Raw genomic sequence first — 129,828 nt, forward strand, 5'->3', positions numbered from 1 at the left:
TACAATCCCAGATTTCAATATATACTACAAAGCTGTAGTAATCTAAACAGTAGGGTACTGACATAGAAATAGACACATAGATCAATGGAACAGAAAAGAGTCCAAAAATATACCCATGAGTATACGTCAATTAGTCTTTGACAAAGGAGGCAAGAATATGCAATGGGAAAAAGATAGTCTCTTCAACAAATGGTATTGGGAAAACTGGACAGCCACATGCACAAGAATGAAATTGGACAGGGGCGCCTGGGTGGCTCAGTCGTTAAGCGTCTGCCTTTGGCTCAGGTCATGATCCCAGGGTCCTGGGATCGAGCCCCACATTGGACTTCCTGCTCTGCTTCTCCCTCAGCCTGCTGCTCCCCCTGCTTGTGTTCCCTCTCTCTCTGTGTCTCTCTCTCTGTCAAATAAATAAATAAAATCTTTAAAAAAAAAAAAAAAGAATGAAACTGGACAACTTTCTTACAGCATACACAAAAGCAAACTCAAAATGGATTAAAGACCTATATATAAGACCTGAAACCATAAAAATCCTGGAAGAGAGCACAGGCAGTAATTTCTCTGACATCAGCCATAGCAACATTTCTTAAGATATGTCTCCTGAAGCAAGGGAAACAAAAGCAAAAATAAACTATTGGGATTACATCAAAATAGAAACCTTCTGCACAGCAAAGGAAACAATCAACAAAACTAAAAGACAACCCACTGAATGGAAGAAGATACTTGAAAATGACATATCTTAGTCATTTAGGGGTTAGTATCCAAAACTTATAAAGAACTTTTGAATTACACACAAAAACCAAAAGCCCGATTAAAAAATGGGCAGAAGACATGAACAGGCATTTCTCCAAAGAAGACATCCAGATGGCGAACAGACACATGAAAAGATGCTCAACATCACACATCATCAGGGAAATTCAAATCAAAGCCACAGTGAGAGATCACCTCACACCTGTCAGAATGGCTAAAATAAAAAAACCCAAGAAACAACAAGTGTTATTGTTGTAACAAAACCACACTATTTTGATTAGTGTGGAGCAAGGATGTGGAGAAAAAGGAACTTTTGTGCACTGTTGGTGGGAATGCAAACCGGTGCAGCCACTGTGGAAGACAGTATGGAGGTTCCTCAAAAAATTAAAATTAGAACTACCTATGATTTAGTAATTCCATTACTAGGTATTTACCCAAAGAATACAAGAACACTAATTCAAAAAGATGCATGTACCCCTATGTTTATTGCAGCATTATTTATAATATCCAAATTATGGAAGCAGCCCAAGTATCTACAGATGAATAGATAAAGAAGAGGTGATATATATATACAATGGAATATTATTCAACTATAAAAAGAATGAAATCTTGCCATTTGCAACAACATGGTTGTTGAGTATAATGCTAAGTGAAATAAGTCAGCCAGAGAAAGACAAATACCACGATTTCACTCATTTGTGGAATTTAAGAAACAAAATGAATGAACAAAGAAAAAAAGAGACAAACCAAACAACACACTCTTAACTATAGAGAACAAACTGATGGTTATCAGAGGGGAGGTGGGTTGGGGGATGGGTGAGATAGGTGAAGGGGATTAAGAGTACACTTATCGTGGTGATCACTGAGTAATGTACAGAATTGCTGAATCACTATATTGTACACCTGAAGCTAATATAACACTATATGGTAATTACACTGGAATTAAAATTAAAAAAAGAAATTACATTAAACATACAGATCAATTTGGAGAGAAGTGACATCTTTAACAATGTTGAGCCTTCTAATCCATGAACAGGATATGTCTTTCCATTTACTTAGGTTTTCCTTAATTTCTTACATTAGCATTTTTCAATTTTCAGCATACATATACTATACATTGTTTTGCTAAGTGCATGTGTAAGTATTTCATTTTCTTTAAGTGATTATAAATGATATTGTTTTAATTTTGGTATCCATAGAAATGTGATTGTTTTGTATTTATCTTGTGTCCTGTCTTCCTGAACTCACTTGTAAATTTTAAGAGGTATTTTTTATTTTTTTGTAGATTCCTTGGGATTTGCTGTGTAGATAATCATATCATCTGCAAATAAAGACAGCTTTATTTCTTCCCTTCCAACCCGTATGCTTTTCTTTTTTCTTACCTTAGTGCTGTGGTTATAATTTCCAATGTTATGTTAACAAAGAGTGATGAGAACAGATATCCTTCCTGTTTCCACTCTTAGAAAGAATTTAGTCTTTCGCTAATAAGTATGATGTGGGCTCTAGGTTTTTCACAGATGCTCCATATTAAGCTGAGGACATTCCATTCTGTTCCTAGTTTGATGTGAGTTTTTATTATGAATGGTTGTTGGATTTTGTCAAATGCTTTTTCTGTATCAGTTGAGTTGATCGTATGGTTTTTCTTTTGGAGACTGCTAATTTGAAGAATTACATTGATTAGTATTATTATAGTATTATAGTTTTCTTATATTAAACTATCCTGCAGAGCTGTGCTAGACTCCATTTGGTCATAGTCAAATTTTTTTTTTTTAATATGTTGTTGGTTTTGATTTGTCAAATTTTGGTTAAGAATTTTTGCAATCTCTGTGACGACAGAAGATCATCTTGCACCAGGTAGCTGAGGTCAGGGAGGCATTTAGACTCAATGTTAGCAAGACTGCCCCTCCAGTCAGAACTGTGTAAAGATAAAATGGCCTTCTTTGAAGGATAATCATGTCCTGTCATGGGGGCTATTCAAACTCTGGCTTAATGACCACTTGACGGGAATCTTGTGGAGGAAATTCAGACGCCAACTGGTGGGAGTGTGACTGGACAGCCTTACAATTTCATTCCAACCAGAAAGCATGTGATTTCATGAACTCCATTGCCCTGATTCCCAGTGCTCCAGCATTTCCTGTCTGCCACTGGGGAGGTGGGCTGGGCTTGCCCCACCCGCTGCGGTCTATCGCCCTTCCCAGGAGGTACAGCAGAGGGGTGGGGCAGGCAAGATGCCCCAGGGCCTGCATAGAGTCTTTGACCCTTGAGATAAGCCGCTGCCCTGTGTGTCTTGTGCCAGATAACGCTGCTCCTCTCCAAACCCCAACCCCAGTGGGCTCTTTATTTCTGTGACCCTGGGGTCACTGTGGCTTGAGTCTTGCAGGGCTGGAACAGAACAAGCTGGAGCAGGACAGACTGTTTTGTAAGTGTTTCTCTGTCCAAGTTTGTACTACCTTTAAAAGACCTTTCAGATGTTTTTTCCCCCCTCTTCTTTTCATTAACTTGAAAACAGCAAATCATATTTTGCCAAGAGAGAAAAAAATCCCTCATGCAGAGGATTTCTTCTCAACTCATCCCTTACTAAACACTGTTTCTGAGTGGACTTCCAAGCTGGCCCAGCACTGGGTCTACCAATATCACTCATAGCGCTTGAGAAAGTAGATTCGGAACTTGCAGCCTTGATTTGAAAACTACTCTGTCTCTGCTTCTGTTGTATTCCATGCTTGGTTTTTTTGTGTGTGTGTCTGGGGGGAGGTTTTTTTTGTTTTGTTTTGTTTTTTGTTTGTTTTAGAGAGGGAGACAGTGGGGTAGGGGCAGAGGGAGAGAGAGAATCTTAAGCAGGCTCCATGCTCGACATGGAGCTTGACACGGGGCTCGATCTCACAACCCTGAGATCATGATCTGAGCCGAAATCAAGAGCTGGACGCTTAACTGACTGAGCCACCCAGGCGTCCCTGTTGTATTTCAGACCAGGAAGTGAGAGATGTTTGGGGGGGGGGGTGTAGTCAAGGGCACATCAATTGTTTTGGCAGGTGGTGAAATAGAACGTCAATTATCATGACAAAAAGGGGCTTGTGGACTGGCAGACTCCTGTCTCATCATGGTGAATAAACTCAAATCTAAACTCTTTAATGTGATATGAAATATACTCATGGAGATCCAACTTTCTCTCTGCTTCCTCTCCTGCTCACACTCCTATCCTTTCCTCAACAATCTGCCAAGTCACTTGAAATTCTTGCCTTTAGCACTACCGCTTACATGTCTCCAGGGATTCTGGTTAGAAGGAGTAGGTACCATGGGATGGATTTCTCATTAACCTGTTAGTACTCATCTTAGCAGGAATTGCTTTATCACATGGTCTAGCACAGAACCTGGGTTCTAGAGTGGAGATAGAATGGGACCTAACACAGGCAAATTTTGGTGGTGAGGGGAGGTGAAGCAAAGGGCCTGATGTGGGCAGAATCTAGAGAAGGAAGCAGGGCAGTGAGGGGCCTACTGGGCAGCTGTAAGGATCAAATGCAAGTGCGAATATGGCAGCGAATGTGTGCATTTTATGCCTTATCCCATGCAAGGGCATTTCCAAGATGAGTACTTGGTTTACCCTCCCAGAGCCCCAAGAGCAACACAGCAAAGTCTTCTCCAGGGGCTGCTTACCAAAGATAAAGCAGAAGAACTACAGAGGTAAAACCCGCTGGTCCCTAGGGATGGCTGGGCTCATTTCCAGGATCCCTGCAGAGGCTTTGGAATGGCAGGAAGGGTATGGTGCTTGGAGGCAGATGACTTGCCTCCAGGCTCAGCTCTGCCATGTTGAGAGATCTTGGTTTCTCCATCCATCAAATAACATCAAGCATCTGCATCTTCCTGCTGGGTGGCCTTACACACTCCTGTTACAGCAACTACTGCTAATATACCAATGTCTCCCAAATCCCAGTCGCCAAGCCAGTCCCCTCCTGAGTTCCTCCTGAGCCCTGAATCCAATCTTCCCCAAACATCTCCATTGAGGATTCACAGGCCCCCAGAGCTTAGCGCGCCCCCATTGACCCACTCACCAGGTTTCTTTCCAAACCTGCTCCTCTTCCTGGTTGCATTGAGGTAAATGACACTGTCATCCACCCATGGGCTCAAAAAGAAAGCTAGATGTTTGCCCTAGCCTCTCCTTTACCTCCCACATTCAGTCACAAGCTCTCTACAGGCCTCTTAAATGTCTCTTGAACCCAATCCTGCTCTCCATCATCACTGCCACTGCTCTGGACTGAAATCACACCGTCTCTCTCTCTCTCTGGGACCAATGCAGTGACCTCCTGTCTCACTCTTCAATCTGGTGGCCCTCCTGCATGATTGCTTTTTCTAAACTGCAAAGCTCTTGTGCCTCTCTTACTTAACACCCTTAGTGATTACCTATTTATTTTCAGTGGGGTAAGAATCTAAACTCCTAACACGTCCTAGTTCCCCTATTGACTCATTTCCTGCCCATCTTCCCTCCCCCACTTTTTGCTCTACCTCTTACCATGCTCAACTACTCAGAGTGCCACACATGGGCAAGACTCTTTGTTTTATAACTTGAATGGTCTGCTCCCTTGCCTGGAATTCCTTTGACTCCCATTTTGGCCTGCCTAGCCCCTATTGAGATCCAGATTCTTCCTCAAGAAACCACCCTGGTCCACCTGAGCCAGCCAGAACAGGCTGCCTCAAGGCTCCTTCCTCCTCTCACGGAAGCTATCATACTGAGTGGTGACAGTGACATCATCTCTTCCCTCAGGGGTCTCTAAGCTCCTCAAGTGTGGGCAGTATGCCTCAGTCCCTCTGTCTCCCATTATCTGGCACAGTGCTAAGCCCTCCCTTAGTGCTTGTTGAATGAGTGAATGAATGAATGAATGAATGAATAAATGAGTCTTGTCACCATGCACAGTACTTGTGAGGAATTAAATGATGACATGTGAAAATATTTTGCAAACTGTAAATGCGTTAGGGATATTTTTGAGAATCAAGGGATTTAGGGAGGAAATAAACATGCGAGGCAGGGCCCCCTGGACAGTGAAACAAGAATGAGGTGGAGCCATGATGGCCTAGGAGTCAGGAGAATACCAAGATGGCTCTGAACACAGCTCAGACAACCCGGGATGGCCCATGAGAGGAGTTGAGCCTCCTGAGAAACCAGTCTGGCCACAGGTGCTTGGGGCAGACATCACTGTATGACCCTGGCTCCTCACCCAGCACATCGATCCTTCAGTCAGGTGCTCCGGCAGTGAGCAAACACATTTCTAGCTTGGAACCAGAGCTTCCTTATGTTCCTGTGACCCTTCGTTAGGGGGAACATGCAGACTTCTGGAAGAATAAACTCATAGTCTTTATTAAAGATGTAGATTAGATTTTGATGGCATTTTGGCTAAGGCCCTGGAATGCCCATGTTCTCCTTGCCAACAAGACTTCTTCCCAGAGAGAAAGAGAGAGAATGATAGCAAATGGGAACACAGTACTGCTATTTCTGTGCATTGTGCACAATGCCCAGTTATGTCTCTGCCTGCCCCCACTCCCCGGCCCCAGCGCAGAGCATGGTGCTGGGGAAGCTGAACCAGAGCATGCTTTTAGGGCTTGCAGCTGAGGTGGGGCCTCCATTCCCCCCTAAGAGTGAATACAGATCTCAGGTTTTCTACACTCCCTGGGCTAGAGAGACAGAAGGACAGAGACATACAGAAGGGGCCAGGCCTTGATGGGGGTGGGTGGGTGGGGATGGGGTAGTGACTGGTCACGGACATGTGGATGTTTCCATCTCACAGAAATGTTATAAAAAATGTGTCCTGATGACCATAGTGGTGCAATCATATTGGCAGTGATATTACCTTGAGGAAGAATAAAACGGATGTGGACAAGAAGAGGGTTTCTTCTCCTTACAGTCTCTATGGAGTAAATGGGGCCCCCCACATATCCAGGAAGGCAGTTAGATAGAGCAAACATTAGTTAACCATAAGTGTTTATTCAATACTGTTATGGGCCAAATTGTGTCCTTTCCCAAATCCCTAGGTTGAAGCTCTAACCCCCAATGTGACTATATTTGGAGACAGGACCTTTAAGAAAGTAATTAAGGTCAAATAGAGGTCAGGAAAGTGAGGCCCTAATCAGATAGGACTAGTGTCCTTATAAGAAGAAGAAGACAGAAGAGGAAGAAGAAGTTCTACAAGCCAGGAAGAGAGTCCTTACCAAAACCCACCTCTGCCAGGACCTTAATCTTGGGTATCAAGCCTCCCATGAGACTTCGAGAGCTGTGAGAAAATGCACGTTTGCTGTTCCAGCCCCCCAGCCTGTGGATTCTGTTATGGCGGCCCCAGCAGACTGATACAAATACCTACTGTGTGCAAAGTTCTTTGCCTCTGTGGGTCGCAAATGAAGATCCCTGGAAAGTTTCTGTGGGATTTTTCCTGTTTGAGTCCCATTCTTTGAGTCTCCTTAAGTATCGTTTCTTCTTGTGACAGTATGGTTTAAGATAAAATTGTGGCCTTCCCAGAAGTTTTGAGAGAAACCACCACTCATCCTTCATTAAAGGCCGTTCCCTCTGGCTCCTCTTTCTCCTAAATTCAGAAGTTTGTGCACTCATGAGATAAGTGGGAGAAGGGTCATTCTCAGTGCCTTGAGGTATGGGCTTTCTGCCACAGATAGACTCACAGTCCTGTGGCCCCCTGCCAAGCTGGGAGGGAGAACGTGGGTTCTGAAGTCTCCAGATCTTCCCAATGTGCTGCATGAGTGTATTAAAATTCCCAGTCTTACTTAAAATAAAACTCCTAAGAGACACATACATCACTTCAAGTTTCCTCAGAATTATCATGACCTTTTTTTTTCAAGGGTTAATTTTCAGAAGGGGTTTGATGCTTTTCTCCAAATAAAGAGCTTTGTTCAGAGAGTTATTGAAGTCAAGTACCATTATGCTTCTGAGCTGCAGGGGATAGAGTTCAGCTTATATAAACCAAGGTGGGGGGCCCCGGTCCACTGACAAAGTGGGCATTGGTACCTGTCACTGTGATCCCCCAGCTGCAGGAATGGTGCCACTCACAGAGCCTTTCATCTCATACTGATGTCCTGCTGGCGGGTAGAGTATGGAGCGGGGGTGCCAGACTGGCATGTTCCAGAGGACTTTTATGGGCAAGCAGAGGTAGCTCCAACCACCAGTCCAACATGGGACGACACCGAGAGCAGAGAGTCAGAATTCAGGGAGGTAGCAAGATGGAAACCTGCCCTCAGGAGAGAATATCATGATGTGGGGCATCCTTTCCTCTTTGCCCTTCATTTCTCGACAAAGTCAGGAAAAAGGAACAGGAGGAAAAGTTGAGAAAGGAGAATGTTGAGGTAGGTTTTAGTTCAGAGTGAAGTGGGCCCACCTGGGTCCTTCCCTCCCACTCAGAGGCCTACTGAAACAGCAGCAAAGATGTATACGAGGGAATCAATTCAATGGTGCACAGTGCAGCCGCACATGTCAGCAGAGTTTTTGACAATTTTCTAGAAGATGGAGGAAAGCAAATGGGATTGAATTGCCAAGTAAACCACAGAGAGGGAAGCTGTATCTGAGGTACGAAAGGATGCTGCAGTGAGAGAGTCAGACTCTTGGAAGGAGAGCTGTCTTCCTGGGGGATCTGGAAGGGGTGCCAAGCTCTGAGTTGACAGAACGGTTAAGTAGGACTGGAATGTGGGTTGGCCATCAGGATGACCATTTGAAGGGAGATGTGTGGAGCCGCTAAACCGGTTGCCCACCTTCACTCCCACCACTTCCCTGCCATGGGTGCAGACCAGCTGGCCATGTACTGGTCACCTTCAGAGATGAGTGAGCTCTTTAGGGGAACTCAACAGTTGGTCTGGGAAGGGCTAGGGCTCCTTGAGTGAGGGTGGTCCTTCCAGAGTGAGGCTGTCCTTGTGTTGGCCCTGAAGAGGGGGCATGCAGGGGTTGAGGAACATCCTGTCAGCCTGATTTCTACCCCTCTCTCTAAAGTGAGCAGTGCAAGTCCATATGCTCTATCTTTTAACATATTTGTAAATGTGAATGGATATACCAAAGACAGCCAGAGTTCATGAAAATTAAACATTTCAATAGAAGGGCTGAAAGATAAAGTTGAGGAAATATTCCAGAATATAGACCAGAATGACAGTGATGTAAAATATGAGGGGTACGTTAAAAGACATGTACAAGTCAAGATGTCTAACATCCATCTGGCAGGAATTCCAGAAAGAACATAAAGGGGAAAATTTATTAAAGAAAAGATAAGAGTTTTCAAATTGGAAGGAGCTGTGGGGGCTTCAGCAAAAAGAACTTTTAAAAGGACCCATATATGTTGTGATAAAATTTAGAACAAGAAATGCAAAGAGAAGATTCTCAATGCTTCCAGGGAGTACAGATAGAGTACCATAAAAGCGTAAGAATTAACATGGCTGTGGCCTTCTTGTCAGTAATCTTGGATGCTAGAAGAGTAACTTAGGGGAACAATGCCTTTGAGTCCTGAAGGAATGTGATTTTTTAAATCTAGAATTATTAATTCAACCAAACTATTTACCAAGTATCAGGGCACACGAAGAGTTTTTCAGTACAATACTACTTAGTCCTTCAGTTAATAATATTTATACAATTATAATATTACAAAGACTGACAATTAATTTTCAATTCTCAGAATGTCTATAGACAAAACAAAGATTTAAACATTTATCCACTGTCTTTGTTTGTTTGGGTTGCTATAACAAAATACCACATAGCCTGGGTAGCTTATAAACAATGGACATTTATATTTCACTGTTCTGAGAGCTGAAAGTCCAAGATCAGGGTGCCAGTGCAGTCAGGTGCTTAAGAAGGCCCTTTTCTGGGGGTGCAGACTGCCAACTTCCTCACATGGCAGAAGGAGAAAGTAAGCTCTCTGGGGCCTCCTTTGTAAGGGCAGTAATTATATTCATGAGGGATCCACCCTTATGACCTAAGCAACTCCTAAAGGTCCCACCGTCCAATACCATCACATTGGAGATTAGGATTTCAACTTACGAATTGGCAGCAGGAGACTCAAACATTCAGACCATAGCACTGAAAGATTACTTGTATGGGGGCACCTGGGTGGCACAGTCGGTCAAACATCCGACTCTTGGTTTCAGCTCAGGTCGTGATCCCAGAGTCGTGAGATTGAGCCCTATGTTGGGCTCTGTGCTCAGTGTGGAGTCTGCTTGAGTTTCTCTCTCCCTCTCCCATTGCCCCTACCTGCCCTCTGAAATAAATAAATTTTAAAAGAGAAAGAAAGAAAGAGAGAGAGAGAGAGAGAGAAGAAAGAAAGAAAAGATTACTTGTGTATGTCCTCCAATAACATGAAAGAGGAATCCAAGAAAGAGAAAGTCATGGGATCCAAGAAATATTAGAAATAACTTAAGGGTGTAATTAAAATTAAAAAAATCAACATGGCAGCAACTGGTACATACCCGAAGACAATGAGATAAAACTAGGTATGTTTAAGAAATTGGATATTCTTAATGATATGGTAATGAGGATATATATTTCTATTGTTAATTAGTTTAAAAAAGAAAAGTAAGTAGAAACCCCACAAAAAAACAAAAATCAGAGGTAAAATTCTAATCCAAATAAGAAACAAATTAAGGTATAGTTGTGAGAAACTGATTGGGGTAAGAAAAGAGGACTTACTTGATTTTGACTTTCGAACATTCTCTTTTGAGTAGCTTAGGATTATTTTCTTCCTGCATTCTTCAGTAAATAATTTTTATATATTTACAGTGATAAAAACTCTTCATTGATTTTCAAATTTTAGAATAAATTTTTTGAAAAAGTATGAAAGGCTAACTTTGGTTTCAGAACAGAGTATAACTATTGCAAACCCAATAAATACATAAAAGGAACAGGGCAGTTATGACAGAGGACAGGAGGTGAAGGAAGTAGGGAGAAAGGGTTGGAGGGGAGAGGGGAGAGGGACAATTTCCTCAATTACACAATGAGGATAAGTTAGCACAAATCCTCATGTGCCACATCAATAAATACTGTAGAAAGTTGATAAATCAAGAAATTGAGGTACAAGCTTTTATTTAGTATTTTGTGGCAACCATCAGAAGAACTAGAATCAGGTTGGCTGAAGTTGGTTACCATAGAAAGTGGAACAGGGTAAGGAGGGGGAAAAGGAGAGTTTTCATAATGTTATACAGTATATGAATGTAATTTTCATCACAAGTAAGTATTACTTTAAAAATGTAAGTGGAAGGACACTTGGGTGGCACAGTCGGTTGAGCGATCGACTCTTGGTTTTGGCTCAGGTCTGATCTTGAGACCCGTGTCGGGCTCTGCACTTAGCTCGGGTTCTGCTTGTATTTCTCTGTCTCTCTCCCTCCCCACCACCTCCCATGCTCTCTCTCTCTAAAATAAATAAAATGAATCTTTAAAAAAAAAATTTATATATATATATATAGAGAGAGAGAGAGAGAGAGAGAATAATACTATTTCAAAGTGTTGGCACTGGTGAAGTAAACAGACTCTCTTATGCTCTGTTTGCAAGAATGAAAATTGAATTGGTCCAAACTTTTCAAAGAGCAATTTTGTAATATTAAAAAGAACCAGGTTCTCCCTCTAATAATCATAGTGTATAAATTTCCAATCCACAAAAGTGATGTAGAGCAGCACCTGGCAAACCAACCAAGAGGGAGGTGGCAGAGTACACAAAGGTCCTTCATTGTACATGAGCGTGAACATTCACACACATAAGCTCACACTGCACCATGTGTCTTACATATTGACTCACCGAGAAGGAACATCAGCCGCCCAGGTTCTTCAGATTCTCCTGTCTCCAGATTTAATTCTTTCTGGTGATCCTTGCATGGAAGGCTGTCTCTGTTGGTTTCTCCATCTCTATATGACTCATTTTGGTTTACTTTTGTGGAAGCAACTAACTGGAGAGTTGGGACTTTTCCCTCCTGACAGAGTCTGGGGTTAACCACAGTGTTCCAAAGCTCATGGGCACTGGCCAGCCACTTGGAGGAGTGCCGTTGAGTCTGTTTGTCCTCTCCCTGTGGTTACTCAGAAGAGGTCCTGTCTGTGTTCCAAATGTGGTCAGCCTATTAAAGCGGCATCCCCCATGGCCTGACATGGTCACTCTCCCTGTGTCATCATGATGCTATGGGAAAGAGAACACCATTGCCTTTGGACAGCCTTGGCAATGGCTGTCCAACTTGACTTGAGTAGAGAAGCCAGGTTCTTCCCATGATTTGATGATGAGACTCCTGGAAAATGCTTATGGTCAAACTATAATTTTGTAGAGCAAACAGTTAATATAAATATTCACAACAGCCCTTAATCTCTATTTTTGATGAGAAAATTGATGCTCAGCCATGGTAAGTCAATTTGTCCATGATCATTCTGCTAGAAAGTAGTTAAGTGTAGATTAAAATCCAGGTCTTCTGATTCCTAATCTTGTGTGTTGTTTTTTTTCCACACCATTCTATGTTTTTTTTTTAGAACTCCTTAGTGTGATAGTTGTTGGCATTAGACAAGAAGATCTTTACTCTGCTTTGGAGTTCTGTAGAAATCCCCCATTCTTTATGATAATATTGAGCATCTCACTTCATCCGGCTTTGGACTGGATCTCAAATTTGCTACTTATCAACTGTATGCCATTGGTCAAGTTCACACAACATCTCTGAGTTTCAGTTTCCTCGTTTGTAAGACAGAGATACTAATATTTATCTCCAATGAAACCTCACCAGGATTGTTTCAAGGTTTAAATAAAATAATATATAGCAGACACTAAGTCAGAGCTTAAAGTGGTGGTGGTGATGGTGGCTGTCAATGTGAAGAGAATGATTTTAAAACATCTTGGACACATTAAACAGCCTTTCCAAATTTCCTCTTCAGATGAGTTCCTAATTAGCTACTCTCTGTCTTCTAAGATGTCAACTCATCTTCACAATATTAACTTGAAAAGTGGCTAGTCATACTACTTTGTTAAGATAGCAGTTTTGAGTTAGCATCTCTCTTGCCAAAACAAGTAGAAGTGTTATGTATCAGACAGTGATAGTGAAGTGATCAGAAGATCAGATATCAGAAGTGTTATGTATCAGAAAGTTGGATGAACATCCAACATGTGCATAATGCAATCAGATGACAACAAGTCCCATTCTAAATGTGGTTGCTCAAGGAGATACGGAAGCTGTGTGCACGGTAGGGGGCATTTTCCATTGATGGGACAGTGTCCTCTGTAGCAGGGAGAGAGGCGTTTGAGTGCCAGAATCACAGGTGTTCAGAGAAGTGGGTAGCATCTGTGCTACCGGTAAATTCATGCTTTCCAAGTTCATAGGCAAACAAGTGGAGACTATTCATAACAGATTCTGTATGTTGGAGAAAACAAATGTCAGACAAGACCATGAACGTCTGGGCTCTTCAAAGGAGGGCAGGCAGGAGACAGGGCAGAAAGTAGGCATCTCATCTGCAGTGAGATACTGTGGCATTGGCTCCAGTTATCAAAGGGCTGGAAAAGTTAAGTCGTTGCCTGTGAAGTGGGCTAAGTCCACAAAGACACCAAATGCAGAGGAAAAGAGAAGAAGCAAGGTACAGATAGGAAGATAGGTATAGTTCACCTTAGACTTGTTCTTTGTGGTACGATGAAGTGATAATACCCAAATGTATATATGGGATAGACCTGAGTGCAGTGAGGCTCACAGAGGGGCCTCAATTATATGTCTACTTGGGGGAGCTCTGAGAAGTCAGGCCTTCAGAGGCCCAAGGGGTAAGAAGCCTGCTTGCTTCTTAGAAGAAATGAGGCTAGAATTGTAGGCTTGATCTTCAAAGTCTTGGAGTAAAGGATAGAAATTAAGGGTGTACCAACCCTGAGTGTGGAAGGATGAAGCGGAAAGAGTTCCTCTGGCAAGCTGGGAAATTCTCTCTGACTAATCAGATGTGTTGAAGGACTTGCATATCTTCAAACCCAAGTCAGCAAAAAATGCTTTGAGTAGGACTCAGAGCTTAAGTAACCTGAGCTCATACATTTAAAATATTGAGAAAGTTAATAATAGATGATGAAAGAGAAAAAAAAAAGCATTCGCCAAAACTTCAGAGCAGTGGTGCTCACAGAGAAGGGAGGGAAGCAGTTTTGCCCCCAACACCTTCCAGAGGACATTTGACAATGTCTAGAGACATTCTGGGTTCTTAAACTGGGAGGAAGTGATATCGGCATCTAGTGGGTAGAGATGGGGAGCGATGTTGCTAAATATCCTACAATACACAGGACAGCCCTCCAGCCCCAACAAAGAATGATCTGGCTCAAAATGTCAATAGTGCAGAGGTTTAGAAACCCCGGTTTAGAGCTATCATCCTTTGTTCCACATATATCAACCATTAAACAATGTAACTAGGGGCGCCTGGGTGGCTCAGTCGTTAAGCATCTGCCTTCGGCTCAGGTCATGATCCCAGGGTCCTGGGATCGAGCCCCGCATCGGGCTCCCTGCTCGGCGGGAAGCCTGCTTCTCCCTCTCCCACTCCCCCTGCTTGTGTTCCCTCTCTCGCTGTGTCTCTGTCAAATAAATAAATAAAATCTTAAAAAAAAAAAACAAAACAATGTAACTAGTTGAGAGGAAAACACCACAACGGAGAACAGAGGCTTTTGCTCGAAACCAAATAAGTCATGAGATTAATATGATCGTTGCAAATGAGAAATCTTAGCTTTTCCCCACAAATCCTTTACCCTAAACTTTTCAAATATGATGTAAGGTTAATTTAATAGAACCACATTTTTTTTTTTAAAAACTATACAAATTTTTATAACGGCATTGTGACAGCTTTTAGACATGTATTGTTACTAATAGTTTGTAAATCACATGAATTGCCTTATTTAATGTTTATAATTTGGTATAATTATCCCAATTTCATAGACTCTGAGAGGTTAAATTTTATATTTTTTGGACATCCGCTCTGTGCCAGGCACTGTGCTAAGCATTGCGATTGTCACCCAGACAGATAAAATCTTAAAGAAGCTGAAAATCGCCTAGGGAACACAGAGGTGTGATACATACAATAATAGAAGTATAAACACAGCCATGGGAGAACGGGGGAGGAAACCGAAGTCATTTGCCTGAGGTTTACAAAACTAGTCATCGGCCGATCTGGAACTTGTCTTAAAGTCTTCCGAGTCTCACGTTAAGTTAGTTCTGTCTTGGCATAACAATGTAACTCCCTTATCTTTCCCAGAGATGTAAAAACAAAACCGAAGAAAATCATTCAAAAACACATCCATAAATTACGGAGTGGGCAAGCATAGAAGCAGCGTTGAGAGGGTGGGAGGATATTAAAAGGGAAGATAAGACCTAGCACAACAGAAACACTAAGAGGTTGCGGTCTTCAAACCCACCACTGGGCTGTTCTTGAGGTTTGCAGCTATTTTAAGACCGACGCCAACCCTCCCCAGCCCCCAACCAGAATGGTGTGACTTTGAGCTGGAGGAGCAGGAAACAGAAATCTCTTGTGGTTAGGCTATGTCCCTTCAGATGTCGCCATGCTTCCCTTCCTCTGGAGGAAGGCCCGTGTGAGGAATTCTCCATTTAAGGAGAGTGTCTTGGTGAGCGGGAGGAGAGGCCTAACAACCACAGGTAAATATGGCAGAAGACACAACAAGTGGCCGCCTCTTCATGGAGTCAAATTCCTCTGGTCAGTTCTTTCTCGGCTCTCTTCCTCCCCCAAGCCTGGATGGAAATAGGAAGCCACAATTCACTCCCAGCTACTCATCCTGACAAACAAGAAGCTGATTCCAATGAAGTATCATTTTGCAGCTGTTTGCTTCTGCTTCCACTTCCCCGGAGATGCGCTTTTTGCTGTCGCCACTTGCTCCAGTGTCTGGGGGACCAGGGCAAATTCAGACGGTGCTGGCTGCCTGCGCTGGAGGGTGCCCCGCAGGCCTGGATACGGATGCCCAGGGACTGAGTCACTCCCTTTGTCCTTCCAGGCAGAGAGGGGTGGCGATGGGACCCCTGCCAGTGACAGAGAGTACTCATTCTTTCACTCAGACCAGGGCTTTCTCCCTGGGGGACAGACCAAGAGGTAAACACAAAACCTGATTTGCCTGTGCTGTGTGGAACCACAAAATCTTGTTGCCACGGACCACTCCCTCCCTCCCTCCCTCCCCAACCAATTCCATGTTCCGGAGGCTGGGCTGCCGCTGGGTTTATGCTGCATGTCGCTCCACAATGGACACAGCTGACTGGACCAGAGCAACCCCTGACCCGCCTGGACCAATCACATCCAGGTAGAGCCATGATATAGTCGTAGGATTCCCTGTCTCTACCAAATAAAGCTGACCAACTAGAACTCATCCCAGCCCTGTTCCTGAGCTAGACTCTAGCGCAGAGTTGTTGCTTTTCACCAGCTTGCAGGGGGAGTTACCAAGCTGGGTTAGTAACTGTTGATGGGGCCCTTTACATGTCACAAAGATGAATTAGAAATGTATTTCTAATGGTTGGTGACTAATAATGAAATCATGAGGCTATGCCTAGTCTAAAAAATGTCTAGGTGATGGGTCCGAGCTCACGTCTGGGTATTTGCTAACCCCCGACCCCCAATGCTGTACTCTAAAGAGAGCTCTTTAATTGCCGTACCCCTGACCAGCCCCCCCCCCCCACTTCCAAAGAGATAAGATTCCTTACTGCTGGGAGAGGAGCCAAGTCAAGCTATGTAATAAAACCATAAGGGAGGAGGAGAAATGGGGGTGGAGGAGAAAAAGCAGTCATGGGGACAGGGAGTAAAGGAGTTCTCTTCAAGATATGAGCAGAGCCCCATCAGAGCAGCTATGAGCCAATGAGACAGAAAAGAAAGTTTGTTTTTTTTTAAGATTTTATTTATTTATTTGACAGAGAGAGACACACAGAGAGGGGGAACACAAGCAGGGGGAGTGGGAGAGGGAGAAGCAGGCTTCCCGCAGAGCAGGGAGCCCGATGCGGGGCTCGATCCCAGGACCCTGGGATCATGACTGGAGCCGAAGGCAGACGCCCAACAACTGAGCCACCCAGGCGCCCAGAAAAGAAAGTTCTGTCTATGTTTCAGAGTCCCTATCTATGTCTGTCTTCTGTAATGAATTGCATGAGGGAAGAGCAAAGAAGGAAATTCCTTTTAAATTACATGCTGGTTATTGTCCTGTGCTTAAACGTGGCACAGTCCCAAGGCCAACACCCAAGAGTCTAAGCATTGTGAAAGTGGCACCTACAAATAGGGGAGAAGGCCCTGCAGAAAGACGAAGCCATGCCTCTCAGTCAGGGCTCTGCTTGCACCCCAGGGGCCTCCGTCACAGAGAATGCAGCCAGCACAAACAGAGAAGGCAGGGGTCCCAGCACCGGTCAGTCTGACTACCGGGAAGGAGACAGCCTGGATGGTGATGCACTAGACCTTGGGCGTGGGGCGGAGGGCCACTCAAACAAGGCACTGTCCTCACCATTCACTGGGGCTTTTAGGACAGGGGTGTCCGGGAGCCCATGACGGCAGGTTGGAGGGAGGAAGGGGAATCTGTTTGGGAGCAGGTTACGGCCTGACGTGGGTACCCTAGGGCAGCCTGAAACTAGCCAGGCTCCCACCCGAACCAGGGATGCCCCAGGAGCTGCCGAACCACTGGGTCACAGAGACCACTGGTGGTGGCTGTGGGGCAGCCCAAGTTTCTAAGATCTCAAAGATAGTTTACTCAAAGAGAAGTCTCTGGGACATGCTCAGAATTCACCCCCCCCTGTGCCCCCCCCGCACCAATGGCTGCAGATTTTAAGATTTGAAGGGGGAAAGATCCATGGGGCAAGGTCAACATGAGAGAGACAGCTGCACTTGGGGGTAAGTCACTATGGGGAGAGGGCCTCTTGATCATGGCAGCTCCTGTTATCCAGGCTTATTACTGAAAAGTTGAACTTGGGTGAGGGAATAGCAAAGGCAAAGCAAAGTGGCTCGAGGAATGGAGGCAATATCTTGGATGGGAAGCAGTGGGGTGCATTGCACTATAAAAGCCAGAGGCCTGGGGTTGAGGCCTTGCTGACTGCTGACATTATAAATACCATTGGGCTCTCCATTTTCTCATGTGAAAAACAAGATCTGTACCCTCTCCTACATGAAAGTGGTTAGCAAGTAGGGCGCATTCATTCACTGAGTTATTCTATAAAATATTGGGGGCCTGCTTTGTGCCAGGCACCAGGCTAGACTCTGGGCACATGGGTGAGCACTTAGCTGTGGTCCCTGCCCTTACTGGCCTTACATTCTACCTGACCAATCAAAATGTTGGTTGAATCTGGATCCCTTGCTCTCTGCCTCCACCCCCACACACACCCCTTTCCTGTGGAATGGGCTTCAGCTAGTACTTTTAGAAATTGTTAGCAGGGAAGGGAAGACTCAGAACAGCACATTTTAGAACAGATAGGAAAGTAAAACTGATCTCCTGGTCCCAACCATCCTTGCCAGCATAAGAGATTTATGGGGAAGATAAAGAGGTTCTAGAATAAAGCCAGGAAATGATTACAGCCTGCCTTCCAGGCTTTCCTAAGAAAATCATAAATCTTTCCCAGGCTTACACCAACAGCAAAAAGGGTCAAACCAGCATTTTAACAGTTCTTCTGAAACTGGTGGAATATTTGCCGGCTATTTTTAGAGACCGATTAGAAGGCTAGTGAAGAGGACCATAGGTGAAAAATTAAAAGAACTATGATGATGATAAAGGTAAAAATATGATAGAAGTGGCCTAATGAAGATTACATATACACCAGGTCTTCTCCTGCTCTGTGGAGAGCTATTTAAGATACAATGTATGTGGGAATCTTTTAAGTTGGATGTAGGAAGGCACCTCCTGACTCTAAGAATGGTTGGATGCCAACAAAGTGGAGGGTTATGGAATGAAATCAGCTTTCTTATGTTTGAGCAAACAGACTCGTAGATGAAGTAATCAAACTTAGCCCATCTGAATGTTTGTTTTCTGTTGTTATCCGTCAAGGCTCAAGCCAAGGAAACGTTGCCCAGTGTGGATGACTACCATCTCTGGTGTGTTAGCAAGCCTGGACACCCGTAGGCTGTGGTGGTTCGGGGCCCCTCGAAGACTCTGTGGGCCTCCAGCCCATCTTCCACCTTCTCCATCAGTTTCATTGTCCAAGAGGCTGCCCGGCAGGAACTCTGCAAGAGCTCCCTGCCCTTGGGCTTGCAGCTGGGCTCAGCTAAGAGGAAGCATCGGCGGGAAGCCCTCCAGAAGGGCTGGGGCAAAGTGAGGCGGGTTATCCATTCAGCCTCCTCCCCGATGGTTTGACGGCTGCTAGATCCCTTTAGGGAAGGCTGCGTGCAGCTCCTACTGTGTGACCTCCCCTGCAGCTACAGTTCTCACTGGGTTCAGGGAGATACCTCCCCACCCCTCACACCTTCAGTCTTCAGTCCTAGAGGTGGTAACAGGCGTAACCCTGCTCAGACCTCTGTAAACAGTCCTTCCATAAATTCTCCTTGGTCAGCTCTTTTGTGTGTGCCATCTGTCTCCAGCTGGAAATCTGGCTCATACACACTATGAATCGGGCTTGAGGAACTTCTGAAATTCCAGTGTTTACTCTAACAAAAATGTTTTGAGCAACTACTTTATACAAATGATAAGTAAATACTGAGGGGCTTAATAATAACAGCCAAACCTTTATGAGTTTTTGGTGTGTGCTAGTTCCTGGACTAAACAGTTGATGTGATTTAATCAACTCAATAATCTTGTGATGAATATGGTTTTAAACGTGTTTCCAGGCAGCTCAACCAATGTTCACTGGGGTTCCATACGTTGCCTGAGCCCATCCATGCCACTAGGAAGTAGAGAAGGCAGGATTCAAACCCAGATAGGTTTCATTTCTAAGTTTCTATTTTATTTATTATTATTTTTTAAGTTCTTTTTTTTTTTTTTTTAAGATTTTATTTATTTATCTGACAGAGAGAGGGAACACAAGCAGAGGCAGAGGGAGAGGGAGAAGCAGGCTTCCCGCCAAGCAGGGAGCCCGACGCTGGGCCCCATCCCAGGACCCTGGGACCATGACCTGAGCCAAAGGCAGCTTAACCGACTGAGCCACCCAGGCGCCCCTAAGCTTGTATTTTAAACTTTTTCTCTTTATGGCTTCTTCTATACACTAACTAGTATGATAGGATGGTCAGGGAATCAAACACCAAAGGAGGAGGGAGGAAGTCTACCATGTGCCAAGAATCACGTACAGGAAACGGGTCTCTATTTTCTGAACTGGAAGTTTAGTAGGGGTGCAAAAGGACACAGAGCACAAACGAGGAAAAGTTTCCAGCTGAGCAAGGGGGTGAGAGAGGAACTCTCTGAAAGGGGAGCATTCTGTGCAGTGCTGCCATCTAACAAATGGTCCTCCAGCCCTCCCCAAAGCCCTGATTAGTAGTGTTTGCCGATTTCTGTGGTGTGAATACTCCCACCATGGAGGGTGTCAGGCCAGCAGTGTGATGTCCTGGAAGGGGGAGTGGGGAAGAGATGTGCGCCGCTGGTCCGTGAGAACCAGCACAAGCATCACTGGACTTATGGCAAGAATGGGGAGTCAGGCACAGCATGGTGTGTTTGGGGCACCACGAGGACATGAGCTCTGCCGGACCACAAGGGACAAGGAGCCGGGGCCAGTGGAGTGGCTAAGCACTGGATTTTGAAAACTTAGTGAAAAGAGAATATAAACTATCTCATTAATATCTGTGTTGATTACATGTTAAAATCATATTTTAAATGCATTAGGTTAACCACATATTTATCATGAATGTCATCTGTTTCTTTTTACTTTTAAAAATGTGGCTACTGGAAAATCCCAAGCTATACAACTGGCTTGCATTATATTTCTTTTAGACAGGTTTGGGCCAGAGAATTTGGACTTTAATCAATGGGCAACACAGAGTCTTAGGAGGGTTTTAAATGGATGTGGTCTGCTTCCCATAAAGATCCATCTGGTGCCATGTGGAGTTTGCGGAGGCCACACAGGAGGGGGGAAACTTGGGAGCGGCCAGGCCAGAGGGAGGCCGGATGGCATGAAGGCTGAGGAGGTGGGAATGAAGAAGGAGAGAGCAGCCTGGACGGGACAGGGCGGCCGATTGGTTGTGGGAGGTGAACAGAGGGAGGAATCAAGGGTGATCAGGTTTCTGGCTTGGGCAACAGTCTAGATGGGAGTAGGATAAACAGAGAGAAAAGAACAGGAGGGATGAAAATTTCCTGTGGGAGGAGAACGTGTTCAGTTTCAGGCATGATGTGTCTGAGGTGCCAAGAGACCTGCAACTGGGTACAGGGGTCTGGAATCCTGTTGGCACCATCTTAAAACCATATCCCAAGTCAGCCATCTCCCACCACCTCTAATGCTACCACCCCAATCCAAGCGACTGTAATATCTTATCTGGATTTTTGCCACAGTCACCTAGCTGGTCTCCTTGCTGATGCATTTGCCTTGTTTTTTCTCAAGTCTCCATCAACAGCTGCAGTAGTGTTGTTAAAAGCCACATCAGAATGTGGTATGCCTCCACTCACGATCTCCAGGGAGCTCCATGGCACCCAGTGGTCATACCACTCTGTACAATGACCTAAGGCCCAACATGAGCTGGCCCTGCTACTCTCTGAGTACTCTTTCCCTCAGTGATTCTGCTGTAACCACACCGACCTCCTCGATGTTTCTAGAACTCACCAGGAACCCTCCTGCCTCAGGGCCTTTGCACCTGTCACTCTTTTCTTGCATTTCTGAGGCGCGGTTTCCTTCACCTTCTTTGGGTCTTTATTCAACTATCCCTTTCTCCATAAAGACTTCCTGCTCACCCCATCTAAAATGACATCCCCACTCTTCCCTTCCTTATTTTTTCATTAGCTCTTACCTCTATTAATCTCATACAATAAATGTTTCTTATTTATCATTCTTTAAGGTCTGTCTCCCTCATTAGAATGTAAGCTCCGTAAGGCAGAAATTTTGTCTGTTTTATTTTCTGCTGTGTCCCCCATACCAGGAATAGTTCCTGGCACATGGTAGATACTGGATTAATATTTGTTGCATGAACCAATAAACTGCAGTAAACCAAGGGGGTGAATACATAAGTTCTAGAAACAGACCCGTCTTGGAATCCCAGCTCTGAACTTGTCATTGTGACCTTGGACTGGTTCTTTAACATCTCTGAGCCTTATTTTTCTCATCTGTGGAATGAGGGATTAATAGAACCTCCCACAAAAGATTGTTGTGAGGATGCAGCCAGTCAAGAAATATTTCTGGAACCCCTCCCATGCGCCAGGAGCTGTGTTTAATGGGAATTCAATGAGCTAATGACCCTATGTCTGCCATATTGTAAACGCTCTGTGGATGTTAGCATTTACTGAGTATTAGCAGGGCAGGGAGTGTTAGACAGTCAGCAGACAGGGCTGTGGGATGCTGATCTGGGAGTGAGTGTCCTCGGAGAGGCTGAGCTGGCCCGGCAGTGGGGGGTGGTGAGATGGTGGGGGCGGGGGGAGGGAGGAGACAGGACTCTGCTGACTGCTGAGTTCACAGGAATGGAACCATGAGGGGGAGCTGGGAAGCAAGCTGGACTTTAAAGGCTGTTCAGGGGGTAGAAGGGGAATTCTGGTGTCATCAACAGTATACCAGTGCCAGAACCCCAAAGCACTGTAGAGACAGACTCTCCCCAAAGCCACGAGTCATTCCTCCCAGGATGTATGACACTGTTGCCATGAGAAGAACACAGTAACGTGGCAGGGTCCCACCTACTTCAGACTGGGTTAGGGCTGGACTCGAGTCCCATGCCTTACTACCTGAAAATCCCATGAAAGAGCTAGAGCCTCATCATGGGCAGAAATGGACAATGGCTCTTCGTCACCAGCCAGAGAGCTCTGCGGAGGCAGAGATCTGAGGTTGCTGTCCCTGTCGGGGCCTCAGATGGTGCAGAGATGAGGGTCAAGGCATTGCGAGGTCACAGGTCAGACAAAATGAGAGCATGGAGGCCTGGAGGACCTGCCCTTTCCTTCCAGACCTGGCATGGCTTTGGCCCTTGCTGCCCTGGGCTGTGCCTTACCCTGGCCTTCCTGGTAGACTTTTCTGGAAGACTTCCCAGGGGCCTCTCAGCTCCCCGATGGAAATTTGGAAGAAGTACCTGCCCTATTTTCGGGTCTAGGCCCTAGGGATGAGGGAGCCCAGGATAGCAGTTATTTAGACAAGAGCCCCTCAGGCACTCTGGCTCCTTCAGTGCCCAGGAGGTATCTCCCCTCAGGAGGCTTAGTGGTGCCGCGTCTCCACAACACACAGCAGGGCCCCCACCGCATTACGGCACAGAAGAGGCTGAGAAGTCAAACCCCATAGAGCAGGTGCAATCGCAAGGCTTAGCCACCCCCTCCCACCCCTCAGTAATATATGTTGCATGAGAGACACCTGCAGTTCAACACATTGTCAAAAAGTGAACCCCTCTGTCACCACCAACTAGGTGTTGAGGGGACCACTGCCGGTACGCCAGGATCTCCCCCTCAACCCCTTTCTGATTTCTATTCCTTGCCTCCCCCTAAAGGTAATTACTCTGCTGCCTTCTGGAACAATCATTTAGATGTTTTGTTGGTTTTGTTTTGTTTTGTTTTAACAAGGCATCATGGTGCAGTGGGAAGAACAGGGCTTCTGGAGCCAGGAGGGATTCCTTCACATCTTGGTTCCTCTCCTTACTAGCTGGGTATCGTTGGGCGGACTATCTCACCTCTCTGCATTTGCTCTCTGTATTTGTGACGTGAGGACAAGGACTGAATGTAAGCTCATAAAGTGGTGTGAAAGGTTCAGTATGCATTCGTACATGTGAAGCCTCGGATAGTCTGGCCGCTGTTCACAGCATGCCACCTAAAAACACATCCCCGAGCAAATGTGGTCCAGGGGCTAGTTTTCCAACTCTGGATTCATGGAATCACACCATAAACCACCCAACAAATGAACAAACAAACAGGTGTGCGGAGCCTGTATGATAAAAACAACAATGGTGATGGCAGAAAAAAAGGATGGGCCAGTTGCTGAGGTTCTGGAAACAGGAGAAGCCTGACATGACGGGCAGGGGGATGAGGACGAGTGCACCAGAGGTAGTGCAGACAGATAATGAAGAGCTCGACAGAGAAGTGTAACTGAAAGGACACAGCCTGGGGCTGAGGCATGGGAAGGGCTCTGGGGCTGCGAGGCATCTTGCCTCCCACTAACCTGCACCAAGGGAGGTCACAGGAGGACAGCGTTTGGAAATAGGGAAAAGCGTTGCTCTTGTGGACCTCACTGCGCTTCCTTCACAAGGTGGTGGAGTCCACTTCCCCATTCTGCCTCTGGTTGCTTAACCGCACATTTCCAGTCCCGGCCGCCAGGCTCAGTGCAGGTCACTGCACACACAAGGCGCCTTTGGTTTCAGGGCAGCCTGGACAGGGTTCCAAGCCACGGGGGCCCTTCTCCCAGAAAGGAACAGCCTTGTGCTCAGGGAGCCAAAAGCCCCCACTCCCAACTGCATGCATCCTGTGTAGAGTGAAACTGGAGATGTCAAGCTATTTCATAAAAGTGCCAAATACTTTGTGGAGTTTATGTGGTTTTCTTTTGAAGTTACACGTTCCCCTTTTGCTAAATGTTTACTGACCACTCATTCCACTCCAGGCCTTGGGCCAGAGCTTTGCATGCATCTGCCTACTTGATCTTCTGGTCAACCCGGTGCCGCAGCCTCCTAGCCTTCTCTTTCTTACAAAAAAGGAAACAGAGGCATGGTAGCTTGCTCAAGCTCACATGGCTGATAAGTGAAGGAGGCCTGGCAAAGGCCGTGCTCTTGTCCAGTCACTGTTCTGTGTCTCTTCATTTCCCTGTGCAATGGTCCTAGTTCTGCTATCAGTGGGCTGTGTGACTGGACATGCTGTGGGTGAGACAGCGGGAGGAGGCCTGTTTGTAAGGAGGAGGCGTGTGGGTCCCAGGCTGCTGCATTCCTGAATTCACTTCACTTCATGGGGGACCTCCTGAGATGCAACCCAGCCCTGGGCACTTGGGGGCTCCAGGAGACGTAACATCATGGCCTCGGGCCTCCTCAGGGAGTTTCTAATATAACTGGGGCCACAACTGATGGTAAAGACAGTGAATAGTTAATTTCCCCAAGTGTGATTCGGACCAGAGTAGAAGGGCTCTGGGAAGGCAGCTGAATGAGTGGAAAAATGGATCATCTTGAAGGAAGAGCAAATCCTCCTTAACACTTGCTGAAAATAACTTCTCTGTTAGGCAAGTCATCATCATCTGGCTCCCAGTCAGCCCAACCTGCCCAACCCCCAGCTAGGAACCTTGAGCAGCTGGTGGACATGCCTCATTTCAAAGAAAGCACGAACACCTAGAGGGTGTGTTTTCTTTTCCTCCACATAATATACTTTCATGTGACTGTGCACAGGATGAAGAGGGTAGATGGTGAGGAAACAGAGCCAGGGGAACTAAAGGGCTAGCAGGGATTGTGCAAAAGTCACGGAGTGAACCCAGGGGTGGGGACACCACACATGCAGAGGCTGGTTGCTCTGACCCTAAAGATCTAGGGCAAGCAGAACCCCAACTTGACTGGGTTGGGGCCATGACATGGGAAACGGAAGTACTGGATTCCCGACGCTACCAAGTTTAGACTGTCATTGCAAACTAGAATGACCGTACTGTGAAGTGTCGAGCTTGGTTCACTCAGTGAGCCAAAGAGTGAATCTTAGATTGGTTTTGACTCACTCCTGTGACACCTCAGAGCCTGTGGAGAGCAGCGAGCAGCATCCGTCCCAGGATTCTTAGTCTTCCACCCTCTCTCTTCCTCTCCTGAGTTTCCTTAGGGTTCTGTGCCAGCTCTGTTACTCATTCCAACATTACAAGGGGCGATGCCACCCATTTCCAAGATTTTAGTGTTCAGGATAGGCTGATGCTCTCAACTCTGGAAGTCTGGCTGGGAGCTGGGTCTTGGGAACACGGCTCCATCCCATTTATCTGAGGACTCAAACAGTTGGCAATTTTGATTTGGTCCCAGAGCAAGAGAGGGCTCTGCAGTAGGTCCAGCCTGTGGCACATGCAGTCTTGCCCCTGGGGCTCTGTAAACTGGAAAAATCCCCTGGGGCAGGAGGTACCTGTGATAAATCAGAGCACCATGTGTATTTGGCAAGTTGTATCTGGAGAGTTGCACTGTGGATCTCTAAGTTCTGGAGCAGGTGCATGTGATCTGCAGCAAAAAAAGTATGCAGTTCTTGAAAGGCAAGTCTTGGCAGGCTACTGAACGTGGGGAGAGAGTGAACATCTTGCCAGAAGTCATCAAATAGTTTTACATCTAGAGCTATCTATCACGGACTGAGTGCTGTCATTCCCACTAAGTCATGAGGTTGGAGAGGCCAGGCTGTATCTATCTTACACTGATCATGGCATATCCAGGTCTGGTCCTGAGCAGCTCCGGAGGGTATGAGTAAGCTAACTGACCAAGTTGACCAGACTCACATATCACCTTTTCCCATTGCATTGGTGCCTCTTGGCAGAGGAGAAACAGAAAATCTGGGCCTAGCTCTTGAGGGCTTGACTAGATATGCTGGTGTGAGCTGAGAATAGACTGTGTGGTGTCACAGCTCCACTCAGGGGACTCTGCAAAGAGTAAGAAAGCACAAGAAATCCTCCCAATGGACAGAGATTCAGGTAGTGTACCTTGTCATCCCGTTTGTGAGGAGAGAGAAACGGCTTTTGGTAAGAATATACTGGGGAGTCCTGAGCTGCGGTAAGCGGTTTGGCTGCCTGGTCAGGGGTCTGGAAGAAGCAAGATCGGAAGATCGGGTTGAGGTGATACAGGAGAAGGGTATACAGGAGGCCTGAAGTGTAGACATTGTTATACATGAGTGTCCAGCAGAGAATCCCCTACAGAATCAGAGAGACTCAACAACCAGGTAAACAGGATGACTTGATGGGTAGATACCAAGCGGCCTGCTCTCAGTCACCCCAGGGCTGACATCATGGATCTATGACTAGAGTTGCCATGGTGGCAGAAATGGGGGCCATGCATACACCCAACAAGCAGGGTAATTGCCTCTGATCATCATGAGGAGGTAGGATTGCTGCTGCATCATGGGGACGGGGAGGAACAGGTTTGGAACTCCGGGCATCCATTGGGACATGTCTTGGTGTCCAGTTCTATTTGCAGATGGGCAACTATAGCAACCACACCTGATAAGAACTTGGTAACCAGGGGTCCAGACCCTTCGGGGATAAAACTCTATGTTACGTCAGCAAGCAGGCCACCCAGACCAGCAGAAGTGCTGGTGGAGAGTGAGGGGAATCTAGAAAGAGTGGGGGAGGAGGGAGATGGTGAGCATCAGTCCAGCTGAGGGCCCAGCTGCAATGGTGGGGGGATTTGCCTGCTGCTGTGTTTCTTCTAACAGTCCCATGCCTGCAACTCCCTTTGGAAGACTGCCTGCCGATGACTAGACTGCTTTGCCCACGAGCGCAGAGCTCAGAAGGGCCTGGGTGTTTCCACTTCCCCAGGGCACCCCTTAGCCAGGGACTGACAGACTTTGTGAGTGCAAAGCCTGGCACTCAATGGAGACAAACTCACAAGTCGCTCCCTTGTGACACTTCACCTGAAATCTCACAGCCTTGGCTCCCTCCAGCTCCCAGGCTTGCTTCTCCCACTCTTGGACCAGTTTCTTCCAGGGGCTGACCCTTCTAATCACTGGCACTGGCACCTTCCTCGCGGGGTCTGCTTCCAGGTAATCTCCCATCCCTTAGATAATGGGTAACAACAGGTCATGTTCATCAAACATTAACCACGTGCAAGACACAGTAGTAAAGGCTTTTACGTGCCCTGAGCCATCTAATCCTCCAATCAGGTGAAGTGAGCACAGTTGTAAACTCTCAGCAGCACAGCCTAGCACTTGGGGGCACAGGCCCTGGAGGTGGTCAACTCCGGGGTCGAATTTTGGTTCTGCCAATGGCCAGCTGTGTGACCACGGGCAAGTTACTTTCCTCATCTGTAAAATGGGGACGAGAGCAGAGTCTGCCTCATAGGTTGGTTATGAAAAGTCGATGAGTTACTGTGAGTAAAGCGTTGGAAAGTGCTGTGTGGGTATTTGTTAATGAACAACTACTTCACACAAGGGGCAGTCCAGACTTACAAAGACTAATTAACTTGCGCAAGTTCACCCAGTGAAAGTGGCACAGTCAGGATTCACACCCAGGGCAGTAGGATTTCAAAACCTTCTGTTTTGGTTTTTTTTTTTTAAGATTTGAATTAATTATTTGAGAGAGAGAGACAGAGAGTGATAGCGCAGGTGGGGAGGAGAGGGAGAAGCAGACTCCCTGCTGAGCAGGGAGCCCGATGCGGGGCTCGATCCCAGGACCCGGGATCATGACCTGAGCCGAAGGCAGACGCTTTCACCGACTGAGCCACCCAGGCGCCCCAAAACCTCTGTCTTAACTATGACTCCACGCTGCCTCCAGTCAAGCCGACAGCCACTTCCCCTGCCTTCAGATACTTCAGAAGGCCCACTTTTCCCCAAGGCTCCCTGCCCAGTCCTGGTTTGTCTTTGTTGGAAGGCAACAGGTGGAACCTGGGGCTCCCAGCGGCCGCCCCTCAGTTGAGGCCGGCTCTCCCTCATTCTGGATATTGCCTTGTCTTGGGGGGGACTGCCATGTGTTCGTTCTCAAAGGGATCTCTCCACAGAACTACATGTTCTTCATTTCATCTCCCCACCCACCCCTGCCAAAAAAAAAAAAAAAAGACTTTGCTTTGTTCCTGAAGCAATGGCTTCTGGGTACTTTTTTAAATTAAAAAATCCTTTTGTCTGTTTCCCCAGTTGCAAAGGTAGATGAGATAATAATCTAAAGCATATGGAAACATGTAAGAGGGGAGGGAAAACTCTCACTTGCCACCCATGTGGCTTTCTGAGGCCGCTTCACCCACCCAGCCTTGACTCACTAGGGACGTCACTGGCCTCCTAGTGGACCCAGGGATGACACACCTGGCAGGCCCGGCAAATGTCCTTATAAGGCAGCTGCTGTGCTGGGCGCTGGCTGCTCCCTGGCCCGCCTTGCAGCCGGCCATGATGCAACAGCCCTGTGCTGGGACGGGCGGGGGACGGCTCGCTCCTAATTCTCAGTAGCCCCGCTCAGGCTGCCCTTACTTCCTTCTCTGTTGGTTTGAATGTGAGAGATCGAACAGCAGGAGAACCTTAAGGCTGAGGCCATTTATTTTCATGCCATACATTTAGCAACAAAACATTTAGCTGCTGTGGGCCAGGCACTTGATTCCCTTGGGGTCACTACTTACAGAAAGGGAAGAGGTCCAGTTGCAGTGCTGTGCTTCAGGCGGTCCAGGATCTGACATTATAGCTTCTTTTTTATTTTTGTGAGGCACTCAAGGTCCGTCCAGGTCCCGGGACTTGGGGACGGAGGGTAAAATGGAGAAGGGACATTGAACATATAAAGTCATATGCACGAAGCCCAGTGCTTTACATACATTTCCTCATCTAATCCTTGAGGTGACCTAGGAAGTAGGCATTTGGGATTGTAGCGGAAAGTCTCCCTGAAATGTCTACTCCAGTTTTTCTTGCTTTTCTCTGGATCTCAGTCAGCCAGGAGGAGACTCAGTGAATTATTTACATTATAACCTCAAAGGGTGTTTTCTATTTCAACCTTCGTCCTTACAGCTCAGATCAGTCACCATGGTTTCCTTCCAGCTCAGATACCCAAATAAACTACCACGGCCAATGGCAGATGCTTGATCCTCCTGCCGGTCACAGCCGCCAGAATCCTGGAGCCCAAATCCTTGCTGACCTCTGACTCCACCCCCCCCACCCCATCATGAGAGGAAATGCCCCCACTCCCCAACCCCTGCTCCTTCTACAGCTCAATCCCTGGGCTTGAAGTTCACACCCCATGCCACCCCCTCAGTCCTTCTGCTCAGGATCCAGCTTCTTGGCTGGGTAAAAGACCCTAGATCAAGTCGATGCCAGGGGGTTTCCTGAAGCTTCACCTCGTTTGGAGAAGAGATGCTGCAGGCATAATTGTCTTTATGACCCAGACTAGCCTAATTCCTCCCGTGGCATGTACTCTCCTATCTCCTCTTTCATAGCTCAGAGGACAGGTTTCTCTCTTGGACGGCCAGGAGAAAATTCCACTGGGAGAACTGGAAGCATATCCAGATGGCTTCTCCGGGTTTGAAATGTCAGCCACCCACCCCTCTGCAAGTTCCCCCACCCTCGTGTCCCTCGGTCTTCTTCTTGCTCCCCCACTGCAGCCACATTGGTCTTCTTGCTGCTCCTGAAACACACAAGGCTAGCTTGCCAGATAAAATACAGGATTCCCGGTTAAGTTTAAATTTCGGATGAACAATGAATGATTTTTTAAGGATAAATATGCCTCAAAGTATTTGTTGTTTATCTGAAATTTAAATTTAATAGGTGCCCAAGTTTTCTTTTGTTTCTTTATATTATTATTTTTGCCACATGTGGTGAGAATGCCAATCTCATTCCTATCACTGGGGATATGCTTCCCAGGTCAGCGGCAGGACTCCCTCCCTCCTCCCCGGACTCTGGTCTCTGCCCAAATGCCTTTTCTTCAGGGAGGGCTTCCTTGACCCCACATCTCAAAGAGCACCCGCCTCTGCTCCCTCCATCCCACCTCTCCTTGCCCCATTTCCCTCATAGCCTTATCCCTCCTGACTTTACCTTGTCAATTTGTTTGTGTTTGTCTCTCTGCTAGCGTGATCCCGTCCTGAAGCCAGGGGTTCTTGTCCATTTTGTTCACTGCCCTTTCTGCAGTGTCTACTACAGAGCTCGGCACAAAATATTTGTCCGAAACCATTTGTAGAGCGAATGGACTGTTCCCATAATCAAAAGAGAAGAATTTTGAGTTTCCAGGTCAGCCCAAGAAAGAGAAGGTAAGAGAAGAAGGCCCTGCGATAAGGGGTGGGGGAGAGAATGGGAGCAGAGAGAGGGGACAGAGCGCCAGAGGGTGAATTAAGAGAAGAGGCAGGTGGGTTCAGACACGTGTAGGAGTCCACGCAGGCTGCCGGATTGCATTCGCCCGGGGCCGGCCTAGGGAAGCAGTGCAATGTAGGGTTTCAGAACTTGGGCTGTACCACGCAGACTTGGAATTTGAGCCTGGGCTCCACCACCACCTCCCTGCGGTAAGACTAGAAGCACTGAATGAAACTCCAGGCCTCAGTTGCCCTATCTGTGGGACGGGAATAACAATATCTCCGACGTCCTAGCGTAGCCCGGAGGCCTAAATGAGATCATGTGCAAAGCACTTGACACAACGTCTGACACCTGCAAGCTCGCAGGAGCGACAGCTGTGAATGCTCCTTCCCACCCACGGCCTCGCTCCTCCCATCACGCAATTCACCCGGCTGTGGCCCCTTTGATTTTTACGGACTCTGTTGATGACCATTTTCCAAAAAGAAATGTCTTTTTGTTTTTGTTCTTTTTTGGTAATCATGCGGGACAGTGACGGTGTCCATGGCAGTGACTGGAGAAGAGCAAAGCCAAGTGTGCTGTGGGCACTGAGGGTGAGGTCACGCCAGGCTCATGGTGCGAGGACGCAATCCAGCCGCTCCCTGGGGGCTTGGAGGTTTCTAGGAATGAGTTGAGGTGGCAAATGTTAGACCTGGGGTGTCAAGGGCCCATGTCACTGAGCACACGGGACAGGGTGCGGCTGTGACTGCAGAAGCCAGCCTGGCCTTGACCTGTGTGGTCTCTGTGACCCTGTGCATCCCTTAGCCATCAGCCTCATTCTTCCTGTGGAAAATGGGATGATATTTCCTGGTCTGTCTTCCTTACAGGTTTGGATGACCAGAAAATGAAAGACGAATGACAAAGAGCTTTGGCAAGGCTAAGTGACTAGATAAAGCCCAGGACTGTCATGATGTCATCAGCATTGTGTGCCGAGGGGAGGGGGTCCCGACTGGCTGGCTGTGGATCACTGGCTCCGGGAAGGGGGTGCCACATGGACACCCCGTACCTCGTAGACACACGCCCTCTTCCTGGCGCCAGGACAAACCCCACTCAGAGATGTACCCCCATGAGGATAAAATGACACAAGGTCCACCACCGCATCCCCAGGTCAGGCCAGATGTGCAAAGGCAGGAAACTAGCCCCGGCTCTGAGTAAACATCTGTGCTCTTGGCCATATTAGTAATTGGCTACGCTTTTCTAGGATTGGACACATCCGTGAAAATTCCCATGGTCCCAGCCACCAACGAGACAGATGGCAGGCTCCAGCCCCTCTCCTATCACAGGCTCAGCGTTTCTGGAGACTTCTTAGGTAGCAGCACTGTCCGGGGCCAAGTGATGCATCCTGTGGCAGACAGGCAGGGCCAGAATATACTGGCGCCCAGGGCCTCAGACTGGGAGCCTGGCCAACTTGTGCATTTGTGAGGCAAATATTAGCCAAATGGCTACTACACTATGTATTAGAGGCTAGGAGGACGTCGGGGCAAGAGCAGGGCCTGCGCTCTGCCTGGGCCGCCTGGGGGTCCTCCAGCACAGATCGCTTGTATTCCTGTTGAGCACTTGACCGAGACCGGGTGGGAGAGGAACCAGAAGTAGTTTACAGGAGCCAAACCCTGGAAGGCTTTGTTCACAGTGCCAACGAATGCCAATGACCTTCTGACTGGACTCCGTGGAAGCCTGGCACTCACAGGGCTGAGCCCCAGCACTGCAAGTGTCTGGTTCAAATTTCACTTGAATGGTTCTAGAAGAATGTCGGTGCCTTGCCCACACCTTCTGCTCCTTAACATTGCAGCGCACACCGGCGCACTCTGCACAGCCAGCCCTGGCGTTTCCTTGAGCTCTTTTCTCTGACGGCCTGATTCCGCTGCGCCTGGCCACGTTGCTGGTTGCCCACAGCCCGCGGCCCTCAAACAGTGCCGCTGGTTATAAAACCCAGCTTCATTTCCCCTCGGGAGAAATAACACTGAGCCATGTGTCCTGTGCCAGCTGCCAGAGTTTCCCAGTGCAACTAAGCTCCGGTTGTCCACGGAGCAATTTATCGGATCTTCTCCTCATTGGCTGCCCTCCCTTCCCAGTGTCCCCTCCCCAGCCCCTCCAGGGGGTTCGCAGGAGCTCCTCCCAGAGAAACCGCTGTACTTAAATCCTTGCCTCAAGGTCTGTTTCTGGGGTAGCCCAGAAATTCTCATGCGCACCACACACACACATAAACACACACACAATATCTCTGGTAGGATTCAAAAAACTAACAGTGAAGAAAAACACTGGTTGGGGATCAGGTAGAGGGAGCTCGTCATTCAATATTCTTTGTTACCTTTTGGCTTGTGGACTCTATCTTGTGGATTCTATCTATTTAAAAATATTTTTTTAGAGCTACACAAAATATGTACCTTAAATCATTAAAAAGCAACTGTAATTTGACATCCATATAATCGGGGTACCTGGGTGCTTCAGTCGGTTGAGCATCTGATTCTGGATTTTGGCTCAGGCCATGGTCTCAGGGTTCTGGGATCAAGCTCCACTTCAGGCTCCGTGCTCAGTGCAGAGTCTGCTTGCAATTCTCTCTCCCTACCCCTCTGCCTCCACCCCCCACTCGCGTGCTCTCTCTCTTTCTCTAAAATAAATGAAATCTTTAAAAAAATATATATAATCACATGTGCTCTGTATCAAATGTTTACACATTGGAGACCACCAATGCGTTAATTCATGCTGCCAGGCAAATGCTCTTGGATACACTCAGAAGAATTTAGCTTTTCTGCTAATCTGAGTCATGATTTTGAATATTCAGAAAGGTGTCAGTGAATAGAAAGACTGTGTGGGTGTGGGTGATTTCTGACAATTAAGGTCTGTTCATGCCCTCTCACACCAATGAGTACGAATGCACTGCTGTGGTAAACTGAGTAACCACATGCAGGCTGGCAAAGCGTAGGTGATCACCTTCACTCCCCTCTGCATACTTCCTTAACTGTGCAGTTGAACGTTCCTCTCCTGGTGCTCACCTCCTATCAGCTCTGGTGGTACCTTCTGCATGAGCCCGCCCTGAGCTCCCTACTTAGGGTGAAACTCACTGCTCCCCCGCACCCTGCGCTCACTCCTACCTCCCCCCATCCTGCTTATGTCCACATCATTTATCATCTGCTAACATCCCTCATAATCTAGTTATTGATTGTTTCTTGTCTGTCCCCTCCCCACCACCATGAGAATGCAAGTTCCATGAAGAAAGGGAAATTCAAATTCAAATTCTGAATGCTCTCTTGACCTGGGGGCAGCTTTTTCCTTCCTCTTCCCTGCCTCATGCTGCTTGTTCTCCCAGATTCGGGTGAGTGGAAGAATCACCTTACCTTTCAGGGTAGTAGAAGGCTCACCGAGATGACATAAATAGCCGTTAGCCGGGTGTGTGACAGAGACTACATTCTCAGGAGTGTAGTCTGCCCATCTCGCCATCTGTCTGATGGCTTTGGGGAGCCTTCTGCTCCACCCCTGGGCTAGACCAGGCTTCTGCTCTGCTCACTGCCCTAGCACCCTGGGCTCACCTCTGGGAACATCCTCTTGCCTGTCTGTCTCCAACTGTGCTGGGAGCTTCTGCTAGGCAGGAAGCAGGATTTGCTCATCCCTGAACCCCCATTGCCGACAGAGTGCCAGGCGCACAGTATGGCTCATAAGTGCTTTGGAATAGAATTGAACTGAGGGTACTACACAGTGGCCCATTTTGCATTATTTGTGGGAATTCTGAAGAAGGAGAAATGGCGGCATAGAACATAGCCCATGAAGGTTTGTTAGGTGGGCCTTGTATGAGACATGCACACACAGGTGGTTGTCTCATTCTTACAGGGAACTTGGGCCTGTTCTTTCCTTGTATACAAGATGGTTTCTGCTCTTTTCTTTTTATTTGTCTAATCAACAGTCACTCAGTCCATAAATATTTTCTGAGTCCCTACTATTCTAGGCGATGGGGAGACAGCCATGCGTATGTCAGAAGGAGACCGTGTCTCAGAGAGCGTGCATTCCCTTGGAAGGTGTAGAATGGCATAGAATGGGCCCTATAAGTGGTATTGTTTTTAATTTTGATTTCCACATGGTCATTGATATTATAGACAACTATAATTGATTTTTGAGTGTTGATCTTGTATCCTACAACCTAGCTAAACTAAGAGGGGTTTTGTTTGTTTGTTTTTAGAGTCCTCGGAATTTTCTACATTAGTCATTGTTATCTGACAATGGAGATAGTTTTATTTGTTCCTTTCTGATCTGAATGCTATCACGGGGGAATTACCAACTGAGAGAATCATTCAGACAAAAATGTATTTCACCCAAAAAATTCTGTTTTCTCACTCCTAGATTATTTCCCCACATCCACTGGGTGTTCAGGGAACAGAGGCTCACTCTAACATTAGATCAAGCAAGTACTATTAATAAAAACATCTGGAAGTAATAAGATAAAGCATTATGAAGCCAAAGATGAGGGATTTGCGGACTTTTCACATCACGCCTCCTCCATGAGCAAGGGTCACTGAAGAGTGATTCTGCGTACTGTTTGTTCCCCTAGGTGAAGGCCACCCAGGCCTCGGGGCAGGCTTTCTCAAAGCCTCCCCAGGGGAGATAAGCAACCCCTCTTCCAGGACAGGCCGACGTCTCAGCCTCCTGAAGGTGGGCTGGGAGCAGGGACAGACCCCTGGTCTGAGGAGAGGGTGGGAGGAGGCCTTCCGAAATTTGAGGAGGTTCTCCTCTCACCTGGGGGTCCAGATAGCTTTCCAGGGGCATGCGTGGGTCACCACTGTTTCCTCCGTCTCTGAGCGGAGACACAGCTCCCACAGGATCCTGCCCGGTGTGGGTTTAGGTGTGGCTGGAGAGAAGGAAAACAAGATCGTGCTCTGGTTCTCAGTGGTAACAAATCTGGGCCGTGCAAGGAGAACTGTGTCCTTGATGTCACCAGGAAACCGAAGCCAGGGCTGGATGTCCGGACCCCAGAATCGTCCATGGAGATGGACGCGCCATGCTGTGGGAGCAAAGGGACTTTGTACAATGAAATCTCTGTTGGAGTTTGGTAATCACAGTGCTATTTACTTCTCTGATAAAGTGCTGGGCAATTCGTGGCTGGAATATACTAAACTACTCTGTGTGATGCTTAATCAACCCATTTGTTAAAAGTGGATGTGTTTGAGGAGGCTAGAACAAAATGAGCTCAGCTCTTCCCAGCACATGCTTGGCTATGGAGAGATTTATTTAATCTGGAATAGTAAGATATTTTCATCCACTTTCTGGAAAGCAAGAGATGAAAATACATTTTTTTTTTAAAGCTAAGGCTATCCTAAAGTGGTAAATTGGAAGAAAATTTAAAGGCAAAATTTAGCTAATAGAGAGTACTAAATTCTTATTGTTTCTGTGGTCTAGACCACACCAACCACAACAGCTCTTATAGCGGTATTATAACAACACTTTTAACAGCTGCAAAAGTGATCCCACTCAGGGGAGTAGCCAAGGGAGTTTTATCTCTGAGATCCAGATCCTGGCTGTATGAGAATGTTCAAACCAAATGAACTAGGTGCTTTATCTCCATCGAGTGCAAGACTCACCTCCTTATACTCCATGTGGATTCCAATTCCTTCTAGTCCTCCACTCATCTGGTGTCCATAGCACACTAACCCCCTCTCACTACTCTCCCCAGTACTGACCGTTGGATGTCAAGTGGAAACTCCCATCACTAGACCTACCTCTCTGGGTTAGCAGACACTAGGACAAGATATGGGAACTCCAGATATCTAGGATAAGAGCTTAGGCAGTCTTCTCTCCATCGTAGGCTCTTCCTTAGTCCAGCCTGACCTGCCCAGGATTCCTGGGCTCTCTTCTCCTTGCCCTACAAGTCCCTGACCCATCCAGAAGTATACCTACCCTGGACTCTCAACTTTGCAACTTCTTTCATCTCTTGTCTTCTGGTTTCTCAGTTTCACTGAGCCCTACTAGGAACCAACAGGGCATGGTTGCCTATGATGCCATCAGTGGTGCTTCTGAGGTGAGCAGCCATTGCAGCTGCCCTTGGAATCTTAGCTTGAGAGGGCACAGATGACCCAGATCTGCCAACATCTCCCTTTGGATCTCAGGACAAAGAGCAGTGGCTCGTGGGAGGTTTGATTAGTATTGATCCCTTAGCATCACTTTGTGTGGGCCTTGCCTTCTACCCTCTCTAGCTAGGACAGCCTCTGTGGAAGGATGGAGTTTTCACCTTGAATTGCCCAAGGGCATTTCCAGGTAAGCTGGTTATAGGAGTAGGCATCTGATGTGCAAGAAATCTCATGTTCAGTGGGGGATCTGAAGTTGCATTGCTTTCTTTTATTGGGGCTTATGAACCTCCTTCACTCATAAAAGTTGGCCATGGTTATTCCTTTTGATTTCAAAAATCCTGAAGAAGGACTTAACTTGAATGTCTCTAGAAAGATTACCTCAGACAAAACTAATGAAAATGTGCCCATATGCTGTCTTGGCTTCTGAAAGAGAGGATTCTCTCCTCGATGTCTACTCCAAACCCTTACTGCTTTGCTTGAAGCCTTCATTCAATAGGATTTTAAATCCAGTGGCTAATGACCACATGAATTCATTGATTTGGTTCAATGATTCTAGAATGACTTTTCTCTTAACCTTTGTATTTTATATCTCATTGGAGAAAGAGATGTTTTGTTCACATGCTCATTTATTCCTTTATTTGCACAACAAACATTTGTTGGTTTTCTCCTATGCAACTAACATAGTGCCAGGTACCATGAATAACAGATCACCCCCCCCGGCCCCCCGCCATCAAGAGGTTCACCTTCTATTGTTAGAGCCAGATAAAGGCACAGACACGATACATGACAGGTTACAGGTGCTGGAAGGAAGTAAGCAGTGGGTGCTATGGGAGAAGGCCCCAATTCAAAAGCATTACATTCTGGGTTAAGTGGTACTAAAATTGAGTTTTGACAAGTGAGCAGGAGTTGGCCCTGAAGATGAGGGTGGAGGAGGGCTTTAAGGCAAAGGAAAAGTTTGTGCAAAGACAGAAAGACACATGAGAGCATGGTAGGCTAAGGAGCTTTATGGCTTTAGCCCAGCTGGAGTACAGGATAGATTATGGGGAGTGGTAGAAAATCAAATGGGGGGAAAAAAAAAAGAAATTGAGGAAGTGTATTAGAAACCTGTCTCCAGAGAAAAAGACCAATAGGATAGAAACATATATCTGTATGTATATAGATGTATGTGTATATATGTAAATATCTCTCTGTGTGTATATATATATGTATATATCTATATCTATTTATCTATATGTAAAGAGATTTAGGATATGAAATTGGCTCATATGATTATGAGGCTGGCAAGTCCCAAGACCTGTTGAGTGAACTGGCATGACTCAGGAGAGCTAATGGTTTACTTTCAGTCCATGTTCAAAGGCCTGAGAACCAGGAGAACTAGTGATGTAGTCTATGTCCAAAGGCTGGCAGGCTCAAGACCCAGAAAGAGCTGATGTTTCAGTTCACGATTGAAGGCAGGAAAAAACCTGATGTCCTATTCTAAAAGCAGTCAGGCAGGAAAGAATTCCCTCTTACCTGGGGGAGGATCAGAACCCTTTTTGTTCTGTTCTGTTCAGGACTTCAACTGATTGAATGAGGCCCACCCTACCCACCCTAGGGAGGGTAATCTGTTTTACCAATTTAAATGTTAACCTTATTGAAAAACACCCTCACAGAAACACCCAGAATAATGTTTAACCAAGTATCTGGGCATTATATGGCCCAGTCAGGTTGACACATAAAATTAATCATCACAGAAACATAGGCATGAACCAGTGAGAGACCATTTCAAAAGACTGTGAAGTAGTACAGTCAACTTTGGATTACCTTCTCAAAGAGAACCAGGTTTTCTTATTGGCCAGTTCAAGGGGTGGTAGATTGAGAAGATGTTCCTTACCCCTTTTTAAAATCTAAAGATTTTCTTAAAATTACAATAATGGATATCATTTACTGTGCACCTACTATGTGCTGGCTGCTCAGCAAGCATCTCAATTCTCCTGCTAATCCTACTCCCCACTAAGTTTACTGTCAAGGGAGGGGATATTAGTGCCATCTACTTATGGGAAAACCAAGGCTCGAAGAACTGTATACTCAATGCTTACAGTACCTGAACACAGTAGGTATTCAATAAAGATTTGTTGTGTAACGTTAGCCTTCTTGTTAAAGACCATACCACTGACCCTAGAGCCAAAGGACTTGAGGAAAAACTAGTGAGCACAGGGAAGGAAGAAAATATATGTGACTTGGAGTTGGGGCAGGCGGACTTCTGACAATTTATCTGACTCTTCCATGAGGTAGACCAACATGACCAACCTTGAAAAAATTCCAATAATTCCAACAGAGTTTGTCAGCCTCTAGTACAGCTCCTTGAAAATGACCTTGAGCAATTAAACCACACATTCTAGCAGATAATAGCTCTAGTTCTAGTTGACTCAGAAATTCAACAGCCCCATTCCTGGCATGCTTTTGAGCATAATTTTCTCCCTGTTATTAACTCAGAATGCTTTTGTCATAGCTGGTAAGATAGGGACAATGTATGTTTTCAGAGCTGTGTGGTTGTCCTTTGATTAACAGTGTTCATTCAGTTGGTAGGGGATGGAGGGGGAGGAGGAGGGTTGGTTATTGATTTCACAGATGTTACGTTGTTCAGCCTCAGTGAGATGTTTTTCAGGGGGCTAAGATTCTCCCTAGTAACTTATTAGCTATATTTGGAAGCATATTAAGTCTTGGAGGTCACATGATGCTGTTGATGTTCCTTAGCAGTGATTCACGGCATAGAAAGGAACCTTAAACACTTTCCCGAGGGTCTTCCCAACTTTCAACCCAAGGGCGACTTTGCACCAAGAGCATTGGACTTGAGCATTCCTGACTGCCTCTCTTCCCTTCCACTTTGTTCTACTCCCTTCCAAGGCTATGAGGAGTCTGTTTTTCATCATCAAAGAAAATAGATGGATTAATTTTAAAAGGAAATTTAGCTGTTTCATCTGAGCTTGCCAGAAACTTGATAAGGAGATATCAAAAAGGACAATTCAATTATTTTAGGCAATTGGTGAATATCAGAAAGGAGGAAAGGTGGGAGTAGTTTGAGAAAGAATATTCATCCAGGCAGAGGCCCGGGGAAATTCCCTATTGTCTAAAACCGACATGAGTCATGTTATACAAGAAAGGTCAATGGTTGCTCCAGGCAGGGACGGGTTGAGGGGTAGCCTTGTCCTTCAATCTAAAACTGGAAAGTGAAGCCAGAGCCTTTGTTTGAGGTCATATCTCTCTAGGATATCATGTCTGCCTCTTCTGACCACTGCTATCACTACCACATTCAACCGAATTACCATCACCTTTCCCCTGGGTTACTGCAAAAGCCTACTTCCTGATCTCCCTCCTTTCCACAAGTCTTGCTCTCCCCCTTCATGCACTCTCTTCCAGTCACACTGGTGCCATTGCTTTTTCTCTAACTCATTAGGCTCTCTGTGCCCCAGGGCATTTGTACTTGCTGTTTTCTCTGCCTGGAATGCTCTTTCCCCCAAATAATTGCATGGCATACCCCCTCATCTTTAGGATTCTGTTCAAATGCTTCTTTCTTAGGATGCCTTCCCTGGCTATGCTCTTTACAATTGCAACTCCTGCCTACCCTCCCTCCCTTAGTCCTCCCTTTCTTGATGTATTTTTCTCACTAGCATTTGTCATGACCTAACATACCATATATTTTATTTACTATGTTTTACCAATCCATAAGGCCAGGATTTTTTGGTCTGTTTTTTTCCACAGTTGTAGCCCCAGTGCTTAAAAGCATACTTAGCACACCCTAATGCATATTACGTATTTGTTGAGTGAAGACATGAATGAATGAAGCATTAAATGAACGACTAAAATATGCCAAGCCTTGAGCTGCATGTGCAGGATGAAGAAGGCACACTGCCTGTCCTGAAGAAATTCATAATCCATTTTGAAAGCCAGTGCTAAGAGAACTGGTAGTCAGTTGTTTTTGCTGGGAGACACAAAGACTCACTCGAAAATGCCCTCAGAAATTGAAGTTGATTTTAAGGATACCTGTGGGTTAAACTTGGCCTAAGAACGAGCAAGCCACCAGGAGCTGAAGGCAGCACAGGGAACCTCCCCCTTTCCTTTTCTCCCACAGTCTCCCTCTATGGTAGTGTTTCTGGCCCATCTCCAAGGTTTGTTCTGCTCACCTGCCATGTTGCCCACCCCATTCCCAACTCTCTTGTCTAGATCCCAAAAGAGCTGCTCTGCCTGATGTTCATTATCCCCCCTGTAGGGCAGAGCCCCTCACATCTCATGGGTCACTAGGCCCACCCAAGGGTGAGCTGTCCTTCACTGGGTACCCACTCTTAGAACAGCCTAATTCTGGTTCCCTGAGAGGGACCCAGGGTCGGGTTACTCAGCCAAGAACAGGAAATGAATAGTACAAGACAGTTTGGAATTCACTGAATTTTTACATGGATTACTTATAATTACAGAAAAATGTAAAGTATAGATAAGAAAAATAGTCTAAAATCCTAGACACTATTAACATCTGGTATACCCTTTCCCTTGTGCATACGTATTCTTATCTTTCCTATAAAACACTATACCCACTATGCATATTATTTTATGTTGTTTTTATCACTTATCAGCCATAACTCATGAACATCATTCCATGTCTTATCTAGAGGTATATTGGTATTTAATTATTGAATTGTGTTTCATTTTGAGGGTGTATTTTAATTTATTCAAACAATTTCCTATTCTTGGTTACTCAGACTATACCCAGTTTTTGATGTTATGAAAAATGCTGAAGGAATAGTTTTTTTTTTTTTGCTGGGGTTTTGTTTTGTTTTTTAGAGACAGAGAGAGAGCACAAGCACAGGGAGGGGGAGAGGGAGAGAGAATCCCAAGCAGGCTACATACCCAGCATGGAGCCCAACACGGGGCCTAATTCCATAACCCTGAGATCATGACCTGAGCCAAAATCAAGAGTCAGATGCTTAACCAACTGAGCCACCCAGGCGTCCCTGAAGGAATGGATTTTTTTTTATAGAAACCCGTGATAACTTTCCTAAAATGAATTCTTAGGAGCAGAATTTCTGGGTTAGAGGGCATAAATATTTAAAAAATAATAATACTTAACATTTATTGAGTAGTTGCTATATTCTGATTACACATACGAGTAACAACACACATGAAGTAGACACCCTTATCCCATTTGGCAGATGAGGAAACATGCGTGGAGTCATGAAATAACTTGCCTAAGACCCCACAGAAGGTAAGTGGCAGAACCAGGATTTGAACACAGGAACTCTAGCTTGGAGCCCTTAACTTCTACATGGTTTTGCCTTCCTGAGAGAGTAGGAAGGAATGTTTGTAAAAGAATAGAACCTATTAGGGCCTTGAAGGAAGGACAGCCTACCACAAGCAGGACTTTAACCCAATAGGCCGGTGGATAGACCACTTGCTATTGGTGGACAGATTCATTTATTTGACAATGACATCATGACGGCCACCAGTGAACCACAGTCCCCCACTGGTGACTTTGAATGCAGCAAAGATGTTTCATTTTTGATCCTTTCAAGGTAGAATTTTCTTGCTGCCCTCTTGAGCCCAACTAAAGCTCCTTGGTTGAGAAAGTGTTGCCTTTACTCATGAAAGGATTGGTAATTTGGCTGGAGATATGACTCATTTGTCTTAGTAACCCACATTTCTGGAAAATTACTAGGCTGTACCTAACTATTATAAAAACTCACTCTTAAATTTTCAACATAAGGTATATAAGTTTTACCTCAGGTGATAGAAGGGACAAGAATCAGAAAAAAGGGGACTGTGAGTGGCTTTCAGAGAGCAGGCTGTGGGGGAGGCCAGGTGGCTTTCGGCTGGCTCTCTGGTGGCTGAGTCATACGTAGACAGGTGTGTGCTTGGGACAGGATAACAAGTCTAGACTTTACGAAATAACAGTCCTCCAGTCATCAGTGGTGGAAAGACTAGGTGTGACCCAGAAAAGCAAACACTTGCTTTCACCTGTAGACAGTTTATGACGATGTGAAAACTTCACCTGAAAGCTTTTAGCTTCCTCATTGGTGCAGGGACCACATGTTGCCAATTAAGAATTGGTGCAAATGGTCTGACATATAGTTGTCTGAGTCAGAGTAGCTAGAAGACCATTTCTGGGGAAACTAGTACAGTTAGAGAGTACCCGAGTGTTTGACACTGAGAATTCTACCCCCTCCATCTTTTTAAATCCATATGAGATCTATACATTAAGATACTTATACAGTTAAAAGCATAAAATTATTTTACATTTGCAAGCATATGCGGAAAGGACATCCACCACCCAATTTCCTAGAACAGAGCTCTCCTTACCTGTGTAGAGAATGAGTACCAGACGGCAGCACCCCTGAGAAAACACTGTGCCCTGAGTTTATTGACTTGTCCATCACTTTCCATCCTACCTGGGTCTTCAAACCTGCGACACTTTCTCAGGCATGTGGCTTTCTTTGCAGTGGGCACTGTTAGGTGGCTTTCTGCCATGGACCTTGTGCCCACCGTCCTTCTCAACTAAACCACAATTCAATTCAGTATCCCCTCCTTGGTGAGGACCCTGTGCTTCTGGTGGGCTGGGACCACCCCCAGCTTCCAGAGGGGGGCTCTTGATGCAGTTAAGCCAATCCAAGTGACCCCAATCCTTTTGCTATTCCTAGATCAAAGCCTGAACATGTGATTAAATTCTGACCAATAAGAAATGAGACGATCCTGGGGGAGGGTTCAGAGAAAGATTAGTTCCCTCTTCAAGAGAGGCAAAGGGATATTTCTTTTATTTGACATTTTTGTGTTTTCACGTGGTACTTGCAGCCATGGCTGCCATTTTATAACCACAAGTTGATAATCTGAAGACAAGCCAGTAGATTTGCAGAAAAGTGGAGAGAAGCTGGGTTCTCGATGATGCCACTAATTTGGGAGCCATTCTATCACAGAGCTTTTTGTTTTGTAAAATAAGAAATGTTCTGAGTTGTATAAGGCTTTTTGAGCTGAGATTTTCAGTTCCTTGCAGTCCAAAGTATTCTAATACAATCCCCCAATGTTTTCATACCCAAAAAGTTTCTGACGAGCACTAGGTGATGTTGGAAACATCTAGCATCTCCTCTTCCAGGGAAAACATTCTAAAAGGCATCCTGGCAGGGCACCTGGCTGGCTCAGTTGGTAGAGCATGGGACTCTTGATTTTGGTGTTGTGAGTTCAAGCCCCACTTTGGGCATAGAGCTTACTTAAAAAAAAAAACAAAACACAAAAAAACTGGATTTAATTTAAAAAAAAACTTAAAAGTCATCCTGGCTAGGAGTACAAATTAGACCGAATTCCATCGCTCCCTTTTGGAGGTGAAAGAAGTGGAAGGTGATTGATACACACTCCCAAGTCACTAAAGTAGTTCTAAGAACTGTCACCAGTGACTACATAACCAGAAATCTTAAAAGCATAATTTGGAGCTCTAGACTTAAAATGTTGGTAGTAAGACCTTAAGAATGATAATTTTTGGCATAACAAATGTTTCCAGACACCAATCTATTCCACTCTGGGAGTGCCTGGAAATTGCCAATGAATTTCACAAGTTCATTGCAATAGCATGTAGTATTTCAGCTCAAGACAAGATTAGTAATAATAGATGTAAGTGAATAATCTGGCTGTAAAGCTCACAAAATCACAAAACCAGTTCCTTTTAAGGATAGGCAAGACTGTTTGGATTAAGACATGACCCAAGTTTTATCCAAAATGATCATGAAGTTTTGAAAGCAAAGAATTTTTCCATGACTTAGAATCAAATTTTTTGTTAACTTGCAAACTTCTTTATCTTCCTTATATTTAATTCATATAGAACCTAGATATCTGATACATTGTCATCCCCTGACTAGAAGATAAAGACATATTTCCTAATTTAATGTCCAATGAAATAACCCAGAAACAGCTTTCTTCTAAAAAGTTCCAGAAATCTACTATATTATACTCATGACCTAGAAGTAGTTTTACTTTAGAAGATAGCCAGGTCTGTGACTTTTGTAGGTCAGATGTCCAGGAAGTTCCCCGAATCCCTAAAATTAACCTCTCTTAGCCCATGTGACCTAGGACTTAAAAAGGGCAAATAGAATACAATAGCATGGATGTTGCCAAAGCCAGCAGCAGGCAATGTCCTGGGACTTGTGTACTACTGCTAGGAAAACTTGGGTGCACATACCCCCTCTGGGCATTGAGGAGAACAGATTATAGTTTGGGGGAGATAGGGGCTCAGAATTGTTATGATTTGGACATTTTAAATAAAAGAATGTGATTTTGGGGGTCCCTGGGTGGCTCAGTCAGTTAAGTGTCAGACTTGATTTCGGCTCAGGTCATGATCTCAGAATCGTGAGATCGAGCCCCGCATCAGACTCCACATTCAGAGTCTGCCTGAGAGTCTCTCTCTTCCTCTCCCCTGCCCCTCCCCCCCCACGCTCTATAAATAATAAAGAAAGAAATAAAGAAATAAAATCTTTAAAAAAATGAAAGAATGTGATTTTTATTTTTTAATCAAGGGGTGATGCACTGGATAGTCTCCATTTGCCCCTTCAGATGGATCTTCCTCTCGTCCCACCATGCTCTGTGCCCCAGGAGATGGAAGATTTGCATCAGCAGGCTCCTTTGTCCTCTGACCTCTGGTTGGATTTGCCAAAGAGGCTCTAACAAGAGACTGGAAGGCTGGAAGACAGTGAGGTCTCTTTTATTCTATTGTAGGAGACCAGAATATGCCACCCCAAAATACATCTCTGTGGCATCGGGATTTTTTTGAGTTGATTATTTTGAAAAACGACACAGGCGAAGCTCTGAAAACAGAGAGGTTACCCTTTTGGGTTTTTTTAGATTTATTTATTTATTTATTTATTCATGAGAGACAGAGAGAGAGAGGCAGAGGGAGAAGCAGGCTCCCAAGGAGCAGGGAGCCCGATGCGGGACTCGATCCCAGGACCCTGAGATCATGACCTGAGCCGAAGGCAGACGCTCAACCATCTGAGCCACCCAGGCGCCCGAGAGGTTACCCTTTTGTAAGGGAAATGTACATTAATAAGGAGATCTCCATTTCTAAGGATGTCTCCTTCTCAGTACCAGGAAGAGAAATGTGACTAAATCACTGGAGACTCATTAGGGGTGAAAGCACCAACTTAAATGTGCATGACAAACTACTTCTGTTTATTGTCCTTTTCCTGGCCACCCCATAACTGGCCTCCCCACACATTCTTCCTCTGGTTTAGCTGAAGAGGGCAATTTCTGAATTTAAGCCCAAATTTTAGCCACCTCTTTGAATTACTCATCCCTGAATTTCTCCCGTGTATGCATGAGACATACATGTTAAAAAAAAAAAACACACACACAACTTTATTTTTTTTCTTGTTGATCTGTCTTTCATTATAAAGATCTCAGCTGAGAATTTAGAAGGGTAGAAGGAAAATTCTTCTGCCTCCTCTACCCTGTCATCTATCTATCCATCCCGTTGGCTCTGTTTCTCTGGAGAGCCCTAATACTGGTGACCTCCCTCACCACTGAGGCCCTTGCTACAGGAGTGCGGTCAAGCCAAGGCAGGGCAGGCTGCCTCCCGGCGGCTGGACAGATTGCCATATAGTCAGGAGACCTCGTGGTGACAGGCAGGAGTCTCGGTGCGTAAAACCTTCCTGGTGAGTGCTCCGGGACAGAGTCTAGGCTTTCTCCGGGCACCTAGGAGGGCTTGATCACCACCCCCACCCCAGGGACTCTGCTCCCACCGGAGGGGAGTTACAAGGCTTAGATGTCACAGTGTGATATGTGCGCGCCCAAGTGAAAGGTTGGATGTTTATTTATGGAGTTCTAGAACTGACCAAACACCCCCCCCCCCCAATCCCTTCATGCTCGCTTGGGTGTCTCCGAGAGGCTGAAATGGGTCCAGAGAGCAGGCACGGCACCTGTGCACCGCGTTGCTGCGCCAAGGGCCCGACAAAGTCGGAAGGGAAGCAGACGAGGGCTGCGCCCCTCGCAGGAGCCCGCCGTCTCTGGAGGACGAGGCTCGGGCCCTCAGAAGGCCACAGCTGAAGAGCCCCTGGTTTCCATAGCTGATATGGGGTTGAATGTCATCGTACACAGAATTACTGCAAGTCACAACGTGGGGCTGCCATTGGCGACGGGCGGAGCCTTGCCGGAACCCCTTTCCTGTGCATGGGGCGGGGCCCAAGGGAGCAGCTGGGCAGAGGGGGTCGGAGGGGTGTCACAGAGCACCCTGCCAGCCAGCTGTGAAGGGGGCACACCCAGCTTGCAACCGAAGCTGAGGCAGAGGAAAGACTGTGGAAAGAATGAAAAGGGTGGCAGAAGAGAAAAAAGGGAATTTACAAAAAGAATGAAACGTCCTGCACTTGACTCTGGGCACGGCGCACGCATTTCTCACTGGCCCCTCACCGGGGCACCGGGAGGTGCGCGCTGTTAGTACTCCCGAGACAGGCAGGGCGTCCATGGGAAGCACGTGGCCAAGAGACCTGCCCACAGTCACCCCGCGAGGATTCGACTGCAGGGCCTGGGTGCCGGGGGGGAGCAAGGACGCGAGGTGGGGGGACAGAGGACATGTTGAAGGCCGGGAACCCAGGGTGACGAGCCCCTGCGTGCTGATTTCTGGGGTCCACGGCTGGGGACAGGAACAGGGGATGCAGGGGCAGCTCCTCTAGGGTTAGAGAGGGCAATTCTTTAGCATCTAGGGTGGGGGACTCCAAACAACCACCTCATGTTTTCTCTGGATTCTTCTGCCTGGATACATGTGCTCTGCAAGTTGCACTCTTTCTTACTGAGGTTTGTCTTCTGTTTATTTGCCTGTTCCCTTGCTGTGAGCTGTGAGGAAGGGCTAAGGCCTGTGGTTACTCTTCCTCTGAGTGAGACGAGGAACAGAAGCAACGGAGGCAAGGAGGGAGGGGGCTTGTAAGGCTTGCTGTTGTCCCAGGGGAGTCCTCAAAGCCTCATGGGAAATTGGCCCCCACGCACGGCTGCCCTTCCAGTAAGTGGAGCTTTTGCTATAAACAGCCGACCCAGAGGCCTTTCTGCAGGCCCCTTGCTGTGCAATTTCAGTGGGCTCACATGCTTCTGAGGCCTGTGCCTTTGCCAAACGGACACTGGATCCTGTGGCCAGAGGGGTAACTGGAGGTGCGTGGGCCAGGCAGATTCCATCTCGGACAAGAGCAGCAGTTGGAAGAGCCTGAAGATTTCAAAATCAGGCAAGGCAACGTCTGCACCAGCATCCCCCCGTCCCTGGGCCGTAACAGCCCCACCAAACACCCAGAGCCCGAGTCTGAACCCAAGTGGAAAAAGAGTCTTATCTTTACCCACTGCCGGGAACAGCCGGCTTTCGGCCGCCTGTCTGGGTATTTTGCACTCTCTCAGGGAGCAAGGAGGCTGTGATGTTGGCGCTGCTGACCAACAGCCTCTCCCTGTCCCTCTCCTTTCCTGAGTGTGAAGCATCTGGACTTCCACCACGCTGTCTTCCACGAAGGCAGGCAGGAGACGAGGGTCAGCAAGGGCCTGGGAGGAAATGTGGTCAGCCTGGCCGGGAATCAGGTGGGCGAAAATGAAAATGGATTTTCCTCTATGACCCTCTTTAGTTTCTTCTCGTGGTATTCCTGAAACCAGGGTCAGGAGGTTGTCTAGTTCATCACCCAGGACCGACCCACTCCAGAAGACTGTAGGGACCAGTGGGGGAGGGACCGTGGGCTCTCTCATGGTGGCCCGCACAGGAGCTGAGTCATACTTTCCAACAACAATGAGGCAGGCCTCCTGTGGAGGTGGACCCTCCTGGGCAGGGTCCTTCTGCCTGCTCAAAGCTGGCTAAACACGGACTCCTGAACGTTCGCGTGTGTGGATATGCTTTCACGAGTTGCTGAGATACAATTCATATACCATGCAATTTACTCTTTACAGTGTACAAGCCATGACTTGTGGTATAGTCAACAGGGGTGCAATTGTCCCCGCGAATTCTGAACGTTTTCATCACCCCCAGAAGAAATCCCACACCCCTCAGCCATGACCCCCTCTAATATTCCCCATCTCCCTGCTCTAGGCAACCTTGAATCTGCTTTCTGTCTTTCAGACTTGCCGATTCTGAACATTTCCTCTAAATGGATTCATACATGTGTCTTTTGGGACTGTCTTCTTTCACTTGGTACACTTTTAAGGTTCATCCATGTTGTAGCATGTATCATTACTACATTCCTCCTTATGGTGAGTGATATTCCATTGTGTGGATGTAGCACATTCATTTAGCCACTCATCATGGACTTTGGGTTGTTTCCACTTTTAAGCTATTATGAAGAATCAGCTATGAACATTTACGTACAAGTTTTTGTGTGGACGTGTTTCTAGGTCTGCTGGGTATTAAACCTAGGAGTGGAATTGCTAGGTCATGTGGTAAGCTCTGTGTTTAACCTTTTGAGAAACTGCTGGAATGTTTTCCAGTGCACCATTTCACTGCACCATTTTGCATTTTTAGTGGGTTATATATTATCATATGTTATAAATGTGCTATAGCCAGCCTAGTGGGTGTGATTTTATATCTCACTGTGGTCTTGATTTGCATTTCCTTGATGGCTTGAAACTTGTTCTTGATAGAATAAACAATAAACCTATTTTAGAACTTTAACCTTTCATCTTTCAACCCAGACTCCAGATCTTTGCTCATTTTGTCAGTTAAAGAGGAGTAGAAACTTTTCTCTGGGCCATGAGAGCATCTACTCACTGACCACCTTGAAAAAATGTGGGTTCGTTCCAGCATTTTCTGAGATTCCTTATCACTAATCCATCGTCAATGACGATTCTTTGAACTTCTCACATCTCTCTTTATAAAAGTAAACAGAAAAAATGAGGGAATAGTGTTCTGAATTTAAAAACACAAAAATACAATTGACTTCATGGCTCAGTCAGTTAAGCATCTGATTCTTGATTTTGGCTCAGGTCATGATCTCAGGGTCATGAGATTGAGCCCAGTGTCTGGCTCCATACTGAATGTGGAGCCTGCTTAAGATTCTCTCCCTCTCCCTCTGCCCTTTCCCTGTCCCCTTGCATGCATGCTCTCTCTCTCTCTCAAAAATAAAAAAATAAAAAAATAAAAAAAAAACACACAAAAACACGAAAGAGACATAACCAAATCTAATGTGTACATTGTATTTGTATCATGATTTGAACAAACCAACAATAAAAAGACATTTTGGAGGCATTCTAAAAAAAAAACTGAGTATGCACAAAGTATATTTTGACACCATAGAATTGTTGCTGAATATGTCAGGCATGATGATGGTGCTGTGGTTAGATAAGAAAGTGTTTTTTATCTTTATGTTTTTTAGCAGTATCTACTAAAGTAAGTAGGGATAAAAATGACACAATATCTAAAATTTGCTTTTAAATATATCAGAAAGGAAGAAAAAGAAGTAGATGAAGCATGGGTGGCAAATTTGGATGATGGGATATGGAGGCTCACTCTACTTTTCTCTCGACTTTTATATGTGCTTGAAATTTTTCATAACAATAATAAAAATTATGGAGAAACTCCAAGATTGTAATGTAAACTGTGAAGTGAAAAACTCCATAAAATACTTGGGTCCTGGTCTGTAGAACGCTGCCCATCTATGTTCAGTTGAAATCTTCTTAGGTCTAATACATGAAAAGTAACAATTGATTCAAACATATCTTATGTATTGTATTTTAACTTAAAACCAACTGTGTTAGTCAATGTTTTGATATCCCAAGCTAAGCCTTTTTTTTTTTTGAGTAGGGGTCCTTCTGTTTTTGTTTTTAAATTTTATTTATTTATTTGACAGAGAGAGAGAGCACAAGCAGGGGGCAAGGCAGAGGCAGAGGGAGAAGCAGACTCCCCACTGAGCAGGGAGCCTGAGGAGGGGCTTGATCCTAGGACCTTGGGATCATAACCTGAGCTGAAGGCACACGCTTAACCCACTGAGCCACCCAGGCATCCCTAGTATGGGTCCTTTTGATTGGCATTTGTGTTGTTTCTTTTATATAGACTACAGTCAGAATGTGTCACCTACGATTTTTAATTATGGCCTCTTCAAAGTGGAACAAGAAGATATAGACAGTACACAGCAATCAGAGTATAGAATGTTTCTGTATTTTTCTTATTTGTTACTAAACACCAACATTTATTCCATACAGCAAAATCAACTGCAAATATTTTTAGGAATTTAGTTTTGTTTATTCCTTACTGAGCATTTACTTTTGTTTTTATATAACGAACAACTCTCTTCTGTGCACTCATACTTAATTGATTTATATAATATCCAAGTCAGTTACATCACCTCCACGACAAGGACTACTTTAAACAGGCTGGGGGACAAGCACGGCTGACTCTTGGTAAGCACAGAGCTCAGCTGGTGGGAGCAAATTGCATGGTGCAGCCTTCTAGTGTGGGGCATCCACCAGCATATCTTACAGGAAGATGGAAAGCATGATTAATATAGTAGGCTAAAAGGAAGTCAGTTTTAAAAAAAAAAGCTTCTATTCTACTTGGAAAAACTGGAATTAACTGACGGAATTTTTCATTGAACATCATGTCCTTTGAGTGATGGAGAGCTGGCCAACAAGCATGCTGAGTCTGGTGAAGAGTTAGCAGGGTGTCGCAGACAGCACTTCGTTCCACATGCAGGAACATGGCCAGGACTGAAAGCAGCAAACAGGGCAAAGGGAGGTGGGAGATGAAGTAAGGAGGGTGAGTTTTCAATCCAGTGGTGTTGGCTACTGCGCTTTCCTCCCCAGAGGTTAAATTTGATCCACTGATTCCCACAGCAAACTTGTACTGAGAATGGGGGCTAGTGACCACATTTCAAGCTTTCTAGACTGAGTTGCAGCCACTTTAGATGTCAACTCATCTCCCTCAAGGTTGGGAGTGGCTGAGTATATGTTTCATGCTTGGCAGCCATGTCCTTATAGAACACAATGAGCTCTTTGTGGGGGCAGAGAGAGAATGATAATCAATCAAGGAACATCTGAGTTGGGAGGGGCCATAGTGGCCTCTACTGCAACTATCCCATTTTACAGATGAGGTGATTGAGGTCTAAGATAGATGCGGTGGCTTATCGCTGCTCTGACCACAAGGCTGACCATGTTCAGTGAACACAGATATGCTAAGTACATATTAATTTTAAACTTCTGCCCCAAATTCTCTGAAGCTCAGCGGGACACTGTATCACTGGATGATAATAAGAGGAGCAGAGTGATCACTGGAAGTGCTGACAAGGTGACTATAGAATATAAAAAAGACCCATTGCTGAGTGAGAAAGGATCTTCAATGACCATGTAGCCCACAGCTTTTATTTTGTAGTTGAGGACAGCAAAGTTCTGAGCAGGTAGCAACAGAATTATCTTAAACGTGGGCTAGAAGAAGTAAATATTTTTTAAAATCATGGAAATTCATCAATTGAAATATGTAAGAGCTACTAAGAGCACCTCTGTTGCTTGGGTTAATTTTATCTCATGCATCTCTATCTCCAGTGCCTGCCACAGCACATAGTAGGTTATCAATAAATATCCTTGAATTGCATATACGAAGCTTATCATTCAAGTCAACACAGCTTGAGGCACAAAGATTAAAAAAATCATCTAAGATCACAGCTGGTTGAAAGCGTAGGAAAGTTTCCTGGAGGAGAGAGCCTTAGGATGGGCCTTGAAAACGGATTGGGGGTGGGGTGGGTGGGAAGTAGAAAGAGTGTGTTCTCCGCAGAGGGAATGGCGCGTTATGGATGTAGAGGGCAGGGTGCCTAGAGTTTGGGGAACATCAGGACATCCAGTTGGCTACAGTGTAGTGCTGGGGCTGAGAAGTAGGAGTGGTGGGCTTGTCACTGAGGGCCCAGAACTCTCTGTCATTAATTCTTCATGGAGTCTGGAGAGGCTTAAGGTTTTGAGGTCGGGAAGGACATATAAGACCCATCCTTAGGAATGAGACCTTGCAAGAAGCTGATACTCAGTTCAGACACAGGAATTTTCTACACTTCATCCAAATGCTTTGGCTCTATGGAAAGGTCAGAAAAACATTGGTGACTGTCTTTCTTGAGAAATATTTCAGATCACTGAAGTTGTTAGGGAGATAAGCATCCTTATGATGGTTCTCATGATCCAGGCCCATTCTGGCTCAGAAAGTATAAGGACACCCAAAGATCAAATTTGTTGGAGGAACGTGTTTGCTAAACATTCTCAGTTTTTCAGAAAAGTTCAGACTCAGTTCAAATTGGGGGCCGAGGTTTGAGCCAATCTTGAGTTTATCAGCACCCATGTGCCCCAAGACCTTAGAGAAAAGGTAGTTTGTATTAGTTCTGATGATGCCGATAGAGGAAACAATAATGATCATCTACTGAGTGTCTCCTATGAGGCACTCTATTAGGCACTCATAGTTTCAGAGGTAGACAGCATTAGAGGTATGGGGTAGGTATCATTGTTGACAAGCTTTCCCAGCACCCTGGCATTGGTGGTCATATGACCAGGGACTGGCCAGTCACAATTGCCTATCCCCCCTAGACAAAACTGATTGGACCAAGGAGTGGGCCTAGGCACCTGCACCCATCAGTCCTTTCCTGAGACGGATGCCTTTGATGCTCGGAGTAAGGAGCACGTTCTGCTGGGTTAAGCTGGGGGTACGGTGGCCATTGTGACAATGGCCCTGCGGTGCAGCCTCTACCCCTCCCTGCCCAGTCCTGCTTCCTTTTCCCGCTCACAGATGTGGCGCCGGAGCACTCGCTCAAATACCTTCCTGCTTGCTAACCACTTTCTTGGAATGGTCTCCCAGCGAGCAGACCAGAGAGGAAGAGGAGGAGGAGGAGGAGAGGGGTGGGGATGGAGTGGTGATATCTGATTTTACAGAGAATTTTCCTTCTACTGCATAATATAACTTAAATATAAATACAAGCATTCAGGAAGCACCATCCAAAATCTTTTTCCAAGGAAGGCTCAATCCAGCCACCTTTCCATCAGCTGCAGGGAACGCCAGCGTAGTGGAGAGGTAGTTTTGCCTACAGGCTGAGAGTGACCCAGATGGCCTCTCAAGGATGCTTCCAGCTTTGAGTTTCTATCAATTATGCCTCACATGTCTAAGAGCTGTCTCGAATAGATGATTTCAGAGAAATTTGCAGTTTGCATGGGTTAGATTCAATGCCCTTTTTGCTGAGTGGACACGCATGATTTATGCCTCTGAATAAGCAGGGGTAATGCAGCCTTTGGCCAGCCTGGGAGCTCCGTCACCCTCACTGCTCCATCACTGATCACTGTCCTTGGGTCTCTGGTGGGCAAAGCTAGAGCAGGCATTCCAAGAGCTAAGGCATCAATAATGCTCTCCAGAGCAGGACAGAGACCCTCTCCCAAAGCTGTGCGGCCAGGAGCTGAGGCTGCCTCACACACCACGGGCTGAGGGGCCAAGGTGGGGTGGAAACTGCCTACCCTCTGCTTGCTGAGCGCTGGGACCTGGAGACGCTGTACCCCACCCAGGAGACAGGACGCCTTTGTCCGGTCTTCACGTAGGCACCGCACTGATGGGTTTCTCCCTGCCAGGAGCACATCTTCCCTCCTTCCAATCCTTTTCCCACCTTAATTAAAAAGCAGCTCAGGACCCCAGCATGAAGGATTGCCAGGAACTGGGACACACCTGTACTGGGCAGGTTTATTCACAGTTCATGGGGCATAAAAACTTGATTCACTTTCACATTAAATAGGCTGATTGGATATGACAACTAAATCCCTCATTGTTATTCAATGTTATTTCAATTGTTATTTCAATGACAAAAATGATTTGGAGGACTAGGGGAAGAACTTACTTCATTACTTATTATTTAACTTCATGCAGAGAGTTCACAGAGTTTACTTGTGATCTTAGCTTATAATCAGACAAAAAGATTAGAGCTGGGCACATAGAGTTTACGGAAAAGCTTAGAGTGAGACCAAAGATGGGCAAATATAACTTTCCTTTCCTTTTTTTTTTAAAGATTTTATTTATTTATTTGACAGAGAAAGAGAGAGAGAGGGAAAGCACAAGCAGGGGGAGCAGCAGAGGGAGAGGTAGAAGCAGACTGCCCACTGAGCAAGGAGCCCTATGTGGGACTTGATCCAGGACCCTGAGGTCATGACCTGAGCTGAAGGCAGATGCCTAACTGACTGAGCCACCCAGCTGCCCTCCTTTTCTATTTTTTTATGCCCAGGCCAAAATGCAGGTATTAGTCAACATCTTGAAAACTTTCCTGTGGAGGTAACTCTACCTTCCTGTACTATAAGTACCTGAAGATGAACATCAGGTCCTGCCAGAGGCATGTGGCAGCTCAGACCTCATGGCCAGAGCCTCTTGGTCACCCTGAAGGGGCAAAAAGACCTTAGTAAGGGGCAGGACAGACCATTTCTGGGAGGTGACAGACCCGGCAGTGAGACATGGGCTGGGGGTCCTGGTTGGTGAGAGCAATTAGCATATTTGTGCCCTAAATCCTGGTTCTGAGTAGGACAGGAAGAGCCTCTCTAGAGATACCAGAGTCAATGAGAAAAAGAACTGGCCTTGGGTTGTTCTCCAGACCCATTTGGCTTAATGTTAATACAAGAATGCATACAACTAAATCACAAATGAACAGGCTAGCCTGAATGACAGGCTCAGTGGCTATCACTTGCTTGGTGTAATTCGAGCAACTCTTCTTTTGAGTTTAACTTGGTTTTTACTGAAGAACTTCTTTCTAACAGGAAAGGAAAGTAGTAACTCACTAATACTTGAGCAAGAGCGAGTTTGTCATGCGGAACCAACAGAACAAGAAGAGAGGTCTGAGAGCTGTAGGGAGGTTGGAATGAAGGTAGGTGGGAACTTGGAAGCAAAGGGAGAAGAGGGCCAGAAGGCAAGTTTATTCTCATCCTGCAAGCTCACCTTTTCCATGAGCTTGGTCGGGGTTAAAAGGAAGGGCCATACCCAGTCCTAGCCTCTGTTTTGGAGCAGTGTGTTGGGACATGTGCATTTCCCTATGTTCCGCACAACAGGGGTGCCTCAGACTTCCAGACGTAAACAACAAATCCCACAGCCTGATGCTCCTGACTCAGGTCTGGGCCACCGGCCCCCACAAGGATCAGAGAAGAGCTAGTTTTACTAAAAACTGAGCCTCCCTGTGCAAATCTGTTTTGAATTCCAAAGCTAGCATGAAGCATCTAAGAAAATAAATACAGGTGGAAGTAACTGTTATTAGGAATATAGCTGCTCTATTTGCTCTGTGGGGTTAGGTACCTAGAGAAAGTCCTCCTCCTGCAAACAGAAGAGCATGTAGGATTTGGAGAAAAAAGCAACAAAACAGCCAGAGAGGGTGCAGCTCTGGATTATCTGCATTCCTTGTATTCCAAAATGTTCTTCTGCACAAAAGATCTTAAATCACATGGCAGTCCAACTATCCACCCACCTATCCATCCAACCATCCCCCCATCATCCACTATCCTCCAATCCATCCATCCATCCACTACCCATCCATTGTCCATCTGTCCACCCATCTATCCACCTATCCATCCATCCATCCACTACCCATCCATTGTCCATCTGTCCACCCATCTATCCACCTATCCATCCATCCATCCATCCACTACCCATCCATTGTCCATCTGTCCACCCATCTATCCACCTATCCATCCATCCATCCATCCATCCATCCATCCATCCATCCATCCACCAAACACTACTTGATACCCATTACATATGCCAGGCTAAGGACAATCAGCCACAGATACTCATGTCCTCACTGGGCAGTCAGGAAGCCAGTAGTTCTTTTCTTTAGTTAAGGGAATAACTGACAGACATAATAAAGCCCAGTAAGATACTGTATAATATAGATGTAAAGAGCACAGACTGTGGAGTTAGCTGTGTTTTAACCATGATTCTGGCCCTTTCTGGCCATGTAGGAAAGTTATCCAGCCTTTTAGTGCCTCAGTTCCCACCTCTGTAAAAGTTAAAACCTAGGGTTTTCTCAGTATGTTTGTCTTCATGTTCCCAGAGGTCCAGCAACAGTTCAAGCCAATGGTCCTGCCAAAATGAGGGAATAATAATAGCTCTTATCCTATAGGCTTGCTGTAAGAACTGAACGAGACAATGAATGTAAAGTGGTTAGTACAGTGCCTGGTACATATAATGTGCTAAATAAATTTTAGCTAGTATTATTCAAAATAGGAAGACCATAGTGAATTCTGCAGAGTCTAAAAGGTAGTTCGGGGGGGGGGGCTTCCTAAGGGCAGAAAGATGTGTCAGAGACCATGACCAGGCTCTGAGGACACTTTACAAATGCCCCAGAGCAAGTTGGTTGGTGGGGAGAGGGCTAAGTTAAAACCTAGGGTTTTCTCAATACGTTTGTCTTCATGTTCCCAGAGGTCCAGCAACAGTTCAAGCCAATGGTTCTGCCAAGAAGCATCCTGGCAGGGAGAGGCAGGGCATGGAGGAATGTCCCCAGGAAGAAGGGGGGTGGGGCAGGTCAGAAGACCTAGGTGGCAGAAATCTTGCAGGATCCCAATAAGGGCAAACCCTCAGCCAGGGAGTCTGCTGAAACTTTGAGAGACAAGACAGATGTGAGCCTGTGGGGCCCTGGCTCTTCACTATTAAATATTCTCCAAGGAAGCAGCTGATAAGGAGGAGAAGTTGGAAGGGAGAAATATGTCAGGTCTAAGGCCAAGGGGTTCCATGGTCAACATAGCAACTTCTAGAAACCCATAGAGTGTCTGGAGAAGGAAGAGACCCTGGCTAGAAATCAGACATCTGGGTGATATATAGAGCCCAGATAATGCTGTGTCTGGCAGAGGAGAGAAGTAAACACCCTAAAGATGTCCCACATGCTTCTTTTGGCTAGCTCGTCCCTGGAACACCGGAGTCAGGGTTGGGATGGGGAGAATGCTGTGATTCATAGGAAGAGCCTCCCTCTGATACTGCGACTTGCAATTAAACTTCTCTGGAACTCTTTCTGTATATCTTGAAGGTGGAGGGGAGCTATCTGGACACCCCCTGCAGATGGCGGTGAGGGCCACCACCTGCCCACCTCCATCTCAGAGGGACACGATAGATGGAAGCCTGATGAAGCCTGGAGACCCAGAACAAAGGAAGGAGGGATTGCTGAAGGATCCTGGCTGCTGGCCCTAAATCTGCTCTGAGAGAGAGACAGGCTAGGAAGAGGGTGGTTATCTCCAAGATGATCCACTACAGAGCTCACTGCTTTAGGGGCACACCCCCCCTGAGATCCTGGCAATGCTGCCCCAATGATGCTGGGACAAACTGGCCGCGTTGGTCCAGGATGTGCCGCGCGCATGACACCAGGAGAATCCCACCTTGTCCCTTAAGACACATCAGGCTGGGCTCAAATAGCAATTCATAGACTGATCAAAAATACAAATCACCCCCTCAGACATCTGCAAATTCTAAGGAGGCTTGCTCATGATCAGCCTTGGCTCGGAGTTCCTGTCCCCAATGAATTCAGTTTCTAACTCTGCTTCCTGTTCTGTAGATGCTGGTCTGGTTTCACACCAAGGCAACCTATGTGTGGAGCTCGGCCCTTTCCTTGGACTTCCACCAAACCTGTGTGAATGCCCATGAAACTGGTTTTCCTGGAGGGGTGAGGGTGTGGCGGGGTCACATCACAGCAGAACAAATGATCCCAAGTTGTCAAGTAGACTGCCTTGTTCTTAGCAGTGTATTGTCCCCCCAACCATGTGGCTTGTCATCTTTTCTTGCCAGCCCCTCCACAACTAAACTTCTGCTCTCCTCCACCCCCAAGTTCCTGTTAAATCCTAATTCACAAAGATTCAATTATTAATTAGATTAATTAAACATTAATTAAGATTCAATTATTAAATAATTTTTGATGTGCCTCTCTTGAGTTAAGGCATGATTCAGGATCTCACTTTCTATCCTTAGATATTTATCAAGGTTTGCTCTTCAACAAAGATAGGCCCGTCTAAGAGAGAGTTAAACTAATTTTTGTTGTGCTTGCTAGGCCCCATTGAAGGTAGACCACAGAAGGGGAGGGACGCTGCTTCTCTTCAGGCCCTGGAAGAGCTAAGACTTATTTGGCCCTGTGAAATGTGTGCAGCTGGTTCAGGAGGCAAAGGTGGCCTGATGAGGCCCTCCTCCTTCCTCTGCCTGGGGAAACATTCCCTGTGCAGGTAGGAAGGATTACATGTTGGCTTCATCTCCAAAGATCAAGGAGTAACCTTGGACCACAGTGACAGGTGCTCTTTCCAGATCAGATGCTCATCAAAGAAGCTAACCCAACACTTGGAGGTCACCCCTGATGAAGGTACTTCTTTTAGTAAAAATCAAACAAAACTTTAACCTCCCTGGAAAAGTAATGGGGTGGTTCAGAGTAGTTGCTATGACTACTGTCTTGCTAAGCTATCCCTAGAAAAGAGGAAGTGAGCCATCTCTCCCCTGTGCATTCACTGTCCACCCGGAGAAATACACAAGGGAACAGAAGGGACTTGATAGTTGCTGACGGGTCCAGCAACTCTTCCCTCAGCACAGACTGGTCCTAGGTGGAGTATCTTGGATGTGCAATCCCACTTAGTCTTCAGAGAGAATCTTCAAAGATTCTCTGAGAGATGTATCTCCACTATATGGATGAAGCAACCAAGGCTTGGACAGGTGAAGCGATGTACCCAAAGCCTGAAAGCCAGCAAGAGGCAGATGTTGGTTTGAAGTCCGTTCGCCTTCCTCCAAATCCCGGTGGCTTTCTATGATCATCCCCACCCCCATCCCACAGTGACTGCTGTGGAGGGGAGCATAGCTGAGAAGAGCACAGGAAGACGCCTGCCGTCTGCAGAATGCAGAAAGGAGCGGTAACACAGAGACCCCCAGAGGGCCTCTGCAACCACAGTCTGTGTCTTCAGCTCTTAGATTTCCTTTGGTTCTTGGTAAGATTGCCTTGGGAAAACTCTAATCTGTCTCAACTGAATGAAAGGCAAGGATATGTTGTTACTGTCTTGTCAGGAGGATGGCAGCTGGGACTTTGAATACCCTCTAACTTTTACTGCGAATGCCAAATATGATCATGCCTTTTCCCTCCGAAATTATACCTCAGATCAGAGACACCTGCTGCAGAATCTTTCTTTACAGCATACAGGGTACTTCTTCAATCGCTTTATTTTGAACAACAAAATGAAGACATATTAGTCTTAAGCCATCTAAAGCGATGCTGATGTGGGATCCTGTGGACGACTCCTAGCAATATAGGAGAGTAGGGGAAAGAGAAATATGACACACATTTGGCACTTATTCCTGGGGATCTGCCCCCTCAACTGTTGAATGTTGGAGGCCACGGTGAACAAACCATATAAAGATCATGTTAAAAATCAATATTACCACATACTATCTTTTAAAAATAAGTGGTTACCGTATGAAATCACAAATAAGGATTATTGTAACCTGGAGTAAATTTTCCAATGACAACATCATTCCTAGATTTAAAAAGTGCTGAAGGTCAAGCAACCTGGATGGATCTGCAGCTGATAAGCTCTGAAAGTTGGTTTGAAGACTGAGACACCGAAGCATAAGGCACGTTGGAAGAGTTTGATTAAATGGATTGCATTGTGAGTGGGTAAAGGCCATATGTCTGCATCACAAACATGATGTGATTTTTAAATATATAACTTAAACTATTAACATATTAACCAGGAATAGTGAACACTACACCAAAAACTAATGATGTACTATGTGTTGGCTAATTGAGTTTAAATTTTTTAAAAAAGGAATTTTTTTTTAAAAAGCGGGGGAGGGGCAGAAGGAGAAGCAGTGGGAGAAGCAGCCCTGGATGCTGGGCTCCATCCCAGGACCCTGGGATCATGACCTGAGCCCAAGGCAGACACTTAACCAACTGAGTCACCCACGCACCCCACTTAAACTATTAACATGTTAATCAGTGTTTATAAATTAACGAATAGCATATGTGATTTTAAGTATGTATAAGTAATTAAAATATATTAACTATTAACTATTATATGCAGTTTTTCTCTTTCATTTCTATCCTGACACATTTTTACATTCACATCAACAAAGTCCTCTCTTAAACGTTCACTGGGTAAATGGGGATGCTCTACTATTCGGAGTCACCTCACACGCGGTACTTACTCAATGTCTTCCATCCACGACTTCACTATCATCGAAGGGATGGCGATATCCTAACTCATACCCATTTTAGCCTGACACACAGTCTGTCCTCAGTCAAACGTTGTTGAGTTGTTGCCGTCGTTTTAGAGATACAGAAATAAAGACACCCCTGGGATAGAAGACCGGGCCAAAGCCCACAGCTGATAACAAGCAGAGCTGGCTATTTCTAGAACAGTTTCCTGACACCCCAGCCAAGGCACAAGCCACTATCTCAAGCTGGAGAGCAAGGAAACGTTTCGTCCTCGGCTGGGATCAGAGCCCCAGCACCGGGCAAAGACTGTCCAATGGCTTGGCTTGGAAGCCACAGAGCTGGAGGCCATCTGAAGACACGACGCTCTTGGATCTGGCCACTGCCCCAGGCAATGCCACACATGTATATTTGGCCTTTTGCTAATTGGTTATCCATTCTTGATGGCTGTGAAGCAGAACTGACAACATTTGGTTTAGAAATTCCCACCTTTTTTTTGTGTGTGTCCATTTCAGACCTTATCTGTTTTCTCTCACATTCTTTTCATCGCGTGATAGGAGCACCACAAGCTGCCCATGGGCTCATGTGAGCAGCACTGCCTGGGAACTCACTCCCAGCACTTTTCTGGAGGGGACAAGTGCCATGGAAAATTTTCAGATGTGTGGTAACGCACAAAATACTAGGAAAAGGGCTTGGCAGAACAGGCATTGCAGCGAGGTTGCTAATGTTGCAAGTTGGCATGTGTTTTGGTCACTGACACTAAATATAGTCATGTTTAGAGGAAGTTTTTTTATTTTAATCACATTTTATTGAGACATGGAGACATATTCTCCACAAGTTAAAAAAAAAAAATGTGGTCTCCCAATATAATTTTAAGAACAACACTTTAAAGAAAGATTAACATTCCCCTAACTAAGAAGCGTAGGGGGAGTGTGTCTGTGTGTGTTTTGATCTTCCTCAGTTCTGGGCAAGTCAAGCTTTCAACGGCAGAACTGTCTCTTGGTGGGGTCATGCAGCAGTCTTAAGAGGTGTTTTGGCCTTGCTGCCTTCCCACCACGAGACTGATCAAAAATCCTTCTTGACATCCCAAGCTTTCCTTTCCATGCCCTTCCTCGGCCCCAGCTAGCTCTGAGTTTCCACCATAAACATTCCTCCTAGGGAGTCAGTCGGGAATGGCGTGCCTCCTTCCAGGCATTAGGTCCCAGGAGGGTAGGGAGAGAGGAGAATTCAATGGGTCCTCTGGGGCAAGGCCTTCATTGTTTCCATGGAAAAAGGCTCAAGAACCAAAGGCTTCAGTCTTCAGTAGAGACATGTCAGTTCAGACTCTGAGAATGCTGACTGGAGGTCCCTCGATGGGCCCCAGGAAAAGACAATCCTGACCAAGGGGCCAGATCCCAGCACCACTCTACTCTTTGCCTTACCTCTCCCCCTACCCCCTGCCCCCAAATCCACCTCTCTGAATGGCCCTCAAGGGGCCCACCTCTGAGTTTGGCTAGGCAGGGAAGAGCATTCCGCTAGGCAGGGAAGAGATTGCTGGCAGGGGTGGTGGACCACTTTCACTTCCTGAGCTTAAATCACCATTGTCAAGAACAATCATTTACTATGCCCCCCTCTGAGGGACAGCCTTTAAGTTACTACAAATTTACTGTTTCAGAGGGACCAAAAGCCAAAAGATCTAGAATTTGTTGGCATACACATCATTCTTTTCTTCCTTGATTTATACACACATATCAGTCACCACCTAAACCCTACAAAGGAGTCTCATCATTTCAAAGATAAAGTCCAGACCTATGAAGGGCCCTCAGGATCAGACCTTGCTTACCCCTCTGGCCTCACACTGTACCACTGACCCCTCTTTCTGTGCATCCAGCCATCTTATCTTCTTCCTGGGGAGACTTTCCTTGATCCTTCAGTCCTAGCTGGACCTCTATCCCTGCCCCAATTCTGCACTCTCCTAACAACTCAGCAATCCTGGCAGGACTTATATTATTATAGTCAAGCAATTAACTAGTTGGTTATTTATTCCTCATTCCTGAATGTCAGCTCCCAGAGGGCAGTGACCATCTCTGTCTTACCCACCCACCCACCCCAGGACCTTAGGACTGTGCCTTGCACATATAATGAGTACAAAATATTTGTTTGCATGAATGATGAATGTGTGTTTGAATGAAGAATGGGTCGAGGTGTCGGAATGTCTGGGCAAGTGCATGGAATATGGGGGTATGTCTGACTCCTCAACTGACTAGCTCCAGGGGCCAGAAGCACACAGCCTGGGTGGGTGGTAGTGGCAGCCAGAAGATAGGGACAGGGCAGTTCAGCCATAAAGCCTTTCATAAGAAGACCTCAGGCTGCCTCGCTGGCTGGGCTCCTCCAATGTTGAGCAGAGAGAACACTCAGCGATTTGTCTTTCTGGTTCCATGTTTTTCCAAGCAACCCAAGATTGGAAGGAAAAATGGTTTAAGTCCAACATTCTTTTATCCTTGAAAATCTGGAAGTCCTCATGAGGAATAGGACAAGTCTGAGGGGCCATCTTCATTTTTCACCCTGCACAGCCCAGAAGGGACCCTGCTCATCGTGGGCAGTAGGAGAGTCATGCAGGAGTTTGTGGGTCTCACTGAAAGAACGTTGCTGGCTTTGGAGTCAGAAATACTTGGGCTCGAATCTCTGTTTCCACTTGCTAGCCAGGTGAACTCAGGCAAGTGACTTAACCTCTCCTTGAACTTCAATAGCCTTATCTGTAAAATGGGCATGATTACTGGGTTACTATAGGAACAAACAGATCATAAGTGAAGTGTCTGATACAGGGGAAAGTAAAGAATAGCTAAAATTACTGCAGACTTATTGCTGTTAGCTCCTGGAGGGACGTTTGGCTTCGGGTCACTGTGAATTTTGACCTTTTTTTTTTTAAAGTTGGGGTTATATAATGATTCACTACAAGGCAGGAGTTTATATAGCTGTTTGTTTCTCAAATAATAGAAAACATTTTTTTTTTCCTTTTAACGGGTCATTGGTCGAATTTAATCCAATTACAGTGCTGTTTGGGAAACTTTACTGTTAGGATTATCTGCAGCAATCAATACTCTCTTGGCTGAGGGAGAAGAGGAGCCCACTCCATTTTGCTGTCCTGGAAATGCTGGGCTCAGGTGTGGAGGCCCACTGCCAGGTAAGTTTAGAAGGAACACGCCTGGAGACACACATTCCTGAGCCATGAGTGTGGGGCTCTTGTCTGCTCCTTATAAGGAGTGAGTTATCATCAGTCCTGCAGAAAGGTCACTGCTATTTCTCTGTCCTCAAGTGCCTGAAATCAGTTTTCCTCCGAGGGATGGGGCGGTGAATAAGCAGGGTAAATATGTCAGCACTTCACATATCCAATTATGAGGATGTTGACAGACCCTTGCAGCAGAGCTGGGTTTGGGGTTTTTGTCTGATCCTAAGAACTCTCAGGAGACATACTTGGATGCGTCCCCAGCCCCTCCCTGCCAGGGACAGGTGAACCTGAAGATCCACTTTTGCAGCTAGAGAGCCAGCTGCAAAAGTGGGCCTGGTTGAAAGTGCTGGAGCTGGGGCTGTTCTCAGGGTTCCACTGCACCATCTCGCACCCTGGGCACAGTCTGACATTCCACCGTCCTGTGTGGATCGTGGTGCTTTCCTGGGCCCACTGCTCTGGCCCCCCCGCCAAGACCACAGGCCCCTCCTAAGCAGATACAGCTTGCACCTCATCTGCAACCCTGCAGGGCCCAGCCCAAGGGCTAGGTATTAAATGGGTGCTGGGGAGAAGCTTGTTGATGACTTGATGGAAAGTTGATTAGGTTCCATGACCCAAAAAAGCCTGGATGATGCCCTCCTTTCTATTCTTTGTTGAGAATGAGCCCAAGGTTGTTGAGAGCTGCTTATCTGAAGGCATTTAGGTCTCTTCCACCTGACACTTGTTCCTAGTTATGCCTGGAGCTGACCAGGCCCCCCATTCCACTGTCCCCTGTCCCTTCCTCTTGTGGGCGGCCACTTTTAAATCCACTTTTAGATTCTCCCCCAGACCCATGTGAGCGAGCCCTGCTGAGCGCCCAGCACTGTACTCAGACATCAGGGCAAGGGAAGTCGAGGCGCCATCCTGCCCAGGGAGGCTTTGTGTAGCTCAGGAATGAACACCTCCATCCGTGCCTGTCCCCATCTACCTTTCTTCTATCCCTGGGGACTTTTTAAAGCTTTTAATGTATCAATTTCCTGCTGTCATTTTCTTTGTACCCTTTGTGGCTCTCTGACATCTTTTACAACCTTCTTGTCTTTTATGGGTTTTACTGTCAATCGCTCTAACAGCAAATAAGAATAAGAGGCATGAGGAAGTCACACAGGTTCTCATATCTTTCCTTTTAGCCGCTGTTGGTAAAAGGTAAATTGGTGCAACTTTTATGAGCAGGAAGTTGGCAGTATTGCCTTGAAAAAGTCATCTGCTTTAGCTCTTCCCCTTCCCTCAGATATTTATGACCTGAGAAGGGCGGGGCGGGGGGGGGGGCAGCCGAGTGGGGCAGGGCCAGCGTAGCCCATGCCTGTCCCTGCCTGCAGCTTGCTGCCCTGAAGTGGGACCTGGCCGGGAGTGAGGCGTTGCTCTAGGCTGCAGGGCGCCATTCATCAGCTCCAGGGCTGGGTTGGGGAGCCAGTATTTAAGAAATTATGGCATCGGAGCCCATAATGTTAAAAAACGGAACTTTTGTAGTAATACTGAGGATCACTCCATCGATGTTACAAAAAAAAACAATAAAACCAAAAAACAATGTCTAATCTCTCTAATAAGAACATGATGAAATTTAAGAGATTTCCAAAATGGTTGGCTGCTTACATAAATAGACCAGTTAGGACAAGCAACACAATGCCCAGATAAACTACATGGGTGATCTATGGCAGAAAAATAAAAGTTCATCCTTTTCCAAATCCTTGTCACAGAAAACAGTTTCCTAGAAGTGGGGTCTGGGACAAGGCAGAGAAAAGGAACTGGCTTGTGTCGGCCACCTGCCTGAACAATTACCCCATGAGAATCCAACAGATTTCATTAATTCGTGGGCAGAAAGCCCATCATCAAAATATAATAGCGGGCGTTTTCCCCTGAGGTTTCTCAGAACTGTGAGACAATGGCCCAAACTTAGCCGGAATTTGAGACTGAATGTAGCTTTGACTTTCCAAAGAATGAGAAATACAGGTGAACTTGTAGCTTATTTGGTGATGATAAGAGCCTTCCTGTGCTCACCAAGAACTTTCGGGAAAGAAAATACATCTCACTGGACTACTGGGTGGACTTGGTGCCTCTAGTAAAGTCACTACTTAGAAGCAAATTAGAAAAATACGTGATAATTGGTTTCATGGGGCTTCAAACATCATAAAGGTGGTAGTTAGAATCATCATCCCAAACAGAAATTATAAATAGAAATATTCAGATTTTAGGGCGCCTGGGTGGCTCAGTCGGTTGGGCGACTGCCTTCGGCTCAGGTCATGATCCTGGAGTCCCTGGATCGAGTCCCGCATCGGTCTCCCTGCTCGGCGGGGAGTCTGCTTCGTCCTCTGACCCTCCCCCCTCTCATGTGCTCTCTCTCTCTCATTCTCTCTCAAATAAATAAATAAAATCTTTAAAAAAAATAGAAATATTCAGATTTTAAAACAAGAATTAAGTAGATTGTGGGAATAGGAAAATCATTTTACTTTTGGTTTCACGATATACTGGTAATGTCGCTGAGGATGCAAAGTGCTTACTTATTACAGCTGCATTCAGACACTTCCTATTTGTTATTTGAAACATCCCCGGACTCTGAGACTTCCAGAAACATGTCTCAAATGAAAATTTTGATCTATGAAAGAAACCAAAACCATTGTTTTTCTTGTAAAAAAAACACATCAAGAAACCACTAATGAAATCGCAACAATCTTTTTCACATCGAAGTGGAAAAATATCCAAAAGGAATAGCTTCAGATTCCACGAGGAAAAGTGCCCTATGAAGATTGTTACTTTTGCAGCATTTGAGATTGATTCATATAGTTATTTGGTAACATTCTTGAAGAATTACTGGGTCTTAATACAATACTGCATATTGCATAAGGATATAATTTATACTGTGTGAAAAAGAGTAAGACAGGATGTGTTACTAGGAACCACAAAGACCAGTCGTCAAGATTGTGCTTCAGAAGAAGGCACCGAAATGTGTGCAGAGATTTGCTCACGTTGAGAAGACTTTGAAAGTTTAAAAAGGTCATAGCAAATAATATTAAAATTTTTTTGTCCACACGGATACTGTGAATGCAAAATACCTTCGTTATTAGTAAGCCAATATGTTATGATACCAATATCTGTTTTAAAAAATTAAAACCAGCCATGCTTCTGGCACGATAAATCATGAAATTAAACTAAGGGTTTATATTTAGGTCAAATGTTGTTGTTGAAACTTAGTTCATACAATTTTTAAAAGTTGAGAATATTTTTAGCGTCTGGTTTGTTTTGTTTTGCAAGAATTATGATGTCATGTATGTATGTGTTGTCCCTATAGAAAAGAAAAAAATGAATACATTTGTATGATGATGATGCTTAACTGGAAATGTCTGTGAAGTCGGTTAATTTATATTCCATTTTTATTGTATATAGATTTCTAATATTTTCAGTCCTGTATTATTTAAGCTTCCTTCAAGTAAACTTACTAAGCTTTTCTTTAAAAAAAAGTTCATGTGTTTTGATCAATCCATCTGCAAAATTGGAGATGAACAGAAAAATATGAAATAATTAAAAACAGATTTCTATACAATATTAATGATTGAAAAAAATCTATTATTTTGAAACTTTTGAAAATGTTTTTAGGAATTTTTAATGATGTGAAAAAATGCTCAAAATATGTTAAGTGAAAAGAGAAAAGAACGAATATATTCCCAATCACAAAATGATAGGACATATATGTGTGTGTGTGTGTGTCTGTCTGTGTGACTGTGTGTGTTATGTTAAAGTCTACCAGGATGTCAACATGTTAACGGTAATTCTTTCTGAGTGTTGGGAACTTAGGCAATTTTTATTCTCTTTTTTATGTTTTTCTGTGTTTTCCAAAATAGCTATCATCAAATTTTCTACATGATCAGGAAAAAACTTAATTGAAAAAGAGAAAAGTGTACTTGGAAAACAATGAAAAACTTAAAACAGAGAGCTTACTTACTTACAACAGGGCTGGGGTGGGTATTAGTGTCCCTGTTCTCTAGATCTAGAAGATTCCAAGGCTCAGGGGGTTAAGTACCTTGTCCAAGGTCACACAGCTCTCATGGATGGACCAGGATCCGACAGCACCCCATCTCATCAGAACATCTCAGCCACAAGCTGCTTACCTTCCCTTGGGTAAGATGGGCACTCACTCCCCACTTCCTGCCTCCTACAGGCTGAGCACGCCCTGGTCCAGAGGGACCCTGCCTCCCTGAGAGCTCCCTGCCAGCAGGAGGGCCAAAGATGCTTTTAGAGCAAATAAGTATGAATCTTGAACGTGCCCAGGCCCCAGCCTAACACTGCATCGCCCCCATCTCTATCCCCTGCGTACCCTTGCCCAGCCCATGCAGGTCACAGGGGAAGGGCACCAATACCTGTATCTTTTCTCTGCCTGTGGTCACATTCTTTGGCTTTGACAGTTTTGAACTAACCAGGTGTTGGGGAGACTGTCTTCCCCAGCACTTGGCTCTCAGGAACCCCACTAGATTGTGTAGGGCCTGGGGGCTGGGAGTGGTCGCAGAACAGCTCTGAGGGTTCCTTCCTGGCTGCCCCTGGGCTGGTTGTGGAGAAAGTGCCAGGGAGCCTCGGGGCCTCTGGAGAGGACACTGTCAGGAAAACTCAGCAGGAAAGCGCCCGCCACTCTACCGCGGGCCCGTGGGCACCGCACCTAGCCTTTCTGAGGCCGGCCAAGGGGCCCAGGAGACCACACACGGGAAAGCACGTTGTAAACCGGTAAGCTCTACGTACCTGTCAGGTGTGACCAGCCAGAAAGGGACAGGAATCAAAGGAGCCGAATAGCGAGCAGTGGGCGTCTTCTCTGCTTTATTAACTGCTGGATCCCCAGCACCTAGGAAGCTGCCTGACACACACTTGGCACTCAGTACAAACTGTTTAAATGAATGAACAAAGGGTCCCTGGCGGCTCATCCCCTCTCTTTCAATCTGTGGCATTTCACTTATGTGCCAAGAAAACAGGTGCTGTGGGAAAATGGGAAAAGGCACTGGAAGGGGATGGTTTCTCGGCGTGTGAACTTGGGCCAGTGCTTTGTCTCTTGGGGCCTCAGTTGCCTATCTATCAGGTGGGAATAATAATATGATCCACAGATGTCATCCCAAGTGACCAGCGAATGAAAACACAGAGGATAAAAAACTTTCGTGTATGTGGTGCTTTTTACCAGCACCCAGCAGCCCAGGCAGGGACTCTTAAAAGACCCCTCTCGATCCTCACCTAGGTTCCAGTGAGAAGTCAGTCTCTGAGGTTAAGAAAATCTTTTATTTATTAGAAGTTGCTTGTATTAGAATGAGTCAAGTTATCTGTGTGGGTAGAAATGTGTTTATTTAGAGATTGAATTCCTGATTTGTGTCCAATATTTCCTAATGATCCATTTAAGGGAAGGGAAATACGCCCATACAGAACTAGTTAAAGTCTCGAGAAACCAATAAATCTCTACATTTATCTAACAAATGGGCCAGCTCCTGACTCAGCTTCCTCAGGTCAGGAGCCTTGAGGGAATGTAGTGAGCCTCCTAAAGAGATACAAAAGCTCTTATTCCATCACTGAAATACCTTTTCTGGAAGGCAGTGCTGAGCTGCAACATGCAAACTAGCTTGGCTGTAATCCTCAGGGTCCCAAAGTGCTTGCAGTGATGGCCTCCCTATTATGTATATCAGATTTTCCCAGGGGCTCTCCTCCCTCCTGTGCTCACTTGCACCCCTGCCCCTTCCCCCTGAATCCCTCTCTGCTTGCTGGCTGGGCCTGGACTCTCTTTGATGAGGACAAAGTTTTCCACTGGTGGTTAAAGAGATAGCTTAAATAAACATACATGGTCAAGGGTCAGTACCTGAACCACATTTGTGTCCTTGGCTTCTTCATCAACATAGAGTAGCCTCCCTCATTATCTGCTTCTTGAACCCAGAGACACAAGAGGAAGGTCTACAAGAAAACCCACACCCTACTTTGCCTTTTGTCCATGAAGGCCATGGACGGAAGGTGCACAGCATGCTGTGCTGAATAGAGCCAGGAACTATCTAGGCATTATTTAGCTTTGGACAAACCCCTTAACCCCTCCAATCATCAGTTTTCTCATCTGTAAAATGGGGTGGTTAGACTGGAAAATTTCAAGTGCCTTTCTAGTCCTCAAAGAATGCTGCCCCTACGTTCTCCAGGTCACCTGCTCCTGTGTGAATTCACTAGAACATCAGGGATTCTACCTCTTGCCCTCCTGGAGTGAAAACAGACCCAGGGACACCTGATAACAGTGCTCTGAGGCTCTCCCTGTCTACATTCGATTACATGTGAGTCACAGGAAGAGTCAGATCTATGTGGGTTCTTGGTCTTTGCTGCTTACTAGCTGTGTGTGATCTTGGAAAATCTTTGCACCTCTAGATCTTTATCTCCAGAAGTGAGTGATACACCCTACCTGGCAGAGTCCATGGGAAGTTACAGCTTTTTGTTTGTTTGTTTGCTTGCTTAGGATCATGCCTGGCTCATCACAAGGATCCTCTTCTTGTCACTGGCTCCCTTCCTACCTTCTTGCTGAGTCATATTGGGCTGGATGTGTTAGGAAGAGGGAAGCCAAAGAACAACCCCACAGGTGCATCAGTTAGGCTAGAACTGAAGCTGCCATAGCAGAGAGACCCACAAATACAGTGGCCTTAACTTGCCCAAGCTTAACTTCCCTCTTACTAACAGAGGTCATAAGTAGTCAGAGGTAGGAGGTTGGTGAGCCCCTCTCCTCCATGAGACCCCAACTTTCCACATCCTGTTCTTCTTCAAGACCAACTCAGAGCCCACCTCCCTTGGAACAGCACCCCCCCCCCATCCACAGGGATCATGTAGCTCAGCTCCTCCCAGGGGGCTCGGCAGGCACTGCCTCACAGCGCCAGGTAACTTTGCACCACCAGACTGGGGGCCACTGTGGTCAAGGGTCATATCTACCCCGATCTCAACTCAGCTTCAGGAAAGTGCTTAGCTTAGTGCTTGGCACATGGTAGGCTCTCCAGGAGGGTTTGATAACCAACCCCCTCCCTACCCCCTCCCCGCCCCAGTGATTGCATTCCTGGAGCCATGAGCCAGCCACGATTATGAAAGCTGAGGTGTTTGCTTAGTCATCACTGTCTTACATATTTTTTAGCTTAATTACCGTGTAATTTCTTCATATCCTCCAATAGATGAAAGACAAAATCTGTGTATCTTTAGGGGGAGGGAGAATGTGTAAAATTCATTCTCATGAAAGTCCTTGACTCATCACAAAAATTCAAGAAATGTGCTTCTTACACACAGACACAGGGAAATACCAATTTTCCTGTAATGTGCAAATTAGGAACCCTTGGGTGGAAGAGCTGACTGGGATGCTCAGTGGAGTGAATATCTGAATTACTGTAAATTTTAGAGAATCAAATTTTTTAGTGGGAAAACTTACCATAGTCATAAGTTTGGGTAACTGCTCTGATCTGAGTGGCTTATGGCTAGCAATCCCAGAGAGCAATGGAATTCAGTCATCTACCTCAATGTTTATTTCACAGTTTGTGCACTGAAGGCCAAACCACACTCCCAAGTGAGCAGATGAGTGGAAGTTCTACTGAGATGTTTTATAGCTGGCATGTGGGGAAGGACATAGTTTACCTGCTTTAAAAGTTTTCAGACAAACATACGTGTGGCCATTCCCTGTGTTAGATCCAACTTTAAGTTATTTCTAATGCATCTTGGTCCTACCCATGGCTGCCTCTTTTAGCCTAGTTCTATAGTAAGTGTTCTTTTTTGGCACTGGAACTTTTATAAATATATGTACTTTTTATACTTTTACAAATATATCTGCTTTGGCTACTGGTTAAAGCCTATGACTCTACACTTATCCAACCTCATAAACAGGAATGCCTCGTACAGTTGTGCAGGTTGTGCACTGCATGGCTCCAAGATGTGCTATTTACATGGACCATGATGGCACCTCCAAAGCTTATATTGGTACAACCTCCATAATACTCCAGGAAAGCCTTGTCTCATAGATTACCTGCAAATTTCTCAGCAGATGCATGCTTGAACTCTCTGCCATTTAGTGTTCAATGAAAGCTTGATTGAGAGAAGCTGTCCCAAGAGCCATGAAGCATGTCTGTTCCTGGGTACTGAAGGTTTGTTCCTGGAACAATCAAGGTTAATAAAAAGCTGTGACTCTGGACCACATTGTTCTGACCCTCTGTGCAATTGTTTTTACTTAATTAGGCTCTGACATAAGGCATCAACCACATCAGAGAATGTAATGAGAAATATCATGAGCCTTGCTGTAGTTCTCTAAATGCTCTGGTGGAGGAAATTGCTCACAATATACAACCTCTTCAGAAAGGCTCATGGGAGAAATTTCTCTCCAGTCCCAGTATCAGGAAGAGTTATGATTTTCCTGAATGGTTTGATCTGATAGACAGGCGCTCTGACTCATGTAACTGAACTGTTTTCATATGTGTTACTGAATGTTGGAAAGCTGAGAGGCAAGTTGGTGGGCCAGTATTAACTAGGGTAAAGACCTCACAGCATGGGTTTTATGTTCTTCCCTCATTCCTGGCTTCATCAACATGAATAAGTTCAACAAAAGCTTTTGAGTGCCTACCACACACCAAGCACTCTTCTAGATCCTACCCTGAACAAAACAGACAGAAGTTCCCATAAGGAAACTTACATTCTAGTGGAGGGAGACCTGGTGAACAAATTACAAATGGATATTGGTAATATTGTCTATGTATTACATATGTAATTACCTATACATGCCCATGTATATAGGTAATATTACATATATGTTCGTGCAATATTATATATGTATTATAAAGAATTATCTAGGGCACCTGGGTGGCTCAGTTGGTTAAGCGACTGCCTTCGGCTCAAGTCATGATCCTGGAGTCCCAGGATCGAGTCCCGCATCGGGCTCCCTGCTCGGCAGGGAGTCTGCTTCTCCCTCTAACCCTCCTCCCTCTCGTGCTCTCTGTCTCTCATTCTCTCTCTCTCAAATAAATAAAATCTTAAAAAAAAAAGAATTATCTATACATACACATATATGTAATATTATATATATTATATATGCATATAGGTAGTATAATATTAGTATGGTAAAGAAGTAGGAAATAAATCAGGGAAGGGGAGATGGTGGGAGAGGTGAATTTTAAATAGAGTGGAGATCTGAGAAAAATGTTCTGAGAAGATACCATTTGAGCAAAGCCTGAGGAGGTGAGGGAGTGTGCTGTGTGGATCTGGGGGAAGAACATTCCAGACAGAGGGAACAGTAAGTTCAAAATTCCTGAGGCAGGAGTGTGCTGGGCATGTTGAAGAAACAGCAAGGGGGCTGTTGTGCCTGGAGAGCAGTGAGTGAGGAGCGAGGTGGGACCCTGAAGAAGAACCGCGGCAGGCCTGGTCGGGCTCTGATGCTCTTGGACCCTGCGCCACATAAGATGAAAAGCATCCGAGGGTTCACAGTGGAGGATTGACTAATTCCCAAGGGTCACTCTAGCTAATGAGCTGAGGGCAGACAGAGGAGACAAAGGCAGACCCAGGAGGCCAGTTAGGAGATAACTGTAGGAGTTCAGAGCTGATGGGGCCTGAGTCCCCTGGTAGCGGGGCAGGTGAGAAAGGGGCATATTGTCGGTGTATAGTCAACCCTTGAATATGGTAGTGGAATAGGGGCATAGTGGATTTGGACATGCTAAGTTGGAGGGGCTGGCTAGACACCAAGTGAGGATGAGTGAGCTGGAGTTTCAGGCAGATATCCGGGCTGGGTGTTAGCAAAGTGGGGGTGCTTGGAGCCATGACACTGGAGGGGGAGAGCACGGGTGAGTGTGGGTAGAGAGGAGGTGCCCCAAGGACAGAGCCCTGGGGTACTGCAAAGCTAAGAGTTCACCTAAGTGTCCTACCCTCATTTTTTTTAGGCTGGTATTCAACACATTGTATTATTTTTAGTTCTATAAACCTCCTTACATTCTACTCAGAACAAAACAAACTTAGTTGAAACCAGTGTTGTAGCCCTGACGTCCTGTCATTCGTGTAAGAAATGTTTACTCAGAGCCGATTACATGTCAAGCATTAGGAGCTGGGGATGACCAAATTTTCTGGCCTCCTGAAGCTTGTGTTACAGTTGAGAACAAGGACAGTACTTGACATGTAAATAAACACACAAGATGGTTTCAGATTGTATCAGGTGCTATAAGGGAACTAGAACAGATAAAGAGAGGGTAACTCAGGACAGGAGCTGTGGCTTCACTGAGGACATGCTATGTGAACTGAACCAAAGTAGAGAGAAGGAGCCATGCAGGGTTCTAGAGGAAGAGCATTCCAGGCAGAGGGAGCAGCCAGTGCAAAGGCCTGAGATGGGAATGAGCTCGGGTTGTCGGGTGACAGAAAGTAGGCTGGCTGGTGTGCCTGGGACACAGTGAGTGGGGAGCGGTACAGAGGCCAAAGCCAGGGAGGGGGAGGGGGCCGCTCATGTTGAGTCTTGCCAGCATGGCAAGACCTTTGGGTTTTATTTTCAGTGCATTGGGAAGTCACCACAGAGTCTCAGTGGGGCAGTGCAGGGATGTGACTTACCCTCACTGTTGAGCGTAGCATGGACCGTAAGGAGCAGAGAGACTGGCTTGGAGGGTGTGGATGGTAGAGGGTGGATGAGGACCCAGCGGGGGCTGGACTAGGACAGGAGCAGTGCAAGCGGGAGAGGGCACAAGTGTATTTGAAGACCTTGCCGATGGACCAAATGAAGGCAGAGAGAAGTCTTCGATGACTCCTGGGTTTTGGCTTGAGCAACTAGATGGATGTCATTCCGTGGACAAGAGACAGGGTACACTGGAAGAGGGGCAGGTTTCCCCAAGAAATGAAGAGTTCCTATCCAGCTGTGTTAAATTTGAGATGCACGCTGGTCACTTTGCAATTCTTCGTGTTACCTACAAAGAAAGTCCCACATTCATTCAGTGTTACACCCCCACTGACAATGTTTCAGAGTTTCACCTTGTCCACACCCTCACGGACACTTGTTATTCTGTGTTGTTATTCTAGCCACCCGAGTGTGCATGAAGTGATACCTCGCTGTGGCCCTGATTCACATTTTCCTAATGACGTGGGATATCTCTTCATCTGTCAGTTTCTGGCCTGCAGGGTTTTGGGTCCCCAGGCTGGGATGCCGGGACATGGCTGTATTTAGAACATGCTGTTGACCTTCCCATCAGATCTAAGGGGGAGCATGTTTCATCAGGGTGTGAGCAAACATCGAGGCCATTTCTAAAAACAGATGTGGTTTTTGCCTGAGAGCCTAGCAAAGGAAATTAACTTTGAAAATTTAAAATTATTTCACAAACTAAACGAGTAAAGGGGAAAAAAAACTAGTATGAATAAGATCTAAGGGAAACTCTATTAGAAGAAAATATTATTATTTAAGTACTTGCTTGGAGGATATTTATTTGCAGTGAAACCCCCTGACTCCTCTCACCCAGCTATGCTAGGCAGGCCAACACCACTGTCCTGAACATCCAGCGATCCTATAATATACACAGATAAATGGTACTTTCTTAGGACCAGGATTTCTTCCTTCAGAAAGATCTCAGGCCAGCTAGCTCACACACAAGATGTGTCCAGACTGCTGAGAGGTTTATTTGAAGTCCTCAGTTGCTCAATCACAAGATACTTTGTGTTCCCAGCCTGTTGTTTGGGGATTAGAGGGCTGACTTTCTGGTGGCCTGGAAGAAGGATTACATCACCAAAAATCTCTTAGCCTAAACTTGATTGGAAACAAATTTGATCTTCACTTATAGTGCGAACCAGGAATTCCCTAAAAATGAGCCTGCTGATCCAGCAGCAATCCTACTGAGAAGTCCCACCCACCTTAGTTGGGAAATCTGATTCCAAACCTGAATGTCTCTCTCTTCTTCCATACACATTCTCTCATCCTACGAGTAAGTATCACAATGAATCACTCAGCTTTTTAGAGCTCAGAGTAGTAGAAATCTCAAACCAAGTCAGATTAAACAAACACGCAAGTTTGCAATCATTTACACGATAGTCTATTCCCTAATGGGACTTTTGTCAGACCCTGGTAGGTAGAACAGCTTTGCCCCTCTGGAAAGCAGGTAGCTGGACAGACAGTTAAAGAGGAGGAAGGAGGGCCGGTGGCCAGATGCTGAAGGTGGCACTTGGATATTTTGTAAAGACCTGGGCTTCAGCACTTCGTAGCCATGTGGTTTCGGGCAAATTGCTGACTTTCTATGAACCTCCATCTCTTCCTCTGGAAAACTGAGCTAAGTTTACTTACTTGGGAAGGCTGATTTGAGGCACAAATAAACAGTGAGGTGTGAGCACCTGGCCTAGTAAGAAGTCATCCAAGAAGGACACTGGCGTTATGTTGTCTTTTTCTCTAATTCTCAGCAGGAATTTTCTTTCATTTCCTTTTCAAACCCCCTCCTAGATGCCAGACCCCAACCCCAGGAATAATTCCAGACATTCAGAAGTTATTCAGCAGAAGTTGTCTGAGATGAAACAAATCCAGGTTTTGGATGAACAGAATATCAAAGAGAGAAATGGATTTGATCATTTAATAAATACTTGTTGGTGCCTATTATGTTCCAGAGACTGTTCTAGGTACCAGAGAAACAGCTATGAACAAAACAGACAAAAATCCATGCCCTCATGGAGCTTTCATGCTAGCTAGAAAGGAGAGAGAGAGAGAGAGACTCTGAACAAATCAATCACTGAAACACATTGGAGGGGCGCCTGGATGGTTCAGTTGGTTAAGCGTCTGCCTTCGGCTCAGGTCATCATCCCAGAGTTCTGGGATCGAACCCCATGTCGGGCTCTCTGCTCATCTGGGAGTCTGCTTCTCTCTCGGCTCCCCCCCCCCCCAGTCTGGCTCATGCACTCACTCTCTCTCTCAAATAAAAAAATCTTAAAAAAACCCCAACACATTGGAGGTGAACTGGTGCTGAGTGCTCTGGAGAGAAACAAAGCAGAGGAGGAGGATGACGAGTGGTGGGGTGAGGTGAGGCTGGAGATGGGTGGGGGTGTTCCTAAGGGCTCCAATTCTCAGTTCTAAAAGCTGAATTCTTTGGGGGTGGGTTAGCTTTCCTGGGCTCATTTCTAAAGAGGCATCACCTTCCTTCCAGGTCAGCCAACGCCCAGCAGCCAGGCTCAGGGGCAGAAGTCAGGCTGCCACAGTGAGGGAGAGCCATGTCAAGGCAGGCAGATGGAAGGAGACTCTGGGCAGCGCTGCACACCCCCGACCCTGGGAATTAGATCACCTTGGGAAAGATCCTCCACCTTGGCTCTGAGTAAAAAAGCCCTGCACTGTGCTTCCTTAAATAGCACTAGACAGAGACCAGTTTTGTGCACTTCAAAGTCCTTCCCTGTTTACATTGTATGAAGGACGCATTCCTATCTAAACTCATCCAGACTAACAGCGGCTAATTTCCTAGCAGCTCCACCCTAACAATTCTGGCATGGAATGGAATGAATGCTAGCACAGAACTGGGAGTTTATACTCCAGGGGGAAAAAAAAAAAAAAAAAAACCTTCAAAAGTCTTTCTACGTGTCTGCCCTACTACTCAATCTCCACCTCCAGGCACCATCTTTGACCAAGTTCAAGAGGTAGTTCCCTTCCTTTAGCAGCTGTTAGGCCCTGTGTGATCGAGAGCACTCTGCATAAATAATCCTACAGCTGGCATTTACACTGAGCCACCTCAGGCTATTTCTTGACTGTATGGAATCATCAGTTTTCTGCCTCATGACAACTTTAGTAGGAAGCCTGGACAAGTCTACACAGAAAAGGATTTAGAATCACATCATGGGGCGCCTGGCTGGTTCAGTCGGTTTAAGCATCTACCTTCGGCTCAGGTCATGATCTCAGGGTCCTGGGATCGAGCCCCATGTTGGGCTCCCTGCTCAGTGAGGAGTCTGCTTCTCCCTCTCCCTCTGCTGCTCCCCCTGCTTGTGCTCTCTTTTGCGCTCTCAAATAAACAAATAAAATCTTAAAAAAAAAAAAAAATCACGTCGAGGGAGGGTAAAACGAGATACAATAGGGGGGCGTGCCTCTTGGGTATTTGCTATGTCTGACCTAGTCCCAACTTCTCATGTTACAAATGAGGCAACTGATATTCAGAGAATTGAGGTGACTCTATCAAGGTCATACTGCCAGGGAGAAGCCGAGCCAGACCTAGAGTCCAACAATCTAGATGCTCCCCTGAGAATTGCTTCCCCCCCACCCCTCCGGGGTCCCAGCCTGTCTCCTACTCCCTCTGCCTCCTCCCAGCGGGACTGCTCACCTCAAGCTATCTTGGACCCAGCAAGAATGAGGGGTCCTCGCCTTGCAGAAATCTACACTGATTCACAGGAGCTTGGACTCCTGATCCAGAGCCTGATGCTATTCCCTTCTCTCTGCCATCATGTTGCCCTCAGATTTCTTATTATCCCAGTTTGGGTGGGCTCAAACTTGGGATAGGATGCACAGAACCGCTTTCCTTTTTTTCCTCAGAGTGATGCTGACACACACTGCATTTACTTCTTTTAAAACTTAGCTTACATGGCTAAGAATAACTGATGTATTTGATGAGAAAATACATTCACCTGTAGAAGTCACTAGAAGGGAAAAGGGACCAGAAAGTTTCTTTTGTTTTTAATTTATCATGAGATACCTTTCTTTTAAAAATAAAATAAAATAAAATACAATAAGCCCTAGTTCGACTGATGATGTGCCTTTCCCTTTGGCCCCCAGCTCCTGGTCTCCCACCAAGCTCCCCGCTGGTCATCCCCTCCTCCTGAAATGCTCTGTTCTTGCCGGGCAAACCCTGTCCTCCCCAGGCAAACCCTGTCCTCCCCTTCAGTATCTAAAGTGCTCCTTTGTCTTGGGGTAAGAAAAGAAAGTTTGTTTAGTTCAACAAACTTGTTGAGCATCTCAAAAGTGCCAGGCATGTGCCAGGCACTCAAGATTTAGAAATAAACGCAATAGGGCCCTGCCCTTGGGAAATTTAACTGGAACTTACAATGATCCAAAGAAACACAGCGTAGAGCCCGGCCTTTTAAGCTTTGCCCTAAATCCACTCTTCTTATGGTCATGCACTGTGACTCTTTTGGTTCCCACTCCATCCCAAGCCCCAAGCACAGTGCCTGGCACATGGTGCCAGGAAAGACCGGTGACTCACTGAATCACTGATTCCTTATGACCACCCTATAAGGCAGACAACATTTTTCTCCTTTTACAGATGAAGAGCTGAGGCTGCCGGCAGCTAAGGGCCATCTCCCAAAGTCTCCTGCTAGTGATGACTCAGGCATTTGTTTACAAACCCTTTGCTTTTTCTCCTGTGTGGCACATCATACCCTTTCTAGACGTAGTATTCTCATCTGTAAATTCAGAGGAGCAGCCCAGATGATCCCACAATCCCTTCCAGCTCTGAATTTCATCGTCAATGTCCAAAATCGGTGCTAGCCTGCATACCTGTTTTCCCTGGGAGGCTTCTTAACGTGTTTTTTCTGAACATCCATTTCTCCTGCCCCCATTATACTACCAGCTTTTTGAGTTTAATATTTCACTTTGTAACCTATTTGTAGCACCCCCAGTTCTGTATTCTATGCTCAAGGACTTCTCATTTTTTAAAGTCCATGACTCTGTAAACCTGCCTTCTCTGGACTAAGTAAGTCACATGCTTTACTTCCCGACACCACTAATTTCTCAAGGACAGTAGCCAGCTTGTGGCGCTCTGTGGCAGGTCTCAAAGAACCCCGTGCCTTAAGATGGACAAAATATTCCTTGGAAATGGCAAATCTTGATCTTGAAGCGAAAAATGCAGACTTTAAAATTTTGTGGGACCCTAAAACTGCAGTTCTATACACTAACGATGAAAAATCAAAAATGAAATTAAGAATTTCATTTGCAATAGCATCAAACAGAATAAAATATTTAGGAACAAATTTAACAAAAGAAGTGCAATACTGGTACACTAAAAATTAAAAAAGCATTGTTGAAGAAAACTGAAAACCTAAATACATGGAAAGATAGCCTGTGTTTGTAGACTGAATGACTTAATATTGTTAAGATTGCCACGCTCTCTAAATTGATCCACAGATCACACACAATCCCTATCAACATCCTGGCTGGCTTTTTTACAGAAATTGACAAACTGATATTAAAATGTATACGGAAACGCAAGAGACCCAGAATAGCTAAAACAATCTTGAAAAAGAACCAGGTTAGAAGGCTTATCCTCTCTGATTTCCCCAAATTGCAAAGTATAGTCATCAACACTGGAATAAGGATAGATATATAGATCAGGAGAGTAGGATTGCGAGTGTAGAAAGAAATTCTTACATTTATGGTCAATTGATTTTGACAAGGGTGCTAAGACAATTTGATGAGGTAAAGAATAGTCTTTAACAAATGGTTCTGGGACAAGTGGATATCCACATACAAAAGAATGAAGTTGGACTCGTAGCTCACACCATGTATCAAAATTAACTCAAATGGACCAAAGACCTAAATACAAGAACTAACGACGGGGAACTCTTAGAAGAAAATAGAGGTGTAAATCTTCATGACCTTGAATTGGGCAACAGTTTCTTACACGGGCCACCAAGAGCATAAGCAACCAAAGGCAAAAAATAGAAAGGTTGGATTTCATCAAAATTGAAAACTTCTGTACTTCGAAAGACACTAATGAAGAAAGTAAAAAGACAAGCCCCAGAATGGGAGAAAATATTTGCCAATTATATTTCTGATAGAGGTCCAATATCCAGAATATAGAAAGAGCATTTAACAAGTCAAGAATAAAAAGACAAAGAACATGTTCACTATACTTTTCTGAGTTGTCCTACATGCAAGTACATGTTTTTAATGTTGTCTGTCTTCTGTCCTGTAAGTTTGCTATTAAAATATATTAAACTATATAAAAAAACCACAAAAACACACAACTTAAAAATGATAAAGGAGGGGCGCCTGGGTGGCTCAGTTGGTTAAACAACTGCCTTCAGCTCAGGTCATGATCCCAGGGTCCTGGGATCGAGCCCCGCATCGGGCTCCCTGCTCAGCCAGAAGCCTGCTTCTCCCTCTCCCTCTCCCCCTGCTTGTGTTCCCTCTCTCACTGTGTGTCTCTCTGTCAATTAAATAAATAAATAAAATCTTTTAAAAAAAAAGATAAAGGATTTGAATAGACATTTCTCATAACAAGATATACAAATGTTTAATAAGCACATGAAAATATGTTCAACATCATTAGTCATTAAAGAAATATAAATCAAAACTATAATAAGATGTCACTTCATACACATTAGGATGGCTATAAAAATAAAAGGTACTAACAAGAATAGTGAGGTTGAGGAAATACTGGAACCCTCCTTCATTGCTGGTAGGTATGTAAAAAAGTGCTCAAAAAGTTCAACATAGAGTTACAACACGATGTAGCATTTCTACTCCGAGAGTGGTGTGGGTGTGTGTGTGTGTGTACATACATATATGAAAACATTTGAATGCACAAAAACTTGTACATGAATGCTCATAACAGTATTATTCATAATAGCCAGGAGGTGGAGATAGCCCAATACCCATCAACTAAGGAATGGATAAACAAAAGATGGTATATCCATGCAATGGAATACTATTTGCCCATCAAAAGGAATGAAGTGCTGATTCGTGTTACAACAATAGATGACCCTTGAACACATTATGCCAAGTGAAAGAATACATTCCCAAAGACCACATTATTACATGATTCCATTTATATGAAATGTCCTGAATAGTCAAATCCACAGAAACAGAAAATAGAACAGTGTTTGCCAGGGGCTAGAGGGAGCAACAATGGGCTGACTGCTAATGGGTACAGTTTTTTTGGGGGGGGGGTTGGTGATGGAAATATTCTGGAATTGAATAGTAGTAATAGTTGTACAACTCTGAAAGTGGTGAAAATTAGGATGTATAAATTATATCTCAATAAAGCTGTTTAAAATAAATCTTGTGGGAAATTCAATAGGAAAATGAGCGAGGCTAACTGAAAATCCCAGGCTAGCCCCCATTCTCAGCACCTAGAAGGCTCCCCACCACCACTGTGGCAACATCATACCCACAGAACTCTAAATCTATGGATTTTCAAGGTCTGTCTTACCCACTCAGCCGATGATTCCTCAGCCTCTCTCGGATATCCCCACTGGGTGATTCCCTAGCTATGCTTGACTTGGCTGTTTTCCCCTGCTCCAAGCTTTTGTTGAGTGTCTACTGCGTGCTCCATTCTGGGCTAAACATTGAGAATACACTTTGTATGGCTGTCTCTGTAATGTAACAAACGTTTATTTGAATACTTATAATGTATCAGGCATTCTACTGGTTTCTATTCATTTTTGTTTATTTGTACCTCTTTTAGTTTTGGTTCTCCCAGAAGCAAATCCTGAGACAAAGATTCAAGTGGAAATAGTTTTGGGGGAATTGCAGGCAATCCTTGGAGGGGAGTGGGAAGGGATCCAGGGAAGAAAGGAAGCCAAGAAAACAGCTCCCACAGTGAGCCACTAAAGCTTCAGCCTGAAGGGGAACTCTCGGGAAAGGTGTAAACACGTCTGGAAAAAGTCCCTGAGCTCCCAAGGGCCAGGTGGCTGGGAAATGTATAGGCTACTAAATCTGGACTCCCTGGTTGAGTGCATGCTGGGCATATGTTAATTTCTCAGTATCTCTGCTGCCCACGGACACATAAGTTATGCATCCTTCCCCAGATCTGAATTGGGAGAGGGGAGAAAGAACCTTTGGGCACAAATGCAGATTTGGGCAATTGGTAGTTGGCAGGACCTGCGGTCCGGGGGATGTGGGTGGGACACTAACAACATCAGCTACAATACTTTCCTCCTTCAGGGTGCCTGGGTGTCTGACTCTTGATTTCGGTTCAGATCATGATCTCAGAGCCGTGAGATTGAGCCCCGCGACAAGCTTCGGGCTGGGCATAAGAGCCTGCTTAAAATTCTCTCTTTCCCTCTCCCCTCTGCCCCTCCACCCTCCATGCTCTGTCTCTCATAAAAAAATTATTAAAGAAAGTACCTTCCTCCTTCCACACACTGGAAATGGTGTACAAGGATACACAAAACACATCATAATGCCATGAATTAGGTCAAGGTAAAGGAAAATAAGGTAAGGCAATGAATATCCTCCTAATCAACCCGGAAAAACAGATGCTATTTCTCAGCATATTCTTTGTCAAACACTGGATCTCCAAAAATACCTCCAAAACTACCTTTTGAAAAGGCAAAACTGAGTTGCCAGCTTATCGTGATAAATGCGGTCACAGACTTGCCAGAGTCTCAGTAGGGGTGATGATTTTTTCCATTATGAGAGTAATAATGCTCATTCTAGAAAATGCGTTTGGAGAGCGGATTTGTGGATTTTGGTGTTTCTGAAGTAAAACCTTTGGTCCATTCTTGGGGGAAAGTGACCTCATCTTAAAGGAATGAATGCTCCTAAAAAAGAGCTGTGTCAAGGTCCCAGTGGTTTCATGTTTCTAAGAGAGAACTGGGCCCTTTTCACTCTCCAAGAGGGTAAATACATTTTTATGTTCTAAGGGCTTGATTTTTTTGACTTAACGGGCCATCGTGTCCTTTCCAACAAGCTGTTAAGCCTTATTGCATAAGAGAAGGAAGACAATGAGAGTCATTGTGCCCAAGAGCTGGGGTGAGGGGCCGTGCCCAGGGGGAGGGGCTCACTAATGGAGGCCTCAGCTGCCAGGACGCCTTCCCCGAGGATGGTCTGAAGGAGGGTTTGCTGTCCTCAAAGTGCCCAGTGATGGCATGGGATGGAAAGAGAGCACTAGTGGAAACATTCTGCTGTCCAAGGGGCTTTGCTGGACTTGTGCCTGCCCCTGCCCCAGGGCCTACCTAAGCCGTGGGGGCCGGCTAATGAGAGCAAGCACCTGACTGACTGATGCAAGTGTGAAGAAGTGAAGCTGCACCCTCCTTTTCAGACCTCTCTCTACGTCCCAGGACACCTGGCAGGCATTCCCATTTCGGTGTCTAGAGGCTGGACAGGAGCTGCTGGTGCATCCCAAGCCGAGAGGTGGGGGACGAGACAGAAATGTTGCAAGACTTCTGCATGCTTTCCCATCCCTGCCAGCACAGTTAAGGGTGCTGGCGCCCCAGTCTCTGCAGAGCCCTCCCACCTCCAACCCTCCCGGCAGTTGGCTCCAGCTCTCTCCCCCTCCACAGGCTGTGGTACCTATACAAATGCAGCTTTTAACCAAAAGATCCCGCGCTCTGAGAACGGTGAGCCTCGATGCTCAGGAACACTGGTGGTGGCATTCACCACCTTCCTTGTCCCCAAAGTCAGCAGCATCTCGGGCACCAGAAACTGGTTAAAGCTGCCTGGGACTTTGACATTTGGGCATCTGCAGCAGAAGATGCTTATCAGGGGAAAGAATAAGTCTGGTGGCAGAGCGGTGAGTGCCCAAAAGTGGCAGCCCGGGGGTTCAGGGCCCCTTACCCCTGCGGGGGGGCAGGGGGAGTGCAGGGTGATGTGGGAAACAAAAGAGAAGAAAAATTATTAAATTTCCTTACTACCTAGAGCCCACTGACAAGTCATTGAAACAGGCACTCAACTGCCTCAATGTTAATACTTTGCTAAGGGCAAAAGGCAATCCTAGCCCGAACCCGCCCCCCCCACCCCCACCACCACCAGGATCCTGTAAGTCTACCCTAACATATAAAAATTCCTTTGGAAACTTCCTTTATCTCTAAAACCCCCAAGATACATGTTGGCAATCATCCCCCACCTCACTTTGGGGAGGAAGTAACCTTCCCCTGTGAACACTGCCCTGGTGAGAACTTGTCTTTCTCTTCCCCAGGTCTCTGCTTATATTGCAGAACGGAGCAGAGGTGAAGGTTGCAGGGAGTCGGCAGGGCCAGCCTGAAGCCTCTTCTAAAGCAAGGAGTGAATGGCTCATGATCCCTGAGCTGGAGTGAGGCCCTTCTTTAGAATGAGGGGCTCCTAACACTCTTGTCCAGTATGGCATGGGCCTCCATTTTCCCATGTAACTTCCCATTCCAGCTGCCCTTCAAAAATCCCACCTTTTGGTGATGCCTTTTCTAGAAATCTCCTTGATCAGTTTTAACAAGCACCACCCTGTTAAGACAGAGGATCTGCAATGCAGTTCCCACAGAAGTGGGAAATTTCAAAAGTTAAATTTCAGCCCCACAGAAGTGGAAATAGAAAAGAACCGAAAAGTTTTACTAAATATAATAACTTGGTATCTGGGGTGGAGAGAAGCTAAGCCTATGAGCCTGAGGCACCCCTGAGGAAAGAGCCCTTCCCATTCTCTGAGCTTCGAGCTGCTGAGAGACTGATTCTGGCTCTGGGTGGAGTCACACTAGGGATTCCGTGAGCCAGCTCCTCAGGCCTCACCAGTCACCTGGTGTGGATGAGGCCACATCAGCAGTGATGTGTACCCACTTGTACCCTCTCACCTGCTCCTACAAGGCTTTCTCCCAGGAACCACCTCTCAGTAGCAGGGCTCGCTCGGGCAGGTGCACCTGGACGGTGCAGTCACTGTTCTGAGCGCAGCTCCCTGACCCGCAGGAGACACGAGTGGTCGGCGCAGAGGGGTGGGAAAGCGCTTCTTTCCCCTCCTCACGCACCGATAAAGGGTCCCAGAGTCGTGCTACCCGTGCCCTGAAGTCTTAGAGACGTTCTGCTGTCATCTAACCAATGCTTTGCTCTTACAATATTCTAAGCGGTTTACAAACATTAACTCACATGACCTCATAGCAACCCTCTGAGCTAGGAACCACACACGGAGGGCTCTGTGAGAGAGGGAGCTGGCCTGGAAGGGCTTAGGTAGCTCACCCAAAGTCACTCAGGGAGTGGTGGGACAGAGCTGGAATTTTTTTTAAAAAAACATGTGATTCTCTATCTGTGTTTTCCTCCCAGCCTTTCTCCCTGTGGCCCAGGGAGCCTGGCTGAGGACAGACTCAGGCTGAAGTCAGAATCATGCCTGGCCTCACACCTGACGCTCTGCTCAGCGTGGCTCACCGTGCCCAGCTGTCTCCCTGGAACGAGTTCTCCAGAAGGGTCCTATACCCCCTTAAAAATAAACCGCTATCAGGCAGCCCAAGCAGCACCAGAGAGGCCCGAATTCCCAGCAGAGGAGGAAAAAAAGCTTCGGCTCTGCTGGGTGCGGTCCCCTTGATCTGATACAGAATTTGGGATCTAACGCTGACTGCTTTCCTCTCAGGCAGGATCTTTAGAGAAGGACCATTTTTTTCTTCTGGCTGGCGGCTGCTGCCTTCTCAACCCAAGAGGCTATGTTGGCCTGAAGAAGAAGAGCAAGGAGGAACATCACAGGCTCAGTAGGTCAGGCTGGAAGTAATGGCTCATGATCCCTGAGCTGGAGGAGGCTCACCTCAGAAAGGTCCCTGGGCTCCTCCACCTGCTCCGGGAGTGGTGGCCCAGCCCCAGACTGAGCACTTGGTCAACAAGGGAAGATTCACCCTTCCTTTGCCCTCTAAGTGCTCCTGATGAAAACACTCAGGTGTGATGCAATTGAAAACAGTTGAAAAGACACCTGGTGGTCTCAATCTACACTCCGCGTGAGGATGAAGGGGCTTTACACCTGCATGTTCCCTTGCCCACATTCAGAACCTGGGGTGGTGGGGGGTGGGGGAGCTGCCTGCCAGCCACGGGCCACGGCGTGTGGCACCACAGAGTCGGCGGGAAGGACAGCAGCTGGCCAAGCACCCAACTGTGTAGACGAACAAAAGCTGGGCACTGGGGCGCCTGGGTGGCTCAGTCGTTAAGCGTCTGCCTTCGGCTCAGGTCATGATCCCTGAGTCCTGGGATCGAGCCCCGCATCGGGCTCCCTGCTCAGTGGGAAGCCTGCTTCTCCCTCTCCCACTCCCTCTGCTAGTGTTCCTTCTCTCACTGTGTGTCTCTCTGTCAAATAAATAAAATCTTAAAAAAAAAAAAAAAAAAGCTGGGCACTGAGGAGAAAACAGCCACCCTCCCCCGCCCTCCCTTCCCGCCAGGGTTTGGGCTGATTTCTTTCAGTGCTAATAAGCAGCTCATAAATACGAATAAGCTCCTTGGCACCTGGAAGCAGGCAGAGTGACTTCCCGAGTGAACTTGGACCAAGGTTAGCCCCCTGGTGCGGGGCCAGGGTGTTGCAAGCCCCTGCTGAGTCGGGGTGGCCTGAGCCGGGCAGGAAGACTCACCACTGTTCCCAGACAGAGCCAAATTGGCCATCCCGCAGATACATTTCTCAGTCACAGAAACTTCCCCGACAGACGGGCAGGAACACTGGACCCACCCCGATACTCATACATACATATCTATGCGCAGCTTCCAGAAGGTCCAAGAGAGCCCCGGTCTCAGAAAACACTTACATGCTGATGAGAAGCAGGAGCCACACCGACATTCCTGCCCAGCCCCCCACTACAGCTGTGTGCTAAGTTGGTGTACGAATTGCACGGGTGGTGCTCTGAGCTTGTACTCGGGCCACGGACGCACCGAGGAAACGTCATTACATCCGTGCGAGGCTCATCCAAGCCCATTTCCCTGAGCACTTACGTGTTCATAAAGAGAGAGCTGTACAAAGCAACACCCCTGCCCTCTCCCCCACTCCCTGCCCTTGCCGGGGAGAGGCTGAGAGGCCAACACCAGTGGGGCTGCCTTCCTCTCCCTGGGGTTGGGTATTCATTGTGCCATTCCCACGCAGCCTGCTGCGTTTCCTCTGGTCCTTGGAATGTCGGGCCTCCATCTCCCTGCCGCGTGTCCAGGCCTGGGCCTGGGTGGAGGAGGCAGCCACCGGGCTGCCTTACCCACGCCCACCCGTGCTCCCCCTTCCACAGGCCTGCGCACTCTGTGACTCTGCCTGAGGGATTTCTCTGTCCGCAGCAAGGTGCTCGGTCCCCAGGCAGGCCAGACCAGGCTTGCTGGGAGTTCCTGCCCTCCACCAGTGTCGTAGGGAATTGGCAGGTGCATGTCCCAGCCTCTGGCCCCGTGTGTGGCGGGGACAAGGCCAAGCAAACTCCATCCCACCTCCCAGACGTCCCCAGTGGGAAGGAGAGCAGGGTAAGCTGCTCATTCAATGCAGTCCGAATGTGTTTCCTTCCCTTATCAGCCCACTTAAACCCACAGTGGGTGAGCAGTGTAAGAAAGAGTGAGAATCGAAGAGACAGGGCCTCCTGTCAAGGCCCTTGATTCCGTCAAGCTTAAATCCAGGACAAAAGCAGACCCTCATGGCGTGGGCTCTTCCCGCCATCTTGGGTTAGTAATTACGTCAGCAACCACAGGGTTTGGGGCCCCTGGGGACACAACTGTGGCACACTCATCCTTCTTTCTATGGTGCCCGGCACAGGGTGGCACTTCGTAGGTTCTCAGTAAATGCTAAACTAGGCAGAGCTCACCCCAGGCAAGTTCATTTGAAAGGAGCTCTTCAAAGACCTCCCACCCAAGGAGAGAGAAGGGCTCTTTGACTTTCTAACCATCTGAAGCCCTTAAAGAACAACAGTTTAGGCATCGTGCCATCCCATTTTTCTCTAGCACTGGAGGAGTCAACTTTCACTGCAGGGCTCATGAGCTGACTTGGGACTCCTTCCTTGGGTAAGAACCGGGAGGCAGTCTGCAGGGGAGAAGCGTGGAGGGGGGGGCCTGCCCTCCGGGGCAGGAAATCAAGCCATCCCCTGCACAATGCCCTGTCCCTCTAACAGTGAACAGGATGTGCAGGGCTCCTTTACAAGCTGTGTCCACAAAGCCCACGCTGGGCACTGCTCCCACGAGGTGATAATATTTGGTCATGGCATTTATTTATTGCACATGATTGGAGGGCAGGGAACCAGGAAGATGTTGAAAAATCCTGGTGAGAGCTGAGCTTGGGACTAAGCTGGAGGAGTGCTGTTTCTTAGAACCCTACTGAAAGAGGGCCTAAAAAGTGAAAGAAGGGAAAAGAAGAGAAAAAAAGCTGCAGACACTTGAAATGAAATCAAGTGATATTCATCCCCCCCCCCCCCCCCAGGTCTCAGACAGCTGGTCCCCAGAGACTCCCAGTTACTGCCTTGAGGTCTCAGAGTCTATGCATGCTGCCGAGTTAGTAAGCACGGGTTAAGACCTGGGGAGAAACTGACGAACCACTGTGTCTGGGCTTTTCACTTCCTTGGCCTGAGTCACGTCAAGCAAGCTCACCTCTCCTTCCCGAGCCACGCGGAGAAATGGAGAGGGTGCGCAGACCTGGGTGTGGTGTTGCTGGGACCTAGCCAGCCCCCAGATTCTCTGGCTGCAGAGCAGCCTGGCCAACTCATACAGGTAGCACCCCTGTGTTCTTGGAAAAGGAAACACCAAACGGAAGGGGAGGAGGAGGGAGGCTAGTCAGGCCCCTCTGCCCAGGCATGAGAAGCTTGCTAGGAAATGGCTTTAAATGCCACAGATAATATACTCCAGGAGGGACCCAGTGTCCGCTGGACTTGGCCCCTGGGAAGTATTCAATATCTGCCGGCTACTCTTTATTTTTCCACAACTAAACTGTACATCCCTTGAGGGCAGAGGCTAATTCTCACCGTCTTGATTATTTTCCACAGGACTTGCAAATAACACATAGCCAGGAATGTGCTGATCTTTGATCTTCTATTGTGTAGTCCCATTTCCTTCAGGAAAGAAAAAGCTGTGAAGTCATGAAACTTGGTACAAATTGTGAAAAAGTCACTTTGTCCAGTAAAATGATTTCTAACTGCATATTTTAAAATAATTAACCTGGATGTCCATACCTATAGTTTGTCCTGAAATGTTTAGACGGGGATAATAGCTGAAAGCTGAAATAAGCAGAGCAAGCAAGTAATCTAGAGACATCTATCACAAATTTGCGGCCAGTTTGGGTGGACATCACAATGGGTCTTTAGGGGAGCATGCACAATTATACTTTCAGAAAACAAACCTTTGCCTGAGGCCTGACTCTTGGCAGACAAAATGATCCAGACAGGCATCTGCCTGCCCCAAGGATGCACCTTGGGCGGCTGCTAAGTGATGCCTGGGCAGACCATGGCGGGCAAGCAAGTGCTCTGTCACTCTGTCCCAGCTCCACAGCAGGGTACAGTATCACTGTGGTCAGCTAAGACCAGATCCCTCTGCTCTAATGTTCCCTCACACCCGGTCTTGCTGCTGTGTAATGGAAAAGGGGCTAGATGTGGGTTTAGGAGGTGGCCTACATTCATGTTCCAGCCTGGCCACTCACTAGCTGTGTGACCTTAGTCGACTCCCTCAACCTCTCTGGGCCTCTCTCATAAAGGCCATACGCCTGTAGGTTTATGGATGGCCACATCTATAAAATGAAGAGGGTAGGGCCAGACAGCCTGTGAGGCCAGTTCCCACTCTAAATCCTGGCATCCTCTGAGCTGTGGGAGAGGGGGCTTCGAGGAGGCAGCTCGGCTGCTGGCAGCACACGGCAGGTGGGTGTTGGTGCCCGGGTGCTCTCAGAGACTGCGTTCACGTTCCTTTTTTGGCCACTCCCAGGATGTACACACAAAGGCGCGTTGCAGAGTACCACCCCTGGGGATAGATGGCAAATAGTCATTTGAATCACTGAATAGTATTTGCTGAGGACCTTCTGCAGAACAATGGGTCATGTTGTGAGGGGTGCGGAAGCTGGACACAGTAAGACCCTTGCCCTCAGGAAGGTCAGGTCCAAACGCCAACTCTGTCTGCAGCAGACCCTGGGGGCCCTAGGCATACAACGACCTCTCTAAGTGCCCTTCCTCATCTGGAAAACAAAGAAGATGAAACCTATTTTGCTTGTTATAAGACTTCGAGAGGATATGCGTAAAGCACATTAGACTGTTCCTAGGACTGGATTGTTAAGAAATAAATACTTTGTGGTAAGCTCCTAGCACGGTGCCTAGCACATGGCGGGTTTGAAATTAATGGGAATTACTGTAGTTATTATTAATATACTCTCATCATCATTTCCAGGATGGGCAGCATTAATTAATGCTTCTCGGAAGAGAGGAGACCGGCGAGGGCCCTGAAGGAGAAACGGGACTCAGTGGATGGTAGGTGAGTTGCAATCTGAGACATCTCATTCCCTCCTTGATGCCCAGCTATGCGTGGTACATCTCATGTCCATCATTCATTCTTAGGAACCCTTAGACCCACCCTCCCACAGGGCTTTCTAACAGGAAATACAACTGTCAGCGGGTTTTTCTTTTTTTCAAGTTAAAATCAAGTTCAGCCCGCATGCATTTCCCTCTATGTATTAACCCTACACCACATGGCCTCATGAGCAACTGTCTCCTCTTCTTTGAAAGAGGCAAACCCTGATCTCTTTGTGCCTGTCCAGGAGGCAGCTTTGTTATCCTCAGTTCAATCTGGGGGCTTTGGAGGCTCTGCCCTTAAATGGGGCTGATGCAGGCTAGGTCTACTCCACTGCCCCCAGTGGAATGTAAGAAATCCCTTAGATCTCTAAGGAATCTGGATTAATAGGGCTTCTTGGTGGGCAAGGAGACCTGCTATAAATTCTAGCATCTTAACTCAAAGGCTTTCAAATTCTTGCTTCGTAAAGCTATTCCTTCAATTAACTCCATATACATTGCCACATTTTTTTTTCTTTTTTCCTATGCTCCTATTTTTCTCTGAAACTATATGACAAAATATAACAGTATTTTGTTAATATTAATAAAATAAATATTAATAAAATAAAGGAAGGGTTTTTTTCTTCTTTGGCCTCCCCTCTCCTCTCCCCTTCTTTCTCTCTCCCACAAAAGCTTTATTTTCTCAAGTGCCTATGCTTCTTTCTATAGTGATATTCATCATAATAGTTGCAATGTATTGAGTAATAAATACATGCCAGGAATGAGCAAAATTCTTCACTTACTTTATTTCATGTAATCCTCTCAATGACCCCCCTGTCCTAATCTCCTATTATGACTGTTCCTATTTTATACCTGAGAATGGTAAGATAAGAGAGGTTAAGTAACTTTCGTAAGGTCACACAGCCAGGAGAGTAAATCTATGGCTTGAATCCAGAATGCCCAATGACTGTTCTCTTCTTTATCATTCTACTACATTCTCTAAGTTTCTAGAGACCATTAAGAATCCTCTATATTGCTTTTGGTGGTCCAAATGATTATATTCCTGAGGGCTGAGCGGTTGCTCCATTCTAGATAAATTATTATATCCAAGGAAGCAATTATAAGACACATTAAAGCAGCTGCCCAGGCTGGCGTTTTGATCTAAGTGTGCTTGAAAGTGAAACAGTCAGCCATGTGGCCTCGTAAACATTGTGGAAACCACAACTTAATACTCTTAGGTTAGCAGACCTGGACTGGGACATCCCACGTATTCCCCCACTGAAACCAGGTTCTGTTATCCCTCTAAAGAATCCTTCAAATGTTTTTTTCTCAGTAATAGGATAGCCTAGCTAATGACAGTTTCCACCATTAGGGGCCCCAGACAGCGGGATCACCAGGAAATAAAGCAGCACAACTGGGAACAGGCAGAGTCAGGGAAGTGCAAAGTGGACGCATCCGCCAAGGTCATCTCCTCCCCACACCTCCACCCCAAGAAGGGTTTCACAAGCTGCGTATTGCTCCAAGGAAGGGCTACTGCTCTCTATATCTTTTTGACTCCACACCACTTCCTAGGCTTCTGCATTTCTGGAACTTTTCCTCCCCACGGAATAACTCTATAGTCTTAATTCTAATGTACCAGGTCCACAGTATTTGTATGTAATTTAGTAAGACAATCAGATGGACGGTGGTTGTGAATGACATCCCAACATACCTGTTATATCTGCCTGACAACCAAAGAGATGAAAGGAACATGTCCATGGCAGGAATGGATGGTGGCCTACGGGTGGGTTAGGCGTGGAACACTACATCAAAAACTAATGATGTAATGTATGGTGGTTAACATAACATCATAAAATAAAATTTAAAAAATAAATAAAATTAATTAATTAAATTAGCGACCGTTAGACTAAGGTGGTTCTAGAGTCATGGCAGCCTACGGAAGAAACCAAAATCTAAGCTTGTAAGTGCCTCGGGACTATGAAATCAAACCCTAAGGACAACCAACCACAAACAGCCAACGAGGTTGAAGCTACGGCCCATCAAGTAATTTCCTTTCTTTGCTCCTGCACTTTTCCTATGAAGTCCCCCCAAACACATACACCCTCAGCTCCTGTCCTTGAAGAGCTCTTGACAACTTCCTGTTTGGCACTGTCCCGTTGCAATCAATTTTTTGCTCAAATAAACTCTTAAAAATTTTGACTATGCCTCAGTTTATCTTTTAACACTTAACCCTCTGAGTTCCCAGAGCTCACATCTTCAGATCCAAAGAGGCAATCAATCCCCTAGCAGTTATCAACTAAGAAAAGGGGACAGTACCTCTTGAAGGACCCTTGGAAATGCGAATGGAGATATGGTTGTCACATGACTGGGGGGTGTTGCAAGCATATAATGAAGGGGCCAAGGATGCTAAACATCCTGCAGTGAGGGGACAGTTCTGCACTATGAAGAACGTTTGCATCTCAAATGTCAACTCCTGTGTGGGTTCCTGCCCTCAGAGTGGTGCTCAGCTCTGGATCCGGTCTGGAACTCTGCACAGCTAATCTGAGCTCTATCTTCAGGGAACTTTGTTGAAAAAGGATGGATGTCATCATCATTCTCATCCTCAGTAAATGTATACAGAGAGCCTGTGACCAGGAAGGCAGGGTGCTTACCTAAGGGAAAGTAGGGAAATGCTTTGAAAATCAAGTGGGCTCAAAAACGGAACTGTCAGTCTGCTACAATTGTCCAGGAAGCTTGCATTTAATTTAGGAATGTAATATGCACCACCACCACCACCACCACCCCCACCCCCGTTTTTTTTCTCTCTCCTTCTAGATAAATGAGGGTTGGCTCCATGAAGCCAGGAAAAGCAAAATCCTTACATACACGTTTCCAGTCGCAGTTTCAATCACTGTACTCTCTTCTCATGTGATGTACTTTCAAGCCTACAGATTTCTCAAAATAATGAAAAGACCCTTGGTTTACACAAAATGTTGACAAGGCTCTGCTCGGCAATACAACTTCAGTCTTATCATTTGAGTGGGCATTTTGTTTTGTTTTTATTCCAAATTTTGCCCATACAAAATTACACATAAAAATTATGTAATTCTCTGACATTCTGAAATTATTTTCAAAATGGAAACTATAATGCTCAAAATTGCTGAAGGTATTTTGTCCTAAATACTCACATTTTCTTCGACTGCCGAAGAAATTGATGAGTTATGCAGGAATAATATGTTTTATGACTTTAACAAAAGTCTGCATTTTCTGAAAATCGATGTATATACTTGAAGACACACCTACTCTGTGTTCTAAAGTAAACCTTTCTGCATGAATTTTCCCTCGAATGACCCCGGTGCTAACTCATCGTCTTTTCCAGGGCTCAGTGCTAGTGCCCTGCATTTGGTTCCTTGCATAGGCTTCTGACATCTTTCACCTCTATGTGTGACACCTAAAGCTTCATTTTCAGTTCTGATCTCTCACCAAATACCTAGTGTCACATCTAATATTGACTAATGTGCCTTTCGAATGGAAGCCCTATTTCCTTTCCAACAGACAATGTCCCCAAAGCACTTCTCCCTTCTACTTACCCAGTGTTGTCGATTCTCTGGGCTCCTTCGTACCCTTTCCAATGAGAGAGAGATTGAGGAGAAGGAAGGGAAAGAGAGAGGGTGGATTTAAGTGCAATTTTTAGTCCATAATGCCTCTACTGTTATTATCAGCACCCGCTCCACCACCACGCCCTGCTGCCCCATAACAAAATATGAAATCTCTGGGGCTAGATGTTTCTTTTGTCCCCGGCATCCACAATTAATGAGCAGTCCATAAGTTTGACAATGATGAAGACAATGACCTCAATCAAATTTCTTCTGATGATAGGGAGCAATAACTTGAATAATACATAACAAAATTCTAAAAACCCAATTCAAAGTAGATTAAGCAAAAGCAAATTTATTAGCATAATAAATTGAAAAGTCCAGGCTTCTAGGACATAGAGCACCAGCGGACCTGGGTGTCCAAACATTATCATCAAGGACCTTCTTCAGCTCTACTTTCCCCTGTATCAGCTCCATTCTCAGACCAACTATCCTCAAATCAAGCAAAGACAATCAGCAGCATCTCCTACAGCTTTGCACCACCACCACCACAAAGAGAGCACCCCTTCCCCACTGTTCCCTCCAAAGTTCGGGAACTGACTCCCATTTGCTCTGATTGGCCCAGTGTGGTCATCTGATGTGCCCATCCCTAAACCAATCAGAGATGACATGCCTTCATTGGCTAGGCTTAGGTCTAGACGCCCCCCAGAGCCAGGGTGTGGGGTCAGCCTCAGATAAAACCCATGGACTTGGGTGGAGGAAGTGATCCCCTAAGGAAGTGGAAGGTGCCCCCAAAAAACAAATGGACACCAGGCTGGCAAAAACAACAGGTGTTTACCACAATTCCTAACAATGATACCTACCCACAGGGTTGTGGTAAGAATTAAATCATATGGATTCAAGAAGTTTGTAAATCATAGAACAATTATATCTAAAAGGTTTTTTTATCATTAAGTAGATAATTCTGCATTTCCACACACAAAAATAGAGATGGGTTGCATCGACACTACACAGAAAGGCAACAACCATTGTCTGCACTGCTGTTTGGTCAAGGAAGACTCCAGGGGCAGCAGAAGGCATGCTGGGTCTTGTGGACAGAGTCTGGGGTGGTGGGAAGGATCTTGACCATGCAGATGTGGACTCTGGTCTTGGCTGCATCTTCTATTGGCCACATGAACTTGTACATGGCACTTAGCCTTTCTGATCCCTACTTTCTTCAACTGTGAAATGAGATCCATCAGACTTTTTAACACCCCATTCCTGTGAGGGTTAAAATGTATGCAAAGCACGCATGGTGCCTGGCACAGCACAGATAGTCATTAAATATTAGAAACGTTTACCCCTTCTGTCTCCCCTGCCTCCAGGACTCACTATGTTGCTTTATTGTTAATGAAATTTCAGTAACATAAGACATCCTAATATTGAAATCTGGAACCCAGAAAATCTTTTTTTTTTTTTTTTTTTTGTAGACAGAAGTAAACCAAGTTAGTCTTTTTTTGCATTGCTATTTAGACATTTTCTAAATCTCCCAATTGATGGGGGAGGGAGATCTGGAAATGGAACCAGGAACTTTGTCTTAAATATCCATTAGCCTGGGCCCTGAACTTTGGTTTCGGATGTTGTTATCACACTCTTAACACACCAGCTCACACAGTGCACAAGCCAGGGAGCAGCTGTGGTATTATGAAATGACTGCCCACGGTGCAGAAGAGCAGCCTTTAAGGCAACTTCTGAGTCAGCAAGGGGAGTAAAATGTGAGTAGGGAGACCATCACTGATAAGGAAGAAGTGACTAAGCGAACAAGCCTTTGTGGGCATATTTTCGATGGATACTTTGTGCAAAGTTGTTGGGGATGAAGTCACAGAAGTCACCAAGATTATAAAATGGGGGCTTTCTTCCTGAAGGTGATAAGGAAAATCTGTGTCCTAAGATGGCCAACCAAGCCAGTGAGAGAGTCCCAGTCCTTGCCCCGGGGCTCTTCCAGGTTCTTCTCCCTGCCCCGCTTCAGGCGAGCACCAGTCCGGGTCCTTCTCCCTGCCCCGCTTGTGCACGAACCAAAAGTGCCAAGTATGCAGAAGTAGAAGTGCAGAAATTGCCCCCTTTGTTTGTGCTCGGGGCTCAGACCTTTGGAGACCACTCTCCTCTGAGCCCGCCAACATTAAATAAACCTCCTATTCTCCAAGATCTGCGAGCGCCACTTGGTTCTTCCATTGGGCAATCCAGTCCAGGTTCCGTAACAAAGGAAGTCGGGAGTTGCTCCAGCAAAAACCCACACCAAGTCCTTTCTGCTAACCCCTTCCTTCCACCGTTCCCTCTGTGCTCTGAGAATCAGCCTATTGGGAAACACAGACTGGCTTTACTCAGTCCTGCCGCTCTCCTTGCTTTCCTTCCCCAAAGCCGTCCATAAATGCCAGGGCTCAGGAAAATATTCCCTCCCTCCTCTGCCCTCCCAGAGTTGCAGAACCACAAGGACCCACCTTAGGAGGCCACAAGATTCTCCCAGGCATTTCCCAGAAAGATTCTGGCTCATCCTTCTTATAGAAGTAGTGACAAAAGGAATTCCATACTATACGCAGCAGAAAGTTTCCATGCTGGGTGGATCGCCACCTGCCTGGAGTTGGGCCACCCATACAGATTGGCCAACTTCTCTCTCCCGTCGCCTCCAGCTGGCTCCGCCTCACCTTGTGCCTCCAGAACATCGGACGCTAATGCATACAGTTTCCCCAGCTGGAGAGGTAGAGGCTGAAACTTTTGTTCCCGTGGAGGACGGAGAGTAGGTCACCCAGCTATAGGACACTACGGCTTTGTGATGTTTTCTGTGACCGTGGCCAAAGGTCCAGCTCCTCAGTGCTGACCCCCCACTCTCAGGAAATCCGCAGGCTCCTTTTCTCAGTCTTGGGAGGGGGCAGGGAAGGGAGCCAGTGCAGGGGTCGATGAGAGAAGGGGCTCCTCATCAAGCCCCTGTCCAAGCGGCCCGAGAAGCCTCGTGGTCATGGGCAGATGCTTCCCTTTCTGCAGCTGAATCCCTGGTCCGCTTGTCTACCAGGCTGCCATAGTTCACATACAGGCCAAACACCCCAATGGTAACAGCAGCTGATGCCTTCCAGAACTCACCAGCTTGCACCACCTGCCCCCTAGGTCTGCCTGTCTCTGTCCCCCTAGTGTTTCCCAGGAGACCATGTGTGGGCCTTCACCTGCCTGCCTAACTGGACTGGGAGCTCCTGGAAGGCAAGGGCCTCATCCCATTCCTGTCTCCTCCCCAGCTCTCAGCATCCTGCTTAGGGCAAGGCTTCATGACCACTTATTGATTGTTTACCAAGTACCCACTTGACCAATTCCAAGTCTTTAACTTTCAAGGAGCACCCGGCCAAATGCATGTCCAAGTCACCAGACTTGTCTTGATGCAGTAGGTACGGACATGAACGTGGTTGGCTCAGTCCTGCCATAGCTGGAGCTCTCTCACCTGACCCTGCACACTCTTGGGTGACAACCTGGCTGGCTGGAGAGGAGGGGCTAAGGGAGGAGAGAGGGGAAGCAAGAGGAAGAGAGGGATTAGGAAAGAGATCAAAAGGAGGGAGGAGAGAGAGAGGCAGCCAGGTGAGCAGGAAGGGACTAGAACAGGAGACAGACCGAGAAAGAGGGAGAGAGACAATGGAGAGAGAGAAGAGCAGGAAGAGCCCAGGGAGGCTGGCAGAAAGCTCATGTGGGCTGGGTGTCACCATGCCATAATTTGTCCTAATTACTGAGTGCCTGCTGTGTGCCAGGAAATGGTCTATGCCCTTGGGGAAACAGCGGTAAATGCTAAAGAAGACAAGCTCTTTCCTCAAGGAGTTTATATTTTCACAGATGACTGATGACAAGTTAATATATAATAAAAGTTGTTAAAGAAAAATAAAGCAGATAATGGTCTACTCTCAAGTAAAAGTGAGTTTCAGTTCAATACTACTGTATTAATGTGAAGACCAAATGCACCAGACAGTTAAAGAGATGCTTTCATTCCAGAGATTGCAATAGGGAGAATGATGATAAAGGTAGAAAGTCTCAAAAAAAAAAAAAAAAAAAAAAAAAGGAAGGGGTCCTGGGGTTTTAATTGGGCTGGTAAACAAGGGCTTCATCTTTAAGTCTTATAGGAGCCGTGAAGAAGGATGCAAATGGGTCTTCTCTTGAAATACTAGAAAGCGGGGCAGTCCTTTGAGGCTTAGCCTTGGACCAGCAAAGGATAGCAGATTTGGGGGGACAAAACAGTAGGGGATTTCTTAAATATTGCTGTTTCCCAGGAGCACAGAGCTGAGGTCAAGTTCAACCTTGCCACTGACAGTGTGCCCTCTCTGTTATTCTAAAAGCCAAATATGATTGCTTCTTACCCACACCTCAATTTGGGAGTTCCTACAAGCTGCACACAGCCCTCCGTGATCTGGTTCCTATCTGCTCCTATCTGCTCCATTAGCTGATGTGAGAAAGCCCAGGGAAGGGCACATTCAAGAGGATCTTCTGGGTCAGCCCACCCATGTCTGCACACCTTCTGTCATAGGGCCACACTTAACTGCGAGTGGGGCTGTGAGCCCAGGAAGAGGGAGAAAATGGATGTTTGGGTCACAGCTAGCTGGCTTTGTCACACATGCTTTTCACGCTACTCCTTTTCTCTTTGGGAACACCCCGCTGCCTCCTTCCTGGCCCTTCTCTGATTAGATGGCTCTGTGTACCTTTCTGGAGACATCGAGGCATGCCTGCCCTTAGGAATTCTTTCTGGGCCGCCAGTGTGGGTCAGGTACCCCCTGAATGCTCCTATAGCACCTGAAGACCTGGTACAATATGAATCACACTGTTCTCCAATTGTTTATTTTCTCATCAGTCCACCACACTAGGTCTTGGGCATCCCTAATGTTAGGACTGTGCCTTTGGCTCTCCATCCTAGATCCCTAGCACTGCCTGGTGCTGGGTAGGTAATCAATAATGTTTGTCAGATAAATGAGGGGACTCTGGTTCACTCCTGAACTACCAGGATCCCCATGTATACTCCAGAGTGATAATTTCAACTAAAAGGAGACCGGGGGCTCCCCAGTAATAGTTGTCTAATAAGAGGTCTCATCTGAGACCTGGGTCTGGATCAGTTCTCACACTGAGACTGGCAAGAAGATACTAAGCATTGTTGATATTAAAAATGCAAAGAGAGCTAGATGCCTGACTTCGAGTTCAGAACTGTGGCCTCAGCTCCCTGGCAGGAGAGGACAGAGGACAACAGACTCCCACTGTATGAACTGGTGTAAGACAGCGGCCCGTTCGGAATGAAGGCGAGGGGCTGGTATGGCCGGTTTGCAGAGTCTCAGGTAAGTCAGGTAAACAGTTACACATTAACACAGTCGGACACAGCTTCTACCATTCCTGCTCTGCTCCTAGCCAGTCTGAGTCAGGACCAAAGACAGTTAAACCTTACTAACGTAAGAGAGAAAGGCGGAGTCATTTCCATGGTGACTGGCTCATGGCAGAAATCATTACCGAGACCGAGAATGAGAAAATGGCGCCTCTTTGTACGTTGAGTTATTGGCTGGGGTCTCATTTTTATAACTTTTGAAGAAGGAATTATATAGCTCACACACCCAAGAACAAATACAATGGGGAGATGACCTCATGCATGAGTAACCAGACAGTAATGTGACTGGAACCTAAGAGCTGAGCAGCTACCTAGAGCTACCCACACTTCCTATCCCATGGCCACCATGCTAGGGGGATGAGGAACACCCTGGAGGAGTTAGGGTCTGCACTCTTGGGCCTGCTGAGTACCCTGCCACCTCCAACACTTGTGTTTGTGATTCATTAGGGCCAAGTGGGTGAGAAAAAGGAGCAGAACCTAAATAAATTTCCTAACCTTAAATGGTTGACTTGAGGTCTATGATTGGTGAAATCAATGAAATAAAGATGAATCACGCCTTTGAACCATATGCTTTTCTATATGTTCTGGTGTGTCTTTTCCTGGTTGGGCTGGTTCTTATTTGAGCCCTTTGGGGGCCATGGAGGGTGTCTGAGGGCACAAGACAGGCATCTCAGGAACTACCCAAAAAACCTCAGGGACACTGTGGCCTCAAGACAGTAATTCCCGAAGGCTCTTCAGTCTTTAGCCATCCTCACAAGAGTGGATAACCGCTGAGCTCTCTCCTGTGGACTTATAGGTATGTACGTGGGTTCTGCAGGAACATCGTCGAGCACTCAGATGGCGGTGATGGTGATGGTGATGACAGCTTACATTTATTAAAACATAACATGTACTGGGCACTACACTGGGGGATTCACATGCGGTGTCTTGTTTAATTCTCACAACCACTCTATCTTTACATACTATGTACACGTATTGTTTTAGGTGGGAAACATACTGGTGGGGAAGATGCTGAAAAACCCAGCTCCAAAATGAATCAGCCTGAAAAAACCCACCTAGTAGTCTTGGCAGAGACGTGCCCCTGGGTGCCGTCATCAGGGCCGGTTGTGCCCCTGGGAGCCAGTGCAGGCTCTTTCTTCACACTCTTTCAAACTTGAGCACTTACCACCCCTGCTGTTACTGCTTTAATCCAAGCTACCACCATCTCTCACCTTGACTGCAAGTAATAGCTCATGTTTGTTAAGCTCATCTTGGGTGCCAGGCATTGTTCTAAGCACGTTCTCTGTGTTTGACTGTTTAACTCAATGAAATCATTGTTAAGACCACTGTGTCGCATAACTCCAAGTGGTACCATTCACACTGTGTTCACTGGCCTCCAGGGGTAATTCCACCTGGAGTTGTACAAGGTAGCCGAACTTACTATTATCATCTCCATTTTACAGATCAGGAAACTGAGGCCCAGAGGAGTTATTTAACTCGGCCATGTTCACACTGCTCCTTAATGGCACAGACATGCTTCAAACCCTAGCAGTCTGGCTCCCGAGGCTTACCCACTCTGTAACACTGCTTCTCCTTCTCTTTGTTAATACCCTAAGAGGCCTCTCTGCTTCTGTTTTGCTCTTTCATATTCTCCAGTAGACAGACTGATCCTTTTAAAACACATAGACAATATTGTGACTCAAGCCCTCCAATAACTTTTCATCCATCCTAGTATACACTCGGAAAAAACTCCTTAGCATGCCCCACAAGGCCCTATGTGGCCTGGCCCCTGGCCATGCCTCTGGGCTCATCACCAACAACCTTCTCCCCAGCTCACTCTGCTCCAGCCACACTGGCCTTTTTGTTTTCTGAAGATCACACCAATCCTGTGTCCCACCTCTGGGCCTTTGCACCTGCTGTTTCTTCTGCCTCTGCCACATACCTTCTCCAGATCCTCCCATGGATTTACTCCTTACCTCATTCAGGACATTGCTCCACCTTCTCTGGAGGGTACTTCTCTAGAGAGGTATATTTCCACATAAAATATCCCCCACCTGCTGGTCTCTATCCCATTACTTTCCTTTGTCTTCATAGCACTTTACAGGACTCGAAATTTTACCATAGAATTATTCATCTTTTGGTTTATTACCCCTCAAATGTAAGCAGGAACTTTGTCATCCTTAAATACTGAGTCTCCAGGGCCTTGAAGAGAGCCTCATACATCATAAGGAGCTCAATAAATATTGGTTGAGTATATGAATGAGCAAAATTTCTGGAAAGCATGGCCACAGGAGCACATGGTCAGTTCTGGAGAAGGACCAACAAAGCAGAGGAGGATGGAAAAAGGAGAAGGAAGAAGGAGGAAGAAAAGCACTATTCAGATTCAATTTAACTACATTTATCTAGTTTTTCTTGTGCATGAAGCTTAGTGATGCATAGTATCTCATTTAATTCTTACAACTGCTGCAGCGAGTAATTTTAGCGGGACAGGGGAAATAAGAGAATAGTGGGCAGAAACACATTTGCATCAATTCCTTGACAGACTCTTTTTCTAAACAGGAAAGAGCCTATTATTAAATAAAGAAACAGACTCTGAATTGCTTATCTTTATGTAGCCTGAACCACAGGATTTTGTGTTTATTTTTCTTATGACTCAATTCCATGAATCCTGTAGCCTATTTATCTTATTGAGTTTACTTTTATTGTAGCTTCGAGATAAAAAAGGTTTATTTCTACCATCCACTGTTCTCTCAACTCAGCTTTTAGAATCCCCCCCTCCCCAGGTTTATGTGGATTAATTCAATTCACTGGACAACTGTGAGTTATCTCCATAAGTTGTTTTGCCAATTTTTGTGGAGGAAAAGCCTAAGGTTTTCGAAGGATGTGTCCAACTAAAATTTTTATAATAGCATTACACCACCATTTTAATCCACTGTTCATTTTAATCACATGTTGGAACAGTGACCTAACAGCTTGCAAGACAAAATCTTGCACAGTGTCCTAATCTGAAATCCTGGGGCCACTGATCCCCACCCTCCAAAAGAACCCTCCCTCCATATTAAAAGAAAGCACTCTTCAGTGGGTCAGGTCCCTCCTTGCTTCCTTGTTTAGCAAGGCACAGGCTGTTTGGTTGGTCTGTGGTTAAACCTGATCTTACACAATGAGTATATGGCTTCTGTTGCAGGGTTGTGGAAAATAGAGGAATCTTATGAAGCTGGGGCTTTGAGCAGAGTCCCAGGTTATGTAACAACAGTTCCAGCCAGAGGCTGATCATCCAGCTGATGAGCCTGACTGCCCCCTCCACCGGCCCTCTGTGCAGTGGTGGGAGCCTATAAATCCAGATGGGGGTTGGGATGAGGGTCAGAGGATTATGGCTCACACCCACTTGGTGCTGATGCAGCCCACATGCTGCTCTCCAGAGGTGTCGGGAGCCCTTCAAGGGCTATTAATGCTGAGATAATAACACAGCCTTGCCCGGAGATATTTAACGATCCCTGTCAAAAAGAATGAAATGGTAAATCGATGTAACTTCTGAGAGGGCTTTTGGAAGCTCATTCCCTTCTTCCTGTCCTGATGAAAGGAAAGGGAATTGGCATATGCTGCTGAGCCCCAATGCTCATCCACCAGTGTCCTGGGGACTCAGCTTCATGGTAGGAAATTCTGGGGAGATTCCTTCTCTTTAGAACCCACCTGCTCCATCTGCCAGAATCAACAACTCTCCACATCACTGAAAACTTACAAGTGCTCTAGACAATTTACTCTTGCTTAAATATCTGTGTGAAACATTTTTGATTTCCTCAAATCTCTTGTGTACCCACTGCTTTCTGAAATGAGAGCAATAAGGATCGGATCCCATTTGCCTTGCTGACCTAAGGTCATTGGTATGAAAACCAGCTATGAGACCATTCCGAGTTCTGCATTGCCCCCTGGGGCTACCGAAGCACGTTGGCTGTTTGCCCCTGCCCTCAGTGGGTCTGGTGGTTGTGATGCTTCCGTGAGCCATTAGTGGCCCTGGATCGTTGCCTGGACAAGAGACTGAGGATGTTGTGTAAAGTGCGGTACCCACGTCTGGTGTTGACATTAGGGGTCTCTACCATGGAGAGAGTTGGGTTTGCTTAGGCTCGCTTTCATTCATCTTGCTTGTTTGTTACGTGGAGTCAAAAGATCAGAATTCAAATTCTGGTTCTTTTTCTTGCTATCCAGCCTCAGGTCGCCCAGGTCCAGCTCACAGGTCAACCAGCAGTCACATCTTTTCAATGACCTTTTCCAACAACCCTCCCAGGGCCCATCTAGGGTCTTCCATGGAGTAAAAGCTTACCACGTATTAGCTCAAGTAGAATGAAACCATGAGTCTACCATTCTTGAAGAGAAGCAAGGGGGCAGGAAGCTGGAGGGAAATGAAAATTGCTCTACTTTTTACCCCTTCCCGCCCTTTCAACACCACCTTTGACGTTTTTCCTCTCTGCTCTGCCATGCTGGCTTTTAGCACCAGTGTCCAATGGCCAGAGCCATGTGTCAGGGAAGAGTCAGGTGGCTAGCTAGTCGACCAGACTCCTGGCAAAGCAACTGGACTTCCAGCAGAGCAGGCAGGAGACCCTGGAGCCATCTCCCAGACCACAGGGCAGACATTATCCTAAGTTCCCACCTCCTCCCATTCCCATGTCCTTACTGCTTCTTCCCTCTGGTATCGCTAATATCTTCTGTAGACAGAGTTCAACTGGAAAACTCTGGGCAAGTTATTTAATATCCATAGCAGAAATTGCTCATCGTTCAGCCCAATATCCATTCTTCACTCCCTCAGTAACAGAAGCTCTAGGAAGCTCTGATAACAGAAGCTCTGCTTTTTAATGGTTGCCTAGAATAAAGGTTGCATTTCCCAGTTTCCCTTGTGGGTAGGTCTAACCATGTGACTAAGTTTTAGCCAATGAAATATAAGGGAAAGTAGTATGTCTGCAACTTCCAGAAAGTGTCTTTAAAGGAAGAGGGTGCACCCTTCTTCAGCCCTTCCTCCTTCCTGCTTAAGGGAGGAGGGCGGGGCGCCTGGGTGGCTCAGTCAGTTAAGCGTCTGCCTTCTGCTCAGGTCATGATCCCAGCGTCCTGGGATTGAGCCCCGTGGTCGGGCTCTCTGCTCCGCAGGAAGCCTGCTTCTCCCTCTCCCGCTCCCCCTGCTTGTGTTCCCTCTCTCGCTGTGTCTCTCTGTCAAATAAATAAAATCTTAAAAAAAAAAAAAAAAACTGTTCCATATTATGAATTCACAATGTTTAAAAATGCTAAATTTAACCAAATATCAAAGATCTCATCACAGAAGCTCAAAAATATTTATGAAGGAGAAAGTTAACAATTTACTTAAAATGACTGTTTCACAATTGATGAATATGGGTTAAGAGTATATGGAAGTGGGGCGCCTGGGTGGCTCAGTAGGTTAAGCGTCTGCCTTCTGCTCAGGTCATGATCCCAGGGTCCTGGGATCGAGCCCCGCATCGGGCTTCCTGCTCCGCGGGAAGCCTGCTTCTCCCTCTCCCACTCTCCCTGCTTGTGTTCCCTCTCTCGCTGTGTCTCTCTCTGTCAAATAAATAAAAATATTTAAAAAAAAAAAAAAAAAAAGGAAGGAGGGCTGCTTAGGCCGAAGCTTAAGCAGCCATCTTGCACCATGAAACGGAAGCTAGTGCTGAGGATGGCAGAGCAATCAGATGGAAGAAGCTCGAGTTCTAACACTATGTAATACCTTGTAAGTTCTGGGTTGTCTATCTCCAAACTTCTTTCAGATGAGAGAGAAATACCCCTCTATCCTATTTAAGTTATTATCATTTTGGGTTTTTCTGTCACATGCATCCAAATCTAAGCCAATCTGAGATATTTCTGAGCCTTGATTTCTTTCTATAAAAACTACCAATGTCGTAGAATTATTCAGAATGCTAAATGAGAAACCTCTCTTAAAATGTTCTTCTTTTAAAAAAATTAATTAATTAATTGTTTAGAGTGAGCAGGGGGAGGGGCAAAGGAAGAGGGAGAGAGAGAATCTCCAGCACACTCTGCACTAAGCGTCAGCCTGACTCAGGGCTTGATCTTACCACCCTGAGATCATGGCCTGAGCCAAAATCAGGAGTCAGATGCTTAACCAACAGAGCCACCCAGGTGTCCCAAAAATGGAAGTAAGTAGCTGAAAGCTGAAGGAGTGTCAACCCCTCGAAACAGAAATGCCCTGACTTGGGGGCCAAGGGCACTGTCAGGGAGGGGAGCCTGGGGGCACCTCTAAATTGTTCACAAAAGCTTTTCAAGAGATGGAGAGCCAGCTTTAGATGACTGGCTGGTCCTGAAAGGTGAGGCCGGTTTATGACGATCCCATCTAGGAAGTGAGACTTTTCCTCCCTCTTGCCACCCCCCTACCCATGGGCCAGCCCCAGAGAGACTGAGGAGAAGCCAACCAGACCACCACCCAGCTCCCCACAGCTGAATTCCAGTCCATAGGCGGCCACTGGAGAAGGAGACGGGGTGTGGCCTCTTATCGGGTTCAGAATGTTGACTGCTCTTGGGGACTAGACAGGCTCATTGCTGGGTGGAGTCAGCACTTGGAGCCTAAAATGACTCTAGGATTGTCTCTTACCCTAAGAATAAGCAACAACATTCTGGGGCCCTGCTGGAGTTCTTGCACAAGGGCAGGGAAGGCTCAGCAGTAGTCAACAGATCATAAGGAATGCCGAGAGACGACAAATAAAAGTGCACTCTGACTGCTTTATGCGTCCGCCGGGCAGCCGAGGCAGCCCTTGTTTATGTGTTGTCTACCCAAACACAGCTGCGTGGCCACAAAGCAGAGGCATGTCCTCCCTCAGGAGGGCCTCTGGTGTCACGCCGTCAGAGGGAGCCACTTGGGGCTCCCTCTGACGTGTGCCTGGCCTGCTCAGGGGAGGAGGCAAGTCCTCCATGAGGGGACAAGACTCTCTGTCCATTTTCTTCCAGTCCTCCAGGAGGCCCAGCAAGGAGCCTCTACAGCTGGTGGAGGCTGGGCCCAGACTATTCAAAAGTAGCCCCGGGCAATAAGACTGAAGCCCTTGACATCAAAATCCCAAGGTCAGTAGAGATTATGACTTGAGACCCATGAAACTGTAGAGTGCTCACCGGGGTCCCTCATGTCAAGTTTATCAGAGCTTTCCCCCTCAGAGGACTGCCCATTCCTCTCTACTCTGCGGGGGTAATGGAGATGGGAGCCCCTGCCTCTGAGCTGCCTTCAAGGAAGGATCATGGAAAGGAATTGCTATTCTTCCCCTTGATAGCTAACTCCGTCCCAACTCGACATGGCGCTCCTCCGTCTGGGCCAGCCATCACCTGATAGTCCCTGGGACTGACCTCGTCGGGTGTAGCAACACATTTATCTCACCTGAAACAGGGTCTTTAACGATACGTACAAAGGCTGAAATAAATATGAATCGACCAAAAGAAAAATATTTACACGTGGAAGGAACTGCAGGGCACAAGGTTGTTATTCTGGAATAAGCAGCCTCCAGCCACACATTGGCTCAGCTGCTGACACAGCTTCTGCTCCTGGGTTCTCCTCTTCAGTAGCTCCTGAGAGACCGCATTCCGGAGCCCAATTTTTAGTCCAGAAAGATGGAGTTTTGGGGAAGAGGAAGGAGTCCAGCCAAGTCCCAGTTGGAGAGGGGAGTTGCTTGTGGGAAGTGGCGGAGGCAGGGGGGAGGATAAAAGAAACTCAGCCGCTTCTGGGAGACACTGGTAAGCAAAAGGCGCTGAATAAGGTGCCCTCTCCACAGGCATCCTGCCTTGTTTCCTCTCATCTCACATACCTTGTAAATGACTACATGTGTTCATTCCACAAACATCTCCCGGGGACCGACTGTATGCTGGACCTGGGCTCTGTTGGTGTGGAAATAAATAAGGTTCAGCTCCTGTCCTTAGGGAGCTCAGTCTAAAGGGCAGGACAGTCACCTACGGAGAAGGTCTAAGGGAGAATGTGGCAGTTGAGCCCCCCCCACCCCCACCCCGGGAAGCCGACTGAGACAGAGCTGAGCATGCAGGGTGCCCTTGGGATCGACCTTACGGAAGGGCAGGGGAGGATGCAGGATGGGTAGGCGGAGATGTCCAACTGCCCCGTGGGCCTAGTAATGGTCTCTGCCACCCACAGGGAGCCCTGGTGCTAGAAAGGCCTCACAGCGAGGCGGGGAGAATGTCACACTCTGCACTCGTTCACCTTTGGTTGGGGCCACCAGAGTGGGGCATGACTTGGGCAGCTGGGGCCGTCCCTGGGGAGCAGGGCAGCTGAAGGCTGTCCCCCAGAGTACTTCCAGAGGCTGGGGCACCACGTCCTCTGATTAGGCGGAACTGGGTGCGGGCCCATGGCACCCACCACATCAACCAGAGCTCTCTGGGAACAGGGAGGGGAGCAGTCACGAAGCCTTCGCTGAGAAGAGTCTGGGGGCATGAGAAGAGCTTTCAGGCAGAGAAAGGGTAGTGAATTTGAGCTGCGGGGGCCTGGGGGGTTGTTGCCTAGCAGAGCGGGGAAGGAGCATTGAGGGGAAGCGAGAGGGTAGCTCTCCTCACCCACCACCAAGACCTGACTTCATCCCCCGTGTGAAGCCGGGGAGACTGGGCCTCTCCCTAAACGCCAGATGAGCATAACTGTGTGGGTAAACAGTAAGCTGCTGTGACAGGAAAGAAATCTCATCATGACTGGCTGGTGAGCAACTCCGTGGGACTTCTTCATCTGCAAATATTTAGTCTATTAATAAACACCAGTACCTGCGTCGCTGGTCCCCTGCGTCCTCCCCAGCGGCGTGCGGCAGAAGCCTGGCAGCGGGCGTGGAGGGGACAGAGCCACTCATTTCCTGTGTGACCTTAGCCCGGTCACTGCACTTCTCTGAGCTTCGAGCCCATCATCTGTAGAGCATAACTGACACTCACTTCCCAGGGTTGTGTGGCTTCCATGAGATCAGGTATACAAAACTGTGCTGTCTTGGGGCAGGGGGTTCCCTGGCATGGCCTTGCTGCCTTGGACACCTCGTTAGGACTGCAGGAAGGGACCCGGCCTGCCACCAGGCCATGGCTGTTCTGTCACTCTGTCCTGAAAGCCAGTATCGCCACCAGAACAAGCCCGAGGACGGCGGTCCACATTCAGTCTGTTCAAACAAAAGCGACTGGTAATGAGCAGAGACTGCAAAATAAGTGGCCTGGTTCTTTCTCATCCTGCTCCTCTGAGGCTGGGGCTGGAGACGGTTGCTTAGCGACAGTGTTAATTCATCTTTGGGACCATCCCCCTTCCCACTAGGGCACGAATGTCACCATGCTCATCAGGACTATTGTTTTTGAGGATTGTTTGGACACTTCTCCCTGAAAGGGGTTTTATTCTGAGGTAAACCGGGGACACTCCTCCGATGGGCATTACCCTGGGATGATAGAACAGCTATGGGGGCGGGGAGAGGGGAGCTACAACTTGGGGCCCCTGCCCACTCTTTGTGGGGCAAATTATTCCGGAACAGAGGCAGGATGACCAAAGAGAAGCTGCACAAGCGAGCCTCTGTTTTGTGTTTGGCAGGCAAAGAACAGGACTTTTTTTTCTCTTTTTAAGCCTTTTTAAGTCCCAGCCATGTGGTGCCCCCAGGATGGAATTGGGATCCTGAGCCTCTCAGAAGGGGGGTGAGAGAGATGAGTCAGAGCACCTCAAATTAGGGTGGTACCCACAGTGGCCTGGGAATTGGGAACTTCTGAACTGTCCCCCAGTCAGCCGGCCTCCCAAAGTTGTCCGGTCCCCTCCACACTGGGGAGGGGACACACGATTTATTCCTTCAGCCCTCCGCCCAGATTCCAGTTGCTTTTGCAGGCTGAAATCACCAAGCAGTGAGGCCTTAACAGTCAAATTTTCCATAAGGCTGAAAGGAACGAACCTTCAAAGAAAACATGATTTCCTTGGTGAGTATCAGCTTCAGATGCTTCTTGAGGCAGAAGACAATGAAAGAAGCACAGTCAGGTCAGCCTTGGCTTGTTTTAAATTCATCTCACAAAGCAAGTGTACAGCGAGAAAACTGTAGGAGCAACCAATCGAATAAATCAACTTTCAGTGAGCTTCCAAGTGCAAAAAAGCCATAAAACATCCCTTTATGCAACACAACCCTGCTTTGCAGATAGAAAGGCAACAAGCACACTGGGGGACCCTGGCCAAGTCCCAGCAGCTCTGCTCCCCAGCAGACCCGGGTGCCTCTGCTGTTCGTGTGCAGGGACGGAATTTGTACCCATCCCACTGAGGACCGTCCCATCGGATCAGCAAGCACCAGCTGAGCTAGAAGTGCCCTAAAATTCAGCACTGCTGCTTGGGCCTTTTTATCTTTTAATGCCTGGGAGCCTGATAACACAAAATCAAAAAAACAGTCAGTGTTGCAAGCTGATGGACCTTTTCTAGTTTCTTCTTCTGCAGTACAGAAATGCAAAATGCCTTCTGGAGGAATTCTCTCCTCCCTGTCCTTAAAAATCACAGAAAGAAAAAGCCATGAGAATCAATGACCTCTATTCCCCCTAAGACATTTCTCACCCAGAAGGAGGGCCCTGTCTACAAACTGCTAAGGGAATGGAAAATAGGAGAGCAAGGTACAGTTATTTAGTCCTGTAAGTTAGAGATGTATCAGTCTGAGGCCTGGAAGGCTTGTAGTGTCACTGATGAGTTAGCAAGCTCTGTCAGCACCAAGAATCCATAACAAGAATAATCTGAGATTCCTCCCACACCTGCCCCAGTCACTGGGGGGGGGGGGGGGGGGGGGGAAGGGAACAATGTGTACATCTCCTCTGACTTTTCTGGGTTTGGGGTGCAAGAAATAGATATTTATTCAGATCAAATCAAAAGAAGGGAGGTTTTCAGGGTGCCTGGGTGGCTCAGTCGGCTAAGCGTCTGCCTTTGGCTCAAGTCATGATCCCAGGGTCCTGGGATAAAGCCCCACGTTGGGCTCCCTGCTCAGCGAGGAGCCTGCTTCTCCCTCTCCTACTCCCCCTGCTTGTGCGTACGCACGCACTCTCTCTCTCTCTCTCTCTCTCAAATAAATAAATAAATAAATAACCTTAAAAAAAAAAAAAGGAGGGAGGTTTATTATAAGGAGTGCACAGAAACCCAGGAAAAGAAACAGAATATTCAGGAAATATTCTCAGCTATTCTTTTTCTGTTCTTCCACCTTCTACTGTGTGCTCTCCCACTGTCCAGTCTTATTTCTCCCCCTGGCTGGTGATTAGGGTCTCACTCCTGCTCACCCTTCACTTTGGACACTGTGACCAGGGGCCCCACATGGTCCTGGCTTCATCCACTTCTGACCGTGTCCCATTGTGGTTCAGCTCCTGGTGCTAACTCATCCTCTTGATATTTTCCATTGAAATTCCTGGGTGAGCTCATCATGTTGAGCTAGGTCACGTCAGAGGTTGCTGGACAGACGATTCATGACCCTGGGTCAACAGCCCATCCCAGGCCATTTTCTATGGCTGGAGAAGAGCCTCGGGGAGGGAGGGAGGGAGGGAGAGAAAGAGGAGGCTGTGTGCCAGATATGGCTAAGGCAGACCCTTCCACAGAAGCACACCATTAATATGGTGACCCCTTGGTTCTGGCTGACCAAGACAGTGCCAGGTTTTGACAATGTGCATTGAATAGGCAAGCATCCTGAGAAACTATTTCATTTTGCATGAAATCTGCTTCATATTTAAGGGGACAGATATGGACAAACTGTGAAGGGTTTTCAGGATTCAATGAATTGTAGGTCTCTGTGAAGGACAAAATCTAAGCAAGGTGCTAGTTTGGGAGGTCACACAAAATTAATAGGCTTAGAGTATCTAGCTTTTGACACAGGAGTCCTAGTCAGACAGGGAGGAACTCTCCAGCTCCGCTTTGAATTCAACTTCACAGAACTATGAAGACCTCTAGGCCTGGGTCGTGGCAGAGGGACAGCCGAAGCCAAGGGTCTCGCTGAAGGAGAGCTTCTTCCTGTCCCCCATGAGCTGCTGTACTAGCCAGCCAATGGCCTCTCTATGCTGCCACTCCTCCTACTTACTCAGCCCCAGACCTTCATCAGAACCCTTCCTCCATGCCTGAAGGCACATCTGACTAGGACTATTTGCTTTCAGAAAAATCAGACTTGGGGGCTTTAAGATCCAGCCTTCCTGTAACAGTTATGCTCCCCCCATCCTCAGCCTGACCGCAGAAGGAGGATCCTTGTGCTTTGTAAAAGAGAAAACCTGTGTTGCTCCTGTCAGCATTCCACTCTCAATACTTCACTTCTGACTCCCAGAACACTTCACTTCTGGTCACCAAACACGTGTGGGTTCCCCCAGCAAGATGTCCTCAGACACCAGCTGGGTGTCCTATGATTTAACTCAGTTCTGACACTCTCTACCTAGAGATAGCATCAGATCGCTCAGGTCAAGGGCTCAGCCCCTACAGACGTCAGTCCAAAGTCCAGGTTCTGACCTGATCTTCTGACCAATAGGCTCTAAATCAGACGTTACCACAATTCTCCTCTTGGGTTCAATCAATTTGCTAGACTGGTTCACAGAACTCAGAAGAGTTTAGTTACAATCTAATGGTTTATTATAAAAAGATAGGATAAAGGATACGGATGAACACCCAGATGAAAGAGATGGGTAGGGCAAGGTACGGGGGAAGCAGTGAGGAGCTTCCATGCCTTCTCCGAGCTTACCACTCCCCTAACGCCTCACCTCTTCACCAACCCAGAAGCCCTCCAAACCCTGTACTTTGGGGATGTTTATAGGGGCTTCATCATGTAGGCATGATCAGTCACTAACTCTATTTCCAGCCCCTCTCTCTTCTCAGGCCATTTTCTATGGCTGGAGGAGAGCCTTGGGGAGGCCTCCAGTCATAGAAAATGGCCTGGGATGGGCTGGAGAATGGAGTGGAGGTGGGATGTGGGGCTGAAAATCCCAAGTTCCAATCATGGTGTGGTCCTTCCAGTGATCGGCCCCCACCAGGGAGCCCACTCAGAGTCACCTCCTAAGAATGAAAGACACTCCTATTACTGAGGGAACTCCATGGAATTTAGGAGCTCTAGGTCAGTCAGGAACTGGGTCAAAGACCAAATATTAGAACAAAAGGTGCTCCTAGAGCTCTTATCACTTAGGAGGAAATTACAAGGGTTTTAGGGGCTCTCTACCAGGAACTCATGGCAGAGACCAATCTATATTTTTTCCTATTATCTCACACCATGCTTCTGACAAACTGGCTGTAAATCAGAGCTTCCCACAGTCCTCTCCTTGGGCTCAGTCATTTGCTAAAAAGCTCCCAGAACTCAGGAAAACATTTTACTTACTATTTTGCCAATTTATTGTACAAGGATAGAACTTAGGAAAGCCAGATGGAAGAGACACACAGGACAAAGTTATGTGGGAAAGGGCACCTCCGGATGTTCAACAACCTGGAAGCTCTCCAAACCCTGTCCCCTGGGGTTTTTATGTAGGCTTCATTCCATAGGCATGGTGGATTAAATCATTATCAGTGATTAACTCAACCTCCAGCCTCTCTCTCCTTCCCACTTGAAAGTTCCAGCCCTCTAATCATGATTGATCTTCCTGGCAACCAGTCCTCATCCAGCGGTGACCTAGGGGTTTTCCAAGAGTCACGCCATTAACATAAACTCAGAAGTGGTTAACTGGGGTTTATTACAAATAACAGAAGAGATGTATTTCACATTTATCACTCTGAAGCTATTTACAAGAACTGAGGACAAAAGCCAAATATTTTAACAGAAGATGCCTCTATTGCTCTAATCAGTTAGGCAAAGACAAGAGATTTGGGAGCCGTGAGCCAGAAAGTGCAGATGAAGACCCAAATATATACTTCTTATTATAAATCACAGTATAGCATGCTTCTTAGCAAAAGAGAGAGATGAGTAAATTGTAACGGACCATCACTGTTGGGGGACTGAGAATTTCTGATACCACAGTGACTGTCTTGCATGAGACTCAAGCTGGCTTGAGAGAGGAGCTTGCTTCTGCCTGAGGGAGCTGGACAGCCAGAAAGTTCACTGCCTTGAAAAACCAACTCCTCCTGAAATTTAAGGGCCTTTCCTTGAGGAGTTTGCTTATTTTACTGTTTCTGTTATTTTAAATAACCAGTAACAACTTGCAAACCCAATTTTCAAACCAGTCATAACTACATTCGGGCAAGAGATACAACAGCCCTGTGATTTCTCCAGAGCAGGAATTATTAACCCTGTTTGGCAGATTTGGAAATTGAAGCTCAGAGAGACTAGAGGGGAGGTAAAATATGTTTTCTCTGGCTGGGTCTGAAAATTAAACTGGCAAAGTCAGATTCACAGGAGAAAAGCATACAACTTTATTTAACGTAAGTTTGACGTGACGTGGGGGCCTTCGTTAAGGCACTGAGAACCGAAGAAACTGTTCAAGCTGAGAGATTTTTATGCTAGGTTTGATGAAGAGCAGACAGTTGTGGAGAAATACGATGACAGGGTAAGTGTAGCAGACTGGGTGAAACTTAGCATGGCCTGTTTGTCTGGATTTTTCTTGGTGTCCCTCCATAGTGAAGATAAGGGTGTTCCTTTCCTCTGGGTGTAGGGACGGCATCTCTCACAGAGGTGCTCCTCCAGAGGAGAAAGGCAGGAGAAAGTCACAGAGACCTCCTCACTTCTACCATTTTCTCAAACTCCTTCAGCTTAAACTCTTCAAGATGCCCTGGTATAGGGTTGTTGTATCTGGTACCAAAAGGTATTGTATTTGGGGGTGGCATGCTCTGAGCCCCAACGTCTCATATCTAACACGGAGCAGAATTAGAATTTGAATCCAGATTTAAGGTCCAGCGCAATGCACTGTATTCTGCCAACTCCACACACGGTATTAATAACACATCACAGAAGCTGAAGCCAAAGGCAAAGCTGATAACCGTTTTATTAAAATATAGAAGAAAGGATTACTTGATTGGGCCGCTAACCCATCATTAAACGGGGCTAGAGAGAAAAAACTTGCATCAAGCAGCTTCTGATCTCCTATACTTTGGAGCATGAGACCTGCCATATGAAGAATTTGTACCACAGGCATCTGTTTAAGAATTTAAGATGATACTCTTGTCAAAATACAGTTTCTTTTTTACAGGGATTTTGAAAAGGCATTCTTTAAAGCTTTGCTAAGTGTCTTGGATGTATATAAGTGTCTCAAATTATATTTCAGTAACTTTCAACATTAGTAAATAAAACAGAGGGATTCATTTTTTTTCTCTAAACATAATTTTTTTTTGAGAGAGAGAGAAAGAGCACATGTGAGTGGGGAGAGCAGGGGGAAGAGCAGTGGGAGAAGGAAAGAGAATCTTAAGCAGGCTTCATGCATGGAACTTGACGGCAGGCTCAGTCCCACAACCCTGAGATCACAACCTGAGCCAAAATCAAGAGTTGGATGTTTAACCAACCGAGCCTCCCAAGCGGCCCTCTTTAAACATAATTTTTAATCCAGAAAAAAATATACAAGCTAACTTCCTTTTCACATTTTTTCAAGACTCAAGGTTTTTAAAACTGCCTCAAGATATTCCTTCTGATGAACTCAAGATATGTCCAGATTCCCACATCATGACTGGCAGAAAACAACTTTTTGCATCAATATTGTTCTTTTGTTGAACAAATATCAAAGCGAATCAATGAATTTATTTGCTTTTCTTTCTTGCTTATTAAAAATCATGGGACAACACTGATCATCAACCAATCAGTATACAAACAAAGAACAAATAGAACATTTAAAGAACCCCTAGGCTTTCAATGCTCAAAAGGCCTTTTTGTGACCTGTGTCCCCGCATTCTCGCATCTGAGCTACTCCAGTTGCCCTGTAAAATTAAGCGACTCTACGAAACCACACATTGCTGAGTAAGGTACACAAAAGCCACGCTAGCTGATAATCACCAGTGCAATCTGGTGATTGCACCATAAAATAATCAGTATCTTCCTAAAATCTTTGAGAACTAAAGATATCGTTTAGTTGATAGCTCACACGACTCCCGCAGAGGTAACTTCAAAAGTTCATCATTCCTTGCCTGTCAACAATGTCCAAAATCCCCGATACAGAAATCTGCAAACCGTTAGGTCTCCAACAATCACAGACCCCTGATGGTGTTTACCAGGGATGCCCTCAGGGAAGGTTTGGAAAGTCTGGAAGGGCTTTCTCCAGACAGAGTTGTCCGTGCAGAAAGGGCTGGAGATGAGGTGAGGGATGTCAGACTGAAATCAGAAAAGATTTTGGCCAAGGAACGGAGACTCACTTGCTTTCCGTTAATCATTTTTAAAAAGCTTTTTAATGAAATGAAATATACAGAAAGGGTACATATTATTAGCGTACAGGTTAATGAATTTTCACAAAGAACACAGCAAGGTGACCAGCACTCAGAACTGCAACAACAACAAGAAAACCAGAGTATCACCAGCACCACCCCCCACCCACAGAACACCCTCTTAGACCTCCTTCCCCAGAGGGAGACTACCTGATTAGTTTGCCTGTTTCTGTGCTTTATACAAAAGAAAGTGAACAGCGTCCACCCTGTAGTGCCTGGTTCCTGTCACTTGACGCCATGTTTATGAGAGTCACCCACATGGTGGTATTCGCAGCAGGCGGCTCCTTCCCACCGTTGCGATGCCTTCCACTGCGTTGAATGTGGCTCAGATTATTCATTCTCTTACTGATGGGCGTTTGGTCCATACGCTGCGACCCAAAGGTTATTATTGTCTGGCTTGGGAAGTTTGTAAAAGATAACCCCGTGTTTGAGTGAGACACTCAGGGGATTTTGTGGCAGCACAGGGAAAGAAAATAGGGAGCCATTTCATTTGCTGAGACCTCTGGCTCTGTTCTGTGCTGCTTTCCCTTACCCCCGTCCCCTGGCTCAGGAAAAATTGTGAGTGCAACTGTCACAAGCAGGGTGAGATTTGGAGTCCCAGAAAATGAGGGAGAGCCTGGGGTGTGCAGGGAGTGGACACAGGAAGGTGTGCGTGTATGTCAACTTCAGAGACGCCTCTGGTCATGGCAAAAGTCCTCCCCAAATATCTCAGAGCAGCTAGGACACCTGCATCAACCCCAGGTTATTGTGACTTTAGTCTCTGGCATCTCAGCAAGTATGGATATATCGGGCCATTTCTTACGCCCGAAGTTCTCAAGAAAAAACGAGATCATGAGCTGTGTATTTGACCCAATGAGGCTTAAATCAAGCCCTAGCACATTGACTTTCCTGTTTTTAATAGAGTTCTGACCAAAAGCTTTCTCTAGCATGTAGCTCAGATTGTTCTCCCTTCCCCAAGATCACAGCTACTCTGCTTCAGATCTCTTTGGGGATTCTAAAATACTAACTGCTCACTCAGTTTCCAGTAATTTGAGGCAAAGCTAGCGTATTTTCAGACAGTTTCCCTTTATCCGGGTGCAAATAATACACTAGTTTCCCCTCATCTGCGGTTTCAGGTACTCCCGGTCTGGAGCTAGATGATCCCCCGATGCATCAGAAGGGCTGCAGCAACCTAACATGGCAGCACAGCACCCACATCAGCCGCCTCGCCTCATCTCCTCGCAGAGCCATCTTACCATCTCACAGCACCTCAAGCAGAAGGCGAAGGCGACACAATAAGGTATTTTGAGAGAGAGAGAGAGCCCACATTCACATAACTTTTATTACAGTTATTTTATTACAATTATTATTTTATTTATTTACAATAAAATTACAAATTTATCATTGCAAATAATAAATTTACAATTTATTATTTTATTACAATTATTACAATTGTTCTATTTTATTATTATTTATCACTGTGAATCTCTTACTGTGCCTAATTTATAAATTAAACCAGAGCAGAGGTGTGTACGTATAGGAAGAAGCACAGGATATATGGGGTTCAGCACCATCAATGTGCTTTCAAGGCATCCGCTGGGAGTCCTGGGACATATGCCCTGTGGCGAAGGGAGACAACTGTATACCTAAATACTTAAGAGACGAGACTCTTAAAATTTGACTCTCTGATCATCAGTGCATAAATTCAAAGTGGCTTTTGGATCTAAAGATAACAAGAGTCCTCATCTGAAGAAGGAAGCCTGGGAAAATAGGAGGAAGTGAAGTGTTTAGATTCACTGGCTTGGAAAGACTTTTAAAATATATCAGTAGCGAGAACTTATTTATGTTTATTTCTTGGGAAGGCTTTGAAGAAATTACATGCAAATCCTCAAGGATTTTAAGCATTATTTCATAAAGAATGTGCTACTGTTTATAAATACAAATGTATGAGATGAGAGCAAATATTTTTTAAATGAATTATGACTTTCAGTGATCTTTTTTTTTTCCTGAACTTCTTTGACTGCATCCATCTTTTGACTTGTTTTTTTTTCCAAACTTTGTGAGCCCTCCAATGATGACAGATGCTGGTTTATGGGACTTTGTAAAAGGACATCTAAAAGACAAATTAATGACTTCTTGGGTTGCTCAAGTACCCATGGTTCACAAGCATCCAAGACTCCTGATTATGTTAAAGTACAAAGGCTTAAAGTATATAAATATGACAATAATATTTAAAATAATTATAAAAATAATCATAACATTATAAATAATTATAAAAATATAATAATTATTATTGTTATAATAGGGTGTGTGGATCTTGAAAAACTAAAAGAAACAGAAGGTTATTCCTGCCCATGACTATAAGTTCTTCAAGCTAACATTTTCTGTGCTTTTAACTTTTGTGCCCACCACTGTGTACTTTCATGCATTTTAAAAACTGATCTTCAGGGCACCTGGGTGTCTCAGTCATTAAGCATCTGCCTTCAGCTCAGGTCATGATCCCAGGGTCCTGGGATCGAGCCCCACATCGGGTTCCCTGCTTGGCAGGAAGCCTGTTTCTCCCTCTCCCGCTCCCCCTGCTTGTGTTCCCTCTCTCGCTGTGTCTCTCTCTGTCAAATAAATAAATAAAATCTTTAAAAAAAAAAAAAACCCTGACCTTCACAATGACTCTATAGGGCAGGTAACAGTATCATCCCCATTTTACAGATGAGAAAACCAGACGTCAAGAGGTGAACACCTCGCCAAAGTTACAAGATTGTGAATGACAGAGGCAGAACTTGAATCCAGCTCTGGCTACAGCCTGAGCCTTCATCCTCTTGTTATCTGCTGCCACCATGTACAAGTTGTCCATGAAGGCTGATGCCAAGGCAGTTAGCCTGAACATCATGCTCTGGGGAACCAAAGGCTTAAATTGTTAACTCCAAAGGTGAGGACAATTTCCACTGAATTTGTTGAAAATAATGAGATCTAGTTCTCCAACAATTTAAGGGACAAAGTCAGTATGAAAATTGCGTCTTGATTTTGTCTCTCTTTTTCAGCAGGTAACATGAAGAAAATTCCATTTGGGGAATGAGGACTATGATGTCCACTGAATGTCTATTCTGTGCTGTGTGGTACTAGGAATAGAGAAGTTAACAAAATGTGGCTCCTGCATCAAAACACAGTAACATGGGACTAATGCATCTGTGACACCAGGCAAACGAAGGTTCTGCATCTTGACTCTGCATTTACTACGAATCTCTTTAGGATTAATAACCCACAGTGGACCCCTCTTTGTCTAACCTGCTAAAGTGAGTTCTTTCTTAGCGTATGAGGAATTCATCAATAGCATCATCAAAAGACAGCGTAAGAATGCAAATATTTGGTTCCTTTAAAGGCTCATTTCCAAGTTTTTCCCCCAAACATTTACCCCAAGTATGTATCTCTCTCCTCCCATCTTCCCAACTGGAGTAGCCTTGTGCTGAAATCAGCATTAAAAATACAAATTCTTCCTTAGGCAGAATCCATACTCCACTCTCTGTGGAGAATTCTAGAAGATGAGAGACAAAGTGGTAGAACTAACCATATAGAGCACCTGATCTGTCCTTTCTTTTAAAAATGGAATAACTAAGACTCTGAGAAGCTAAGTAGCTTGTCTATGGTCAGAGGGAAATAAACAACAAACCCAAGACTTAAATTCAGGCCATTTTTCCTCCTACAACACTGCAGTGCATGCCAACTCCAGTGCGTTGGTCAGAGAAGTTTCTGATAAGAGCTCTGGCTCATCACTTTGCACAATGCTCAGAACAAAGCAGATTCTTGGTGAAAGTTGGTTAAGTAAATACATGTGAGGGGACTCTCAGCTTCTGGTTTACCCCTCATTACCTCCCCACTACATCTTCACTGTCCTACACTGCATCTTCCTTTCCTTCCTGAACTACATTGCCCAACAATGCTAATACCACTCTTGTCTGAGCAGCAATAGTGGGGACAGCATCTCTGGAAATACATTTATTACATAGTCAGAGATGGAGACCACTCAGAACTCTTTAGTCGGTACATTAACGAGGATATATTTTACTAGTGAACCCCCAGATGTGCCACATAGAGCTGAAGTAAGGATGTTTTAGTAGTAGGGGTCAGTGACAAATCCAGGGCCTAGAGGATAGAGAGAAGTGAAAGAATACAAAATCTAGAGAAAATCAGTGAGTTAACAGACTTGCTCAAGGTCACATAACTAGTTGGTACCAGAGTGGGAACTTGAACTCTGACATTGAGATTTCTCTGCAAGCTCCACACAGTGCTGCTCTCCCAATAGACCAGAAGCCACTGCGCCTAGTTTGAGGTGTTACAGAGGAGTAAAGGATGGCACACAAGCCTAAAGGACAGGGACAAAAGAGGATGCATGTCATCAATAGAAATATCTATGGAGAACCTACTTATTGTGAGTTAGACACTTGTTATAAACTGAATTGCATCCTCCCCTCAACCATTCATATTGAAACCCTAAGACCCAGTGTGACTGGGTGTCACAAATACAGTGTGACTGTATTTGGAGACAGGGCCTTGAGGAGATAATTAAGATTAAATGGGGTCACAAATATGGGGCCCTAATCCAATAGGGCTGGTGTCCTTATAAGAAGAAGAAGATGCAACAGGAGCATGTGTGAAAAGAGGAAAAGCCATAAGAGGACACAACAAGAAGCCATCTGCAGGCCAAAGAGAGACCTCAGGAGAAACCTGAGGCACATTGATCTTGAACTTCAAACTTCCAGAACTGTGAGAAAATAAATTTCTGTTATTTAAGCCACCCAGTCTGTGGCATTTTGTTATGGCAGCCTGACCTAATACAACAAAGATGGCCAAAGTGAAGGGGCTGCTGAAGACTACCTCAGTCTCCTTCTGTTCCAAGCTTACCCAGGCCCAGGGAGAAGATGGGGAACTGACACACGGTTGAAACTTAACCAGGTATTTTCAAGTTAACCAGGCCCATGTTAAAACAAAAAGCAAAAAGACATAAAAAATGGTGAAAGTTGTAGACAGCCATGAACAATTTCTCTTTTTTTCCTGTGACTTATCTGTCTGTACATCCTTTAATTGCCTTGTTTCCTTGATATTTATTTATAAGAACAAACATTTGTCTCAGAAAACTCATTTCCCGACATTTTAGAATAAATCTAAACTATTTGAGGCCTTAGGTGGTCAATGTTTAGAAAATGTTTATGCCAAGGAAAGGATAAATTCCATTGAAAGAATCTGTGGGAGGACATTAGCAAAAGTGGCAGAGAATGGACCTCTGAAAATCCCCGTAAAAGCAGTGAGAACACTTGCAAAAATTGTCAGAATTAACTTTTTCAGAACTCTGAAAATTAATCAAAGGTTTATGGCAATCTGAGAAGAGTCTATTCAAGAAGAAAGGCTCAATCTCAGTAAGACCAGCAAGCTCTGTGACATTTTAACTTGCTCTATCTCCATTTCTCCTCTGCAACCCAAAAGTAGACTTGATAACCAGTGGCCCTCAAGCACAGTGGAAAGCAGCAGTGTGGCAACCACTGGATGGGGCAGAATGGGGTTGGAGCTCCTTCAAAGCTCTGTTCTCAGAGAACTGGCATTATTTGGTCTATCTGCTCATTCTTAGAAGACCTCACTCACAAAGCTGTCTTTACTTGGATTGACTTGGAACTTACCTACTATGAAGAGTCTTTCCCCAGAATCATTAGTTGTAAACATTACAGCTGCCTAGAGTGGCAAATAAGAGTTGGGCCAAACAACAGGCTAACCAAAAGAAAAAGGTGGGGACTAAGATATCTATAGGGAGCTTTGAAAAGCTTTCACATATTCCTGGGAATCTAGGAGGATTCATGCATGGCCAGGGTCATGAGCATGTTCAAAAAAAGACCTGAGAAGGGACCTAAATTCTCACCTCTGGCTGACCTTGAGGCTCTGCACAAGCAGGAAGTGAAGGCTAAGAGTTGGAAACTGCCAGGGTGCATGGGTGGCTGAGTCGGTTAAGTGTCCGACTCTATTTCAGCTCAGGTCATGATCTCAGAGTTGTGAGATCAAGCCCCATGTCAGGTTCTGTGCTGGGCATGGAGCCTGGTTAAGTTCTCTCTCTCCCTCTCCCTCTGTCCCCCTCTAAAAAAAAAAGATTTGGAAATTACCTATCTAAAGGTTGAAGGTGTGCCCCCAAATACACAGAGCTCCTCAGCAATGTCCTACACATTTAATGAAATTTCTGTTGAATCACTAACTAACCACTAAGCTAAATGAGCAGAGAATTCAGTGGCCACACATGACAAAGTATACAGAATTAAACTGCAGGCTTAGTTCAGAAAAGCCACTAAACAAATCAACAGCAACAACACATGCTGGGAGAGGATAGAATGATTTCCAGTGTTACCACATTATATTTTTTAAATATACAATTTTTAATAAAAAATATGAAACATACAAAGAAACGAGAATACACGGTCTATATGGCCTTTTTTTCAGTGGAAAAATGCAGTCAGTAGAAACAATCTCTGAAGAAGCTCAGATGCTGGACTTACTAGACAAAGACTTCAAATCAGCTATTTTAAATATGTTCAAAGAACTAAAGAAAACCATGTCTAAAGAACTAAAGGCAAGTATGAAAAGGATGTCTCACCAAATAGATAGGAATTATAAAAAAGAACCAGGTTCTCTGAAGTTAAAAAATGTAGTAACTGAAATGTAAAAATTCACCACAGGAATTCAACAGCATATTTAAGTTGGCAGAAGAAAGAGGCGATGGATTTTAATATAGGTCAACTGAGGTTATACAGTCTGAGGAAAAGAAAAAAAAAAGAATGAAGAAAGATTAACAGAGCTCCCAGAGACCTGTGGGACACCATCAAGCATATCAAGATATGCATAATGACAGATCCTGAAGACGAGGACAGAAAGGGATAGGAAAAATATTTGAAGAAATAATTACGGAAAACTTTCCAAATTTCATGAAAAACATAATCTACACATCCAAGAAGCTAAAAAGAAAGAAAGAACAAAAATCGTCCAAGTAGAATAGGCTGAAAAAGATTAACACTTAGATCATAATCAAACTGCTAAACTCTAAAGACAAAGAAACAATCTTGAAGGCAGCAAGAGAGTCTTGATAAGATTATCAGCTGATTTCTCATCCGTGACCATGGAGGCCAGAAGGCAGTGAGGGATGCCATATTCAGGGATGATATACACAGAGTACTGAGAGAAAGACATCACAAGAATTCTATGTCCAGCAAAACTATCCTTAAAGAAATTAGGACATTCCCAGATAAAAACTGAATTTGTCACTAGTAAACCTGACCTACAAAACATATTCCTTCCTTCAGGCTTAGGTGAAAGTCCTCCAGACAATAACTTGAATTCATATGGAGAAATAAAAAGCACTCGTAAAGATAACTGCATTGTAAATATGACAGACAGTATAAATGTATTTTTTTGTTTGTAACTCATTTTCTCTTATTTGTTTTTTCTTAAAGATTTATTTATTTATTTATTTGAGAGAGAGTGGGGTGGGGAGGCAGGGGCAGAGGGAGAGGGAAAGAGAGAATCCCAAGAACACTCCCCACTGAGCCTGACACAGGGCTCTATCTCACAACCCTGAGATCACAACCTGAGCTGAAAAGAAGAGTCAGATGCTTAACTGACTGAGCCACCCAGGTGCCCCTTCACCTATTAATTTAAAAGACAACTGTATAAAACAATAACTATAAATCTGTGTTTATAGGCATACAATGTATAAAGATGTAATTTTTATGAAAATAACAGTGAAGGAGTGGGGAGAGAATGAAGCTATAAAGGAACAAAATTTTTATATATCTCTAAAAGTAAGTTGTTATTGGGACACCTGGGTGGCTCAGTCGTTAAGCGTCTGCCTTCAGCTCAGGTCATGATCCCAGAGTCCTGGGATCGAGCCCCGCATCGGGCTCCCTGCTCCGCGGGAGCCTGCTTCTCCCTCTCCCACTCCCCCTGCTTGTGTTCCTGCTCTCGCTATGTCTCTCTCTGTCAAATAAATAAATAAAATATTTTTTAAAAAGTAAGTTGTTATTGTTCACACTTAGAACACTTATAGAATGTTATAAGTTGTCAATTGTAATTCCCAGGGCAACCATTAAGAAAATAACGTGAAAGAATCTGTGGTACAGATGGTTTAGTTAAATCCAGCAAACTTTACTGATATATAAAACAGGGCTAGAACCAGTATGAATTAGTAAAATCTCTGAAGAGAGGAAGTTCTTCACTGAGGATGTCATTTTTATTGATTTCTCAACACATGGTGACTAGAAGAGCAAACAAAGTGTTCTTTCATTCGCTTTAAATCAATGTAGTGTGTGGGCCTATTATGTGTCAGGTTCTGTTTGATGCTGCAAAATAGAGGCTTAGTGGAGTCTGTCTTAATGAAAAGCTCTCTATTTTTGTTATTTAATTTCCTAATGACTCAGGTCTCCCTTGATCAGCTCTCTTGTTGATCACCATCATACTCAATCTAATCTATTTATTCACTCAGCAAAAACGCATTGAGCTCCTGTTATGTGTCATCCATTGGAGGTACAGTGGTAAGCAAGGCAGATGGAGTTTTTGCCCTCCCGGTCTCAGGGAATTTATATGTAATATGTAAGGTCATGTAGTATATATAAGGTAATGGCAGGGGGTGAGTGTGCTAGAAAGAAAAAAAAACAGGGTATAAGGTGGGGATGCTTTTAGATAAGGGGGGTCAGGAAAGAACTCTCTAGATAAAGAACTTCTGAGGGATGAACAGAAACCTAAATAAAATGCAAAGATCTGGGGAAGGAGAGTTGCAGGAAGAGAGGACAAGTACAAAGCTGAGGTGGGAATGAACTGGGCCTGCGAGGTGAGTAGGGAGGCCAACATCAGTGGAGTCTCTTCTCTCAGTCTATGCCTTGGATTCAGTGTGCCCTTCCATGCCTGCTGCCACAACCCCTATCCTGACCTGTGGCACCCACGTGGCACTCACATCTAACTTTCTTCGGGAATCTTCTCATCGTTCTTGCCCCAAGTCTGTGTCCCACACAACTCATCCTAAACCTGCTGCCAGAATGGTTTTTCCAGAACAATTTCATCATGTCACCTCACAGTCAAGAAGTTGGCTTCTTAGGCAATGGCTTCTTAGAGCTGCTAAGCCCTTCAGTTCCTCCACACGCATTTCCTGGTTTCCTACTATACCTCAGACACTTTTCTAGCCACCGTGCATGCATTAATGCACAATGAAAACCAGGTCCCTGCTCTCACAGAGCTTATGTACTTGAAGGATAAGACAGACACCAAACAAGTACACCAATAAACATCAAGATAATGTTTAGTGCCAAGAAAAAAAAAACAGAGAGTAATCTGAGGTGGTGTGAGGTGCTCTGAGAAATCTGGGGCCAGGGTCTGTTCCAGGAGTGGGAAAGCAGGTACCAAGGCTCTAACATGGGCCCTTTAGGGGGAAGGGATAGGGCGCTTCCTGTGGGAAGTGTCCCCAACACACCAGGGAAACAAGCCACCTTGCCTCTGAGTGACCATATTTCTATTTGAGTGCTTGTCAACATAGTCAAGTTTGTCTCCCTCTGATAGCCTATGGGTCCACTGAATATAAGAACCATATTTAATTCATATTGTGCCTGGAGGACTGTCTGTCACTGATAAATATCTGTGGATGTGAAGTTAATGGAGCTTAGGGTCCTAATGTGGCAGATAAAGCCATCCATTACTGAGCTCTAGTCCAACCTTCACTCACATTCCTGGATCTTGTTAAGCCAGTGTCCTCACGCCCTGGTTCTCTCTGGGTAAAACCTGACAAAGTTGATGAACTTAAATAAATCAATACAGGTATCCCCTGCCTTCTGAAAGTTTGCATTGCACCACTCTGTTTTTAGGAAAGACCTATATTAGTGGAGGATACGCTTGGCTTTATGCCATTTGGGCTTATGAAAGTTTCATAGGAGCGCTCTACTAATAGCAGAGGATACCTGCATTACCTGAATATAAAATTCTGGAACACAGATTATTATTTACCTGGTTAGAATCACTTTCTTCTCAAGAATTAACATGGTTTAACTCCTGGATTGAATTAGTTGATTATCTCTTTCAAAAATAGTTTAAGCTTTTGAAATTGATACCAATCAATGTTTTATCTTGATTTAGTAGTTTTGTTTAAAGATGTTGTTGAAAGACTATCACTGATCTATTCATCCAGTTAATATTATTAGTAGTCAATATTATTTTACATACTTCTACATGCTAGGTATAATACTTGTTCCTGGGTATAAAAGGGTGAATAAAATACATATGTTCTGTTGCCCTTATGGACTTTATAGTCTTGTCAGGGATACAGGTAAGAAACAAAAAACCAAATGAATGTGTAACTACTACTATTCAAGAAACAAACAGCATACAGGATAGAGAATAACAGGGAGACTTTTGCAGAGTGTGGTCACAGAAGGCCTGACATTTAAACCGTGACTCAGCTGTGCAAAAAAATCGTACAGCTTCTAATAAATTCTAAATAATTTGCTTAATTCTGACAGGCTGTGTCCAATGTCCTGTGGCCGTTAAACTTTTCTATGTCCTTATAGAAAAAGATTTTTGAGGTTTGCCCTACACGAGGGAGAAGTCACTGTGTTTTTACCGTGTACTGTCAGTGGAAAGAGCGAGCACTTACCGAGGAGATGATGCTCTCTTCTCGGCCCCCCTCGAGCATGCGCCTTATCACTGAGCGCAGCTGGGCTGAGCAGCAGCACCTGTGGCCGGGTTTCCGAACGACAGCCATCCCTCGGAGTAGGTCCAAGCATGCAGAGCGCCATGAGCGCACACGGGCCCAGTCCCGCAGCCAGCACATCAACCCGTGAGGTTACGCGGTTCACCTGGTGAGGACATGATGTCTGGGGCACACGTGGGGGGCGTTCAGGTTGGATCCTGGTGACCTTGTCAGTCCCAGGGCCACGTGTCTCCTTCCACCCCTGACCAGCGACTTCCCCGCTCTGTGCTGCGGGCCCTGGGAGGGGCCGTGCCAGAGTGTCGACTAGTTAGGGTAGATGCTCCACAACCTCACAGAGTTAATCCCGTTAGTTATAAATCCAGCTACGTGGTTCATTCCGAAGCAGCTCCCGGAATCTGCTCAGCAGCAGGACGAAGGACATGCAGAAGCTGGAGGGGCGCCGAGGAGCCGCCGATGGCTAAGCCTGTGCCCGCGCCGGCCAGACAGGAAAGTAAGTGTGAACTCCAGAGACCTGAAAAACAAATGTGGAGCCTTTCCCACCCCCCACCCCCTGCAGTCCTAAAGGGAATGTATGTAAATACTGATTAATAAAGAGAAGGACAGTCAGTCACCGGGCAGGAATTCTTTGACCAAGGTTATTGATCTGGTTTTAAGCAATTTGAGGTGCTATGAGCAGGCACCGCCAGCCAAGGAGCACATCTAGGACTGTTCGGTGACTGCCGATCTGTGATTCATCAAATGAAAACACAGCATGTCTAATCTGGGCCTGTAACAACTGAAAAGCGATAAGAACAGCAATATGGGAGTCGGGGAGAGAGACCCCGAGTGGGGCGGGGTGACCTTGGACGAGGTGCCGTCTCATTTCTGCTCAGAGGAGTTATTAACCACTGGGGGAAACACTTGCTTGGTTCCAAGACTAAACTCAAATAAGGATCTTAAATATAAATCTATCATTGTTATGAGAGCTTATACTACCTATAAGCATTTCTTACCAAGTTGGAGTCCTTCTTTCATTCATTCACCAGTATTTGATAAACACCAGCTATGTGCCAGATAGTCTTGCCACTGGGACCTCAGCGCCTCCAAAGGAAACAGAGGAAGTCTAGTAGGGTGGGGCTGGGGAAGACAGAAAATGAACTAACAAACAATCAAGTGCTATGAAAAGCAATAAGGTAGGTAATAAGTGGGTGAGGATGCCGAGTGACAAGAAGGGGGCCTCAAGAGAACCCCTCTTTAAGGACTATTATATAGAATGGTCAAGGAAGGCTCCTCTGATAGGTGCCATTTGTGCAGAAAGTGCATGGTGAACCCTGGGAAGATGGGCGGAGGAGGAAAACATTCCAGGCAGAAGGGGAGAAGCAAGTGCAAAGTCCCGGGGGCAGGAGTGCGCTTGGCATGGTCCAGGAACAGCACCAAAGTCGTGTGGCTGTGCAAATGAGGGACAGAATGGTAGGAAATGAGACAGAGATGGAGGCAGGGGCCAGACTGTGGGGGGCCTTGTAAGCCACGAAAAGACTGAGATTGGCAAACCATGGAAAGGTTTTGAGCAGAGAAGTGACGGCATCTAACTTAGACTTGATATTGATCACTCTGGCTGTGTGTGCAACGTAGAGGGGAAGCAGGAATACTCCAGGGACGACGTTAGGGTGGTAGATCATTAGCACATTGTTAACATGAGCTTCATCACCCATACCGGGAAGTCCTAGTCAAGGTGAGTTAATAATGCCTTCCTTGAGTTGGAATTCACAAGCATGGAATTTCAATGAATCAGAAAGTTTGTGGGATGGAGTAGTCTTATTACTACACTGTTTGACGTAGTACCCACCAACCACATGTGGCTATTGGGAACTTACAATGCAGCTGGTCTGAATAGAGATGTTCTAGAAGCATAAATTCACTGAGTTTCGAAGACTTGATATAAAAAAAAAAACCCGAAACCAGAATGTAAGATATCTTATTAATAATTTTTATATGACTACATATTGAAATGCTAATGTTTTGGTTATATTGGGTTAAGTAAAACATACTTTTTTTCCCTCTCCTCAAAACCCTTATTACATATAATATATATGTCACACAATTAGCATTTTATTAGATATTATTTTGTTTTTTTCTTTCTTTTTAAAAATATTTTATTTATTTATTTGACAGAGAGACACAGTGAGAAAGGGAACACAAGCAGGGGGAGAGGGAGAGGGAGAAGCAGGCTTCCCACTGAGCAGGGAGCCCGATGCGGGGCTCCATCCCAGGACCCTGGGATCACGACCTGAGCTGAAGGCAGACACTTAATGACTGAGCCACCCAGGCGCCCCTGTTTTCTTTCTTCTTTTTTAAAAGATCTTATTTATTTATTTGAGAGAGAGAGCACCCCTGTTTTCTTTCTTCTTTTTAAAAAGATCTTATTTATTTATTTGAGAGAGAGAGAGAGCGAGCATGAGCAAGGGGAGGGACAGAGGGAGAAGCAGACTCCCCATGGAGGGATCCCAATGTGGGGCTCTGTCCCAGGACCCTGGGATCATGACCTGAGCTGAAGGCACTTAACCCACTGAGCCACCCAGGTGCCCCTATTGTTTTCTAACAAAAGCCTAATTTCAGCAAATGACAAGGGCTTGTTTTTTTCTTTAGACATTACAGGGCCCAATACACTCTGTTAATCACACAACGTGTGCTTTGTAAATGCTTGATCTTATAACAAAAGGAAGGCCATGAATGCCAAACTGTTGGCAAGCTGCTCTTAGAATTCTCAGGATCCAGTTTGTCTTACCATGTGTGGTCAATCCCACAGCAACCTCTAGACAAGTTGCAATAAAAAGAATAATGTGGCTT

The 129,828-nt window shown here is 45.9% G+C and overlaps 4 long non-coding RNA genes and 1 pseudogene across 4 annotated transcripts; 2 read left to right on the forward strand and 3 right to left on the reverse strand.

The window, feature by feature from the left end:
* Nucleotides 1–27,314: 27,314 nt before the first annotated feature.
* On the reverse strand, nucleotides 27,315–30,475 carry LOC118019119. Its single transcript, XR_004681579.1, has 3 exons — nucleotides 30,387–30,475; nucleotides 28,988–29,098; nucleotides 27,315–27,442 (listed from the first exon to the last, which is right to left on the reverse strand). It is a non-coding gene; the product is annotated as an uncharacterized LOC118019119 (long non-coding RNA).
* A 14,779-nt stretch (nucleotides 30,476–45,254) lies between these two features.
* LOC118019118 lies at nucleotides 45,255–61,323 on the reverse strand. The gene is made up of 2 exons (XR_004681578.1): nucleotides 60,825–61,323; nucleotides 45,255–45,415 (listed from the first exon to the last, which is right to left on the reverse strand). It is a non-coding gene; the product is annotated as an uncharacterized LOC118019118 (long non-coding RNA).
* A 1,658-nt stretch (nucleotides 61,324–62,981) lies between these two features.
* LOC118020404 lies at nucleotides 62,982–66,267 on the forward strand (annotated as a pseudogene).
* Nucleotides 66,268–67,668: 1,401 nt separating this feature from the next.
* LOC118019116 lies at nucleotides 67,669–87,594 on the reverse strand. The gene is made up of 4 exons (XR_004681576.1): nucleotides 87,392–87,594; nucleotides 74,612–74,961; nucleotides 72,060–72,185; nucleotides 67,669–68,909 (listed from the first exon to the last, which is right to left on the reverse strand). It is a non-coding gene; the product is annotated as an uncharacterized LOC118019116 (long non-coding RNA).
* A 2,463-nt stretch (nucleotides 87,595–90,057) lies between these two features.
* Nucleotides 90,058–93,217, forward strand: LOC118019117. The gene is made up of 3 exons (XR_004681577.1): nucleotides 90,058–90,871; nucleotides 90,966–91,049; nucleotides 92,436–93,217. It is a non-coding gene; the product is annotated as an uncharacterized LOC118019117 (long non-coding RNA).
* The last annotated feature ends 36,611 nt before the right edge of the window (nucleotides 93,218–129,828 follow it).

Source organism: Mirounga leonina, unplaced genomic scaffold, assembly GCF_011800145.1.
Source record: "Mirounga leonina isolate KUSES-001 unplaced genomic scaffold, KU_Mleo_1.0 Mir_173, whole genome shotgun sequence".
In the NCBI taxonomy this organism is placed as follows: Eukaryota; Metazoa; Chordata; class Mammalia; order Carnivora; family Phocidae; genus Mirounga; species Mirounga leonina.